The sequence below is a fragment of the Solanum verrucosum genome, unplaced genomic scaffold (genome assembly GCF_900185275.1).
Source record: "Solanum verrucosum unplaced genomic scaffold, falcon-dt-bn FXZP01000128.1, whole genome shotgun sequence".
NCBI lineage: Eukaryota > Viridiplantae > Streptophyta > Magnoliopsida > Solanales > Solanaceae > Solanum > Solanum verrucosum.
Window position 1 is genome coordinate 720409 of NW_026020327.1, and position 142636 is coordinate 863044.

A 142636-nucleotide genomic window follows, 5' to 3' on the forward strand; every position below is an offset into this window, starting at 1 on the left:
AACGAATGTGTCGGATGCCGATCCTAGTTACCTGTGTCTGCATCATAATAAGATGCAGACCAACTGACATCAGTACATTGAATGTATGGGTATGCGAGTTGGAATGCTAAAACAACATAGGCTGGAAAGAAAATATGAAAGAAACACTTACCTTGGCTCTTCTCAACTCATGTATACTTAACTAAACTCATTTCAATGTAAAACAATTTAAAACAAGTGCAATATAAAGAAAAGTTGTTTAAAAATATGATGTCAACTATGTGTATGTGCAACAATACAACCTAACTCTGAAATATATGTAAAAATACAATAAACTAATGTATATAAAAATACAATAACTTATGTGGGAGTTTCTCTAACCGACAACCATCACATAAGAGCTATAATGATGATACAACGATCTACCTTACGCTGCCAGGGCATCCTATACCCAGCCAAATGTATAGAACCTGAACTGCCTAATGAATCCACTAGACTGTTGTGCAAAGGATTCATCTAAAAAGTATGACCCTTTTCTACCCATGGTGGCTACATGGTTCTATGGTTACGTGAGTTATCTAAACTCATGCTCGTCCCCCAATTCGATGCTCAATACTATTCCCAAAATATACTGGCTCTTATGTTTTAAAAACATACTTCTTCTGTGATTTGAGATTAGTGCTCAGAAACTTAGCTCAAAGGCTATCTTGGAAATCTCAGTTTCCCTGCTTGCTTCATTTAGAAAGCTATTACTCTTTTCTGAAAACTAGCCCGAAGGCCCTTTGGAAATTTTAGTTTCCGCTCTTATTTAAATATGTAAAACATTTTAAATCTCTTTGGGAAATACTTAGTCCCCATATGTTTCTTTGAAAAAAAGAACTTCAGCATTACTCTTTACTGAACTCAAAACTTAAGTTTTAAAACAAAGTTATAACATTTGTAAAAGACTTATGAAAGCTTAAAATGAACTTCTCTTACTTGACTCTTGACTTCTCTTGACTTTGATCTAAACTGCTCTTGACTTGACTCTTAACTGATCCTTAAATTGAATTATGGATTTAAGGATTAAGATTTGTGATTCGAAAGATCTCATGTTGTTTAGGAATGATTCTAGATAGCTAAACATGAGAAAAAATCGAAACTCAAGATTTGTAGATGGGTTCGCGACGCGGAGGCATAATTAAATTTTGGTTTCGAAAACATCTTTTGAGGTAGAACATCTCGTGTCAGCTCCGCGATGCGAAGCTGAGTTCAAATCTAGGCACTAGGCGCGCGACGCACGGCCCCCCCTTAATTTCGTCTAACGAAATTTCTTCTTCGTTTTCCAACCCCAAATCACCCAAACTCGGTTATTTTTCTAGATTACTTTTAGATACAGATACCCAGCAAATGTACCTAAGAACCTAACTCGAAACGACCCTATAATGCGTCGTAACGAACTCAGAAACTTTCCAACTCAGTCAAATTCAAGAACAAAATATTAATTCAAGAATAGGTATCAAAATCATCAATATTCATATGCTTTTAGGACAAATCCAAACTGAAATAAATATGGTTGGAACGTGGGAGAATGATCCCAACGTTATGAGAGCCTTACATATCTGATAAAAGCAAATCCTTGGCGAAACACCAACTTCTTTGATTGATCTTGATGAATTTGCCCTTTTCTTCTTCTTGTTTTCTCTTCTCCTTTCTCCTTAGCCCTAGCGTGAAATCCCAAATTCTAAAACTGACTAAAATCTAATTTGACCCATATTAAACTCCTAAAAACGGATTAAAATAATAGGGCAAATGAAAGGACTAAAATACCCCTTAAATTTCAGATTGGACATTTCCTTAATCCAACAACCCAACTTCCAAAGGGGATAACTCACTCATACGAATTCGGAATCGCATAAACTTAGTGGCGTTGCAAAGATCGTCCCAAGAGATTTCCAACCATATATGCAGCTACACTTAACTCATCCTGAGCTAGGTGTTATGGCCGATTGAAGTTGACCAAAAACTCAATTTTAACTTACTTGCAATTTTCCATATTTCCTTATACTTTCCAAAAATAACTATTTCCAGATTTTAAACTTTCTTCTAGTTCTTTCTAGTTGAGAGATGTTACATAAACATAACATAGGCTTGAAAAGATTCTGAAAGAAACACTTACCTTGGGTCTTCTCAACTTATGAATAACTTAACTCAATATAAAGCAATAAAACACATGCAATATATGTAAAACTTGTAATCAGAGGAAAAAAAACTTAGTTCGTTAAAGAAATGTAATAACAAACTCAACTTTACTTATATAATAAAGTAATATAGTTTATGTGGGAGATTCTCGGACCGATAACCACCACTATGAGTGGATCCACTAGTCTATGCTAAAAGCATCTTAAGAAGTCATCCAAAAAGTATGATCATTTACTACCCATGATGGCTACATGGTTTATGGAGACTTGAGTTAATGTGAACTCACATCTCCATATCGGTGCTCAATACTACTCCCAAAAATATACTTAGCTCATATGTTTTAGAAACAACTTCTTTCTTTGGTTTGATATAATTACTCAAAACTGAGCTCAAAGGCTCTGTTGGAATCGATGTTCCCTTTTCTTGCTCAAATGTGAAAACGTTTATAAACTCTTTACTCTTTGCTTAACTTGAAACTTGAGTCTTAAAAACAAAATTAAAACATTGTTAAAGACTTTTGAAAACTTTAAGAACTTTACTTTGACTTGCTTCTTAACTTCTAGACTTGACTCTTAACTTCTCTTGACTTTGAACTTAACTTTCCTTGAATTGAATTAACGATTCAAGGTTCATGATCTCATGTTTATGGATGATTTCATGATGTTTAGATGTACCTTAGAGTGTTGGAATCAACTAGAAAACATAGGTACATTGCTAAGAAACACGTACGAAAAGGTGGGGAAGAAATAGGGAGAACTGGCGTCCCTGGCGCTCTAAGAGGTGCGGGCTCCAGCCCTCAAAGTTCAGAGGGCTTGTTGGGGCACTCTGGCTGGCGCGGCGTGCCAGATCCCAAAGTTCAGAGGAACTTTTGTGGCGCTCTGGCAGGCGCTGCCCCTCAATCCCCTCCCCAGGTGAACTCCGACTTTTCTTGCTCGTTTTTCATCTCTAAACTCTTTAAACTTCAATGGTTCTTTACCCAAACACTTAGAATCACTTATACTCTCAATATATGATAGATTCAACCCGAAACTACACTCGGAAACATGAATCAAACCACAAGAAACTCCAACAACACAACCCACAAGAATTCAAAAGAATATCATCAATAACTCAAAGGATTTACTTTCAAAACAAACATATTTCGCTGAATTGAATCATGATTGGCGCGTGGGTGAACTAACCCAACGCTATGTGAGTCTCACATACCTTGTAGGGATCCCCCCGATGAAATCCACAAGCTAACTCGACGATCTTGACGAATCTTAAACGTTCTTCTCCTTTCTCCTCTTTTCTCCTCTTCTTTCTCTTCTCTCAAAATCCTAATTCTTTTGGTAAAAGTGTAAACTGATCTAATTCAACTTAGAGCCCTAAGTAATTACCAAAAACGAATTATAATAAAAGGCTAAGGAAAAGACCAAACTACCCTTTCAAAATCCGGATTGGACTTTCCTTATTCCAACAACCCAACTTCCAAAGGGCATAACTCACTCATACGAACTCGGATTTGCGCAAACTCGGCGGCGTTGTAAAGATAATTCCAAGAGATTTCCTACCATATCTGTAAGTACCTCTAACTCATCCTGAGATAGAAGTTATGGCCATTTGAAGTTGACCAAAAACTCTACTTTTCCTAACTTAACAAATTTCCAGATTTTCATTATTTCCAAAAATGACTATTTCCAATTATTAGCTTCTTCCTAATTATTTCAAATTGCGAGATATTACATTTTTATTCCCAATCCACAGCCCCATCCACAATACCCCACACCCTTACATTAACATTTACTTTTTATATATATTTATTTATTTATTTTTAAAATAATAATATTTTTGAAGAAAAACATTTTTTTTTTATCTTTTGTATTGATTCATTTTATTTCTATTATATAGAAGAGCTATGAGAAGGACGACCAATGGCATTTTAGTAATTTTAACATCATTTAAGGGTAGAATAATAATTGTGTAATTAGTGGTCAAAATGAAAATCTAGAAGAATTCATATATTGTGTTGTGTCGTAATTTTCCTAACCTTTAGAAAAATCACTTTTTTGAAATATTCTAAGTATAGAACAATTGGAGAAGAATACTTAGAAAAGAGTCGCCACTTAATTTTATTTTTTTAAAGAAATTAAGAAAACTTATAATTTTCAAAGATTTAAACAGAAAAAATCATTTGAAAATACCAAAGAGGGTTCGGGGTTCAATTTACACTTCGAGAAGGGTTTAAGCATTCGAAGTGTCCGCTAACATGCGGTTGACCTTCGACTTGACTAAAATATATTTGACTATTTTTTAGAAAAAATAATGATAAAAATAATAACTTGCAATATAATCGATTAACTTTGAAAAAATAATTAAGTAAATGACGCATTTTATTTATTTATTTATTTATATTTATTAGAAAAAAGGATCCAAAATGAAACATATGACTCGAAATACAAGTGATTGGAATATTAATAAAACTAGATTAATTAGAATTTATTTAATTCATTTTGAAATAATAATTTAAACCAATTTAATAAATTAAGGTATGAAAATCCTTTTTTTTTTTATTGAAGAGTAAAAGTTTTGACTAACCTTTTTGAGAAAATGAGTAGGTAAGTATTTATAATAATAATTTACACTATTAGATTAACTTTGAGAAAATACTTTTTAAAAAATAAAATAAATTATATTGTTAATTTTTTAAGGAAAATTAACCATTGATTGAAATATTAATTTTGCAAGCGATTAGAATTTTGGCAAATCTGGGTTAATTTGAATTTTTTATTTGAGTCTTTTTTTTTTAAAAAAAGAAATAATAATTTAGACCCATTTAGTCAATTAAAGTATGTAAACTATTTTAAATTAATTGAAAATCAAGTAAACGTTTTCAATAATGGTACAGGAGTTGATAAAAAGGAAACTTTATTGAAATATATCTAACGCAAAGCATATGGTTCATCTTTTGGGGATTTAACTACGTTAATTAAATATTCAAAGGGTTAAAATTAAAGCATTCAAACAAAATAATAATTCAATGTTTTAAGGCCAAAAATGTCCAAAGAGGACTGTTTTAGGGCCCAAAGGTCAGGTTCTATTTGCCTGGACCGACTTTGGACCTTCAGCTGCTGATCGTCTTGGGTTTTGACCCATTTTTTCGTGTATATCGGACTGTATACTGAGGGTACACAATCTATTTTGACCCCTGCAACCCGCATTTCACTTTTTTGCCCTGTATATCACATGTACAATTGCTGTACAGCAGTGTATACTGCTGTATACAGCAGGTATACAGCTATATTTTGAGCTCTTGGAGGCTTGCAAATTAAATTTCCAGCCCACGTTCATCGACCTTAACCTGTACGTCAATCTCGCAACTAGCCAAAGGGGCTGACTCGAGTAAGAAGAGCAAATTTGGGCCTTTACGGCCCAAATCGGATGCAAACGGAAATAGAGAAGTCCGTGAGGACCCAAGGCAGATTCACGCATAGAAAACAACAAAAACAAGATAAGAATTAGTGATGGAGGACACTTTAAATCTATGCAATACAACCAAGATACATGAGAAAGAAATAAGACAAAATAGGCATGTGATTAGTTCGCTACCAATGTTATGCAAATATGACAAAGGAATGCATGCAATACTTAATGAATTTTCATTTAAATTAAACTAACTTCACATGATAAGATGAAACACCAAATGGTAGTGAATAACTTAACAGTGATTAAACGAAGTAGACTTATACATGAATAATGATGAGGAAGCAATTATCAGTAAAAAAAAAAAAAAAAGCGGACTATCGGAATTATCCTCTATCTAATACTGTTACAGGAAGGATTAAAAAATATCAAGAATAAAATTAGATCAGTCCTATAATTAGCAAGTAACGGGATAGACTCCCAATATGGAATGGAATCATTTCAACAAGATGTCCTCACAATATTATTTACCAAAATCTCGACAATAAACATTAATATAAACTAAGAAGCTAGATCAAACAAATCCCATACCCAAAGACTACCAAAACTTGACAGACATACATTCAAACTTTACAAGGCTTCATGAATAATACACACACTTGAAATTTAAAGTATCTTTCTGAAAACTTTACTAATGCAAGCCACAGATAAGCATGTAAATGGTATGCGCGATAAGAAATGAGCAGGCATGACTCGAGTTGGGAAACAAAATACAATTTTAAATGTCGACATTCTGGACAGCAACTTATTGATGGTCTTAATCCTCTATTTAGAGAAGAAAGGAGAAGGAAAACAAAGTGTAACCATTCAAGAAAAGCTACAAATAACCAACACCAAACTGATACCTACACATGATAGAAATCTTTAAAATAGTGAGCCATAAAGAAACTAAAGCAAATATTACCAGCTCATAAGAGGCGAGATGGAACAGATAAGGACACAATACAAAGGAAAAGAATCTCACACTCTTTAGATAAGTGGAAACTATAACATCAGATGATTACCTTACCCGAACACAACAAAATACCATAGGTAAAGAACATGTACCACAGACGACTAGAAAGATCCTTTTTGCATTCAACTAAAATCAAAAATGGGAAAATACAACACAAAAGAATTGAACCGTGGAAAATTCGTGGTCAAGCAGGAAGAGATCGAACATGCTCGGAAATAACGCTAAACCAACTCCAAATGGAATTTATAGACAGATAACACGCATATAGAAAGAAAAGATGTTACTAGCTAAAACTCATTAACCAAGGCCTAACATATAGAGACCAAAACAAAGTTAACGCATAAACAAAACACGAACACATCATGAACAAAACAACACAAAAGAGCCGGGAATCAACAAAACCAACAAAAGAATTTACCTCTTTCCGGGCAGCGATCTGAGAACTCGAGTTGAGCAAAGACCAACCTTCCTAACTTTTGATGGATTTTTATGTAACTATATTATGCATCCCTTCTCTATATCCTTTCACTATTCTCTCTTTGTTTCTTGTCAAAGATTTCCAATTTTTCTTCTAACCCCCCCTCTGTCACTTGTATGTAAAGGATTATTTATAGGGGAAGTTGGGGCGATTTAGGTCGATGAAAATTGGACGAGGGCAAGGGCAAGGGAAGAAACAGAATTCTCCCCTGATTTCAAAATTCAAAATCCTTTACCAGGGAGCAGTTGGGTTTGGTATGAGATTTCATCCAAAATCCCAAAAAATCCAGACGAGGAGCAGGGTGGGCGGTTATTGCAGAGAAAGCTGTTGTTTGTTGACATTTTGGACTGTCGTTGCCTTGATGTTTTTGGGTTTACGTCTGGGGAAGAGGAAGACGCGGGCAGGGGAGGGTTATGGCTATCGTTGTATGTATTGATGTTGATGGTGTATTGTATTGTTAGGAATTGTTGTGGGTTGGGTCGGTTATGCTGCTGATGTGAATAAGAATTGGGCTTGGGAAATCTGGTAATTGTTTTGGGCTACTGGTAAGTTTAATTGATAATATGGAATGGGAAGTTGGTTGACTGATTGTTGGGCCAAATAAGAAAAAGGGGTTAGATCTTTTAAGAGATAACCATATTGAGTTTAAATTTAAACGAATTAATATTATTTAATTAACGAGCTTCTCAATCTTAACGAAATATAATAATTACTTCTATTATAAAATAATTAATTACAAACTAATTAACTCGAAATTATGACTATAACTTAAAAGTAAACTAATAAAATATTTAACTAAAAATGTAAAATCTTTGTGATGATTTTCAAATGTTTATAAAACACCGTGATTGTGAAAATATACATATTTATTATTTAAAATTATTAAAAATGATAAAATTACTCTAACAACAACTTGAAAGTATTTTGAATTTCATAAGATTCATTAATTCAAAATTACAACCATCACTAATAAATTATTAAAATAAAAAAACTTTTTGAGATGATTTTTGAATAATCATAAAATATACTAATTATATACATAATTATGTAAAACATATATATTATCTAAAAATTATGAAAAGCGACAAAACTATTAAAAGTCTTGCAAACTATATTATTATTTTATGGAAATTTTATAAAACTAATTATTTTTAAATCGTTTGAAATTGGAAAAGCTCAAAATGATTAATTTATATTGTGGAGGGTCAAAATTGGGTGTCAACATATTGTATGTCTTTACTTTTGTTATGAGACCATAATGATATTTTTGTAATTTTATTAAAATGATGAATTTCTATTTGTTAACTTCTTACAAACAATAATAAATGCTAAGCTTGTTTTGACATGTTTTAGAAAGAAAATTTTGAACTAATTTAAATAAAATGTGTTTGAATAGTTAATATTTTGTTCCTAAAAATACTTTAAAGGATTATTGTGTAAACATATTTTTAATATTATGTTACATAATATGACCACTAAATTTGTATCTTGATCATTAAAATAATCTTTAAAATGACGTATCAATATTTTTTAATTAATTTGAAAAAAATATCAAATTTCGTGACTAAAAGAATGAACAATGGTTGACTATCAAGAAATTAATGATTTGATAATGTATTCATCAAAATATTAAAAAATATAATTTTTTCATTTCTATATAGATTATTTTTTTAGTATTATATAATAAACTATTTAACAGAGAAAATTTGACAAGGAGAAAGTTTAACATTCAAATCTAAGGAATATTAAAATACAAACTAAAGAAAAATGAGTAGTTAAAAAATAAATATGAACAACAAAAAACAATGTCAATAGAAAAGGACTTTGTTGAGAAATATAGAGGAACAAAAAAGCTAAATAAATAAATTAATTAAGGAAAAACAACCTGAAAAAGAAAAACAAGTATATTGGTTATTTGTGGGGTAAGATTCAAATATTTCTTTTACGGCATGGTTCTATTATATAGAAGAGTCATGAGATGGACAACCAATGACATTTTAGTAATTTTAACATCATTTAAGGGTAAAATAATAATTGTGTAATTAGTTGTCAAAATGAAAATCTAGAAGAATTCATATATTGTATGTCTTTACTTTTGTTATGGGACCATAAAGATATTTTTGTAATTTTGTTAAAATGAAGAAATTCTATTTGTTAACTTCTTACAAACAATAATAAATGCTAATCTTGTTTTGACATGTTTTAGAAAGAAAATTTTGAACTAATTTAAAATAAAATGTTTTTGAATAGTTAATATTTTGTTCCTAAAATTACTTTAAAGGATTATTGTGTAAACATATTTTTAATATTATGTTACATAATATGACCACTAAATTCGTATCTTGATCATTAAAATAGTCTTTAAAATGATGTATCAATATTTTTTAATTAATTTGAAAAAATATCAAATTTCGTGACTAAAAGAATGAACAATGTTTGACTATCAAGAAATTAATGATTTGATAATGTATTCATCAAAAGATTAAAAAATATAAATTTTTCATTTCTATATAGATTATTTTTTTAGTATTATATGATAAACTATTTAACAGAGAAAATTTGGCAAGGAGAAAGTTTAACATTCAAATTCTATGGAATATTAAAATACAAACTAAAGAAAAATTAGTAGTTAATAAAAAATAAAGAAGAACGACAAAAAACAATGTCAATAGAAAAGGACTTTGTTGAGAAATATAGAGGAACAAAAAAACTAAATAAGTTAGGGAAAAACAGCCTGAAAAAGAAAAACAAGTATGTTGGTTATTTGTGGAGGTAAGATTCAAAGTTTTCTTTTACGGCATGATATTAAGAGTGTAGTATCAAAAAAAAATTATTAATGTAATTTAGAATATAACATTATGATAATTGTTATTGTATATAGAGAAAAGTTGCTTTCATAATTGTTTTTATTGTTGTGGAGTTAGAAATAATTGTTTTAATAAATAATTTCAATATTTAGAATATAATATTACGATAATTGTTATTGTATATAGAAATAAAATTGCTTTCCTAATTGTTTTTATTGTTGTGGAGTTAGAAATCAATTTTTATTAGTACTTTCAATATTAAAATCAAAATACATAGAAGCATTTCTATTTATCGAAGACAATAATAAAATGTATCACAAAATTCATCGACAAAGCAAACTACAAACACAGTATACTGAAGTTGAATCAATAGAGATTTGAAATGTAACACCCCAGAAAAATTTTCGAACTAAGACTCGAACCGTTCTTCGTAGTGAATGAGATTTTACCAAGAAATTAAAAATTTCTTAAGTGTTAAGGTCACTAGATGTAGCACCTTGAGTTCCAAAAAGAATTAAATTGGAAATAGCAAAATCTGAAATTATGCAAGTTATACTTAAGTTATGAGTTTTGGGTCAACTTGAAATGATCATAACTCCTAGCACAGGATGAGTTAGATGTTCTACAAGATACCGTAGGAAAGACCTTTGAATTATCTTTCCAACGCCGCCAAGTTTGCTAAGTTTCGAGGTCGGATGAGTGAGAAATGATGTTTTGAAGTTAGGTTGTCCAGTTAAGGAAAGTTAGCCGAAAATAGTAAGGGGTATTTTGGTCTTTTCCTTACCAAATCAGATTTAATTCGTTTTTAGTAATATTTTAGGGGTATAATATGATTAGGTTCAGTTTTATAATCCTAGTTTATGCCTAGGGTTTTAGTTAAGAGTTCAAGAAGAGAAAAGAAGAAGAGAGAAGAGGAGAAAAGAGAAAGGATCGAAGCGTTCGTCGAGATTCTTGCGTCTTGTTGCGGATTTTCGCCATGGGTTTAATACCTAAGAGGTATGTAAGCTTCCATAGTGTTGGGTTTGTTCACCCACACGCCAAACATGTTATTTTTAGCGCAAATTTCATTCTTGAAGTTGAAAGATTTGAGTTCTTGATGAGTTCTTGATAGCTGTTCTTGAAGTTCATTATAAATCTTGTTGTGTTGGGTTCTTGATGATTTATTGAGATCAAAGTGGGTGTTTTAAGGGTTGTATTGATTAGATTAGAGTGTACTTATGTTAAGTAATCGAATCCAAGTGATTGGGGAAGAAACCGTTCGATTCTAGGAAAGTTAGGGTGAGAAAACGAGCAAGGAAAATTCGTCAAATTTTCTGGGTTGGGGCCTGGCACAATGCGCCAGCCAGAGCGCCCTAAACCCTCCTCTGAAGTTTAGGGGCTGACTCCCCATGCCACCCATAGCGCCAGGGTCACCTGCCCCATCCATTTTGTTGTCGGTTACCCCGTTTGAGTTCGTTTAAAGTGCACCTTCACTCCTTTTCGATTCTAACTAGTTTAAGCTACTTCTAAACACCTAAAATCATTCCTAACATGATCATAACCTTGAATTCATAATTCAAATTCAAGATAGAGTTGAGAGTTAAGTTTTGAGAATTCTTTCGAACATTCTAAGAAAGTCCCTTTGAGTCATTTTGTGGAGTCTTCTATAACTTCTAGTAACTTGTTTCAAGACTTAAGTAAGTGAGAATGAGAGTGAGGAGAATGTATTCATGAGTCTAAACTATCACCTAGATTCTTCATATAATGAACCATAACTCTTGAATTCATAATTCATAATTCACATTCAAGAGAAAGTTAAGAGTAGAGTTCAAGAAAGTCTTTGAGTTCAATTGTGAATCCTTTGAGATCAACTATCGATTTGAACTAAGTTTTGAGGAAGTAAGTAAGAGAATAAGAAGAGTCGTATACATGAGTTCCATATAGTTATGTAGACCATCGAGTCGAGTTGTTTCATGCCCATAATTTCGCATGAACTTTGTAAGTCGAACATCTTTCAGAAAAGTGGTATCTTCAAGTTCTAAGCCTTTAAGTGTTGAGTTCCTAATCCCTTTTGAGAAGTATCTTTGAGCCCTTGAGTTGAGTAGTTCATGCTCATAATTCCGCATGAACCCTCTGAGTTGAGCATTCTGGAAGTGAATAGTATCATTGAAGTTCTTGAGTTCCAAGTATTTTAGTTCTATCTATGGTTATTGAAAACCTTGTATTGAGTCGTTCATGTCCATAATTCGGCATGAACCATATTTTAAGAAGTCTTTTACAAACGTTTTAACTTTGTTTTAATACTTAAGTTTTGAGTTCAGTAAAGAGTAAAGTTGAAGTTCTTTTCTTCAAAAAGTATATGGGGACTAAGTATTCCCAAAGAGATTTAAAATGTTTTCACATTTAAATAAGAACGGAAACTGAGATTTTCAAAGAGCCTTCGGGCTAGTTTTCAGAAAAGAATAATCGCTTTCTAAATGAAGCAAGAGAGGAAACTGAGATTTCCAAGATAGCTTTTGAGCTAAGTTTTTTGAGCACTAATCTCAAATTACAGAAAGAAGTATGTAGTATATTTTGGAGTAGTATTGAGCACCGATATAGGGGAGAGTTCAAATAACTCACACCCCCCATAAACCATATAGCCATCATGGGTAGTAAAGGTCATACTTTTTATATGAATCATTTTCGCACAGACTAGTGGATCCACTTAGTAGTTTAGGTCCTATACATCTAGCAAGGTATAGAATGCGCTGGCAGCGTGAGGAAGATCGTTGTATCATCACAATAGCTCTTATGTGATGGTTGTTGGTTAGAGAAACTCCCACATCAGTATTTTGTATTTTTATATACATCAGATTATTTGTATTTTAACATACATCCCAGGGTTATATGTATCTTTGCATACACACAGAGTTGGCATCATGTTTTTAAAACAACTTTTCTTTATATTGCACTTGTTTTAAAACTGCTTTATATTGAAATGAGTTCAGTTATGTTGAGTTGAGTTGAGCCAGGTAAGCTCTTCAGTTTCCTTTCAGATTCTTTTCAAGCTTATGTTTATGTTTTAGAATTCCCCTTACATGCTCGTACATTCCACGTACAGAGTCATTTGGTCTGCATCTTCTCATGATGCAGACACATGTATTCAGGATCATCAACAAGAGCTTCGTTGATACATCCGGGAGTTCGAGTTAGCTATGGTGAGCCTTTTTGTTTCCGTAGGATTTCATTTACTTTTCAGTTTAGTCAGGATGTCGTGGGTCTTGTGTCGCAACTTCCATCTTTATTAGTTAAAGGCTTCATAGATAGTCAGTATAGTTGAGAAGTTTGTATTATTCATTTATTTTATTAAATATTTTAAAGACTTAAGTTGCCTATTTTATGGCGAGTTGAATATATTATTTTATTGAGAGTTTTTCATTTGAGTTAAAGCTTTGTATTTCAGTTTCATGAATTTTATTCAGTTTTTAAGCTTTATATGCTTGAATCAGTTTTCCACTTGTAGTCAGCCAGGATGAGGGTTCGCTTGGGGACCAGCAATGAGTCTCGAGTGCAGGCCACGTCCAGGGTGTAGGCTCGGGTCGTGACATGAAAGACTTTGAATCGATCTTTACGGATTGGTTGATCAATGATTAGTATTTTATCATATGCAAAGCTTATGGTGCAAATATTACAAAAAGAAGATAATAACATAGTGAAAAATAGATACCACTTGCGAAATATATGTAGATCGATGAACTTTTTCAAAGATATCAACATTTTATATATTCCTCGAAAACGATATGTTTTAACTCATAATCTAACACAATTCTCTATTTCCTTGTTGCATAGAATTTTTCAGAATTCAACTTTCTCAATTTGGGTTGTAAATGACACATTTATGTCGTATGAACATTTGAAATAGATTATTAAGTTATATATTGAAGTTGTTTACTGAAGAAATTTTTTTGTATAAAGTACATAAATCTCATATCTTTGGAGGCTAATTACATCATATTTCAAAAGTTTCCTCAATTACAAAAATCTTGAATTTTTCATTGTTTTTGAATACATTCCTTGATTTTTCAATACATTGCAAATGATATATTAATCTATGGGAGGGATATATCCGAGAGGAGATAGGTATGTATCCGAGAGGGGAAGATGTATCCGATAGGGAATAAGGATGTATCTGAGAGGGAATTATGATATCTTAAGTTGTAAATTTTATAATTTTCCAATAAAATATGTGAAATTATATTGGACCCGTATCATAGACCTTAAATTATCTAGTATTTATATAAATCATTTTCTATCACTATACAGTGAAGTGACACTGCCCCCATTATTTTGGCTCCACACCATGTGAGATATTTCAGGAGTTCATTGTATGATTCATTCTTTAAGTTTTAAGTGGCTTTCCATTTAAAAAGAAGTGGGGGAGAACTAGCAAAAATATCGAGATTCAATCTAAAATTTGCTTAAATTTTATCCAAAATCGTCCTAAATTTGAAATTCAAACTCTCTTCGATGTTCTAATTCTTTTGAAATATTATTCATTTTAAACAAGCTGTTTGTTTTCATAAATTAATTTTGGGCAAACAATACAAATTTCATAAATTTAAAGCCTAATTCAGTCCCAGATTCCGACAGGATACATGTATCTGAAATATATGGAGTCAAAATTAGATGTAATTTATTCCAGATATACGGTATCCAAGTGAATTCACACATGTATTTAGGATACACTAACTCTCTCGCTTGTCTCTCTCCTTATGTATCTCTATTTCAGAATATATCGAGAATGTATATATATTTTTGAGTGTATTTGATAGCAACAATACATATATTTAGGTGTATCTGATACAAATTATTAATTAGTGAAATAATATATGATTATTTCATACAATATGGAGAATTAATAATTATTGTAGGAATTTTTATGTAATTGGGTATTTTTTCTATTAACATTTCTATATGGAAAAAGGATTTGATATACCTCTCAACTTTGTCATTTAGAGGTGATATGCCCATCGTTATAAAATGGTTCACACGTACCCCTACTGTCACACAAATGGATCACATATACCTCTACCATTACAAAAGTAGCTTACATATACTCTTTAATCTAACCGAAGTGAAAAAGTTAAATTTTTTTTTTTGATTTTAAAAAACTCATGTAGGTATATATATGATCTTTTTCACACATAATTTTTTTTGACTTCTTTAATTATCATGATTTGAGTTTGTTATTCTTATTTTATTCTTTGGTGTAAAAATATGAGGAAAAAAAGTGTGAATGGAAAAAGAGAAAAAAGTAAGAAAATAATTTAAAATTAATTATTGTTTAGATATATTGTAAAAAAAATATATATATTTGTAAAGAAACAATGGGGGCATATATGAAATTTACATTAAAGTTAGTGAAAAAATAAATTTGATCATGAAAATGATAAATTCAATTAATCGATGAATAAAACAAGCCAAAAAAAAGTATATGTGTGAGAAGTATCAAATATATCTCTACATGAATATTTTTTTGATAATTTTTTTAAAAAATATTTAAATTGATTTTTTTCACTTTCGTTAGAGGAAAATGATATATGTGAGTCATTTAACAGTAGGGATATATATGCATCACTTTTATAACTAAGGTGTATTAATTCTAAATAACAAAATTGAAGGGTATATCAGACTTTTTTCCCTCATCTAGAAAACTCTTAATGTGGCCCACTTGTCAAAATGCATATGTAGTCCAACCCACAACTAAATATGGTTGAAATGGTAATTAGAAGTTAATGAACGACGATAAGAAACAAACTAATTTAATTAACAAAGATATTAAACAAATTTTTAAAGTTAAACAAATAAAAGAATTATTAAGACAAATCTTCACACAATAGCAAATTACAATAGATAGATTGAGAGCAATTGTTGTCAATACTATACCTTTCGAGCCTTGTGTACACCACAATTCTATCCTTTATAAAGTAGTACTACTAATTAACTTAAAATTAAGTCTCTAATTAAGATAATCTTGCTTTAATTACAAACCACAAGAGCACTTAAGCTCCATAAGCGTTATCTACAGCAAATTGTTGTTAGTTTCTCATTAACAATATTAGTTGAATTAGCGTACGTAATAAATGTTGATAGCCACTAATCACCTTCCTATTTTCAATAGTTCTACTAGACTACTACAACTAATAATTAATAACAGCTTCGTGCACAAAGCATTCCGTATTCATATTGCATGTTCCAAAGAACGAACACACCCAAGAAGTATGATATAGACTGTCTGCCCTAATACAAGCATTACTGATTGCTTCTCCATGATTCCAACTTGTGACCTATAGGTTACGCGAGACAAACTTTACCATTTCAAAATATAGGATTTTGGAAGTGAGAACAGTAAAATACTTTATTCATCTATCCATGAATTATTTAATTAAGAAACAAATTAACAAATCTTGATCCTATAATTAATCAGATTGCATCGTTGGTGGAATCTGAAACAACATGGATTGAAGATTTGGTCCTGTACTAGGAATCAAGAAATGATTTTTTATTTTTTTTTTAACTAAAAGGCCAAAGGGCCAGATTTTATTAATCAAAATAAAAGCAATATACATCAAATGATCAGGCCCAAGTCAGCAGGCCCAATCAATAAGGAATGAAATAAAGAAAACAATAAACAAACAAATAAAGAGAAATTAGAAAGGAAAAGAATTAAAATCTGGACAGAACTAAAAGTGGAAAGAGGAAAGTGAATAGTTGTCCTCTTCAAAACTTCATCCACATCTCCACCTATTAATCGACCATTTCACCTCTAACCCATCCAAAAGCTTGTTCTTCAAGAGGTGGAACTGCTCTAATCATAGACGAAAAAATAGATGAAACCTTTCCACTTCGTCTTTTTTCCATTGATAAGCTTGTTTCTTTGTTGTTGTAGTTGACCTCTTGTTCGACTTCATCATACATTAGTGAAGAGGAAAATCCATGATCGAGCTTGGAAAAAGCATGTCAAAGTCATCAAAACACAGTAAGTGACCCCTATAGCCTCTCAATTTTCAACTATAACCTCAACAATGTGTAAGAACCAAAGCTCTCTCCTCCATTACTAAGAACCAGAACTTAGATTCTCAAGATCTAGATTTTGCCCTTTATCTAGCTTCTAATGGGTTGAATCTCTAAGGAGATTAATACCACCATCTAAAAACTAAATTATAGGCCAAAATCTCTAAATTGAGATCTAATATATTATGTACATTTGATACAGGTGAAGAAGGATCCTCTTCAAGACATTAGCAACTTACTAGGATTACTCAACCAAGTCTTGATTTAGCATCGAAAGGACACCCCAAAGTTCTCACCAGGTGCATGATGCTATAACCATGTGAAATTTCTTCAGACTTTGTTATTTGCCTTCTAGAGAAGTGACTACTGTTTACTTTCACCTTTCTTTCATATAATTAAGAGTTTGATGAATTTCTAGTTAATCTGTGGAGATTCTTCTTATATGAGGAGTGCCAACTTTGTCTAGGTTAATGATTCTTTTGACTTCACTTGGAAGTTCCTGGAATTGATTATATTGAAAGCCACCTGCAAAAATAAAAACCAAGTTAGTTAAAAAATCAGCAAGAGTATTTCCTTCCCGGAGGGAATGTTGTACTCTTGCTGAGACAATCCTCATTAGCTCATTGATAGTGTTTACCTCCAAACTCAAACTCCAAGGAATCTCCCACCTCCCTTCTATGATATTAACCATTGCTAGAGAGTCTGTCTCTACCAGTACGTTAGTCAATCTATTCTCTTTACAAAACATCAATCCCTCTTTAATAGCTTTTGCTTCTGCCACTAAATTAGTAGAATCAAGCATTTTAACTCCTTTAGCAGCCAGAAAATTCCCATTCTGATCTCTAATGCAAAACGCTACAGAGCTAGGTCCAGGATTCCCTTTAGAAGCCCCATCCGTGTTGCACTTTAGCCAACCAGTAGGAGGAGGGAACCATCTAACACTCTTACTAATGTGGTTCGCTTTGTATCCCTCTAGAGATGCTATTAACAATGGCCAATTATTGGAACCGAAGTCCCAATTAAATCTCTCTTTGAGTAATTTCAAAATAGTGTCAGTGATCTCCCATTTAACTTTTCCAACTGAATAAGAACCTCCATGAAGGATAGTATTTCTCCTTTTCCATAGAAACCATAGAATCACAATAGGAACAGCTTGAAATACCACATTTAATCATGCATTTCCACTTGCACCCCACAATTTCTTCACTGACTGGTTCAATTGAACAAATGAGCCAGTCAAGCCTACTGCTCTACCAAAATAATTCCATACAATAGATGCAATTTCACCTTTTAGAAATAAATGATCAATTGTTTCTCTCTCCGGTATAGAACAACATTTGCACAATTGAGAAATATTATGATTCCAAAAATGCATGACAACAGCTACAGGAACCTTACCTTGCCAAATTCTCCAAGAAAGAAAGGAGAATTTAAAAGGTAATCCTTTCATCCATAAAAGTTTAAAATCATCATTGATATCCTCTCTTTGCCTTAACAATTCCCAAGCGCTTTTAACACTGAACTTTCCAGTGCTAGTTTTAGTCCACCACGGTTCATCACTTTGTCCGCTTAGCTTAACATTACACAAATTCAATGTGACATGATTCACCACATACTCTGGAACATAATTCTTCATATTTTCAAAGTCCCAGCCATCAGTTGTTAGAAATTCTTCAATATCTCTCATATGATGACATGTTTGACTCTATAAAGGAAGTAGATGAAGAGGTCCCAATGTAGACCAATTGTCATACCATATAGTAGAAGTACCCCCCTTTGGTCCCCACCATAAGTGCTGCTCGATAATCTCCCTGTTCTCTAGCATATGTTTCCAGATTTGAGAGCCCCCTTTCCATTCAACAAGAGTCAGAATTTACTTTTTGCAATATTTATTCCAAAGGAAATTGGACCACAAATTATTTTGTGTCCTAAACCTCCACCACAACTTAGCATACATGGCCTGAGAGACATCAAACATAGATCTGAAACCAAGTCCACCTTCCTGCTTTGGAAAACAAACTTTATTCTACGCCGACCAATGCTTGCTCCTTCCTGTTTCCTTGTTACTCCAAAAAAATCTAGCAAAATTCCTATGAAGTTCCTTAATCACACACATAGGAGGGGTTATAGCAGATAAGGTATAAATGGGAGTGCTTTGAAGAACACTAGATAGAAGAACCTTTTTACCGCCATAAGAGAGCATCTTTCCTTTCCATGCTTGAATTCTACCTTTCACTCTGTTCAACAATTCTGAATAATGTTCTTTCCTTTTCCTACCATGAGTGATGGGACATCCTAAATATTTCATTAGGAATACTCCCTTCCTCATGCCTGTGCTATGCTCCACTTGTTGAGCGATCCATGCAGCCACATTTTGATGTAAATAAAAGAAACTCTTTTCTTTATTCACCTTCTGTCCTGATTGCTTCTCATATTCCTGCAAAGTAACCAAAAATTTTTCCAAAGAATATGAATGAGAAGAAGCAAAGATAATGGTGTCATCAGCATAAGAGAGATGATTCAGATTAACACTCCACTTTGGCATCCCATATCCAACATATCGGGGATCATCAAATAGAGAGTTGAGAGCCCTAGTAAGAACCTCTGCTGATATAATAAAAAGAGCAGGAGAGAGAGGATCTCCCTGCTTCACTCCTCTTGCAGAATGAAAAAAACCATAAGATTGCCCATTGAGCAAAATTGAGTAATGGTTGTTAGAGATGAACCTCCAAATTATATCAACTAGATTATTAGAAAAACCCATCTTCTTTAACACCTTCATCAAGAAAAACCAAGAAACTCTATCATAAGTTTTAGCCATATCTAGCTTAATGACCACATTTGCAGGTTTTCCTCTTTTGGTAATATCTGTAATCACCTCTTGTGTAAGAAGAACATTCTCAATAATGCTCCTTCCTTTGACAAAACCTGATTGATTAGAAGATATCAACTTTGGTAACATGCCTTCTAGTCTATCATGTACAATTCTTGAAAGAATCTTGTTTATGAAGTTACTCAGGCTAACAGGTCTCATATCTGAGAAGGTTTGTATGTTATCCTTTTTAGGTATGAGAATCAAATTAGTATGAGTAATAGACTTTGGAAGAGTGTTCCCAGCAAAAAAATCTTTCACCATTCTTACAATATCTGACCTAATAATATCCCAGCAAACTTGGTAGAATGTACCAGTGAGTCCATTCGGGCCGCACTATCCCCATTAAGCTTGAAAACTGCACGTTTAACCTCTCCACTATCAGGACTCCCACTCAACAAAACATTATCCTCTGCACTAATCAACTCAGGAATATGAGATAATAAAGAAAATCTTGTAGCATCTCTTTCTTGCGTGAATTGCTTTTGAAAATGATCTACTGCTTCTGAAACAATCTCTCATTCCTCCTCTAGCCAATCACCCTGTGAATTTTGAATTCTATTCACTTTAAGCTTCTGCCTCCTACCTTTCACCAAACTATGAAAGAATTTGGTATTTCTATCACCATTAACAAACCAGTCATATCCAGCTTTTTGTTGCCAAAAAACTTCTTCAAAATGTAGATACTTATTATACTCCGTTTTTGCTCTTTGCATGACAGATCTATGCTCACTAGAAGGATCTTCTTCAAATAACTTCTCTTTAATTCACGCTATTTCCTCTCTAATGATAAGTTGTTGAAAAATGTCACCAAACATCTCCCTACTCCAGGAAGTTAGGGCAGTCTTAACCTTTTTGATCTTTAGCTTAAAGTTCAAAAATGAATTAGAAGAGCAATCAGTATCCCATTGATGCCTAATCACATCCTTGAAAGATGCATGTTCTATCCAAAATTTAAGAAACCTAAATGGCTTCCTAAATCTGATCCTTCTATCTTCACAAGAGAGTACCAAAGGGGCATGATCCGACCCTGTTCTAGGTAAATGATCTACCTCAAAATGAGGAAAGATATTTTGCATTTCAAAATTCAACAAGATTCTATCAAGCCTTTCAAATATACAATCTCTACCTGACCTATTATTCCACCAAGTAAAGGGACTACCCTTGAAATGCACTTGTTCAACCTCACATGACTCAATACAAGTTCTGAAATCTTCATGATCAGACTCTACCACCGGAAGACCTCCTATTTTCTCTTCTCCACTTAGCACTACATCAAAATCACCACCAATTAGCCACAGACTACTCATTCCATTGGCTAATGAGTAAATGTCATCCCACAACTCCATCTTCCTAGCAGCATCACACTTAGCATACACTATAGTAGCATATATGTTACTGATAAGAGATTGACTTTGTATCAAAATTGTGAGTTGTTGTTGAGAATCACTCACTACTGTCACATCAAACCCATGGTTAGTAAAGATCCATATCTTTCCATTGCAATTATGCATCGCCTTAGGCATTTTGAGCCTTCTTCTATATTTATTGATGAATCTAACATGCTGAAACGGTTCCAATAGAGCCACAAAAGCAAACTTATGATAATTATGCAACATTTGCACTCTTTGAAATGCTTTCTGTGTCTTTACAAACCTAATATTCCATATAAGAGCTTTAATCATCATCTTGAGTATTGAAAAAACACCTTCCGCTTTGGTTGCACTCTAATTAATTGGGTCGAGTCTCCATTACCCTGATTTTTACCCTTCCTTGCTGATTTCATTGTTATAGCAACCCTAGGTGATACATCTGCATCTTTGTATATTTATGCCTCATTTACTTCTGATTCTGTTGCACTGTCAATCAACTTAGCACCTTCTGTAGCTTCTAAGTCTGGGTCTGGTTCAACAATCTTATAAGTAAGAATGTCATGCAAAGTTAAATTAGGCGGCTCTGTGTACATCAACATAAAACTATCATCTGTTTGCACTACTGTAGGGACTTCAACTATTGCCATACTGTCATTACTTCTATCCTCTTGCTTCCGGTCACTTATAACAATATCATTTTCTTGCTGAATTTCAACTGCCCCTAACCCGATGCTAAGTTCTTCTTCATTTACCACATCAATCGTCTTGTTAATTGGAGTAGTAGCTAACCTTTTCTCTTGCTGATTCTTGGAATCTTCATTTTTTTTATTGTGGTTCGCAAATGCTGAATTTATCCACTCCTTAGTAGAAGTTACTTGTTGTGCACGATTTCCATTGTCTGAAGCGATGTTGCTGCTTCTACAAGTATCACCTAGAAGTTGTTGCTTTGTCATACTACCCTTATTGTTGTCCTTTAACCCACTTGTTGCCCGAATAGCTTCATTCACTGTAGAATTATGCATTACTGTTCCAATTTGCACCTTTGTTGTCTTGTCTGCTTCTTGTTCCTCTTTTCTATCACTCTTAGCCGCCTTTTTCTCTACTTGCTCACTGTCATTGCTGGGAATTTTTGTACTGTTGGCTTCAACTTCATCCTTGTTAAGAATATCAAACATGTTGCTGACAGGAACCTCTACTTGGGTACTAACTGCTTGAGGAAGCCTTCGATCATTTATAATTTTCTAGTTTCCAGGGTCACCCACCACTTTTCCACTGGATAGCACCCTTGCTTTTCCTTTCTGAAATTGTTGAGGTTCAGGTCTGCTAGGAAATCCATCCTTATTATCATTGTCCTCACTATCTCTATGTATTTTCTCCTTCAGCTTCCTGTCCTTGTCAATCATCTGTGGTTCAGGATTTAAAATTCTACACTCTAGTTTGTTATGTCCTTGCAATTTACATTCCTCACAATATTTAGGAATGTAGTCATACCTGATGTGAACTGCTTGAGATCATGTTTCTCCTGTTCTCTCATTCTCAATATCCATGTAAAAAAATTTTGGCAGGTCTGCACGAAGATCCACCAGTACTTTGACTCTGGCACAACTTGGCCGAGTCTTGTTGATAGTGGCCTGATCTAGTTGCAAAAAATACCTACTGCTGAAGCCAGGGAAAAGAAGGACTCCTTCTCGAAGAATGTTGGTAGTAGATTCGAAAATAAAATCCATGCCATGGATCTCGATGTTTCCTCCTCCACCCTAAACTTAGAATCATAGATTAGAGTCCTCATTAGATATGAATATCCTTCACTATAAGTTATGTAATATACCCCTTTTGATATTATGTTGATATAGTCCTCCATGTATGAGAGACGAATAAGAACATGTCGATTCCGTAACAGGCCAATCATGCACTCCCCTTTAATTCCACACTGAGATGGAATTGCCTTTCTTAAAAACTCTAAATCTGGCCATCCATGTGAAAATTTGCCAATGATAGCAAATTCCAGATTCTGTTTTATATTCATTCTTTCCACTTCTGATTCGGTCCATTTGATCCTTGGTATACCTTCAACTATAGTCACAGGTTTCATCAAAACTGATTCTGTTTTTTTTGTTATTGTATTCGTAGGTCTAATTGTATCAGCATATAGGGTTTTGTGAGGTGAATTTATTTTGCAAGCGTCATCATATAGTTCAAAAAAGTGAAAAAAGTTCAAGTACACGTAGCAAAAAGTAAAGAGTATTTGGTTTACAAATAACCATTTTACAAGACTTTTGAGACCTTTTTAACTACAATTTGGTACCACTTTTCCTATTACACTAATAATATAATCAGTGATATCACATGAAATTCAATTATGCAAGGCTCTCTTTCCTTTGCTTGTCATGTTTCTAGTAGATTGAAATAGATTTGCTCAATAGTTTTTTATGAGGAGAAAATTATTTTAATTTTAGGTGTTTTTGGCTGTTAAGCAGTTTTTTAGTTATGAAAGTGTTTGAAAAGGTTAAAAATGCTTTTAAACATTCACTTTTAGGCAAAAAAAAAGTTTCAAAATAATCTAAAAGTCAAAAATAAAGTATCATGTACTTATAACTTTTAGCTTTTGACTTATAATTAAGTTACTTTTTATAAGCTCATTCAAACAGACCCTAAATTTGATTTCCTATTGCCTCTCCACCATAGTAGTTGATTTCTTCTCAATTTGAGTATATATGACAAGCAACACCAATATACTCAGTGAAATTTCATAAGTGGGGTTTGGGTAGGGTAGAGTATACATAGATCTTATCACTACTTTGTGGAGATGTATAGAAATGTTGTTTTCAAAAGACTTCTGATTCAAATGCATGCTGCAGCAATCCCAAATACAATGAAGAAAATATAGTAAATCACAAGAAAATAGTGCAAATTAAGTCTACCGAAAGGGAGCAACAATCAGCAAGAAAATAACGTAATAATATCGAAACACAATGAACAACATACTATGATATATTTTTTAAAACAATAAAAAATAATGATGGATATCAAATAAGAACTACAGTAATACAACTAGTGCAATGGGAAACACGAACCACCCTAAGCAAGACAACACTACACTAAAGACAATAGAGGCGGGCACTTATTCATATGTGGGGTGCACGTGTACGGTGCACCCGTTCACTTCGAAAAAAATCATGTGTATATATGTATATCCATTTTGAGAAACTGCCAAAAATTAGGATATAGTAATTAACAGTGCACCCATATGAGGAGTATAGGGGTGTCCTTGTGTCGTTGGTACAAGCCAGAGGAACCACCCATGAGACTAGGGTTCGAATCTACCTAGAGCCCTATTTTTTCGCCTCTGAAGGACAGTACACTCTACCCTTCTCAGATCCCACTACATTAGGTCTAATATGTATCCTCCACAACTTTCGGCCTAAAGTCATGTGCTCGATAAGCTGAAGTTGTGTCACATCTTGAAGTATATGATGCACAATTTTTTACAATCTTTTAAGCTTACATTTTTTCATAGTTTTGTCTAGGAAAAACAAAACAAAGACCTTATACATGAACATCAAACTGGTTCTTACTCAACAGATGCACATATTATTTTGAATTTTTCTTTGAACTAGTGTATCAACTCCTATATATATATAGTACATGAACATCCAACTATGCATTAATAGTAAAATCACACTAAGCTGCTCTCTAAATTGTAGCGCTTAAAAGTAAAGCTAGTCGATTAAAAATACATTAATTGTCATGGAGGGGTCACGACTTTCATAAAAAAAAAAAATAACTTCTACACTGGCTTTCACAATTACTTCCCGATTCATGCAAGAGTTGTGATAGTTTTCCCAGTAATTTTTTGTGGCTTGATTTGTACATTTTTCTTGAACTCAATCATAAAGTGTGCATTTAGAACCTCTAGCCTATTGTTGGAAAAATCATCCTTAAATCATGGAAACTCTTCTACAACAAAGCTAGCAAATAAGGGGAATAGGAAGAAAACCCTCGGGACGTTGCCCGTTATAACCTACACTACTAGGTTATTGAAACATCCAGGATTTGACTCTGATTCTTTCATTTGCTTATCAGAATTTTGGAATCGGGGAAAAAGTTAAAGTGTTACCTTAGTGTAACCATTGCTTCCACGTTAAGTGTATCAGTATGGCTTAATTCCCACTCTTCTTGCCCTAATTGTAGGTTTTGCCTTATTGAGACTTGTCCAAAAATTGTCAAAGACAATTCTATTAGTACAACTTCAATTGTAAACTCTCAGGATGTGGCTAGTGACACTATATCATCACCACCAGTTCAAGAAGTCATAGTAAGGATTGAACCTCTCCAACATGAAGGTGTGGATCCTAGCAATTAAAATTAGGTATCATGGTATCAGACTGAGGCACATCGGGTCCGATATATATAGAGCCCTAATTGGACCTTGTGGAAGTTGTGAATATATTTTTCCGGTCCATGATTGTGCAGGCTCATGTCCAGACAGTGTCTGGGCATGAGGAGGTGGTGAAGATTGATCTCACATTAGATTGGGACGAGATTTCAGGACTTGTTATAAGCTTAGACAATCATCCTACATTTGAACTAGCGTTTGAGGCTAAGTTAGGTCCAAAACAGTAATTTGATAATAGACTACTATCCAACTAAAGTTGGTATGTGTAGTATATATGTATGACACTCATTTAAAAATTAACTTAAGTTAGCTAGACTAATAGACATTATAACTTTGTAATTATTCATTTAGTTAGAGCAATGAATTCTTGTAAGAGAAATGCAAGAGTGAAATGGTAATTAACACCCATAAAGTTATAATTTGCTTCCACTTATTCAATACTTGGGTTATGTTAGAATGAACTTATAACTTATGATTTATAAGCAAAATACAAATTAAATTTTCTAATTTATGGCTTTAAACTTATTTCACTATTTTAGCTTTAATTAAAACAAGTTTAAAAGTATCTTTCTATACTTTCTTCATGTTAATGTGTCTGTTCTATTTTTGTTTTTAGTCCGTTTCGAAAGCTTTTTCCTTTTTTGGTATTTTTTTTCAACTTTTCACATATCATATCATGTTAAGACCACAAGATAAAATAATATTTTAGAACATTCTACATAATTTTATTGTAAGACCACAAAACTCAAGTTTTCTCTTTACTTTTTGAAACTATGTATTAAGTCAAAATCAAATAAATAAATTAAAATCGAAAGAGACATGATTTTCTTTTCGCTTATTTGACTTGTAAGAGAACTCGTATTCGCCTGACCCCAATTAATAACAAGTTAATAAAAATAAAATAAAGGAAATTTTTATATTATTTTTAAAATAAAAGTCGGTAATATATTTAATGCCTTTTTTGATCTTTTTGTTGGGTTCGTTATCTCTTCATAAATCCACTAACTTTGGTTTCCCAGAAATGGCCTTGTTGCTTGAGAACCATAAACCATAATATAAAATTAAAGTATTCATTTTTAAGAGAGGATAATTTAATTTTCTTCATATTTAGAACTTTAATTGGTGGATTCAAAAACAAATTGTTTCTATAGAATTAGCCAACATTGTACATGTTGCAAGTAACGGCAACTGGCAATATATTTGGGACCCCTAAGTCAAACAAATAACAAATAACAAGTTGATTAGAGATCTTCTTCATTTGGTCAACCTAGTCCAATAATATATATATATATATATATATATATATATTATTGGACTAGGTTGACCAATCGTAATCAGATTGTTCCTTTTTAAACCTAAATCACCATTTTACCGCCGAAAGGGGCAGCAACAAAGGGAATCTACTTCAGCAATTGTTGTTTATATATTAAATTGAAATAATAAAATGTTGTGGAATTATAGTTCCCCTTATCTATATATTATTAGACTAGGTTGATCAATCGTAATCAGATTGTTCCTTTTAAAACCTAAATCACCATTTTACCGCCGAAAGGGGCAACAACAAAGGGAATCTACTTCAGCAATTGTTGTTTATATATTAAATTGAAATAATAAAATGTTGTGGAATTATAGTTCCCCTTATCCCTCAAATCAAAACTCAAACTTTTTCGGAGGAGGTAGTTACAAATATTAGTATTCTTGGGGACAAACGGGTCCCAACTTGAGTATTTGTTTTAGTCCCCTTACAAAAGTACTAATAACACATCATTTTCCTCAGTAAGACTTGTGTATGCTTCATTTTGCTTATTGGGTGCATGAACATTCTTGTATATTAATGGTTTAAATAGTGGTGTCACAATAAAGGTTGAATCTTTATAAGAATACAAGATTGTGTATGCTTCATTTTGCTTAATGGGTGCATGAATGTTCTTGTATATTAATGATTTAAATAAAGGTTGAATCTTTATAAGAATACAAGATTGTATGCTTATTTTAGTTATAATTTTCAAATTTAGAATCTGAGATTATGATATTCTTGATTTGTATTGGTAGGGGTCTAAAATCTTTCTGACCTTGTTAAAAATTTTCTTATTAATTATTTTGGTATTATTGGGTAGTATAGTATACATTGTGTATATTACGGTTCGTATTTGTGCTGAAAAGATTGAATCTCCACCATCCTTTTATGCTATATACTTCAACAATTTATGTACTTGCTAGAAACCTCTCACCAAGTAGGGAATCTACTTCAGCAATTGCTATTGTTTATTAAATTGAAATAATAAAATGTTGTGAAATTATAGTTCCTCTGTAGTTGGATAATATAACTTGAATTTGAATTATCATTTTTTTTAAAAAAATCTATCTTAAAATAATTTTCAAACTTGAATTATATGTTAACCGATTGATTACAATCTCTAAGAGTGTGCATTATTTGTGCATGAGTAATTTGTTGAATCAAATGCATTAGCTATTGAACAGGGTGTGCTAGTCTCAAAACTATTGTCTCATTCCACTTCTCTTTTCAAAAGGAGATATTTCTACCATTTCCCACCTCCACTCTGGTTTTTGCTTGAACACACTAGGTGGCATAGGAAAAACAGACATCATAGTGTCAAGTACATTGTTTACTAGTGTCAGTCTGCCTCCTAGGACAAGTATTGACATTCATATATTTGGTTTAGTCTATTGTTCCTGTCGTTAGGCTTTCGACCCTAGTAGATCATCTGGATAAGATGGCTAGCTATCCAGAATTAGATTGATGTCTGAAAGGATTATGTGTGGGGTTGATACCCCGGATCCGTCAGATCCATTTAAGGACCATTGTAATGATAAGAAAAAGATTGTTGGTGGCTTATTGATAGATTTATTAGATCTGCACCATAACAGTGCCATCTACAATTACAAAAACCCTATCATATTGGACTACAGCTTCACAAGAAACCAATTGTCCCTGTCGTTAGGCTTTCGACCCTAGTAGATCATCTGAATAGTATGGCTAGAATTCATGCTAGATTGTTCTCTGAAAGAGTTAAGGGTGGGGTTGATACCCCAAATCATTTGTCTGAGGACCACCTTAATGATAAGAAAAAGATTGTTGGGGGCTTTATTGATAAATGTATTAGATCTGCACCAAAATAGTGCTATCTACAATTTCAAAAACCCAACTATGCGGGACTACAACTTCACATGGAACCCTTTTTGAGAGAAGGGTAACTTTGTATTCACACTAAAAAGTTCATCATCCAAAAGTCGATGAATTGAAAACTTACATCCCACCTTTGGGTTTACTTTACAAGTTTCCAATAAAATCAACTAAGCCTACTATATCCCCTACCAGATTTTGTTTACACCAAAAAACAAAAAACTTATACAATTTATTTTAATCTTCTATAAGTTAGTCTTTTGTTCCTCAAAACTTCTTAAATTTCTTTCTTTACAAAGAGTCCACCATATGCAAGCAAGTATAGTTCTCCATCAGTGTTCATTCCTTCTTTTATTTCCAATACCTTTCCAGCTATTTAGTAGTTCATTTGTTGTGCTAGGCATCACCCATTTAACTCCCAACAGAGTCAATAAACATGTTCCATAGCTCATAGTTGTCTTATAATGAAGGAACATATGGTCATTGACTTCTGCTACCTGCTTACACATGACACATCTTGAACAAAATTGTCATATCCTTTTCTGTAAGGCCTCATGTGTTAAACAAGTTTTTCTTCTTTGCGTACTCAAAGTGTAAAGATGTGGAAAGGAGTTTCAAAGACTGTCTTCTCCAAGTCACACCTCATTCCAGAAATCAGTTTTCAAACCATTTCTAATGGTGATTGACATGTTGTTATTGAAATGAGGCAATAATCTTCTTATGACTTTTTAAGCACTACACCCAAAGGTTTCCACAACCTCCTAAGTTGTCCAGTGATTGAGTAAATCATACTTTTTTGCTATGAATCTTCTCCAAATGGGTCTCTTTTCTGAGGAGAACCTACAAAGCCATTTCTGCAATAGAGAGGTGCTTGGTTTGATGAGGTTCTTTAAGTATCAACTATCATATACAAGGTAGGACAATTTTCCACCACTTTTTTTGTCTCACTGCACAACCATCATAGTTCGGCAAATTCTCACCTCTCTATCTATCTATGAGATGTTTGAATTTTTCAACATTCCATAGACATCTCCATATGAATAGAATTTAATTTGTGAAAGGAAAAGGGATTGATAGTGTAGTAACTTCACAGAAGTCGCCCTTTGGTGTAGTTTCTTGACTTCTCTTGAATGGAAAACTTCATGCTTGAATATTGTCATGTTGTCATGTTTCTTGGTCGATTGTTCAACTATAGATTGTCTTCACATCCTTCGAAAATCTTGCTTGGCTTCAAACTTTGTTCACTTGTTTCATTATGTCACAATCATAAAGTTGACAGATTTAATTTGAAAATTAATATATAAAAGAAAAATGAAAGTAATAAGTAAGAGGTAATTAAGAAAAATAGGAAATGCATTCATAGATTTTGCAATTAAGCTTTCAAAAAATGAGGCAAAACAACATAAAGTTTTAAGGCACGATTTAAGCCTCGATTTTTTTAAAAAAATAGTGCTACTCCAAGAAGTTTTACTACTTGCTCAATCTACCAAGACTCCCGGCGAACCAGAGACGAAGTACTAGTCCAATTCTTCAAAGTCTCCTCTGGTTCAGCACCCCAAATGGTCGGTGTCTCGTTGTTGTAGAGAGGTATGTAAGATGTTGCAGCAGTAACCTCTATCAACGCTTGTTCATGTGTTGTCATGATATGAGCATCAAAGGACGATAAAGTATTATTTTCACCTTTCCAATGTGCACAATACCTCCTTTCACATCCAAATCCTCCTCAATAGTTATCATGTTCACATTGGCATTCCCATGTTTAGGCAGAGGGTTATTGTTCACGTTGGGTTGAGGTCCAATAAGTTGGATTGCTCCTTCTTTAATTAAAGCTTCAATCTTGTTTTTGAGACCATAACAATCTTCAGTGTTGTGTAAAACAACTCCAGAATGATAGGCATAACGCTTCGAACTATCAAACCATTTTGGAATAAGATCATGAATTTTCCCTTCAATTGGTTGTATCATACCTGCTATTTTTAACCTCTCAAACAACTGAGCCAATGGTTCTACTATTTTGGTATAGTTGCGAGTGGTTTTGATTTCATGATTTGGACCAGCTCTAGGTGCAGCATATGGTCGATTTTGAAAAGTTGAAGCTTGGAGTGGTTGGTATGAATGTGGTTTATTATAAGTAGGAGCTCGAGGTTGATAATAGTTTGTTTGGGTGTTGTAGACATGGTAAGGAGTTGATGGAGGATAGTAGAGATCCTGTGAGGCTTCACCATATTGGTAAGGGTAAATGGGTTGATGTGGTTGATGTGGTTGATTTAGGTAGGGAGGAACTTGACCTGGCATGCATCTTTGGTCAATCATGACAGCAGATACATCTTCTTTCTTCTTTTTGTTCCCATTGATAGAACCATATTGAATCGCTTTGCTTGCAGCATGCGAGGTTGTAAAGTCTTGGATCCTTCCTAATTTGATCCTTTCTTCCAAGATTTCTCCCATTCTAATGATTTCCGTGAACTTTTGTCCCATCATGGTTATCATTTTCTCATAGTAAAAACTGTTATCTTGGGATTCAATAAAGGTAGCAGTCATTTCACTTTCACTCATCGGTGGTTGGACTCTAGCTGCTTCTGACCTCCAACGTAGAGCATACTCACGAAATGTCTCAGTAGACTTCTTCTTTAACTTAGTTAGGTAGAAACTATCTGGTATGATATCGGTATTGAACTTGAATCGATCTATAAAGTCTTGTGCCATATCACTCCAACCACGCCATTTATGGAGATCTTGTTGTGTGTACCAAGCAAGAGCTTCACCAGATAAACTTCTTATGAACAACTTCATTTTGACCCTCTCATCTCTCCACACTCCTACCAGTTTGTCACAATACGCCCTTAGATGTGTATGAGGATCACCAATTCCATTGAAAGTATCAAACTTTGGTAGTTTGTACCCTACAGGCAAATCAATGTCAGGTTGCACACAGAGATCCTCATATTCTAGGCTTTTGTTTCCCCTAGTAGTTTGGAGGTTTCTCATTGCTTCCTTAACATCACGAATCTCTCGAGCTAACACATTATCAGCCTTTACCTTGACATTTTTTTCCATTTCCTCATATTGATCTACCTCGGGTTTAAACTTGGCCGATATTGGGTTGGTAAAGGCTTGAGTTTCCACCGCATATACTGGAGGAACATGTTGCACATAAGGAGTGGCAATATGCGCGCCCTTGTATATGTTGAGTTGTATAAGTTTGGACAATGGACGTATTTTGGATTGGAAGTGGTGTATTTGATGGGTTTACATGATTAGTTGTAGGTAGTGGATAAGTGTTGGTGGGTATGAGTTGGAGGTTGGTTTTGTGGGTTGACAAGTGGTGGATTAGGAGGAGTAGCATAGGTAGTATAGGTAGGTGGTAGACTTTGTGGAGGAGTGTAGGCGGGTGGAAAATTTGATGGATTTGAGGGGGTAGTTGAAGGAAGGTTATTGTTGGTAGGCGGAGGTTGTTGTGGAGGAAAGTGTTCAAGAACTGGTGAATCAAGTGATGGAAAACGAGGTGGATTTGGTGCAATACTTCTAGGTTCATGAAGTGGACTTTGGAGTGTGATAGATAAATTGGCCAAGTCCCTAACTCGAGTTAGTTCACTACGTAAATCCTCAATCTCTTGAGTCAAACAAGTGATTTGTTCATCATGTTGAATAGTAGTTCTATCTTCGGAAGTCTCGGGATAGTTAATAGGAACCATGATATGTCCTGGACCAATTGGATCAGATGCGGTTGGATTAGTCATAGTATTTTTTCTTCCTTGAATAGCCCAACTACGCTGAGGTAGTGTCGATGACTTGGACCTTGTGAAGTAAGGATGGTCGGCCAGCTCGATTGTCAACACGAATCAACTTTGGTAGGAAAAAATAAAATAAAAATAATAATAAGACAGAAATAATATTAGTTTTAAATGAAAAAGTAAAGTCATGTTCACATAAATAATTCACGTGGCATGCAAGTCATCAAGTAGAGTCAAATAAGTTGTAAGAATAACATGTAAATAAGTCATCAAGTAAATTCAAATATATCGCAAAGATAACATGTAAATGTGTCCTAATATGCTTGTGACCTCTTTGTGCCAGAGGTTGGCCTAACGTAAATTTAAGAAGTATATTTGCCATAATATGTCATCCCACTGCTCTTGATTAATTAAACAATTTTATTTCTCCAAAAATAAAGTACTAGATAATGAAATTATTTATTACATGTCTAATAAATACAACGTAAAGTACTTCCTAAAGTAAAAGAAATTCTAGTATGTTTGTCCTTCTTGGTTCCTTTTGGTGATATCATCACTTATTGTATTTCATCGTCAAATCTTCGTATCTGTCACAGAAAGGTTAGTCATACCATCTCTAAAGTTTAATTAATTAGAGCAAATGGTCCATATTTAGGCATAAATATTTCTCAAATATGCACATAAATAATGATAGGTCGTCACTTGGGGTCGGAAACCCACTTGGACATTTAAGGTAAAGTCGGCAAATGGATTTAATACACCAAGGGTATAAAGTCTCTTAGGTCATGAAATGATGTATGCTCCTTGTAAAGTGTGTTGGTTTATCTCTACTCTAGGTAAACTAGGAGTGAGTTTTACTAGACACAAGGTTCTCGAGTGGACTACTCGAGTGAGAAGGCTACTGTCACGACCCAAAAATGGACGTGATGGCACTCGTCTTATCCCACCAAGACAAGTCAGCCTAAAACTCAACCATTACAATAAAATGCGGAAATTTCATAAGCAACTCAAAAATACCCCCAAAATCTGGTTGTCACGTGTACAAGCCTCTAAAGTATTACAACTGATTCAAAAGAAAAACACAAGTCTCATATGACATTGTTTCTAGAGTAGAACAAGATCATAAACAGGAGTAAGAAGGCCTGTTGAGTTGACAAACAGCTACCTCACAAATCTCCAAGAAGCCTCGGAAAGGAAGAGAATATATCACAAAGGTCCGGGCTAGTGACCTACAAAAAAAATGTAGTAGCAAGGGATGAGTATCAAACCACACGGTACTCAGCAAGTAAACCTCTAAACACAAGCTAAGGGGATAGAATACAAGTACTCCTTACACCCCAACCGAACCTTCACAACTACAATCTGTATAAAACCAGCCCAACCTAACAGTTCGAAATTTACAAAGCACATAGCTCAACACAACACTCTAACAATTTCATATCCTCAACAACAACAATAGTTTCATATCCTCAACAACAACACTCTAACAATTGCATATCTTCAACAATAAGCCTAATATTCATCAGTCACAAGTTTCATAGAAAGGCACTCACAAGATCAGCAACACACAAGATCAAGTTCACCAATAATAAAGAAGTGCAATGCAATGAAATGCAATGTCAAGTATAGTGATGCATGTCTGACCTAATGATACACACCCGCTGTCTCTCAGTCCGGGACCCATGGGGGACATATCTGTCCATGCATCCATCGCGGCGCGGGATACGACCCTCGATAATAGTAACCATCGCGGCGCGCGATACGTCCCTCGAAATATAGTATCCGTCGCGGCGCGCGACACGTCCCTCGAAATATAATATCCATCGCGGCGCGCGATACGTTCCTCGAAATGGTACATCCTCTTTATTTTCTTATTCTTTCTCAATGCACATAACACTTGTCACAACCATGTCTCAGAACAATGCAAATGACATGTTCACACAAATAATGAAGAGATGACCATTTTCATAACATTGCATAATTCACAACAACACAATCAAGATACAACATCAAGAATGATTCAACAAACCTTTCAAACAATTCTCAACATATCACACAAACAATTGATCACATTGCCTTTTATTATCCCTTTCTCATCATTAGAATTAATCAATGTGGACAAGTCAATCCATCACCAAGCCTCATTAACCTAAACACATATTAGAAGGAAATACATGAATTTCATACACTTAACAAGGGTTTAGAAATCCACTTGCCTCAAATAATCGAACAATCACTCCAGGACTTGAGCCTTCCTTTTTCGTTGAACTTCCAACTCAAAGCAATCTAGTCAAATAATTAACCACAATAAGATTTCAAAACTAACAACACTCATGCTACTATAGGTCTAACCTAGACCCAAAAACTCATCCCAAATCTATAATCAAGTTCTTAAATCTCGATGTCAATTAACATGTCAAACTCTTTCAATTTTCTCCAAATTTGAAGCCTAGGGTTAAGTCCCAACTTCTCCAATATTATAAATCTAAGGATATTCACAAAATACAATACCCCTAATATTTAATTACCTATTTCAATATGTCAAAAATATAGTTTATAATGTGACAATTATGGATAAACAAAAATCTGGAAAATATCCAAAACTGGTTCGCTAACTCCTGAATCAACTGTAACCATTGAATCATTATTCCTAGTATTCACCATTTTTCTATCATTAGCCAATCACCATCGTTTCTCAATTCCAAAATTACTTTATACAAATATATACCAATTTTCTTATTCCAAATCCCCTTTTTCCTCTTCAAAGCCAATATAAAGTAATACTAACAGTTATTATGATTACATAAATGGAATTTGGCCGTAATGATCACATGATTGCACAAAATCCAATTCTAATCCACTGTAACTTATAAATATACATATAATTAATCAAGTTTGCAATTTGATTCCCTTCTTACTCTTTCTCACACATTATTATAATGATAATAATACTTATAACTACATTTGACCTCAATACACATTTTCAATTGCATAATTAATGAATTTATGAATGTTACCTGATCGTGAAGTGCAGTGGATGGTTTCCACGCCAGTCGCCGCTATACGTAGGTAAGTCTCCATTTCTTTTCTTAAGTTATGAACCAAAAACTCTCAACCCTAATAATTTATTTTTCTACAAGGGTCAAGTGGTATATGGTATTAAAAAGAATTATAAATTTAATCCATAATTATTAACTAAAATTAGTTATTTAATAATTAACCGTCAATTAATTTACTCTAGTTAAATGAATATTCAAAATTTCCAAAAATGACCTTCCGGGTCATTACAGCTACGCGGTCACATGGAAAAAGATCCGGACACCCCGCGCATATGCCAACTCTCCTAAATTTTGGAATTTTGAAAGAAATTTGCGGGTGGGAAAAACACACATCGCGTGTACGTGTGATAGTGTGAATTTTCAAGAAGTGGAGAGTTATGAAATGACAGTTAAGAAAAGCAGTAACACATAAACATTTATAACAAACAAACAATTTATAGCATGTAAACATAATTTATAGCTAATGAATAATTTATATCATGTGAAAATAATTCAAAGCAAACAAACAATCAATTGCATGTAAAAACAGTTTACAACAAATAATGTAATTAAAGTAAGCACATAAAAGCCTAATTAAACTAAATCCGTTGTGGTTAGAACCTATTAAGTCCCAGTGAAGTCGCCAAGCTGTTATACCCCAATTTAACCAGGTCAAAATAGTATACAATATTTAGAGATTTCTAAAGTTAACTAACTTAAGAAGTCGCCACCTAATTATTTAGGGTGAATTAGGGCACCTAAAATTGATTAAAGTCATGCCTAAAGTTAAAATACGTGTTCAATTAACCTAAAGGGAAGGGGTGAGGAATCCTTTAAGATCCATTAAAAATGGTTAACCGGCCGAACTTGATTGATTAATTAGGCTAAGTGTAAGAAAGTCAAATTTATGTAAAAATGCTAAATGTTAGAAAACTTTAAAGTCAATTCTTGTGAAAATTTGTCTTGTTGAAAAATGTGCAAAAGGAAAATAGTTTTTTAAAACATTTAAACTTGTTTGTTGGAAAATAAGTGATACCTTCATTTGGATTGGTAAGTAAAAGATTTTTTTATCAAAAAATGAAGTATTAGAAGTAGTAAAACAGAGTCTAACGCAGTAAATTAATTTTAGAGAGCTTATTTATCATAAAAAAGGGACTGATTAAAGAATGAGATGGATTTTAAGTTTTAAGAAAAGTATTACTACTATTCTTTTATGTCAAGAAATTTAACTCTAATCTACTCGATAAAATAAGTTACTACTAGCATACTACACAAAATGTCATACGCAACAAAGTAATAAAAATGTAAATAAAAAGCAGCAGTTAAGAGATAAGAAAAACACACAAGAGATACATAAAACAAAATAGCAAAGATAGAGAAGGAAAAAATCCGCCACTTTCTCCTAGTCCCTCATTTGTTTCTGTTTGGAGGTATTTTGAGAACGAGAAGTGTTTGGATGTATTTTAAGAGTGAGAAGCGCGAACAAAGATGTAGATACACATTTAAGGTCTGGTGGTGACGTCGAGTTCTAAAGTAAGACTCTTCGACTTCGGTGTTCATGTAAAAAAAAAAGACAAAATTAAAGATTAGTCAAGCAGAAAAAATAAACTCACAGCTATCAATTCATATTGAAACAAAAAAATAGCAATAATATATTTAGCTCATGTTAGTTTTACAAACAGACCCCATGAGTAATTCTAAATAGAAGCAGAGAACTAATGTATCCTTTTAATCATTATTTTTATCATGTTAGTACTAAAGATAAATAGATTTGAAAGCCTAAATCAACACATATTTATCCAAAATTTCATTCTCGTAAACAAAAAAGGAGGAACAAAATTTGAGTTTCTAACATGATTACACAAGTTAAAAGCAAATTAAAATATGATTAAGAGCAGGAAACTATTGTATGCTTTCTAACATGATCTATTGGCACACAATATACATGATACTCAAACTACAAATGTTCTATATGAACTCAAAACAAAATTTTCACCCTACCATAAATAGTTCTTATAACTAAACTATGATGAATACATGTTGCACAACCACAAATACTTTAAACAAAGAAGAAGAATTTTATACTCAAAACATAGTAGAAAACAAACAGAGATACAGAAGCAGTAGCTATTTCATATTATTTAAACACAAGCTTAAAAGGAAAGTTAAACAAAATATGAATGTCACTTCGAATAGATAAAATTCAAAAGATAATGGTAATCACCTGTTTTGGGGTAGTGAACTGAGTTGTTTTCGATCAAGGATCTATGCTCATTCCACCAACTAAATCAAGCAAAACGGGAAATAAAGTAGAAGATGTTAAAATGTAAAAGAGTGGTGTTTTCAAGTGTTCAAGTCTTTTTGTGAATTATTTTGCCAGCCAAAAAAAAACTCCCCTATTGATGGCCAAAGGGCAAGTATTTATAGGAAATGAAGGTTGGGAGTTTGGGCGGGATTTCGAAATGAAGATGATGTGTTTGAAATTTGAACGTTGTGTTCTTGGATGGACATGGCCTTCATGTGATATTTTCAGATTTATGCTCGAAATAGTGAGCCGTTTTCTGAAGTCGTATCTGCTATCTATTGGACTTATACACATCTTGCGATATGTAGAAAACTTGCACGAAAATGGTGAAGAAATTTTGCCATGGCTATGAAAAAAATTGTATTTACGCTAAAAATAGGAAAGAGGAACGTTGTTATCGTTGTTACTTAGAGCTGCCACCAAAGTAGGGTTTGTAAGTTGGAAGTAAAAATAATCTGAAGGGCTTTTGGGTTTGGGCCTACATTGGACAGATTTTCTAGTGGGTTTTGCTTGATTTTGGGCTCGTAAATGGGTTGAAAATGGATAAGCTTTCATGGCCTTTTTCCTTCTTTAAATTAAATCATTTGAGCTTCTAATTTAATAATTAGTATAACATATATTACATAAAAAGTTTAGAAAGTAAGAGACTTGAAGTAAAGTAACAACGTACTATTTTAAACAAAACGACATTAATGTAATAAAAGTAATATTGATAAAATAAAATATATTATTTTAAAATAGTGAATACGATAATAAAAAGATGATAATCATAAAAAAAAAAAGTTAAAGTAATATAGATAATTACGATAGCAATAGCAATAAATGGAAAATAATAGTGAATTATAAAGTATTCGACTTATTAGTAATTTAGAAGTTCAACTAAATAAATTAGAAGAAAAGAGGAACAAAATTTGGTGTCAACAATAATATATAATTATTTCATACAATATGGAGAATTAATAATTATTGTAGGAATATTTATGTAATTGGGTATTTTTTCTATTAACATTTCTATATGAAAAAAGGATTTGATATACCGCTCAACTTTGTCATTTAGAGGTGATATACCATCGTTATAAAAGTGGTTCACACAAACCCCTACTGTCACACAAATGGATCACATATACCTCTACCATTACAAAAGTAGCTTACATATACTCTTTAATCCAACGGAAGTGAAAAAGTTAATTTATTTATTTTTTATTTTAAAAAACTCATGTAGGTATATATATGATCTTTTTCACACATAATTTTTTTTGACTTCTTTAATTATCATGATTTGAGTTTGTTATTCTTATTGTATTCTTTGGTGTAAAAATATGAGGAAAAAAGTGTGAATGAAAAAAGAGAAAAAAGTAAGAAAATAATTTAAAATTAATTATTGTTTAGATATATTGTAAAAAAATATATATATTTGTAAAAAAACAATGGGGGCATATATGAAATTTACATTAAAGTTAGTGAAAAAATAAATTTGATCATGAAAATGATAAATTCAATTAATCGAAGAATAAAAAAAGCCAAAAAAAAGTATATGTGTGAGAAGTATCAAATATATCTCTACATGAATATTTTTTTGATAATTTTTTAAAAAATATTAAAATTGATTTTTTTCACTTTCGTTAGAGGAAAATGATATATGTGAGTCATTTAACAGTAAGGATATATATGCATCACTTTTATAACTAAGGTGTATCAATTCTAAATAACAAAATTGAAGGGTATATCAGACGTTTTTTCCTCATCTAGGAAACTCTTAATGTGGCCCACTTGTCAACATGCATATGTAGTCCAACCCACAACTAAATATGGTTGAAATGGTAATTAGAAGTTAATGAACGACGATAAGAAACAAACTAATTTAATTAACAAAGATATTAAACAAATTTTTAAAGTTAAACAAAAAAAGAATTATTAAGACAAATCTTCACACAATAGCAAATTACAATAGATAGATTGAGAGCAATTGTTGTCAATACTATACCTTTCGTGCCTTGTGTACACCACAATTCTATCCTTTATAAAGTAGTACTACTAATTAACTTAAAATTAAGTCTCTAATTAAGATAATCTTGCTTTAATTACAAACCACAAGAGCACTTAAGCTCCATAAGCGTTATCTACAACAAATTGTTGTTACTTTCTCATTAACAATATTAGTTGAATTAGCGTACGTAATAAATGTTGATAGCCACTAATCACCTTCCTATTTTCAATAGTTCTACTAGACTACTACAACTGATAATTAATAACAGCTTCGTGCACAAAGCATTCCGTATTCATATTGCATGTTCCAAAGAACGAACGCACCCAAGAAGTATGATATAGATTGTCTGCCCTAATACAAGCATTACTGGTTGCTTCTCCATGATTCCAACTTGTGACCTATAGGTTACACGAGACAACTTTACCATTTCAAAATATAGGATTTTGAAAGTGAGATCAGTAAAATACTTTATCCATCTATCCATGAATTATTTCATTAAGAAACAATTAACAAATCTTTTATCCTATAATTAATCAGATTGCATCTTTGGTGGAATCTGAAACAACATGGATTGAAGATTTGGTCCTGTACTAGGAATCAAGAAATTATTTTAAAAAGAGCATATAGTTCAAAAAAGTGAAAAAAGTTCAAGTACACGTAGCAAAAAGTAAAGAGTATATGGTTTACAAATAACCATTTTACAAGACTTTTGAGACCTTTTTAACTACAATTTGGTACCACTTTTCCTATTACACTAATAATATAATCAGTGATATCACATGAAATTAAATTATGCAAGGCTCTCTTTCCTTTGCTTGTCATGTTTCTAGTAGATTGAAATAGATTTGCTCAATAGTTTTTGATGAGGATAAAATTATATTAATTTTAGGTGTTTTTGGCTGTTAAGCAGTTTTTTAGTTATGAAAGTGTTTGAAAAGGTTAAAAATGCTTTTAAACATTCAATTTTAGGCTAAAAAAAAGTTTCAAAATAAGCTAAAAGTCAAAAATAAAGTATCACGTACTTGTGACTTTTAGCTTTTGACTTATAATTAAGTTACTTTTTATTAAGCTCATTCAAACAGACCCTAAATTTGATTTTCTATTTCCTCTCCACCATAGTAGTTGATTTCTTCTCTATTTGAGTATATATGACAAGCAACACCAATATACTCAGTGAAATTTCATAAGTGGGGTTTGGGTAGGGTAGAGTATACATAGGTCTTATCACTACTTTGTGGAGATGTATAGAAATGTTGTTTTCAAAAGACTTCCGATTCAAATGCATGTTGCAGTAATCCCAAATACAATGAAGAGAATATTGTAAATCACAAAAAAATAGTGCAAATTAAGTCTACCAAAAGGGAGCAACAATCAGCAAGAAAATAACGTAATAATATCGAAACACAATGAACAACATACTATGATATATTTTTTAAAACAATAAAAAATAATGATGGATATCAAATAAGAACTATAGTAATACAACTAGTGCAATGGGAAACACGAACCACCCTAAGCAACACAACACTACACTACGGACAATAGAGGCGGGCACACATTCATATGTGGGGTGCACGTGTACGGTGCACCCGTTCACTTCGAAAAAAATCATGTGTATAAATGTATATCCATTTTGAGAAACTGCCAAAAATTAGGATGTAGTAATTAACAGTGCACCCATATGAGGAGTATAGGGGTGTCCTTGTGTCGTTGGTACAAGCCAGAGGAACCACCCATGAGACTAGGGTTCGAATCTACCCAGAGCCCTATTTTTTCGCCTCTGAAGGACAGTACACTCTACCCTTCTCAGACCCCACTACATTAGGCCTAATATGTATCCTCCACAACTTTCGGCCTAAAATCATATGCTCAATAAGCTGAAGTTGTGTCACATCTTGAAGTATATGATGCACAATTTTTTACAATCTTTTAAGCTTACAATTTTTCATAGTTTTGGAATCGGGGAAAATGCTAAAGTGTTACCTTAGTGTAACCATTGCTTCCACGTTAAGTGTATCGGTATGGCTTAATTCCCACTCTTCTTGCCCTAATTGTAGGTTTTGCCTTATTGAGACTTGTCCAAAAATTGTCAAAGACAATTCTATTAGTACAACTTCAATTGTAAACTCTCAGGATGTGGCTAGTGACACTATATCATCACCACCAGTTCAAGAAGTCATGGTAAGGATTGAACCTCTCCAACATGAAGGTGTGGTGCCTAGCAATTAAAATTAGGTATCATGGTATCAGAGTGAGGCACATCGGGTCCGATATATATAGAGCCCTAATTGGACCTTGTGGAAGTTGTGAATATATTTTTCCGGTCCATGATTGTGCACGCTCATGTCCAGACAGTGTCTGGGCATGAGGAGGTGGTGAAGATTGATCCCACATTAGATCGGGACGAGATTTCAGGACTTGTTATAAGCTTAGACAATCCTCCTGCATTTGAACTAGCGTTTGAGGCTGAGTTAGGTCCAAAACAGTAATTTGATAATTCATAATAGACTACTACCAACTTAAGTTGGTATGTGTAGTATATATGTATGACACTCATTTAAAAATTAACTTAAGTTAGCTAGACTAATAATAGACAATGCCATTATAACTTTGTAATTATTCATTTAGTTAGAGCAATGAATTCTTGTAAGAGAAATGCAAGAGTGAAATGGCAATCAACACCCATAAAGTTATAATTTGCTTCCACTTATTCAATACTTGGGTTATGTTAGGATGAACTTATAACTTATGATTTATAAGCAAAATTCAAATTAAATTTTCTAATTTATGGCTTTAAACTTATTTCACTATTTTAGCTTTAATTAAAACAAGTTTAAAAGTATCTTTCTATACTTTCTTCATTTTAATGTGTCTGTTCTATTTTTGTTTTTAGTCCGTTTCGAAAGCTTTTTTCTTTTTTGGTACTTTTTTTCAACTTTTCACATATCATATAGCATGTTAAGACCACAAGATAAAATAATATTTTAGAACATTCTACATAATTTTATTGTAAGACCACAAAACTCAAGTTTTCTCTTTACTTTTTGAAACTATATATTAAGTCAAAATCAAATAAATAAATTAAAATCGAAAGAGACATGATTTTCTTTTTGCTTATTTGACTTGTAAGAGAACTCGTATTCGCCTGACCCCAATTAATAACAATTTAATAAAAATAAAATAAAGGAAAATTTTATATTATTTTTTAAACTAAAAGTCGGTAATATATTTAATGACTTTTTTGATGTTTTTGTTGGGTTCGTTATCTCTTCATAAATCCACTAACTTTGGTTTCCCAGAAATGGCCTTGTTGCTTGAGAACCATAAACCATAATATAAAATTAAAGTATTCATTTTTAAGAGAGGATAATTTAATTTTCTTCATATTTAGAACTTTAATTGGTGGATTCAAAAACAAATTATTTCTATATAATTAGCCAACAGTGTACATGTTGCAAGTAGTGGCAACAGGGAATATATTTGGGACCCCTAAGTCAAACAAATAACAAATAACAAGTTGATTAGAGATCTTCTTCATTTGGTCAACCTAGTCCAATAATATATATATATATATATATATATTATTGGACTAGGTTGACCAATCGTAATCAAATTGTTCCTTTTTAAACCTAAATCACCATTTTACCGCCGAAAGGGGCAGCAACAAACGGAATCTACTTCAGCAATTGTTGTTTATTTATTAAATTGAAATAATAAAATGTTGTGGAATTATAGTTCCCCTTATCCCTCAAATCAAAACTCAAACTTTTTCGGAGGAGGTAGTTACAAATATTAGTATTCTTGGGGACAAACGGGTCCCAACTTGAGTATTTGTTTTAGTCTACTTACAAAAGTACTAATAACACATCATTTTCCTCAGTAAAACTTGTGTATGCTTCATTTTGCTTATTGGGTGCATGAACATTCTTGTATATTAATGGTTTAAATAGTAGTGTCACAATAAAGGTTGAATCTTTATAAGAATACAAGATTGTGTATGCTTCATTTTGCTTAATGGGTGCATGAATGTTCTTTTATATTAATGATTTAAATAAAGGTTGAATCTTTATAAGAATACAAAATTGTATGCTTATTTTAGTTATAATTTTAGAATCTGAGATTATGATCTTCTTGATCTGTATCGGTAGGGGTCTAAAATCTTTCTGTCCTTGTTAAAAATTTTCTTATTAATTATTTTGGTATTATTGGGTAGTATAGTATACATTGTGTATATTGCGGTTCGTATTTGTGCTGAAAAGATTGAATCTCCACCATCCTTTTATGCAATCTACTTCAACAATTTATGTACTTGCTAGAAACCTCTCACCAAGTAGGGAATCTACTTCAGCAATTGCTATTGTTTATTAAATTGAAATAATAAAATGTTGTGGAATTATAGTTCCTCTATAGTTGGATAATATAAATTGAATTTGAATTATCATTTTTTTTTTTAAAATCTATCTTAATATAATTTTCAAACTTGAATTATATGTTAACCGATTGATTACAATCTCTAAGAGTGTGCATTATCTGCATGAGTAATTTGCTGCATCAAATGCATTATCTATTGAACAGGGTGTGCTAGTCTCAAAACTATTGTCTCATTCCACTTCTCTTTCCAAAAGGAGATATTCTACCATTTTCCACCTCCACTCTGGTTTTTGCTTGAACACACTAGGTGGCATAGGAAAAACAGACATCATAGTGTCAAGTACATTATTTACTAGTGTCAGTATGCCTCCTAGGACAAGTATTGACATTCATATATTTGGTTTAGTCTATTGTTCGTGTCGTTAGGCTTTCGACCCTAGTAGATCATCTGGATAGTATGGCTAGCTATCCAGAATTCAAGCTAGATTGATGTCTGAAAGGATTAAGGCTGGGGTTCATACCCCGGATCCATCAGATCCGTTTGAGGACCACCGTAATAATAAGAAAAAGATTGTTTGTGGCTTATTGATAGATTTATTATATCTGCACCATAACAGTGCCATCTACAATTACAAAAACCCTATCATGTTGGACTACAGCTTTAGAAGAAACCTATTGTCCCTGTCGTTAGGCTTTCGACCCTAGTAGATCATCTGAATAGTATGGCTAGAATTCAAGCCAGATTGTTGTCTGAAAGAGTTAAGGGTGGGGTTGATACCCCAAATCCGTTGTCTGAGGACCACCCTAATGATAAGAAAAAAATTGTTGGGGGCTTTATTGATAAATGTATTAGATCTACACCAAGATAATGTTATCTACAATTACAAAAACCCAACTACAAATTCACATGGAACCCTTTTGAGAGAAGGGTAACTTTGTATTCACACTAAAAAGTTCATCATCCAAAAAATGATGAATTGAAAACTTACATCCTACTATGGATTTACTTTACAAGTTTCCAATAAAATTAACTAAACCTACTATATCCCCTACCAGATTCTGTTTACACCAAAAAATAAAAAACTTATACAATTTATTTTAAGCTTCTGTAAGTTAGTCTTTTGTTCTTCAAAACTTCTTAAATTTCTTTCTTTACAGAGAGTCCACCATATGCAAGCAAGTATAGTTCTCCATCAGTGTTCATTTCTTCCTTTGTTTCCAATACTTTTCCAGCTATTTAGTAGTTCCTTTGTTGTGCTAGGCATCACCCATTTAACTCCCAACAGAGTCAAAAAACATGTTCCATAGGCTCATAGTTGTCTTACAATGAAGTAACATATGGTCATTGACTTTTGCTACCTGCTTACAAATGACACATCTTGAACAAAATTGTCATATCCTTTTCTATAAGGCCTCATGTGTTAAACAAGTCTTTCTTCTTTACGTACTCAAAGTGTAAAGATGTGGAAAGAAGTTTCAAAGACTGTCTTCTCCATGTCACACCTCATTCCAGAAATCAATTTTCAAACCATTTCTAACTGTGATTGACATGTTGTTATTGAAATGAGGCAATAATCTTCTTATGGCTTTATAAGCACTACACCCAAAGGTTTCCACAACCTCCTAAGTTGTCCAGTGATTGAGTAAATCATACTTTTTTGCTATGAATCTTCTCCAAATGGCTCTCTTTTCTGAGGAGAACCTTCAAAGCCATTTCTGCAATAGAGAGGTGTTTGGTTTGTTGAGGTTCTTTAAGTATCAACTATCATATACAAGGTGGGACAATTTTCCACCACTTTTTTTGTCTCACTGCATCACCATCATAGTTCGAAAAATTTCCACCTCTCTATCTATCTATGTGATGTTTGAATTTTTCAAAATTCCATGGACATATCCATATGAATAGAATTTAATTTGTGAAAGGAAAAGGGATTGATATTGTAGTAACTTCACAGAAGTCACTAAGATGCTGAAAGGGAAAAGGATTTATCTAAATAACAATCGATTTTTGTCATGTGATCTTTGTTAATTTTAGTTTCACTTCACATAGATATCTCCGTTAATACAATTTGTTATGAATAGATGAAGCAGTTGTTAATTAAATTTGTACATATTTTTCATTTTCCTTTTTTATCTCATATATTAACAAAAAAGAATATTTCTTTTTTTTGTCCGACAGTGTTCATGGATTCGTGTATCCTTTTGCTTATTTCTTTCCTTAGGGACTTTTATGGATTTGTCATGTGTAGCATTTTATTGTATGAAGTTCTATACCATGCTCTCAAACGTCAACGGGGTCAATCGAGAAAGGAGATGGAAGACCCTCCAGTTTGAAACTAGAATTAATTAAATTTAATTTGTTTGTATTTTATTTGTAAATGTCATATTTTGTAATTGATAGGGTTGTTGATTCCCTAACTTTAAATTGAGCATAGTCATGAATGATCTTGGTCATTTTTTATTGTAAAGGTCATATTTTTGTTACTAATGTTGACACTCAACTTAGACCCTCCCCGATAAGTATTAATTTTTGAGCTTTTTAGATTCCAAATGATTTTGAATAATTACTCTATAAATTTTAAGTATTTTTCAAGATTTTAAAGTAATTTAGTCATCTTTATAATATTTTAGATAATAAATAGTTTTTCTATGATTTGCTTATATAAATAATATTTTGTAAATATTGAAAACCATTTTAAAAAGATTTTACACTTTTAGTCAAATATTTTGTTAATTTAATTTAGTTCAAGTTATGGTTTATATTTTAAATTAATTAGTTTACAATTTAGTCAATTATTTTACTTTGTTGAGATTAAGAAGCTCGTTAGTTAATTAGAATTAATTCGTTTTATTCAATATTTAGCCAGATTTACTAATTGACTCAATTTGGCTAAGTTTTTTACTTAAGTAGACTAAGTTTGCAATCTTTTAGCCCTTTTTATTAATTACAATTCTTGTTGCATAGAATTTTTCAGAATTCAACTTTCTCAATTTGGGTTGTAAACGACGCATTTATGTCGTATGAACATTTGAAATAGATTATTAAGTTATATATTGAAGTTGTTTAGTGAAGAAAAATTTTTGTATAAAGTACATAAATCTCATATTTTTGGAGGCTAATTACATCATATTTCAAAAGTTTCCTCAATTACAAAAATCTCAATTTTTTCATTGTTTTTGAATACATTCCTTGATTTTTCGATACATTACAAATGATATATTAATCTATGAGAGGGATGTATCCGAGAGGAGATAGGTATGTATCCGAGAGGGGAAGATGTATCCGATAGGGATTAAGGATGTATCCCAGAGGGAATTATGATATCTTAAGTTGTAAATTTTATAATTTTCCAATAAAATATGTGAAATTATATTGAGCCCGTATCATAGACCTTAAATTATCTAGTATTTATATAAATCATTTTCTATCACTATACAGTAAGTGACACTGGCCCCATTATTTTGGCTCCACACCATGTGAGATATTTCAGAAGTTCATTGTATGATTCATTCTTTAAGTTTTAAGTGGCTTTCCATTTAAAAAGAAGTGGGGGAGAACTAGCAAAAATATCGAGACTCAGTCTAAAATTTGCTTAAATTTTATCCAAAATAATCCTAAATTTGAAATTCAAACTCTCTTCGATGTTCTAATTCTTTTGAAATATTATTCATTTTAAACAAGCTGTTTGTTTTAATAAATTAATTTTGGGCAAACAATACAAATTTCATAAATTTAAAGCCTAATTCTGTGAGTTTTCCAAATTATTATTCAGTCCTAGATTCCGACAGGATACATGTATCTGAAATATATGGAGTCAAATTTAGATGTAATTTATTCCAGATATACGGTATCCAAGTGAATTCACACATGTATTTAGGATACACTAACTCTCTCACTTATCTCTCTCCTTATGTATCTCTATTCCAGAATATATCGAGAATGTATATATATTTTTGAGTGTATTTGATAGCAACAATACATATATTTAGGTGTATCTGATACAAATTATTAATTAGTGAAATAATATATAAATATTTCATACAATATGGAGAATTAATAATTATTGTAGGAATATTTATGTAATTGGGTATTTTTTCTATTAACATTTCTATATGGAAAAAGGATTTGATATACCTCTCAACTTTGTCATTTAGAGGTAATATACCCATCGTTATAAAAGTGATTCACACGTACCCCTACTGTCACACAAATGGATCACATATACCTCTACCATTACAAAAGTAGCTTACATATACTCTTTAATCTAACGGAAGTCAAAAAGTTAAATTATTATTTTTTATTTTAAAAAACTCATGTAGGTATATATATGATCTTTTTCACACATAATTTTTTTTGACTTCTTTAATTATCATGATTTGGGTTTGTTATTCTTATTTTATTCTTTGGTGTAAAAATATGAGGAAAAAAAGTGTGAATGGAAAAAGAGAAAAAAGTAAGAAAATAATTTAAAATTAATTATTGTTTAGATATATTGTAAAAAAATATATATATTTGTAAAAAAACAATGGGGGCACATATGAAATTTACATTAAAGTTAGTGAAAAAATAAATTTGATCATGAAAATGATAAATTCAATTAATCGATGAATAAAAAAAGCCAAAAAAAAGTATATGTGTGAGAAGTATCAAATATATCTCTACATGAATATTTTTATAATAATTTTTTAAAAAATATTAAAATTGATTTTTTTTACTTTCGTTAGAGGAAAATAATATACGTGAGTCATTTAACAGTAGGGATATATATGCATCACTTTTATAACTAAGGTGTATCAATTCTAAATAACAAAATTGAAGGGTATATCAGACTTTTTTCCCTCATCTAGAAAACTCTTAATGTGGCCCACTTGTCAACATGCATATGTAGTCCAACCCACAACTAAATATGGTTGAAATGGTAATTAGAAGTTAATGAACGACGATAAGAAACAAACTAATTTAATTAACAAAGATATTAAACAAATTTTAAAAGTTAAACAAAAAAAAGAATTATTAAGACAAATCTTCACACAATAGCAAATTACAATAGATAGATTGAGAGCAATTGTTGTCAATACTATACCTTTCGTGCCTTGTGTACACCACAATTCTATCCTTTATAAAGTAGTACTACTAATTAACTTAAAATTAAGTCTCTAATTAAGATAATCTTGCTTTAATTACAAACCACAAGAGCACTTAAGCTCCATAAGCGTTATCTACAACAAATTGTTGTTACTTTCTCATTAACAATATTAGTTGAATTAGCGTACGTAATAAATGTTGATAGCCACTAATCACCTTCCTATTTTCAATAGTTCTACTAGACTACTACAACTGATAATTAATAACAGCTTCGTGCACAAAGCATTCCGTATTCATATTGCATGTTCCAAAGAACGAACGCACCCAAGAAGTATGATATAGATTGTCTGCCCTAATACAAGCATTACTGGTTGCTTCTCCATGATTCCAACTTGTGACCTATAGGTTACACGAGACAACTTTACCATTTCAAAATATAGGATTTTGAAAGTGAGATCAATAAAATACTTTATCCATCTATCCATGAATTATTTCATTAAGAAACAATTAACAAATCTTTTATCCTATAATTAATCAGATTGCATCTTTGGTGGAATCTGAAACAACATGGATTGAAGATTTGGTCCTGTACTAGGAATCAAGAAATGATTTTAAAAAGAGCATATAGTTCAAAAAAGTGAAAAAAGTTCAAGTACACGTAGCAAAAAGTAAAGAGTATTTGGTTTACAAATAACCATTTTACAAGACTTTTGAGACCTTTTTAACTACAATTTGGTACCACTTTTCCTATTACACTAATAATATAATCAGTGATATCACATGAAATTCAATTATGCAAGGCTCTCTTTCCTTTGCTTGTCATGTTTCTAGTAGATTGAAATAGATTTGCTCAATAGTTTTTGATGAGGATAAAATTATTTTAATTTTAGGTATTTTTGGCTGTCAAGCAGTTTTTTAGTTATGAAGTGTTTGAAAAGGTTAAAAATATTTTTAAACATTCACTTTTAGGCTAAAAAAAAGTTTCAAAATAATCTAAAAGTCAAAAATAAAGTATCATGTACTTATGCCTTTTAGCTTTTGACTTATAATTAGGTTACTTTTTATAAGCTCATTCAAATAGACCCTAAATTTGATTTCCTATTTCCTCTCCACCATAGTAGTTGATTTCTTCTCTATTTGAGTATATATGACAAGCAACACCAATATATTCAGTGAAATTTCATAAGTGGTTTGGGTAGGGTAGAGTATACATAGATCTTATCACTATTTTGTGGAGATGTATAGAAATGTTGTTTTCAAAAGACTTCTGATTCAAATGCATGCTGCAGCAATCCCAAATACAATGAAGAAAATATAGTAAATCACAAGAAAATAGTGCAAATTAAGTCTACCGAAAGGGAGCAACAATCAGCAAGAAAATAACGTAATAATATCGAAACACAATGAACAACATACTATGATATATTTTTTAAAACAATAAAAAATAATGATGGATATCAAATAAGAACTACAGTAATACAACTAGTGCAATGGGAAACACGAACCACCCTAAGCAATACAACACTACACTAAAGACAATAGAGGCGGGCACTTATTCATATGTGGGGTGCACGTGTACGGTGCACCCGTTCACTTCGAAAAAAATCATGTGTATATATGTATATCCATTTTGAGAAACTGCCAAAAATTAGGATATAGTAATTAACAGTGCACCCATATGAGGAGTATAGGGGTGTCCTTGTGTCGTTGGTACAAGCCAGAGGAACCACCCATGAGACTAGGGTTCGAATCTACCTAGAGCCCTATTTTTTCGCCTCTGAAGGACAGTACACTCTACCCTTCTCAGATCCCACTACATTAGGTCTAATATGTATCCTCCACAACTTTCGGCCTAAAGTCATGTGCTCGATAAGCTGAAGTTGTGTCACATCTTGAAGTATATGATGCACAATTTTTTACAATCTTTTAAGCTTACATTTTTTCATAGTTTTGTCTAGGAAAAACAAAACAAAGACCTTATACATGAACATCAAACTGGTTCTTACTCAACAGATGCACATATTATTTTGAATTTTTCTTTGAACTAGTGTATCAACTCCTATATATATATAGTACATGAACATCCAACTATGCATTAATAGTAAAATCACACTAAGCTGCTCTCTAAATTGTAGCGCTTAAAAGTAAAGCTAGTCGATTAAAAATACATTAATTGTCATGGAGGGGTCACGACTTTCATAAAAAAAAAAAATAACTTCTACACTGGCTTTCACAATTACTTCCCGATTCATGCAAGAGTTGTGATAGTTTTCCCAGTAATTTTTTGTGGCTTGATTTGTACATTTTTCTTGAACTCAATCATAAAGTGTGCATTTAGAACCTCTAGCCTATTGTTGGAAAAATCATCCTTAAATCATGGAAACTCTTCTACAACAAAGCTAGCAAATAAGGGGAATAGGAAGAAAACCCTCGGGACGTTGCCCGTTATAACCTACACTACTAGGTTATTGAAACATCCAGGATTTGACTCTGATTCTTTCATTTGCTTATCAGAATTTTGGAATCGGGGAAAAAGTTAAAGTGTTACCTTAGTGTAACCATTGCTTCCACGTTAAGTGTATCAGTATGGCTTAATTCCCACTCTTCTTGCCCTAATTGTAGGTTTTGCCTTATTGAGACTTGTCCAAAAATTGTCAAAGACAATTCTATTAGTACAACTTCAATTGTAAACTCTCAGGATGTGGCTAGTGACACTATATCATCACCACCAGTTCAAGAAGTCATAGTAAGGATTGAACCTCTCCAACATGAAGGTGTGGATCCTAGCAATTAAAATTAGGTATCATGGTATCAGACTGAGGCACATCGGGTCCGATATATATAGAGCCCTAATTGGACCTTGTGGAAGTTGTGAATATATTTTTCCGGTCCATGATTGTGCAGGCTCATGTCCAGACAGTGTCTGGGCATGAGGAGGTGGTGAAGATTGATCTCACATTAGATTGGGACGAGATTTCAGGACTTGTTATAAGCTTAGACAATCATCCTACATTTGAACTAGCGTTTGAGGCTGAGTTAGGTCCAAAACAGTAATTTGATAATAGACTACTATCCAACTAAAGTTGGTATGTGTAGTATATATGTATGACACTCATTTAAAAATTAACTTAAGTTAGCTAGACTAATAGACATTATAACTTTGTAATTATTCATTTAGTTAGAGCAATGAATTCTTGTAAGAGAAATGCAAGAGTGAAATGGTAATTAACACCCATAAAGTTATAATTTGCTTCCACTTATTCAATACTTGGGTTATGTTAGAATGAACTTATAACTTATGATTTATAAGCAAAATACAAATTAAATTTTCTAATTTATGGCTTTAAACTTATTTCACTATTTTAGCTTTAATTAAAACAAGTTTAAAAGTATCTTTCTATACTTTCTTCATGTTAATGTGTCTGTTCTATTTTTGTTTTTAGTCCGTTTCGAAAGCTTTTTCCTTTTTGGTATTTTTTTTTCAACTTTTCACATATCATATCATGTTAAGACCACAAGATAAAATAATATTTTAGAACATTCTACATAATTTTATTGTAAGACCACAAAACTCAAGTTTTCTCTTTACTTTTTGAAACTATGTATTAAGTCAAAATCAAATAAATAAATTAAAATCGAAAGAGACATGATTTTCTTTTCGCTTATTTGACTTGTAAGAGAACTCGTATTCGCCTGACCCCAATTAATAACAATTTAATAAAAATAAAATAAAGGAAATTTTTATATTATTTTTAAAATAAAAGTCGGTAATATATTTAATGCCTTTTTTGATCTTTTTGTTGGGTTCGTTATCTCTTCATAAATCCACTAACTTTGGTTTCCCAGAAATGGCCTTGTTGCTTGAGAACCATAAACCATAATATAAAATTAAAGTATTCATTTTTAAGAGAGGATAATTTAATTTTCTTCATATTTAGAACTTTAATTGGTGGATTCAAAAACAAATTATTTCTATAGAATTAGCCAACATTGTACATGTTGCAAGTAACGGCAACTGGCAATATATTTGGGACCCCTAAGTCAAACAAATAACAAATAACAAGTTGATTAGAGATCTTCTTCATTTGGTCAACCTAGTCCAATAATATATATATATATATATATCAATCATTGGACTAGGTTGACCAATCGTAATCAGATTGTTCCTTTTTAAACCTAAATCACCATTTTACCGCCGAAAGGGGCAGCAACAAAGGGAATCTACTTCAGCAATTGTTGTTTATATATTAAATTGAAATAATAAAATGTTGTGGAATTATAGTTCCCCTTATCTATATATTATTAGACTAGGTTGATCAATCGTAATCAGATTGTTCCTTTTTAAACCTAAATCACCATTTTACCGCCGAAAGGGGCAACAACAAAGGGAATCTACTTCAGCAATTGTTGTTTATATATTAAATTGAAATAATAAAATGTTGTGGAATTATAGTTCCCCTTATCCCTCAAATCAAAACTCAAACTTTTTCGGAGGAGGTAGTTACAAATATTAGTATTCTTGGGGACAAACGGGTCCCAACTTGAGTATTTGTTTTAGTCCCCTTACAAAAGTACTAATAACACATCATTTTCCTCAGTAAGACTTGTGTATGCTTCATTTTGCTTATTGGGTGCATGAACATTCTTGTATATTAATGGTTTAAATAGTGGTGTCACAATAAAGGTTGAATCTTTATAAGAATACAAGATTGTGTATGCTTCATTTTGCTTAATGGGTGCATGAATGTTCTTGTATATTAATGATTTAAATAAAGGTTGAATCTTTATAAGAATACAAGATTGTATGCTTATTTTAGTTATAATTTTCAAATTTAGAATCTGAGATTATGATCTTCTAGATTTGTATTGGTAGGGGTCTAAAATCTTTCTGACCTTGTTAAAAATTTTCTTATTAATTATTTTGGTATTATTGGGTAGTATAGTATACATTGTGTATATTGCGGTTCGTATTTGTGCTGAAAAGATTGAATCTTCACCATCCTTTTATGCAATCTACTTCAACAATTTATGTACTTGCTAGAAACCTCTCACCAAGTAGGGAATCTACTTCAGCAATTGCTATTGTTTATTAAATTGAAATAATAAAATGTTGTGGAATTATAGTTCCTCTATAGTTGGATAATATAAATTGAATTTGAATTATCATTTTTTTTTAAAAAATCTATCTTAAAATAATTTTCAAACTTGAATTATATGTTAACCGATTGATTACAATCTCTAAGAGTGTGCATTATCTGCATGAGTAATTTGCTGCATCAAATGCATTATCTATTGAACAGGGCGTGCTAGTCTCAAAACTATTGTCTCATTCCACTTCTCTTTCCAAAAGGAGATATTCTACAATTTTCCACCTCCACTCTGGTTTTTGCTTGAACATACTAGGTGGCATAGGAAAAACAGACATCATAGTGTCGAGTACATTATTTACTAGTGTCAGTCTGCCTCCTAGGACAAGTATTGACATTCATATATTTGGTTTAGTCTATTGTCCCTGTCGTTAGACTTTCGACCCTAGTAGATCATCTGGATAGTATGGCTAGCTATCCAGAATTCAAGCTAGATTGATGTCTGAAAGGATTAAGGGTGGGGTTGATACCCCGGATCCGTCAGATCCATTTAAGGACCACCATAATGATAAGAAAAAGATTGTTGGCGGCATATTGATAGATTTATTAGATCTGCACCATAACAATGCCATCTACAATTACAAAAACCCTATCATGTTGCACTACAGCTTCACAAGAAACCTATTGTCCCTGTCGTTAGGCTTTCAACCCTAGTAGATCATCTGAATAGTATGGCTAGAATTCAAGCTAGATTGTTGTCTGAAAGAGTTAAGGGTGGGGTTGATACCCCAAATTCGTTGTCTGAGGACCACCCTAATTATAAGAAAAAGATTGTTAGGGGCTTTAATGATAAATGTATTAGATCTGCACCAAAATAATGTTATCTACAATTACAAAAACCCAACCATGCTGAACTACAACTTCACATGGAACCCTTTTTGAGAGAAGGGTAACTTTGTATTCACACTAAAAAGTTCATCATCTAAAAAATGATGAATTGAAAACTGGCATCCCACCTATGGGTTTTCTTTACAAGTTTCCAATAAAATCAACTTAACCTACTATATCCCCTACCAGATTCTGTTTACACCAAAAAACAAAAAACTTATACAATTTATTTTAATCTTCTGTAAGTTAGTCTTTTGTTCCTCAAAACTTCTTAAATTTCTTTCTTTACAGAGAGTCCATCATATGCAAGCAAGTATAGTTCTCCATCAGTGTTCATTTCTTCTTTTGTTTCCAATACCTTTCCAGTTATTTAGTGGTTCCTTTGTTGTGCTAGGCATCACCCATTTAACTCTCAACAGAGTCAAAAAACATATTCCATAGGCTCATAGTTGTCTTACAATGAAGGAACATATGGTCATTGACTTCGGCTACCTGCTTACACATGACACATCTTGAACAAAATTGTCATATCCTTTTCTGTAAGGCCTCATGTGTTAAACAAGTTTTTCTTCTTTGCATACTCAAAGTGTAAAGATGTGGAAAGGAGTTTCAAAGACTGTCTTCTCCAAGTCACATCTCATTCTAGAAATCAGTTCTCAAACCATTTCTAACGGTGATTGACATGTTGTTATTGAAATGAGGCAATAATCTTCTTATAACTTTTTAAGCACTACACCCAAAGGTTTCCACAACCTCCTAAGTTGTCCACTGAATGAGTAAATAATACTTTTTTTTCTATGAATCTTCTCCAAATGGCTCTCTTTTCTGAGGAGAACCTTCAAAGCCATTTCTGCAATAGAGAGGTGTTTGGTTTGATGAGGTTCTTTAAGTATCAACTATCATATACGAGGTGGGACAATTTTTCACCACTCTTTTTGTCTCACTGCACCACTATCATAGTTCGGAAAATTCCCACCTCTCTATCTATTTATGAGATGTTTGAATTTTTCAAAATTCCATGGACATCTCCTATGAATAGAATTTAATTTGTGAAAGGAAAAGGGATTGATATTGTAGTAACTTCACAGAAGTCACTAAGATGCTGAAAGGTAAAAAGATTTATCTAAATAACAATCGATTTTTGTCCTGTGATCTTTGTTAATTTCAGTTTCACTTCACATAGATATCTCCGTTATTATGAATAGATAAAGCAGTTGTTGTTAATTAAATTTGTACATATTTTTCATTTTTCTTTTTATCTCATATATTAACAAAAAATAATATTTCTTTTTTTTGTCCGACAGTGTTAATGGATTCGTGTATCCTTTTGCTTATTTCTTTCCTTAGGGACTTTTATGGATTTGTCATGTGTAGCATTTTATTGTATGAAGTTCTATACCATGCTCTCAAACGTCAATGGGGTCAACCGAGAAAGGAGATGAAAGACCCTCCAGTTTGAAGCTAGAATTAATTAAATTTAATTTGTTAATATTTTGTTTGTAAATGTCATATTTTGTAATTGATAAGGTTGTTGATTCCCTAACTTTAAATTGAGCATAGTCATGAATGACCTTTGTCATTTTTTATTGTAAAGGTCATATTTTTGTTACTAATGTTGACACCCAACTTAGACCCTTCCCGATAAGTATTAATTTTTGAGCTTTTTAGATTCCAAACGAATTTGAATAATTACTCTATAAATTTTAAGTATTTTTCAAGATTTTAAAGTAATTTAATCATCTTTATAATATTTTAGATAATAAAAAGCTTTTTTATGATTTGCTTATATAAATAATACTTTATAAATATTGAAAACCATTTTAAAAAGATTTTACACTTTTAGTCAAATATTTTGTTAATTTAATTTAGTTCAAGTTATGGTTGATATTTTAAATTAATTAGTTTACAATTTAGTCAATTATTTTACTATGTTGAGATTAAGAAGCTCGTTAGTTAATTAGAATTAATTCGTTTTATTCAATATTTAACCAAATTTACTAATTGACACAATTTGGCTAAGTTTTTACTTAAGTAGACTAAGTTTGTAATCTTTTAGTCCTTTTTATTAATTATAATTCTAGTTATCCATATTTTGTCTTCAACTCATTTAAAAGTCATTTTAGACTTTTTATGTTGCAATTTCAAGCAACCCAATCTACCCAAACTTTTCCTACTCACTTAGAAATTTTCACCACATTCTCAATTAACTCCAAATCTGATTTAGCCTACCTATTTTCCTCACCAAAGATCTAGAAGCTTTCCTAACATGAGCAAATGAGACACGATGTCAACCGACAACAAAGCAACATCAATATTCTCCAAAAGCGACAATTCACGGCAACTTCACGTTGGCAGCGTATACCCAGAAATCAATCTCAAACGACAATTACAATGTCTTCACGGAAAACAGCCAGCAACAGTTAATCTCCAGCGAAATCGTCATTTCTGATTTAGGAAAATGAAAATGACTATTGTTTTAGAAAAATCAATTTTCAAAGAGAGTCGCCATTTAATTTTTTTTTAAAATTATGAATACTTAAAATTTTCAAATCAAACAGATTAAAAATCATTTGAAATCAAAAGAGGGGTTCGGGGTTCAATTTATATTTTGAAAAGGTGCTAAACATTTGAAATGTTTGCCAATTTACGGTTGACCAACGACTTGATTAATTATTTAATTAATCTTAGAAAAATAATTAAGTAATAAAAATTCATTTTTTATTTGGAAAATGATAAGTTGAAGGTAATTTTTAAAGAAAAGTAACTCACGATAGAAAGATAAATAAAAAAAAATTTCTAAAAATGAATTTTTATTACTTAATTATTTTTCTAAGATTAATCAAATAATTAGTTAATCCGTTGGCCAACCGCATGTTAGAGTACATTTCGAATGCTTAACACATTCTCGAAATGTAAATTGAACCTCGAACCCCTCTACGAATTTTAAATGATTTTTAATCTGTTTAAATCTTTTGAAAATCGTAAGTTTCTTAATTTATTTAAAAAATTAAATGGCGACTCTCCTTGAATATCATTTTTTCTTTAAAACATAAGTTAAATTGATTTTTCGAAAACAAAAGTCATTTTTATTTTCCTAAAACAACTAATATGTTTGTATCCTAGCAATATTTATGTTCTTTAGTTTGATGTTATTGTTGTGTTCAAATTCTGGGAGGCTAATTGATATATTTGTACCTTAACAAATCACATCAATACTTATGTTCTTTGATTTGATGTTATTCTTGTCTTTAAATTGTGGGAGGCTAATTGATATATTGTGTGAATGATTGTGAGTGTTTATGAACAAATTGAACTAATGTGATTTTTTAACCTTCTAGGTATAGATGTCTCTAATAAGTCAACACGCACTCATGGAGGCAGAGATGGTAATACTAGCACACCATCCGCGCGCAGACATTGGTTTGATGTTATTATTGTGTTCAAATTTTGGGAGGGTAATTGATATATTACGTGAATGATTGTGAGTGTTTGTGAACATATTGAACTAATGTGATTCTTTGACCTTCTAGGTATGATTGTCTCTAACAAGTCAACACATACTCATGGAGGCAGAGATGGAAATGCTAACGTGTCATCTGTGCGGACACTGGTCTAGACCATCCAAGCCACCTTTGGCAAAGAAACAAAAGACCATTGTAGTTAAACGAAAGGGTCAAGTCAATAAGACAGCATAGCCAGAGTTTGATGTCAACTCATCCAATGATGATGACAGGCCTATTCCACTACCCAAGGGTGTTGGGGAGCAAGTGTCCAAGCCGAACGAGCTGAGTGGGAGGATAAAATTATGAGTGAGAATGCCTGAAAGCTATGGGATGCAATCCGGCAATTACAGATTAATTTACAATTACTTAAGAAGCCTCTTCATATTGATGCCACGAACAAATCCTGCCCATCGATCATGGTAGAAATTGAGAAAAAAAGTTAGATGTGTTTTGCAAAGGGACCTAAGGGTAAGGAAATCATTAGAGAACTATATTCTAATTGGGATTATAACCAGGGCGACATCGTTTGGTTTAGGGGTATAGAAGTGGATATCTCAGCTCAAGCGATCAACAAGCACTATCAAGTTCCTCCATAACCTATGTCTGATTATTGGCGCAAGGAGCAACATTTGAATTTGTCATGTATGCTAAAGGTGTTTTTTGATAACCCAAGCAACGCGCATTGGGTTAAGAATTAATCAAATGACTATGCAGTCTTTCCCAAGGCATTCATGAACCAAAAGACCAAGACTTTGCTCAACTGGACTATCAAATGTTGGATGTCGGCTACTCATAAGATCGATATTATATGGGATTGTGTGCTCCTTATTTATGTTATATTGAATGACATCTCTGTAGACATTAGCGAGATATTGCATCGTCAGATGTTGAAGACACGTATCAACATGAAATGGACTTTATACTTTGTCCACACCCTGACTGTCATGCTAGCTCATTACAAGTTGAACAAGAAAAGTGATGAGAAGGTGGCAGATACAGAGTCAGCATTCCATGACATGTGTGTTGTCCTGGATTCGAATGAGGGTCGTGCCCATAAAGAGTCTAATAGAGACCGCATTAAGGCTTTAGAGGGTGAAATTCAGAAACTGAGGGAAGATCTCAAGGTGTCAGAGAAGACTAGGGATAAGTGAATGCATATGATTGAACTTTTAAGGAGATCCAAGAATTCTAAGCCAACGTGAGATGTTAGCATTCAGATTGATCTTGCAGAATTGGAGAAGCAATTGAGTGTTGTATTTGCTGAAAATAATCTCACTAGATGAAATTTATGCTCCAACACTGAGAGAAAGATATTACAAGCTTGCAACATCTTTTGGTGGATAGACTTTTTTTTGTGGAGAAAATTTTAGATATGTTATTGCTATTGACAAAAAGTTAGACTAATGTGAAAGTAATTATTATGATTAATTAGTGCATTGGTAATTGTGCACCATCACTAAACATTTGTTAGTTAAAACAGATGTTTTGGTTGTCTAGAATTTGTATTGGTCGATAGTTGTTCTTCACTAGCAGATAAAATTAATAAGTTATGATATGTTGAAAGTTGTACCTTAGATTATAAATAAATACATATTTGTGAAAAAAAGACTCTAAGTATATTTATAACTATGAAATTTATGCTATAAATTTAAAAACCGTAGCTATTATCGATTTGGGACACTCATGAGCTCACAATGTGTCAACTTTGCTCAAATCAATATATATTTCACACACAATGGGCCTCGCACACTGCTTGATTTCACTGATTTGTAGAAATTTCTCCTTCGCCTGAGACGCTAATGTGCTCTCCTTGAGTTCACATTACCTTGCTAAAATTTATCTCACAAAGTACAGAAGTTGCAGAAGTAGGTTGTCTACTTGCTAAGGATTCAACAATCTGACATAAAAGTTCAAGACCATAGTATACATAGAAATTAAGTGAAGATATAATTACATAAAAGTTCAACATCATTCAACCATTCAAACAAAGACAAAAGAAAAATATTATTTGTCAACCAACATAAAAAAAAATTTGAAACCATATTACTTTCCAGCAACCTACCATATTGCTTCAGTTCTTCGTCAATCACAACCCACTGCCCATCTCCACCGCATCCGGCTAACAGTATTATCATTCATCAAGGTCATGGGAGTGCGGTAACCAGATACTCAATATAGGACAATGAGTATGAATCGCATACTGCCCTACTATCGTTTCTTGGACTATCCTTCTTCCGCTCATAAATTTATTTATTATTGAGCAGATTTACAGGCAAGTGGTTGAAACATCCAAACTACTTCAACAATCTAGGTAATAATTCCAACACAGAAATAATGAATAAAAAGAACTAATCTTCCCTGTAGATTGAAAGGTTGCAATCATAGTTATTTATCTTTCCCTCGTCGACTAGAAACTCGAGAGCGATCAAATATTTTTTCTTTAGATTCATTATAGTATAGATTCTCTTGGCACCTATCCATGAGACACCGTCGGGATATGATTTGGCTCCTCAATATTCCTTGTAAAAATCTTCAAACACGTATGTATCAAGACAATCTTTCAAGGGAATAACACCCTTTTCTGAACTAACCTTGCACAACTCATCATAGGTAGTCTTTAGAAAATTGTAGAAATTAAGATCGAGGATTACGTCTGTCGGGTCATAGTGTGTGGGGTAATCTATGTGTCTTTTGTGCATAGGGCCTAATATTTCATCTACATGCTGCAATCATGAAAAAATAGTTAATAAATAGAATTGATGCAACATGTTCAACAACGAAGAAAAAGATTTAGTTAAAGTTGCAACTTAAATATAAAAAGAAATTATAGAAACATACACGGTTTTTTCACCACATATTCATCGTTGTCATCATTTTAAAGTCCTCATAATCCAACTCATGCATGGTATATATTCCCTTGACTGCCTTTTTTTCCTTGATTAGCTTCTGAAGATTCTTCTTTTTTTTGTCATCTGCATGTAGATAAATATTTACCGGTTGGAGTTTTATTTGTTGATCAGCCATCGTCTTCAGATTGTTAATAGCGTTTTTCTTAGCACTTGTTACTATTTTATCAATCAGTTTTCTCTTTCTTTTTACACCAATTGGAGTGTAAATTCCCAAAGATGGAATGATACCCCTTTTGGATATCAATGTCTTGATGGTTTTCTTTAAAGAGTTCACCTCGGAAATCAATGTCTTAATGGCTTCCTCTTGAGAGTTTACCTTGGAAATCAATATCTTGATGGCTTCCTCTTAAGAATTCACCTTAGAGGTACCAACACCAACAATTGAATATTTTTCTAAGGTGTAGGGAGTTCTAATATCATGACCAACACCAATACCACCAACAACACCATTACCACCACCACCATCAGTTGAATATTTTTCTAAGGTGTGGGAAGTTTTAATATCACGACCACCAACACCACCACCAGCACCACCATTAATACCACCAGCATTACCACCACCACCAACACCAGTATCACCAACATTACCAGCACCACCACCAGTACTATCAATATCACCACCAACCCCACCAACACCAGTACCAACCACAGATAAATCCCTTTTAATGGTTGTTGCTCTGGTCCCTAACTTCGATCTTGGCAAGCTGTTTATTAAAGGCTTATGTGCACCTAAGTGCGAAAAGACAGTGCAACTTTGTTATGCCGAAACTTAAATGTTAAGTCAACAACACTTTCAAATGCCACTTCTTCCGTCGCATCCGTCTTTAGGATGATATAGGCATAATGATGCACGTCTTAGTGGGGAAAATTTTTTGCCCCCGATGTAGCTTGAAAGCAGAAAGAGTAGAATTCAGAGCTTGGTGGTCTTAAGAATGGTTCGGGTGGGGGATTCTCTTAAGAATAAAGAATTCGAATAGAATCTAATTCATGTCCATGTTAACAGAAGAGCGAATTCAATATCAAGACGCTTGAGAGAAAGGACTAGCCTTGTATATACGTTATTTTTGTTTATGTCAGAGGTGCCCAAAGCTAGAAGCAAGATTTCTAGTAGGATATTCAAAGCTTTTGAGGTGGATGGATGGATTTGGAAGCAAGTGAAAGAACTAGTTGCATAGATAAAGATATACTTAATGGACCTTTGGGCTTGAAATATGTGGTTGGGGTGTTTTGTAGAGGCTCAACCTAGTCCAATGTAGTTAGATTTGACTTAAGTCACGCAATCTTGACTTAAATAATTAATCCGGCTTTATTAACCCAAAATATTGACTTGGGTCAATATGTCTTGAATTTAGAACTTAGTCCATACAAAATTTAATCCCATAAAATTTTGCATGTCTACACTTACCAAACTAGGTAAGGTAGTCATATAGCTTGCTTGACACAAAATTTAGCTTGCTTACTCCTTTATATGGTTTTGGGCGAAATTATAATAGGCGAAAGATAATCACTTTTTTTCATTTCAATTTATATGATATTGTGTCCTTATATGTCTGTTCAAAAAGAGTGTAAGATTTTATATATGAAAACGATAAAAATCTACATTTCGAAATTTTTTATGATTTTTTTTATAATCACATAAATATTAGGACATATATATCCCACAATTAGATAGGGTCGGGGTAGGTTTTATATGTACTCCACGTATAAAAAAACTAAGCAATACGATATTCCAAGCTTAATTAGTTTCTTGCATAATTAATTAATGAGCACGAGCAAAAAATTAATATGGTTAAACAAAAAGGCCATACCACTTTTGTGATATATATGTACAACTTGTGTTCCAAGTTGTTTATATTACTAAAAATAAATAAAGATATTCATTTCAAAATATTTATTAGTTAATAAAATTAAGATAAAAATTATTATTTTTATTTTTATTTTACTTTTAAAATTATTTATTCTTTAAAATAAACAATATTTTGATTATGTTAAAAATATTAAAAACAAATTCATAAAAAAATAATTTTTTTTTATTTATGATTTCTTAAAAGGTGGGTAAATGAGAAAAGTGAAATCAAATATGATATGGCTGCATGGATAAAATATATTTTATAGGTTTAAAAGGATAGATCTTGTTAAAAAAAAAGTCCTTGTCATCTTTACACGTTTAAAGCCTTTTGCTAATTATCTTCTATCTTTTTAATTAGTGATTTTCTGATTAATAAAGATTTGAATAAGTATCTAAGAAGATTATCTTGCTTTAGCTACAAACAACAAGAACAATAATTAAAGCGTAAATTGGATTCCCAAAAATATTTTACGTGTTGTAATCAGTCTAATTACCACGTTAATTTATATTATAAATAATTTAATTAATAGATGGACGAAAAGATTTAGCGGCTGATTTGTCTTAATCCCGTCTAATGTAACTCAAGGGTACTATAGTCTTTTCGATCTGTTTGGGTATTTTTTTTGACATAAGCGTTTGGACAAAGATCATTTTTCAATAATTAAAAAAACAGATTTGGTGAACAAAGTTATTTGATAAAAATGTACATCAGTGAAAATATTTTCTTTGTTTTAATTTATTTTCTGATTTCAATTTGACACAAAATTTACGAAAAAGTAAAGAAACTTTATGGTCTTGAACCCAAGATATGTTGAATGTATTAAAATGTCTTTTAATTTTATAGTCTTAAACTTTGTCACGTAGAAGGTTTAAAATTAACAAATTGCTAGAAAGGATAAATATTCTTTTTTAAATAGACTAAAAAGGAAAGTGAAATAAACAAATGCAAGTTGAAATTTACAATTGTGGGATTGTTTCACCCTTAACAAGAGTTCTTTGGGTTCGAGCCCTAGATATGCATGGAGAAAATCTTATTGGGAGCGTCATCCCCAAATTAAATGAGTTTAGCAATGTACAATCTGAATTTAATTAGGGCTCCCAGGCAAACTACGAACACCGATGTAGAAAAAAGGAAATTTGCAAGGAATTCATAAACTGGATTGAATGCCACAATAATTTTTTTTAAATAATGAAGAAGTAATTGTTCAGAAAAATTGTTGTTTTTTTCATTATTCAAATACAAATTAAATTGATTAGTTCTGTTAGTGGTTAATATTGCGTCTAAAGATATTTTACAGAAAAACTTTAAAAGATTCAATCAAAGTCACACTAACACTAGCTACAAACATATAAAATGTTTGATCAAATCTTAGTAATTTATCTCGAATCACACTCACACTAGCTAGAAATATATAAAATTAAATGTTAATGCAAAAAGAATCAATCAAGGATTTGGTGTTTTTTTTTTCTTACTATATTCACTTTGTCAAAATTTATGTAATACGATAAGAATTTTGAGATCTAAATTTTTTAAACTTTGACGTAAACTGAGTCAGGTTCTCTAAAAAAAAAAAAAAAAAAATTTTTTATGTGATATAATTAGAATTGTGAGATTTAAATTTTTCAACTTAGACTTGAATTGAGACATAGAAATTTTAAATTTTTTGAAATAATATTTATATATTTGAAATTATGTAAAAAACATTATAAATCATAATGATAAATAACTTAAAATATTTAAAAGTAATAAAAGAAAATTCTAATTAAAAAAAAAACTTGGTTAACTTTTGAAATTATGATCGTACCATCAGGAGCATAGCTACATGTAATGAAGAGTGGCCAATTGAACATCATTCGTCAAAATTCAAAACATAGAAAATTATATAAAATATATAAATCAAACAATAATTTTTATTAGAATATTAATAAATTTTGAACATTCTTCGTACAATTTCTGATTTTGTCGCCACATAATTTGAGAATCAGTACAAAAATTGGCTCTTTCATTTTGTCCTTTGTTTCATTTGCTTTTTGCTAAAATAGGAGGTATTATTATAAATTAAACATTAGTGCTTAATTACCACCAAATATAGTATAGTAAATGTTTCTAGACCACAAGAATTTTCAAGTGGAGCCAAAAAGTACTTTTTTAAAAATTAGCTTCCTCCTAATGTTCGGAGTCTGTATTGAAATTTTGATTAAATTTGATCATAGATTGTACACTATAGAACCCATTCAATTATCATTTTGTTCAATGCTCTGTTGCCGCTGATTAATATCAAAGAATATAAAATTCAATTTTTTCTTTATATTGTGAAATGTTATGTATAATTAAATTAAGATATATATAATGAAACAGGGGAGTATTATAAAAGAATCAGAAAGAGGTACATCATACATTTTAAGTTATTAGTGTTGTTTTTCTTTTTAGTTTGTTACCTCAGGTGTCGTAGCTAATTGAGTAGCTCTAGAAGCATGTGTAAAACCTCGTAATGAAGAACGTGATTTTTCTCAGAAAGGTAATGAGATTATTCGTGAGGCTCGTAATAATGAACTTGCAAAATGGATCTATTTATTATAAAGAGATTCATCGTTCTTGATCCTGCTTCACCTTAATTGTTATTTGAAATAAGTAAAAGTTCAAAAATCATCATATAATAATCTAGTAATTGCAATAGAAAAGAAATAAGGGAGGTTTTGTGATAATTTTTCAATTTTTTTACCAAGTAATCTAGTATCCTTATGCATTCGATCGTTGTGATCGCACTCTATTATGGATTTCTGACCACGTTCTTCTTATCTTTGTAGCAACTGAAATCTTAAACAACAAAAAAAAAAAAAATCTTAAAGAGAAGTCTCTCTTTTTTTTTGGCAATTCCTTAATTCTAATGAACTTTCACATGACATATACAAGATCACAAAATTAAAAAATATATATATTTTGATGCATTATACATATCTTTGATTTAAAACCACAAAACTCAAAATTTCTTTATTTTGTTAAACTTCTTAGTTAGAGGTAGTAATTGATTTTATACCCATTAAAATTGATAACATTATAATCCTAAAATAGTTAGTGATGTGGGATTAATCTATGAATTTAATTACTGATTAAACAAACAAATATTTGATTACATGGGACAAATCCTTGATTGATTAGTGAATTGACTAGGGAGCCTAACTAAAAGATATGATCATGTACTAGGAATCTATAATTGATATGCAAATCACATAAAAGTTGTAAAAAAGGAAAAAAAGAGTTAAAAGGACGAGTAGCAAAAGTAGCCATGATATTGTTTACTGCCCTACATAAAAAATATCTTTAGCCGCAATTAATTAACAACAACAGTTTAATTGACGCTAAATATATATTTTTAGTTACAGTTAACACTTTTTGTATATGTCCCTAAAGCCTTTAGCAATATTGGATCTAATGGCACTTAACTAACGCCGGTAAAGTCTTTAGCCCTCTTTATTAATGTGTCTATTTATTGCCGCTAAAAATTATTTTTGTTATAGTGTTACTCCCTTCAATCCTAAATAAACGTTGATTTTAGTTTGGACACACTTTTTAAAAAATTTACATTTAAAAAAAAAAAGAGTAGTATTTGTTCCAATCTAACCTTTATTAATTGCTTTGAATAAAGTCTTTCACTGAAAAAAAAACTACCAAGAAAAATACATTTAAATCAGATATTTCGTAGCTATCCAAGATTTCCATGTTTGAATCGAAATTTCAAACGCTAAAGCTCATCTTGTTTTGTTTATATTAGAACTTTTTTCTCGAATAAATCATAAAATCATAACCATCGTCTAAGTGAAGTAGCTCATGAGTATGAAATACAAATGATAAGAGTTCATGCTTGGAAAGAAATGATTGTGAATTAATAGTAGAAAATTTTATGTATTTATATAAGGATAATTTTAGAAGAATATTAATATATATATATATATATATATATATATATATATATATATATATATATATATATATATTATGAGTAGTTTGTTTTGTTTATCATTTGATGTCGATATCTGCTTTAATTTGAAATTTCATTCACAATGAAAATTTCACTTTAAAAAATAACTTTTTATTAAAAACAATTTAATTCTCAAAACGTCAATTTAAAATCTCATACATTTACCACTCCACTATAATCCGAACCATCATAGCTTAAAGTTTTTAGGCTATGGGCATTGCAAACATAAAGAATAGAAGTAAGGCTTCATATATTCCTAAAGTGAAACTTTATATCCTCCTTTATTAATAATAGGTTGGTTGTTATCTAATTAAGCCTTTCTATAAAGTCGGCTTTTTAAAATTAATAAAAAGGCGCAGTATTGAAACTAAAATCCATTAGAGAGCACACTTCAACACACATTATATACTTACCCCACCCCCTCTATTGATATATAGTTTATCAAAAAGGTATTTATAAGAATAAAATACTAAGATTAGAAAGAGGAAAAAAATGCATCGTATAAACGCCTATCAAAATGATAGCAATATATTCTTTTTTGTATATTATTAAATGATACACCTAAAATATATAACTTTTATATATATTTAGCTAGCGAATGTCACTATTTAACAGATCAGCCAAATATGTAATTTGCGTACCTAAAATAAACGAAAAAACTACTTAATTGGACAAACATCTCTACCATGTCTACTTGTTTTGTCTAATACTTTAAAATCATTATATAATATCTCTTTGTCCGTCCCTCTTCCTCCCCACCCCCCACCCCCCGGCCCTCCCTCTTTCGCCTATTTTTGCTCCCATACTCTGCTTTTGTTTTGACTATTCTAGGCTAAAGGACTTGACGGACAAATTTAGAGGTCCTCTCTCTCCCCTCTTTCTGCTTGGTCATGATATATATCTCTATATATTTTAATATCAGATACAGGTATAGATGCAAATATCTATGCACAAATACACAAATGAATGTATTGGTGGTGCATATTCCAATACTAGATACATGTATTTATGCACATACATACTAAAACTAGATATTTGATATTAGATACACTGCTAAAATTAATGTTGAATACACGAAATGAAATTCTTATCAGATAAACTGCATGAAATTAATTTTGGATACACAGATACATGAAATTGATATTCGATATACAGATATATAAAATTTATGAAACTCATAATATATTCTAAAATACAAATACATAGGAAGAGAGGTATAAGCAGTACCAATAAACAGTATGCTTTATGTTGTTTCCTCTAAAATAAAATATTACTAATATACAAAAGTATGCATTTTCCATGTCATGAGGAGAATAGGAAGCTTCGTGCTCCCTTCTTGGGCCCAAAAGAGCATTTGTTTTAGAGATATGGGCCCCTCATGATAATGCAAATATCCACGTGGCTGACTACTCCACACTAAATGTGGGCTGGGCCCATCTTGAGTAGATAGCCCATTAACATACACAAAAATATATTAGTGGAGTATCCAAATTGGCAAGGCAAAAATTATTGATATTAAAAATTAGTTATACCATTCCATTTTCTCATGTTATGTACTACTGTTGTGCATTGCCATCTCTAGCATCCTCACTATCCAACTTAATTTGAATTCACGTCCGAAAAGTCAAATATAAGAATGAATTGCTCTCTAATAAAAATGACGAATGAAAGAAGCTCATCGTGGATGATAGGACAAAGCGATAGCGAATCCATTCTTGCTCTTCCCATTCCATACCATAAACAGACACCTTTGCTTCATCGACATTGGCACTATTCTTATTGAATAGTTCAAATAACTAGTTGAACATACCTATTCTTTTCAAGAATAGCCTCCCCTTATCGAAAAGAAGGGCACAATGGCAACAATCTATCTCTCTGGGGATGCGAAGAATATTTGAAACGACTTTCGAACCATCACACGGATTCCGAAATGAGTCAAGTTACCTAACGTGACACACTATATACATCAGCAGAGAGAAACCAAACTCCTCCTCAGGAGGATAGATGGGGTGATTCCACTGCGTGAGCAACCCGACTGTGTCTTACATGTGCTCTACAGACCGCACGTAATCTTTCTTCCCAACGAACCCTACCCGATGACCTAAGAAAAAACCAGTCATACCTTTGAATTTATTCTCTGATAGCTATCTTTTGCCTTAACCACATCAAAGAGTCATGATTCAATTCAGATCCATCTTGATTGATTTCTCATTTTTCGGATCTGATTGTAACAATGGAGAAGTAGGAAGACTTTGGGTATATTCACAATAATTTAGTAGCTTTTGATAGGAATCTTAACACTCCTAAACATTACAAGGGCTCCACCACCAACACAACAATGACATATCAGTGTAATTCTACAAGTGGTGTCAGAGGCAGGTAGGATATACGTGATCTTATTTGTACATTTGTGAGGTAGAGAAGTTGTTTCCAGTAGACCCTTGACTCAAAAAGATGTAATCGATGTAGGATTAAAAGGAAAATAACGACAGCATAATAGCAGGATACATAAAGAAAATGAAACAATAGCTAAGCAATTAATAACGTTGAGGGCTCCACCATTTCTTTTTTTTTTAAAATACCATTCGTGGGTATTTGTAGTGGTTAGATAGAAGTAAAGCTAGTTAATTAATTAAAAATATGGGTTGAAAAGTCTTTTAAGTATTGTTTAATTAAGGAAAATAAACTTAGTAATTATAATAATTATTCTTTCATTATTGGCCCATAAAGTACATCTTCTTGCCCTATAAATTTGTCCTAAGCAACTACCAATTACAATATTCATTCAACCCCAACAAACAAAAGCACAACACTTCAAAGAAAACACACACTCAACCAAAAAAATAAATCCATGGCAACTATAACTTCCACTTTATTAATTCAAGATTTCATGAAAAATTTACAATATTCAAGAAGACTACTTCTACCTGCCACCCCACAATACCACCATGACACCACCTTGGCACCAACAGATATATCACAAGGGGACACCACCAATACATTTGATGCACATGTTGTGATGGTACTATCAGTACTATTATGTGCTTTAATTTGTTCACTTGGCTTGAACTCAATCATAAGATGTGCATTAAGATGCACTAGTTTGGTATCAGAGTCAGACTCGTCCTCGATCTCTACAAACCTTTCAGCAACGACGAAGCTGACAAATAACGGGATCAAGAAAAAAGCCCTTAAGATGTTTCCAATTATAGCATACACTACTGAGTTGAAACATCCAGGTCTCGACTCTGAATGTGTCATTTGCTTATCGGAATTTATTGCGGGAGAGAAAGTTAGGGTTTTGCCTAAGTGCAACCATGGGTTCCACGTTCGATGTATCGATAAATGGCTCAATTCACACTCTTCTTGCCCTACTTGTAGACATTGCCTCATTGAAACTTGTCAAAAAATTGTCAATGGTGGTAGTTCTAATTCAACTACAACTACAAGTACAATTTCAAACCCTCAAGTAGCAGCACAAGAAATTATTATAAGGATTGAACCTCTACAACATGAAGGTGTGGTATCTAACCATCAACATTAGGTATAAAATAGTTAGTTTAGTGGCTAGAGTTCAATTGATTGATATGTTATAACATACAGTCAATTAGTAGCTTTCTAGTAATCAATTCAGTTGATTACAAGATGGAGAATCGAACCCTCACCAATAAGGTGAAAGTTCAGATAGTCAACCAACTGAGTTGTTAAAATTCTTCAGTTTTTTTTTTTTAAATCTATTTTGAGGAAAAATTTAGCTAGGTTGCAAAAGCCAAAGGCCAATGCTCATGTAAGTTTTTAAGGGGTTCGTTAGTTTGGCAAATTGTATCATCAAATTGTATATAAATTAAAATTCCTTTACTAAAGCCTTTTCCTGTTAGAAAAATCAAGGAGAATAAAATTTAACAAGTAGGGGTTTAATTATGTTTTAAAATATTCCATGATGAAGAATAAAGAAATGTTTGGAACAAATTATTGGAACCTCACGGGGCTTGCTATTTCTAAATCCAATTATTTTTCCATTTTGGTATTTTCATTTTCTCCTACCACTTTAGCGGTATATTAATAAAGATTACGCTAAAATCTTTGCCGACATTAGTCAATTGTCATTAAATTCAATATATCATTTACAAAACGTGCTAATTGCCTCTCCCTCTCTCTCTCTCTATATATATATTATTTTATTTTTATTTTTATTTTTAAAGTAATAATTTTAACTTACGTATCAAACACAAGAAAATAAATAAAATCAAATCCACTTATTTTTCTTCCTACTGAACACACCTTTTGTAGGTGTGGTCTGCGGGTTGGGGGCGTTGCATTATAGTAATGATAAGATTGAATAAGTTTTTATGATACGATAAAATAAATTAAATTAACTAAAGGAAAGGAAAGTTCTTAACGATGGTTAAAATAAATTAAATACTATATTAAAATGAGATTGCAAAAATTAAAGAATATCTTGGAAGATTCCCAAGAACGAATTTAAAATTGTAGTATCACTGCACCAAAAATGATTTTTAGCTGCACTTAATTAACGAAAATAGCTTAATTGTACTAAATATGTATTTTTACGGTAATTAGCACTCTTAGAAAATATTCCTAAAGCATATAGCAACATTGAATCCAATGACAATTAACTAGTGCCGGTAAACGCGTTAGCACTTAACATTCTTTATTAATGTGTATATATATTTATTGCCGCTAAAAAGCGTTTTTATTATAGTGCATGTTGGTTCAAACGTTGAAATGACAAGACTCAAAAGCAAAACTAGAATTTCAATTTTATGAATTTTAAGTGATAATAACCGAATCTAAATTTAATATTTATACATTTTTTATGAACTTATTAACATAAATATATTATTTAAACAAAAGTAAATCGAATTTACATACAAGATACTAGCTCCATCCCTGATAAGACTAATGGGAAAATTAAGGTATTAACTGGACAAGAATTTACTCTTATATTAATGTTATGTGAGTAGACAAATCACCAAAAAAGAAGAAATATAATTGCACTATATCAATTATTAAAGCAAAATAGCCAAGTCCACTGATAGATTTAGCCAGTGTTAAGGAGCAAAAATGGCTATCTCTTAATGAGAAATAATTTTATTTTTTTAAAGGAAATTCACTTTCTAATAATTAACTATATTTTAAGTATTTAAAGGTCTGTCTCACTTCTCACTATAATATCTAAAATAAACTATTTTTTTCATAAATATGATATCTTTTATTTACTAGGTATTTGGAAGAATTTAACAAAGTAATTAAATATATATTGAAGAAAGTAAATACTCTTTTTCTAGAGTTAAGAATAGTGTTCATAATGTGTTGCTCAAACTCAACGTTTTAAGGCAAGTTTCGCAGTGGGGCGTAGTGAATATGTATTGATTACCATAAATGGATAAATAATTTAAATTTAATGAGTTAAACTTTTTTTTAATTATAAAACTACTTATACGATTGAAATAGGTCCGACAATTCATATCCTATATGAAAATTGTTCAATTCTGTATTCAAGAAATTGCAATTATAATCCAAATGGTTGTTTTTTATGATTGCTTTTTAAAGTTTAATTTCGAATTTCGAAATAATCTATTTTGTTGTTTTGAATTTTGAAATTATAGATTAGAATTTAATATCGTAGGAAGACATCAAATATATATGTTTTGCTTTGAAAATGTTACTAGTTTTAATTGAATAACAGATGGTCAATCTAATTTTTATTTGAAAAAGTTATGGATATATATTGTTCAGCCAACTAGTTTATATTCGTCGAAATATACATAACATATACATTATCTTGCGTATAGATAACTTGAAACTTTGACTCATTTTCTTTATTCTTTAATTGAATCTGACTGTTTGACTGTTTTTCCATCAAATATTCAGTTCCCAACCAAGTTCTATTTGAAAGGATTGAATATCGTAATTCATCTCTAGTATAGTCAAAAAATGTATATTATATGTAGTACATATATATCCTTATTAGTATAAAATATACAATATATATACATTGTATATGTTTTATAAACTTATTAGTCTTAACTATTTAGGGCCATAACTATCCTATTTTATTTTTGGCTTGTTCTTTTAAGCCATCAAAATACGTGCTTGGTAGCAAATTAAAATATAAATTTTGTAATTTTTATAGACAAAATTATGTAGAATAACAAATATTTAGCCTATATTAGGTATTATAGCTACAGTTTAAGAAAATTGTAATTCACAGCTATAATTTCCCTAATTCTTGTTATTAGACTGATTTTTTTATAATTCTCCTAATTTGTATAAATCCATAATATGTATAATTAGGTTTCTGATTGTATAAATTCAGAATTTTGTATATGCTTACCCTAGCTATTTGTATATGATTTATAAAAAATTCATAACAAATTTCCATGTTTGTATATTGCCAAGCGAGATATACAAACAGAGTTTTGAAAATTCATAAATGTATAAATACAGAATTTATATATATATACTTACCATATTTGTATATTCGCAAGCGAAGTATACAAACAGGTTGAAATATACAAACCGCAGTCTCCATAGCAAACGAAATCATAGATATGGAGCGCAACTATCGAAACTATAGTTATAGAGCTTTATTATATCTATTATGTTCATTATTTCTAAATTTTTCTCTCTTTTATACCTGCGACTAGGGTTGTACAAAATCGAACCGAAAATCGAATCAAACCGCAAATCGAGTCAAACCGGAAAAAAAAGCCCGACTATATTTGGGTTGGTTTGGTTTTAACTAAAAAAAACCAACCCGAGACCAAACCAACCCGACATTATATATGTAATTTTAAATTTTATTTTATACATAAAAATATTTACTTTTATATAATTTTAAAATATTTCTTATACTATTTCATAGTTTTTATCTTTTAATATATTATTTCAAGTTTAAAACTTAGAATTCGGAATGGTCCAATAAAGATTATAGTTCATAGATGTTGATAATTATAATAAAACTTAAATCAAAATCAAATTAATACTAATGCAAAAAGAAAATCAATTCAACACTAAGAATGACAATAATATTGAATATTTGTTCTTTAGTTTTTACATTGGTTTAGACAATTAAAATACACAATTTAATTTTAATTTTCCTTAAATATTTAGCAATGTAACTAATACTTATTAAACTTATTTTAGCATGATTTAGTACTTTTAAATTATGATCATTTTCATTATGAGTTTGCAATATTTATTTTATATGATGATTTCATTATTATTTTTTATTGAATATTTTTGTGTCATCAGTACTCATCTCATATTTTGTGTTATTTTTTTAAAGAAATACCTTAGATAATTGTATTTTGGTTGGACTAAAGAAATATTTAGAGCACAAGTTAATTATATGTTTGTATGCAAACTTTACCGAAAAAATCTGAGGTTTATTAGTTTGGTTTGATTATAAATTTAAAATTCAACACAATGGTTTGGTTTGGTATTTGAAAAACCCGAACCAACCCGAGGTTGAAAAACCCGAAAAAATCCGAATTTTATTAATTTAGTTTGGTTTATAAATTTAAAAATTTTACACAAATGATTTGGTTTGATATTTGAAAAATCCAAACCAACCCGATCATGTACACCTCTACCTGCGACTCTACGGTAAAGGAAAAAGACACAATCAAAACTGAATCCAAATAGAGTGGCTTTGATTAATTCAATCAAATTATATAATCACCATGCTTAAGTATATGAAATGGGAGCTGAATAGGCATGCACAAATGTCTTATCAATAACATATGGTGTAATATAGTAACTTGTGTCAAAAGGTAATTTTTGTTTTATGCAATTATAGTATATAAGTATGTTTTTGCATCTATATAGGTACTAGGGCAATTAGTACACTAGCAATATTGGATCGAAGGCTATAGGATAAATTAGTATAGCATGATATTGATAGTGTCTTGCACATACAACACAAAAGAAAATTAAAAAAATGTTTAGTTATGGAGTACTCATCCACCCCTTTTTACTTCTTAAATCGATAATCATTTTTCGATTAACCTAGCCTCCTCTTTTTCTCGAAACTAACAAAGAATAATACAAGAATATTCACATGTTATCCATTCACTATACGACTTTCGTCCTTTTAAGTGCTATACTTCACGACACATACACATGAACAACAGCGGCGGAGGTAGAAGTTTGGCTGCATGGATTCAATCGAGTCCAATGCTTTTTTTTCAGTTGTGTTGGAAATTTTATTAAATATAGAATTTAATTATTAACACTTGAATTCATTACTTTAAAATTCTAATCTCATCAAATTAAAATTTTAACTCCGCTTTTGCACCCATTTTAAAATGGAAGTGTCTATAAAGACGGTCTGAGAATAATTAGTACATTATACATAAATATAAGGAGTTAAAAAAACTGTCTGAATTTGTCCATCTTTGCAATATTATACTGAACCATGACATTAAATTTATGGTGCATTCCACATTGTTAAGACTAAGGTTTATGTAATAATAATTAAGTGTTGAATGTTTGACGACACTTGCTTTGCACCAATATTTTCTAATTTAAAAGATGGTTGTGTATAGTAAAATTTGGGTTAATTAAAAAAATTAAGTCTTCATTAGTTCCAATTAATTTGTGTGCCTTCCAGGCTTTTGGTCTAATGGTAAAAGCGCAACATGTGATGTGTAGATTTAATATATAATTTAAGTGAAGAAGGATAAAGAAGCGAACCTATTATCTGTTTTTGAATCTAAACGATTTGTCTTATTATTTTGCATAATTAATAAGATTAGAATCTGTACGATTGATTACAAAAGCATTTACACAACAAGATCAAGCTGGATTTGTTTTATCTTTAATGTAATTCCTAAATGTCTAAAATGGATTCTAAAAATGATAAGATTGTACGAATTGCTCCCCCAACTCTCTGCGGAGGGTTTCGTAAAGGTTTCACAAAGAAATCTACTGGAAGCCATATCACCAAAATATTCATGGGCTAACACATAAAAAAATTTGAAAAAATTGCTTAATTCCTATAAATTGGTCCCTAAATGTCCAAAATGGACTCTAAAAATGGTGAGACTATATGTATGGCTCCCCCAACTTCCTACGGAGGATTCCCTACACAAGGTTCTGTAATGGTTTCTCAAAAAAAAAAAATTGTCCAGAAGCCATATCACCAAAATATTCATGGGCTAACACATCCGAAAAATTGAGTAAACCGTCCATTGGCCCCTAAATGTCCAAAATAGACTCTAAAAATGGTGAGACTGTATGTATGGCTCCCCCAACTTCCTACGGAGGGTTCCCTACGCAAAGTTCTGTAATGGTTTCTCAAAAAAAAAAAATTGTCCAGAAGCCATATCACCAAAATATTCATGGGCTAACACATCCGAAAAATTGAGAAAACCGTCCAAGTCCAGTAAATTGGTCCCTAAATGTCCAAAATGGACTCTAAAAATGGTGAGACTGTATGTATGGCTCCCCCAACTTCCTACGGAGGGTTCCCTACGCAAGATTCTGTAATGGTTTCTCAAAAAAAAATTGTCCAGAAGCCATATCACCAAAATATTCATGGGCTAACATATCCGAAAATTGAGAAAACCGTCCAAGTCCAGTAAATTGGCCCCTTAATGTCCAAAATAGACTCTAAAATGGTGATACTATATGTACTGCTCCCCCAACTTCCTACGGAGGATTACGTAAGTTTTTTGTCGAGCAAATTCTCATGAATACCCTCGCCTCCTCCTAAATCCGCCTCTCTGTGGCAGTAATATACCTGCTAACAGTTACTTAAAAAATGAACTTATCATTAAGGAAAATAAAAGTATATATAAAACAAAGAAAGAGAAATGTTTCATGTGTTTGTATTTTGCTTCAATCAAAAGAAGAAAAAAACAATGATTCTCTACTCTTCAAAGTTACGAAACAAAGGTAATATATGAGGATAATTAAATTGCTTTCTTTACAAATACTCATATGGTAAAATTAGTTTCTAAGTCATATACTTTTATGTCCATTATACATATAGAAGTGTCTACTACGTTTTCCACCATAGTGCTCAAGGATAAATATAGTACATTTTTAGTTGTAATTAATTAACGATAACAACTTAATTTTCTCTAAATATGTACTTTTAGCGGTAATTGTATATGTCTCTAAAGCCTATAGTGACATTGAATTCAATGTCAATTAACTTATGTCGATAAAAAATTTAACACTCTTTGTTAATATGTATATTTATTGCCGCTAAAAGCTAATTTTATTAAAATGCTAGTTGAGTAACCATATGAGAAATCAATTTCGTATTTAACTTAATAAATTCAATTGAATTCGCAATTTTGGTGCCTTAATAACTAAATAATGCTTCATTTTGTGATCTCTAATAACTTGGTTACTAAAAGAAGAAACAATAAATAGATAAAATAATCATTATAAAAAAATATAATTTTTAGCAGTAATTAATTAATGGAAATATCTTAATTGCCGGTAAATATGTATCTTTAGGGAAAATTATCACTCTTTGTAAATGTCCCTAAAGCTTATAACGACATTGAATCTAATGACAACTAACTAATACCAGTAAAGACTTTAGCATTTTTTGCTAATATACATGTTTATTAGTGACATTATCAACGCTAAAAGTTATTTTTGTTATGGTGAATAAAGGCAACATTGTTGGGCTTGCTTAAAAGATGAAGTGTTCCAACATGCGATTGTTGGGTTCAATTATGTTCATTGATAAGACAATCAACAAAATTGATATAATATACATTAATTTAGTGTTAATATATAGAAAAGTAATGGTCCCAAACACTTATTTACTGTACTATATTTATATGGTAATGTTGAAAAGTTCAAATGTTCATCTTTAATCAACAAATAAAGCACATGGAAAAAGTCAGTAAATGGATTTATTTAGCTTTAATCTTCTATTAAAGAGAGTAATCAAAATGTGTGCTGACCATGTCTGAAAAGATTGGTTACCCACTAATTTTGCCAACTTGATACACTCAAGTTTACCCCTACTTTTTTATTGTAATTACTAAAGTGTGTGAGTTGGGGGGGGGGGGTTAATCGTTGCTAGAGTTTGTTGGCGTTTCAGTTAGCTGTGTTAGAAAATCAACGTTGCTTCGTTGGAGATCTCTATTGATTGTTATTTTAGGTGTTGGATTTCTCGTACATCAAATTTGAACCCGTGACATGCGTCTAATTTTATATGAGTTGGTTTATTATGACTGGACCAAGTCTTTAAAGAGCAAGGAGAAAGGGTCTATCATGTACAGCTGTATTATCTTTAATTAGTAGTATTAAATCAAACCTTTTGTTTACTTTGATTAAATAATGGCCTTTTTTTAATTAAAAATAAATAAAATTGCAAGCTTTCCACATGAACACCTACCAAGACATAAATATATTATTATATGATTCACGCATCTTCCAGAATATTTTGTGTCGAATTAATTGTGGAGGCATTTGAACAACATTCTTTTGTTAAAGTTGGAAAAAAAGAGAATTCAAAGTTAAAATTGAGAAAAAGGTTTGTGACCATCGAAGGAGATGAGCATCCAGAGATTTCGAATTCAAATCCTAAGTATGAAAAGATGTTTGATAGAGAGCATTGCCCCCCTCGTCTCTGAATGAGGTCCTATACGACATGAATTTGAATTAGTTAGACTTTAATGCAACTATCGAATACAGCATGAATTTTATCTTCTTTTTTTAAAAGTTTGTGAAAGTTAAGAAGTTGTATTTGGTTATTACCGACTTAAATTTAGAAGAGAGTTAAATATTTGTGAATAAAACCTGATATTTCACTTGAAATTTGCCTTCAAACCGGTATTTTAGTATCCTATTCAAATTTCAGATACTTAAATTTAATATCTATATGTACTTGCACATTTTAATTTATAGTTTAACCCTTGTAACTTGAAGCTACCTAAATTTAAATGGTAAGAGTAATACTCATGTCCAAACAAGTATATGCAAATATTCAAAAGAGTATTTATGTCAAAATGATATATTCTCTTCATTTCAAAATAAGTAATTTTTATTTATTATTATTTTGGTTATAATTCCTTCTCGAAGTATAATGACACTGGTCCCAAAATTCGAAAGTGGAGAAATTGTTATAAAAACATTGGCCAAACAAGAAATGAATTATCCATATGGCCAGTTTGTCCCATCACAAACAAAAGCCAAACTCAATTAATTCCCTCCCAAATTCAAATGAGACCACACATGTATTATGGGCAGAGCTTTAAAGCCTCTGACGTTTGGCCGAAAACGCCATAAAGGATGTAGTACAGTGAATGAGCTTTTCACTTATCACATAACCGGAGGTTTCGAATTCAAACACTGAATATGAAAAAGTCCTTTGGCTTTAAGAAAAAAACGCAATGAAGAATAGGACAAACATCAACTGCAATAAACGACGAACAGATATGAAAATAACACTTTACCACAGAAAATTTAATCCCCACATCATCCACATAAACTACAAAGCTGATTTCCAAAGTCTGAAAATACTACAAAAATTCTCATTCAATAAATATCGACATATTTGTTCCCAAGATTTTTTTAAAAAAAAGGTACCATAGGATAGCAAAACAAAGAAAATGAAACATAAAACCCCAACAAAATAATAAACAACAACACAATCACTCTCCGCAACTACAAACAACCTAAGAGTTCGAGTTCAAGTTCAAATTCAAGAAGGGATATCTCCAGACAAAAAGAGGCTTGCACTGGAAACATGAAATAGTATCAGCAGTAGTACAATGTTTTTAATTGCCCTTCTTTCATAGCCCCATCTCAAAGACTTGCCTTTCAGCAGACCCGAGTTCACTGTGGATGATAACATAATAGCTTTAGCAGGAAGAACATAAAAAGTAACTCGTGAACATAAGTAAAAATAGCAGCAGCACCTTAGAAACACTTCCTGTGGACAATGGATGGACCAGACTCATCGTACTCGCCCTTTGAAATCCACATCTGATTAAGAACGGAACAAGTTTAAGTTAGCAACAAACATATTACAAAATGCAGTTTAAAATGGGAAAAGTATATGCAAGAGAAGATTAAAAAAACAAAGGCTTGCCTGCTGGAAGGTGCTTAGTGATGCAAGGATGGATCCTCCAATCCAGACACTGTACTTTCTCTCCGGTGGAGCAACAACCTTAATCTTCATGCTGCTGGGAGCCAAGGCAGTGATTTCCTTGCTCATACGATCAGCAATACCAGGGAACATGGTTGAGCCACCACTGAGCACAATGTTACCGTAGAGGTCCTTCCTGATATCAACATCACACTTCATAATAGAGTTGTAGGTAGTCTCATGGATACCTGCAGCTTCCATACCAATCATGGATGGCTGGAAGAGGACCTCAGGGCAACGGAACCTCTCAGCACCAATGGTAATAACTTGTCCATCAGGCAATTCATAGTTCTTTTCAATGGAGGAGCTGCTCCTGGCAGTTTCAATCTCCTGCTCATAGTCAAGAGCCACATAGGCAAGCTTTTCCTTCATGTCACGCACAATTTCCCGTTCAGCAGTGGTGGTGAACATGTAACCTCTCTCGGTGAGGATCTTCATCAGGTTATCAGTTAAATCACGGCCAGCAAGATCCAAACGAAGAATGGCATGTGGCAAAGCATAACCCTCATAGATAGGGACAGTGTGACTCACACCATCACCAGAGTCCAACACAATACCTGTCAAAAGACACTCATAATGTCAGATCAAAAACAACTTTCCAACAAGGGAAGATTTGGATCATGAGAGGACTAATACTAACCAGTTGTACGACCACTAGCATACAAGGAAAGCACGGCCTGAATAGCAACATACATAGCCGGAACGTTGAAGGTCTCAAACATAATCTGGGTCATTTTCTCTCTGTTAGCCTTAGGGTTGAGAGGTGCTTCAGTGAGCAGAACAGGGTGCTCCTCAGGGGCAACACGAAGCTCATTGTAGAAAGTATGATGCCAGATCTTCTCCATATCATCCCAGTTGCTGACAATACCATGTTCAATTGGGTATTTCAAGGTCAAGATACCCCTCTTGGATTGAGCTTCATCACCAACATATGCATCCTTCTGTCCCATTCCAACCATAACACCTGTGTGACGAGGACGACCAACAATGCTAGGGAACACTGCTCTAGGAGCATCATCACCAGCAAATCCAGCCTACATTTATACAATCAAATTATTCACCAAAAAAATCAGAAACATGTCAAGAATATAACAAAATACATTTCAAATGAAGTGTTTAACTATCATGACTCCGTCATTGAAAACCATAAAAGTAAAAAAAAATAAGAACTGACCTTCACCATTCCAGTTCCATTGTCACAAACAAGGGGCTGAATATCCTCACCGTCAGCCATTTTCTATTCAACTGCCAATACAAACAACGGATTAATAAGCAATCCTAAATCCAGATACCATAGTTAGCAAGATAAGTAGATGAAGGAATTACAGAATAAGATAATATCCCAATAGAGATGTATCTTAAACCTCGGATGTTTATCCTATCAATCAATCATATCAAAATGACAATACATTGCATACTTCTCAATTAACATCCAATATAGATAAGAGGGAAATCCAAAGTGAAAATATCTTAAAACTCTATGCTTCACCTATCAATCCAGCAAATCCAAATGACACTACATCGCATAATTCTCGCTCTATAACTTAGCTTCTCCTCAAATCCATTCGGAGACAAAAAATCATAAAAGCAAAACCCCTCAATCACTCCACACTCATTTTCAACTAAGCTACATCTCATTGATATATAAAGTAATCAGAAAGCCAAAAGGACATAATCAATTTCAGTTCCAACAAAAAGAAAGCTTTTTTCTTCTTTTACTTAACAAGATTTATTCATCAGTCACCACAAGAGAACTACAGAACACCGTTCAAAACCATTTCAACTATAATCAAACAGTAGATCAAGGTAAATCCATAGCAGATCAACCTCAAAATAGATCCACTTCATCAGATCCAGAATTATATTAGCTCAACCTTCAAATACCCAAGATTCACTACATCTAACTAGTCAATCCAAAAAATAAAAAATACCCATTTCACATAAACAAATTCTATCTCTTTTACCACTTTCATAGATCTCAAAACATAAACCCCACATGCATCTCACAATTTTCTTGACATTTCACATAACTCAATCCATCAAAAATTCTTTAAAAAAAAAAAAAAAAAAAGAGGATAAGAAAGACCAGATCTTGACTTACCGGGAACTGAGAGGAGATCGGAAAGTGGTCGCCGGAGATTTTGCAAAGCAACCGGAGATTATGGCCGGCGGCTTCGAAGACTCTGTTTGGGGAAATGAAGAAATACAAAATGAGGAATCTCAAGACTCTAGGGAAGCTTATTATATACAAAAAGAAAAAGAGGGTTTTGAATTTAAATTTGTTTTTTTTTTTTAAATAATTTTTTTCTTTTTTAATGAAAATAATTAATTACTGCAGTAAATATTTGGTTGTAGGAATTTTTGAATTTGAAATTTAAAAGTGCAACAACACCAAAATGACAAATTTGCCTTCAACTTTAAGATGCTAAAGTTTTCAAAAAGGACAAGCTTTTTCAATCATATATTATATTATATGGTACATAAATTATAGTAGTAATTGTTGGGCTAGTTAATTTAAGGAATTATAAGAATAGGAGAATTTTCTTTTTCTTTTTCTTTTTTTTCTTTTTTTCTTGATAGAGAATACAAAATAATGTCATATTTTGAAAAAAATCATCATTAAATACCAAGGTCTTATAAGTTTGAATTTTGAAAAATTCATCATTCAGTTTTCATTTATTAAATGTGTTTGTTTTTTCATGTTTAAATCTTAATAATTCAGGTCTAATTTCATTAAGGGGTCATTTTATAGGATGTATTAAACAAAATATCATATATGTATTTTATGATATTATATTTAGCCTACATATATTAGTTATACATAATATTTAATATAATATGATATGTAATATATAACAAATTATTGTATTGAAAATACATGGCCTATTAACATATGGATATGCATGGTTAAAGATGGAATTGACTTTAATACATCAAATCAAATAGTGGATAGGAAATTATCCTAAAACAATTGATTTCAGCATTATTAATACACTTCATGAAATACTATTTTCTTATACATTTTACCAAACGACTCTCAAATTGCATTTGTTTCAATCCCTTTTAAAAACTTCTACCAAGTTTAAAATAATTTGAATGAATCAAATCTGTAACAGTCTTAACACAACTCAGACTCTTGAAATACAAATGATTTTTTCTTCCCAAAATTTTACATGCTTCTTCTTCTTCTTTTGTACGAAAAGATGTTCGTATAAGCTTTTTAATGCCGAATTTATATTGTATACAATCATAAAAAATGTGTATTTGTGAAGGTTATGAATGCTTATGCATCTTAAATTATTTTTTTGTAAAAAAGGTTAAATTTTAAGCATATGCAAGAAAATTTTCAAGGAATATTATTTTTCAGCATTTAAAGGTTCATGCTGAGATTTTACTATAATTTTTAACATTAATTTCAAATCGCTCAAAAATATTTGTCAAATATAAAATATATTCATTTTAATTGCTGAAATGACATTTATTATGATATTTTATTAATATAATATTTAGTCCTAATTTTATTTGAATTTTGTATTTTGTATTGAGTATGTTTAAAAAAAATGTGCAAAACCAAAACATTGTACTTGAATGATTATTTAGAGGAGAAAAAAATCAAAAATAATTTTGATGAAATCTTTTCAATATTTAGATGATTATATAAGAAATTAACTCGAAATATTTAACTATCAAAAAGAAACCCTAAAATCAAATATAGTTTGATTTTTTTTCATCCAATGTCTAGTATCTGTATTTGAGTCTAATTAATTTAAGTTCGTGCGCGTAGAGCTCCATTCATATGAAAACACTCTTCATCAACATTTTTTTCATATTCAATACTCGAACTCGAAATCTCTAACTAAAAAAACTCACTACATCACATTCTTTAATAATAAAATAACATATCAATAAAAGGAAACTTGATAATTCTAATTCAATAAAAGTGAGAAAGCAAGGAAACTCATTATTGAATGACAACTATAAAATATTTTGTGAATTTTGTAAGGTCTAAAAATAGAAACATTTTTTAATTTTTATTTGCTTTGTCCAATTATTTAAATGGTTTGATAGGTGTAGGAATAATTTCAACCATTATTATTAGGAGTTGTATATGATCTGTCATTTGACAACCTTTCAAGCACCTTCTTTTGACGTGTTAGATTTAATCTCAGCCGTTGATTGTTCAACTCCCTTTCCACATTGACTTTTTTTTTCTTTTTTTTTGAGTTTAACTTTTTTACTCTATTAAGATTTGAAAAATATTCCTTTCATTCTATTTTATGTGTAATTATATTTTATTGATTTATTAATAAAGTATACACAATACTTCACGATCCTAGTCATGTGATTTGACAAATAAGAAATATAAGTTTGATGATATATTGTTTTACGATTAGGTTCATATAGTCATAATAGATAAACGTGCTCATAAGGTTTGAATTAAAGATGTTCTTTGGATGAAAGTTATGTGAAGTAACTATCCAGTTGAAAAGGCTACTTGGTATCTGAAAATTTGAGCAGGACGTAAAAATCAAATATCTTACTTGTTTGAGGATAGATGAAGCAGCTGAGACACATGTAATACAATTATAATTTTTTCAATGTTGGCATTTTGTGCTTGAGTATGTTAGTGGTTGTGTGTTGAACCCTTTTTAAGTATGGTTGAGTTGTTGAGACATGTATAAATATGTGGATATATAGTCAATTTACAAATAGAACTTTGCTAAGTGAGTCAAAGTTTGAAACTAAGAGTTCTCTTCATTCGAGTCTTGATCCAAATCGAATTTACGGATAATATCATATAAGAAGAAGAAAAATGTGTCCTCCTGTGACTTTTAAACAATTATAGGTTGAATAGAGGCTAGATAGCTATGAAAAGGAAAGTGATCGAAAAGTACGAAAATATAGCAAAGCAATAAATTATAGGATGAGGTTTCTTACGATAGAAGTCCAATGAAATTTAGATTGAAAAAATATGATCTTTTTGCACTTTTTTGAGAGCATTTTGAAGGAGGAAACAACCTAGGTTCAATCTTAACCCAAAGGTAATATTTTTCACCATGAATTCGAGTTGCAATTGATGAAGGATTAGATAATTTAACACTTATTATTCCTTAAATCCTAGATTTCCACCAAAGAATCAAAAGGAACTATTTAAGACCCAAAGCCTAGATTTTGTGAGGCGTTTGCTCAAAGTAAGTTTTGGTACTATCATGTGTTATATTACGTAACTTTATGATAGATAACGACTATTCATTGTGAAACTTGTTGGACAAAAGGGTGAAAATTGATGAAAGGCTTATTTGCGGAGTTGATTATTCCTCTCGAAAATAAAGATTTGAAGTGGTCTATAATTTACTGAGTATTTGGTATAACTCACGCATTCGTGTACAAACTAGTGTAGACGAAGTAACACGAATATCTCCGATAGTCAGTCTATTTCCATCAACCGGCCGATATATAGGAGCGAGAAGTTCAGGACATATTTGGTGTTTCTTCCGTCAATCATCTGGAACGTAAAAAAAGACCATATAAGACTTAGGTAGGAAAAAACAGCTCCTTCTATGACGTTACAAAATTATCAAATATGATATGTGATTGATGAAAAATTGATGGGCTATGAAGAACAAAACTTGATATATGTATTGAAATTTACACATAAATAAATTGGGAATTAATTAATTAACCCTCTCCAAGACAAAGATGTTGCCCTTGTCATCTCTGCCTATCCTCAAATTCTCATCAACATATCTGCATTTTCAAGATTAAGGATATTTTAACAGTATGGTGTAAAAAATATTCTGCGTTAACAGTATCTGATAAGAAAGAATTGCACCCCAAATGGTATATGATATAGACTGTCTACTTTAATACAAATATTAGTGATTGTTTTCGTTTATTCGATTCATAAAAGGATACGTAATCTCAAGCCAACCTTCTGGATTGAAGATGCCAAGAAGAAGATTGTAGTTTTTCTGAAACACATTCACTAACTGTACCAAACAAAAACACACAAACTAAATCAATATATATAACACTACTAAATTGATGGACTTAATAGAAAATTAACTTGTTTTTTAATTAAAAAATCTGAGGGATTCAATCGTTTTTTTAAGTACGAAATTATAGTTAAAGAGTATAAATGAAAAACAACAGAAGAATTTCTTCAAAATACATGGGAAAAAGGATAAATATACCCCGAACTATCGTAAATGTTATGCAGATACCTCCGTCATACTTTTGGGACATTGGTGTCCCTGCCGTCCAAAAACTAGAGCATATATGCACTTCACTCTAACGGAAGTCTAAATAGGGACACGTGACTCAATTTTAACCGTCAATCCAATACTTAATAAATGTCGGGTCGGTGGATAAGATTATGACATGTGTATGTCCGTTAGTATAAAGGATATATATGTTCTAGTTTTTGGAGTGCAGGGACATCAATGTCCCAAAAGTATGACGGAGGATATGTACATACTATTTACGATAATTTGGGGTATATTTATCTTTTTTCCCAAAAAACATGTGTGGTCTAGCAGTAGAATTTATGAAACTAATTAATTCTAAAAAACTAAAGATTACATGAAAAAGTACTGAAAAAAATCCTAATATATTCTTTAGATCTACTTTTACCCTGACATAATCACATGTGCATGTTCTTTGTTAAACGATTTGCTTTATCAATTTCATTTAAGAGAAGAAATAAATTTTGGACATAGATAGTTTTATTTTTACACTTAAGGCACGTTTGGTATAAAGGATAACTAATCTCCCGTTTAATTTTAGAATGAGTTCATTTCATGTATGATTGAGATTATAATATTATTTTTATCCTATACTGCGAATAAAATAATAATTCTGAAATAACTTATTTCTTGATCGAATGAGCTCGAATAATAACTTTTTGCAATGCAGGAAACATAATTAACCCATACCTGGTCTGGTGTAATTCCAGAATTATTGTAGAAAATGTCAACTCTCTACAATTGAAAAATAAAAATCAAATTTAAAAAAAAATCAGGAATATGAAATAAACAAAATTATATATTCTTAAAAAATAATATAAAAGGAGAGAAATCTTAACTGATTTTGATGCAATTTTGAAGGAAGCTTCAATCCTTAACTCTCCACTTAATAAACTTAATCCTCTGGCATTAAACTTAATCACATTCACAGCTTTTCCCTCCATTTATCATCAATAAAATATTTGAGATTAGTCGAAATATGAAAAAATAAAAAATACGTAATACTCCTTTTGTTTCATTTTATATGCTTTAATTTAACTATATGCAAAGTTTTAAAAAATAAAATAATTAAATCTTGTGATCTTAAATTAAAATAGAATACCTGAGAAATATCAATATTCTGATATAAATCCCCAAGTGTGATAAAATCTCTCAATCCTAATTTTGTTCTTTTTGATCCTAAAATACTTATTGTACTGTATATAAGCTTCCAATTTCCAGCCACCTACTCATATACCAAAATCATTTATTCTAAATCAGAAATATACAACATTTAATTCAACTGTAAAATAAATAAAATTAAATTAAAATAATACTTCTTTCGTCTCAATTTACGTGGCACATTTCAACTTTTGAGATTTAAACAAGTCTATTTTTTATCGTAATTTTTTTATGTATTTTTAAATATTTTGAACTGTCAATTATTGTGATTAGTAATATTTTGTATATAATTTACAAATATATAAATTTTATTTCAATTTTTTTTTTAAAGATTTCATGCGCAAATTTCTAGCTCTCGAAAAATTTAAAAAGATGCCACATAAATTATAACAGAGGAAGTATAATGGTATGGCACAATACCACATCACCTTATCAAGAGACAAGGTTGGTTCAAAAGTTGGATTTTCAGATTCCAATTGCTTCACTAGCTCTTCTATTTCAAATTTCTTGTCTGATGATACTCCAAAAATTCCTCTGTTAATTCCTAAACAATATTTTCAACAAACAAAATAAGAATATATATGTATTAACAGTATGTTTATATTTTGAAAAACTTTTGTGTCTGTTCTCAAGTGTTATTTAGTAAATAAATTAACTATATAAAATATGTCTCATTTTTTAATTATACATATCAATTGGAATAAGTATGAATTTTTTACAACTTATTGAGGCTAATGTGTATAATAAAAGAAATTAATATATTTTAAGTGTTTAACTTAGTTACTTAATGAATGCTTGAAAATATGCACAAAATCTTTTTCAAAATTGACTCAAAAATGTTGAATAAAAATATTTTATCATGTATTCAAATGCTCAATTGAAATAGATCATAATTTGAATATCTAAATAAAAATTAGTAATAAAGTCAACAGATATCCATGTACATATTATGCCTAAAGTTAATAATGTAAGGAGTTGTTCAGAACGCAAGATAAAATAAGTAAGAATATTTCATTAAATTATTTTATTCTACTTTCTATATAGCAGTGCAATCTCATCATTTTACTTTATTTTTTTAAATTAAAATAGGGCTCCTAGCCCATTAGTAAATAAAGAAAACTTTGTACATATAATCCCACCATTTAATACAAATAATGAAATAAAATATTTCCAACATTTACCAATATTTCATGTCAAAATTATTATTTTTATCTCGCGTACTAAACAATCCTTAAAATACTACACAAGACAACTAGCTCAAGCCCTAAACATAGAGATAGAGAAGCAGAGGTGCAGAGGGAGGGGCTTAAAAGGAAGCCACAACAGAATCAAAATTTTAACTAAAAAAAAATCAAAACATAAAAAAATAAATATACGAAAAAATTAACAAGAGTCAACATCTACCATATATAAACATTATAATATTTTACCGAAAAATTTGGATAAATCCCTGAACTCTTACTAACTCCGCCCCCGACTAAAGATAGAAAGATAAGTGAATGAAAAATGAAAGCAATATTATATTACCTTGTAGGGCATCATAAAGTTGAATCTTGACTTGGGAAGAAGTTGAATGTGAAACCTCAACATTACTTTGTTGTTGTTGTTCAGGAGCAGCAAAAATGGTTCTTTGTTGCACAAATCTTGAAATCTTGTTAAAATTTCTTGGAGAATTAATAATATTATTTCTTATCATCATTTCAATGGTATTTGGCAATGGAGGAGATAGATGTGAAACTCTGATTTGAGGCTGAATTAAAGCCTTTGTTGCCATCTCTCTATGTTGAGTTTGCTTTTCTTATTAATTTTAGGCCTTTTTATGAAGAAACATGAGAGATGTCTATCTTGTCCTTGTGGCTATGTTTGACATACCAATTTTGATTTTATTCTATTTTATTTTTTTGAAAAAAATAATAAAAAAATATAATAGTGGTGTCTAGTGTGCATATTTTAATTATTTTATTTTATAATAATTTTTCACAAATACATGTATCTAAGGGTTGATCTTACTTTTCTGTTTCAATTTATATGATATTATTTATTTTGACATAATACTTTAAAAATAAATTTTTAAAATTAAATTATTTCAAAATATAAAAAGGTAGTAACTTTTTTATTTAAAAAAAACTGAAATAAATAACATTTAATATAGAGAGAATTATTGTAAACACTTCTAAACTAGACGTAAATTATTAGTTTCGTCTTCGAACTATTGATATCCTTTAAAACACCTCTGTACTTGATAAACTAAACTTAAATACACCCCGATCTGCTACGTGGCATAGCAAGTGGTTTAAAATTCTTGTACAAACAAGGGACTCTTAATAAAACGGCAAGAGAAGTGTTGAAAACATATCTAAACTTGGTAAAAATTTAGAGGGTATTTCACTCATGTTGCAAGATCGGAGTGTATTTAACTTTAGTTAGTCAAATAATATGTGTTTTTAAGATTGGCAATAATTTAGAAATAAAACTAATAATTCACGTTAAATTTAAACAATTGGATCTGTTTTTTTCTCTTATCTGAGTTTTGGATTTCCCAAGTATTAAACACTGTGCCAGCTACATCCTTGTTTAACTGTGACCAATACATATTTTTAATTTTTAAACTTGACAAGTCTCTTTAAATCTTCTGTGATAATTTGTTATTATTCCCCACCCACCCAAGGGATTTTCAAAATAAAAAAGTTCCAAATTAGTAACTTCTAGGATAGTAATATAATTTGGAGGACCAATTTGTTTGTATCAGATTCTTCCATACACTTGGTGATGAACTAATAGAGATAAACAAAAAGGTTAAAATCAAGTCATTTTCACACAAATGCTTATCTCTATGAAAGTTTATCACTTATATGTGGTCTAATTTCCAATTTCCCTTTAAGGTAATAAAACTAAATAAAATTATCTTCCATATGAATGCATTTATGACCAATAGTTGTACTGCCTCCTAAATTACAATCATTATACATGGCTATATTTTTAAAATACTTTTTGGGACTCGCCTCAAGATATGATTTTGACAAAACACTTTGTGGGGCTTAGTTCTGTGAGGCATACGTTCCAAGCATTTGATAATGCATATTAAACACATTTAGCGCTCAATATTTGGGCTCGCTCAACAATTTCTACTAAAATCAAGTAAATTAAATTCCTAATTTACAAAATTAAACTTTGGAAGGCTTATCAATGATGATCATTATGTATACTATTTTTTTGGAATGCCCACTAATGGGGTACACATATTGCCTTACATTACATGTTACAATTATCATTTAAGGTGGCTATATATGTAATATATATTGATAGTTCCATATTTTATATCAAATGACAAAGTTGGAACTTTTTTTTCTTCATTTCCATGGTGTTGGGCCTGTTGGTAGTCCTAACTTTGTGCAAGAAATAGCCCACAAACACATTCCAACTCCTATTGGGTCAAGCCTTGCTTTATTGTTGAAGAAGTGACTGCATATGATAAAAGTCTCATTAACAAGAAGTTGAAACAACAACAACAATAGCATATTCAGTGTAATCGCACAAATGGAGTCTGGAAATGGTTAAGTGTACACAGAGTCACAGATCATACTACTATCTTGGAGGTGAAGAGGTTGTTTCCGATAGATTAACAAGAAGTTGAAAAAGAGTAAAGAATGAACTATGATTTTTATATCAGATAACTAAGGGATTGTTCATAAATTACTTGGTTGTTAGCTATGTTTTACAATTATTGTCATGAAAGAATTTATGTATTCAACCAAAACTTGTAAAGATTAGACAATTAAATTAATAAAAAATAAGTTAATTAATGTTACCTTGATCTTGATTAGGAGCTTCTAAATCATTTTTCTGCAAGGCTCCTTTGGATAATATAATAGCCTTTGAAGCCTTCATGTCTTTTCCCTTTCCCCATAGCACCACATACAGCCCCATTATTATAAGCAATCCACCTAATATACTGTCCATAACCAACAAGTTAAGCAAGTAAGAAGATTTTTCAAAGGCTTTTTACACTATACAACAATTCAAACAACGTCCGCGATAAAAAAAAAAAAAACTAGTATATAGTGTATAATCAATGTATATTTTGTATACAAATATTGTGTATACATTTGTTATACACTGAGTATACATGACAACTACAAAGTATTACGACTAGATGCCGTTTATACCACCTATAAGTATGTTGTACTATACATTCAAGCAACTTTCATAATATATCATGATAACTACAACTTGAAATATCAAACTTTTAAATAAATAGGAGTTTTTTTTTTTTAAAGAATTGAATAATTACCTTCCTAGATATAGGGTCTCATTAAGAAACAATGAGCTAGCTAGTGCCACAAAAAGAAGGATTAGAGGGTTGAAGACAGAGACAAATAGAGGGCCTCTTTTCTGAGAGCACCATGTCATTAAAATCACCACAATTCCAGATCCTAAAGTTCCCTGCATAAAAAAAGGAACTATATATAATCAACAACCATAGTTCTAACAAACTGTCTAATAACAACATTTTATTATATATATTGATGTTCATAAGTCGTGTCGAGGGTCTATCGTATACGACCTCTCTCACTACTAGAAATAGAGGTTCTTTCCATTGCGAATCAACGAAAATTTGTGTTATAAAAATGATTTCCCCACTCATTTTCCACCAAACCAATTCACTGAGAAAACACATGGTGAGAAACAAATTCTCACTGAAATACTGAGAAGCGTCCTAATATTTTCCATGTGAAAAAAAACACAACTATTTGTTCTTTTCTCACTCATCGAATCAAAATATCTGTGGTAAAAGCCACTATACATTTTCAGTGGGAAAATAGTGATATTTTAGTAGTGTCTACCCCACAAAGATAGGGATAAGGTCACATAAATTCGGTCTACAGACCCCACTCGTGAAATTACACTGAATGTGGTTATCTTGCTACTTATTGCCGTTATTTGCTTTCTAGCTTGTTTTTGGTTATGCCAACCGAGGGTCTACCGGAAATAACCTCTCTACCACATAAATGGTACGATAAAATTTGTGTACATTCTATTTCTCAGGCCTCTCTGGTAGAACTACACCGAATATGATGTTGTTGATAAGTTAATTAACATTGATGACTTACAAGATAGAGAACAACAAACAATCTTCTGTCCCAACCAAGCCTCCATTGAGATACTTGTCTGTCAAAGCATAGTGCAAATAGGACTGACTGAATGGATCCCATTAGGCTCATCAATGCTGTGCTTGAGTAGTGACATGGATAGTTTTTACTTACCTTAGCCTATTAAAATTGATCAAACAAAACAACAATAATTAGTCAAACATACATATAATTGCAAACAAATCATGCTAAAGAAATTCATTCCACTCATTTTATTGGTGTTTGGTAAAATGAAGTATATAATATACTTACCAATAATACTATCCATAGTGAATAACAAATGCAAGAGGTGACAGCCAGTACAATTCCTAAAGCAAAAGTGCCACCAACTAACTTCTTATGTGTTGTTGATTCATTATCATGATGTAGCAAATCAATTTTGATAGGCCACATATGAACCTCTATTCCTTTGTATATTGTCAATAACATTGCTCCACCAACACATATCATTGTTCCCATTACCTTTGCTTTCCCACTTACTTTATCAAATGATAAATTCTCAAACCTAATGAACATTTTATGGAAGGAAAAAAGAAGCAATTTACGTTGTCAGTGACAGAATCAGAAATTTATATAAATAGATTTACAACAGCATTTAGCATCGAAATCAATTTAATTTAAACTTGAAGGAAGGAAAAAAAATAAAAAATTTCACGTCATTAGTGATAGAATCAGAAATTTATATAAATAGATTCACAGCAACATTCAACATTGAAATTGAGTTAGTTTAAACCTAAAGGAAGGGAAAAAATAATAATCATGTCATTAATAACAAAATCAGTAAATTATATAAATAGATTCACAGCAACCTTTAACATTGAAATCAAATTAATTTAAACTTACCGACCTAAAGTAACTTTCAAACCTCCTCTATCACTAACTAGAATTTCCTCTTATGCTTAAGAGATTTAAAAATTTATTTACAATCTAGATTTTTCTTTTTACTCTGTTAGCATAATATATTTTTTGGGTAAACGGATGCAATTGAACCCTTTCCCTCCTAGCTCTGCCTTTGCTTTAACTTATGCTTGAGTTATTTGATCAACTTGTTAGTGGTCGCTATCGTCAGAATGTAGAAAAAAAGTTTTATACCCTCATGATCACAATTGATGAATGTGTAATTAAGGTGCTATCCGAGAATAATTAGCCGATCGAAATTTACGAATTATTAAGGTACTGTTGTCCTCCTCCTTTGAATATTGAGAATTTACACACAAAAAAAGAATAACATAAGAATAAAGTAAATAAATATATGTATACCTTAGGAGGACTGCTATAACAAAAGTCATTGCAGGGATAAGATTGTAAATTGCAGTTGCAAATGTTGCAGATGTCATTATCACACTTGTATAAAATAAAATCGAAAATAATGAACCCCTGAAATAACAACAATTTCATCACATCAATTTATTATCTCTAATTTCTTCTTCTAATTAACCAAAAATAAAAAACTTTGTGTAGTAAATAAAACTAATTGTTAATATATTATGTTTATATAACTTTTGTCATATTGACTCGATTACTGTAATCATATGTCACATTCTCTAATTAAACACTAGAAAATGATTTTTTTAAAAAATACTTTTTAACGTACAAAAAGTATAACCATATTGGGCAATAATTATGCCTATCCAAAAGGATACTAATTTAGAGAATCTTGAAAAAAGTTGCAACGAATTATATCAATTGGATATAACATGATACTTAAACGATAGTAACAATTGTATTAAAATATAATAATTGTATCTTTTTAAATATTCGTGTTATATAATGAGTTTTTTTTAAAATAAAATAAAATATCATAAGCAGATATATTCTTGGGAAAAGTGTAAGTAAACTGAATGGACATCATAAAACGTTTTTTCCACGATATCTTTAATTTTATCTTATCCTATCTAAATAGATTGAACACCTTTTTAAGTTGATCATTTATTCTTTTTATGAACTAATTTAAGCCCCATTTTATAGTTTTAAATTGATGCAATTTGTAGATAAGTACTCTATATATATTGCTTGAGCCTTAATTAAGGAGTTACTCCCTCATTCTCAATTTGGACCGCCATAGTTTGAATGAATTATATTAATCTCCTTTGTAGTTTATCTTTTATTACTCCCTCATTCTCAATTTATGTGTTACAGTTTGACTGAACATAAATTTTTAAAAATATGAAAACACTTCGAATTGATAAAAAAAAAAGTGTCATATAATTCAGAACAACGAAAATAATTTGAAAGTCAATAGTTGAATATCACTTACCCTAGTAGTCCTGAGAGAAATGCTTGCACAATAACCGTCCAAGTTAGTTTTGGCCGCTTATTCCTAACAAAAAAAAAAATAGTAACCAAAATTATTTTGTCAAATAAGATATTTTGAAATGTAACTCACAAATATACATACTAATCAAAAATATTTTTTAAAATCTTACTGCTTAATAAACTAAAAGCTAAATCATACTATAAGATTGAGTAAATGGAGTATGAGTATCTCGTTGACACCAACATGGGTTGTGAGGATGGTTCGATTTCTTTTTATCCTTAATTCGAGGTTTGAGTTTTTTATGAAAGCATCGTCCTTAGAAAACGGTCGCGCAATGCGTGAATTCTGAACTAATCGAGTCTAAGAAAGTATGTAATTGAATAGCTCGGAATCCCATCACCGTTAACTATGGATCCTTGGTGCAATCCCTTATGGATTAAAAAAAATCTTGTTGAAGTATCGTATTCGGAGATTGACTCAACAATACTTGAATCGAATATAATCAGACATAAATAAAAGAAGAAAGTATCTCATTGACTTCCAAGAACTCTCATCTCATCAAAGATACATTTATCTTCACTAATAAAGAAAGGAACAAAGATAAGTATTTTGAAATTGAAAAAAATAAAAAAAGAGAATAAAAAGGACACATAATATGGTGGAGCAATAATTAAAAGTGCAAATAATAGACTTGGCGGGGTCAAAAGAGACAACTCAAAAAGACAGGGGAAAATATTCTTTTCTCAACAAGTCATGTATATGAACATATACACCCATAAGTTTTTATTTTATACTGTTAAGTACCACTACTTTTAAAATTTTCTCTACTTGGAAAAGATTGTTTTAGAATCTTTTTTTTTCTTTTGGTTTATCTTTAACAATTATTCCCTCAGTTTCATTTTATGTGGTAAGGTCCAGTACGATCAATGGTCAAATTATTCAATTTTCTTCTTCTTATTGTAGCGATACCTTAACTATTTTACTAGGTATCTTCTATTTGTTAGTACAAATGTTGAATAGTTTTGTTAGAATCTTCAAATTTTTAAAATTAAATTTATATATTTAGAAATATCATAAAATAAATACTATTAAGTCAAAATGCTATAGTATAAAATACAAAATTTCTTAAAAATTTGTGGTCACTCAAAAGTCTCATTAACTTTTCAAATATTAAGTGTCACATGGAGTGGAACAACGGGAATATCATACTTTACTTGACATTTTTCTTGCATGATTAGTATCGTACTTAAAGCTATCTTTATGCCCATTTTATTAATTATGACTTAAATTGTTGTAAAATAAAACATTTCATAGGATATATATATATATATATCCACAAATGGGCAAGTTTATTTAAAAATAAATAAAAATTATTTGTATATAATCTTAACAAATAGTATTGAAAGAGATCGGGGGGGTCTGGGGTGGTGCAGATGGGGGGCTACAGGACGGTGAAGGTGAAGTCGTGAAGAAGATGTGTGTTGAAGGATAAGAAAGAAGCAATCAGTGTAAAATGCCATTTGTTGAACTTCTTTTCGCTATTTTCACGGAAAATCATTTTTCTCATTTTTAAAAACTTCTATTTCTAAAAGTTTAACCAACCGAAATGGAGAAAATAAGTAAACATTTCAAACACCCTATTGCCATCTCTTTTACTCCTCGTAAGAGCTCCCACCATTTTCCTCATTTGATGATCACTCGAATCCACACACCCTTAGAGCTGAAGGTCCTACTCCTGGACCACTATATAAATCAACCTGATAAGGACCCTGAATGTGTGGAATTCGTATGACAAGGCCTACAAACTCAGACTGCTTACCCTCTGAACGACTCTCTCTGTGACACGTGAGAAGTCTCTAATTTCTTATATTGAATGAAAACAAGAAGATAAATGATTCTTACTATCTGAACGACTTTCTCGACATGAAAGCAAGAAGATGAAAGAAAGAAAGAAAATAATAATTACTTACCATTCAACAACTATAGCAATTGGAGCAAGAAATGCAGTAGCAAAAATCCATCTATAAGCAACCATAACTCTCATAGTCATTCCATCATCTGCTGCCACTTTTGACAATACAATATTTCCTCCTAATAATACTGCTGCCAAAGTCATTGCTCCTACATGTTTCACTCTTTCAAAACCTGTATAATTCTCAATTAAAGCCATTATATATTACTAATTAATTCACACAAAACTAGAACAAGAAGAAAAAAGGAGAGTGTGGAATGTATTTTTTGTTTTTGTTTTTGAGAGTACTAATTAATGGTACAAAAATGAGCTATAGTTTGACCCTTTTTATTAGAGAAATTGCGTGTTCATGCAGCACAATATTTATTTATTTTATTTTTTAAAATTTTCTTGCATGCATGCACCACCTTGTAGACAAGTCATGTCTTATTCTACTTTAATTTAATTAATTTTTTTTGTTATTTTATATTATTTAATAAGTAAAAGCTTTATGGTGGAATAACTAGTCTTTTCGAAAGGGATCTTTACACTAAGCTTAATTATTTGAATACACAAAACATGTATGTTTGGTGGGTCACTCCATTCCCTTGTATTGTCCATCTCTAATAACCCTTTATTACTGGTGAGTTTTAATTTGTTTGTCCTAGTTTGATTTGACACAAAATTTTAAATAGTAAAAAAACAGAAAATTTAAAAAATTTAAAATTTTAAATTAAAAGTATACAGAATCTTAAATATGTTAGGTGAAAAAAATCATTTTTTTGGGTTAATTTCCCATACTTCAATACACATGTTTTCTATAGTTGATTGACTCATATGGCGGCCGTTGCTGGCGGCAAATGTTACCCTTTCCCGAGGTTAATTAGGAGTAAGTATAGAAATTAATTAGTTAGTTACGTAGTCCCTTCGTTTCAAAATAAATAATTTTTTTAAATTTTATTTTAAAATAAATGATATTTTATGTAATTAATAATTATTTTTTTCCTTTTATAATTATCTTTGTTTTAATATATGGAGTTTTTAAGCCATTAAAGAATCACTTCTTTCTTTCACGCATTTTATTCGAAGTATGAGACTCAGTAAATCACTTCTGACATTATATCAAAAGAGATATTTAGGGGTCGTTTGGTTACTGTATAAGAGACATCTTATTCATGTATAAAAAGTTGCATTAGCTTTACTGTGTTTGGTAGAAGTTTTGTATTAGGTATAAAAGTCAGCATAACTTATACCACGTTTGGTTGGTAAGAATTTAAACGTTGTATAAAAGTTATTCATGTATTAATTTATACGGTGTTTATTTGCATTTTTGTAGTCCTACATAATTAATACCAACATAACTTATGAGGGAATCTATGTATAAAGTTATGCAGGGTAGAAGGTGGAATAAGTTATGTGGGTATTAGTTATACATGTATTAAAATGATAGATTACATATTTACCCTATTAATTTATTTTTTATTTTTTAATTGGAAACTTTACTGTTTCCTATATACGTTTGTTGTTTTTATTTCTTTTTATATATAGATCATTTTCATTTCTTTTAATTTATTTTATTTTATTTAATTGGAAACTTTACTGTTTTCCTATCTACGTTTGTTATTTTTATTTCTTTTTATATATAGACTATTTTCATTTTTTTTTATATTTACCGTTTTTATTTATTTATGCAAATATAAATATTTTTTTAATATTAGAGATTTGATTGTATATTTTTTGACGGTACATATGCTAATCAAATATTAGCATTATGCTGGAGTTGTTCTATCAGTTTAGGATTTTTTTGTTTCCAAATTAAATTATTTCTAGTTGTTTTTGTTTTGTCTATTTTGTTGACCGACTTGGTCCTCTTGGACCTTGTTTGGACACATTTTTATTTGATGAATAAATAGACATGGTCCAATGTTGATTAAAAAAAAATAAAAATATTAGTATTGTATATTATTCAATATATTCCACATTTTATTAACATGTATTATTATTTTGTAAATAATATATATTAATAATTTACTACAAGTTTAATATAATAGTTAATAATTCATGTATTGTAATCTCTACATAACTAAATAATACCTACATAACTAATATCCACATAGCTAATACCCGCATAATTAAACCCTGCATAACTAAACCCTGCATAACTAAACCCTGCATAATTAATACCTACATAACTAAACCCTGCATAACTAATACCTACATAACTAAACCATGTATAACTAATACCTGCATAACTCTAACCAGTAACCAAACGGCCCCTTAATACATTATATTTTTCTTTTGGTGATAATCAAGTTAATGTTATTACATCTAGAGTTTCTACAACTTTTAGAGATGCAAAAAATAATAATCCATTGTTGTAGTGTGAGTAATTTTATTAAAGGATATATCCAAGCTAAAAATACCACTTATTCTAAAACGGAGGGAGTATGATGCAACAACAGAACCAGAATTTTCACGAAGAAAATTTAAAATATTAAAAAATAACCATATATATATGGCTTAACCTGACTATATATACAAAATAATTTTTTTCAACCAAAGAGGATTCAAATAATCCCTTACTTTCACCGGGCTTCGCTCTTGATCTGAGGGGCATGATTTGAATTTTATGAATTTAATTTCAAAATTCAATAAAAATTTATTTGATTTGTTGTGTACAGAATCTATATTTAGAATTCAGTATATTTATTAATATACATATATAGGATCTATAACAAAAGTTCATCTTGATAAACGAACCCATAACTAATACACTAGGTATGGCGCTTTGTTACTCTAGTAGGTATATCATCAATCTACATTTAATATAAAAAAGTACATACCAAAGATTTTAAATAATCTACTAGAGTAGTATAAAAAGACTAATGCTAAATGGCCAGAAAATTTGGTCAGAAAATTAAAAAGTCTATAATATTTTTTTAATTTTAAAATAAACTAATCTTTTTTTTTTCATTTTTTAGTTAAAAGGTATTAAAGTTAAAAGGGTAAAAATGTTCAAAAAGGTAAAATAACATAGATAAAATATCATTCTTGCCAATTTTTCTAGCCAAAAGGATTTTTCCGTAGAAAAAATATTTATTTTATCAAGTGTATAATTTAATTGATTAAAGCCCAAAAAGAAAGGAAAAAACAAAACATGGACATCTTTTTAGACATTGGGTATGTTGGTAGCCCTTAAAAGCACAATTTTCAGTATGATCTGTATCTTCTATATGGGATCCCTTCAAAAGCATGGCAGTTGGCAAGGATATCTCTTGATTTGGTATCTTTTTAGTAAAATTAAAAGGTAAGATATAATAAATAAACGTGTTCTTTAACATAATTTCAGTTGATATCTAATCTTTTAATTTTGAATGTACATAAGTAGACATTCCATTTATAAAAAATTGAATAAGTAAATACATACATCCTATTGCCTACATGGCATAATACAAATCAGTTCAACTGTAACTTCCGTGTTTTTTTTTTTTTTTTTTTTATTAAAACGGAAGGATTTTATTTAATATTAAGATTCATCCATACAAAAAATTAAGAATTGGTCTATAAGATGCACCCATAGCATCTCTCGAGTGTATTAGATACAAATGAAGGAGGTACTTTAGAAACATAGAGTTGATTTATATTCATATTAGTTCGAATTTTTTTATTTCCTTCTATATTCTACTAGGAGGTCAACTACTCTATTAGCCTCCCTCGGGATGTGCTTCAGTGGCGGATTTCCTATCAGATGTAGAAAGGACTCGAGAGTCTGTTTCCACCTATAATGGCTTAATATTATTTCTTTATCATGTAGGATAATCCTGTCTATTTATTTAATTTATATAACTTTAAATGTCTATTTATTATATTCAAAAATTGAAGGATATAAATATCAGTTGAAATATGCATTATTATGCTTAAAAGATAATAGTACGATAACTTTTTACACATTTATAAATTTAATTTTGAGTGGTGGGTGAATAGGGAACAACTTTAAGAAAAAACAATTATTTAGTTGATACTTAGAACATAAGGCAAATTCTTGGCAATTAACAAGCACGTAGTAGATAGAAGCAAGAACATCGCAAGAAAAACTGGGATTACAATGAGCTAGACAGCAATGAATGTGGTTTGTATAATTGTAGTTGCATTATATTGTGATCAATAATTAAGTGGTCAAGTTATCACCAACATTAATGGAAAGATTCTATATATCTTTTGCCAAAAAGGATTATCTTCTCCCCCACTTTAGAAGTATGTATTTTATTAAAAATAAAATTAAAGACAGTCAGAATCTGAATATATCTCTGAATATTTGAATCTGAACATAAAGACATTGTAGTAAAGTTTGAATATTAAATATTCAAGATTTTGTTTTTTTCTATATGCATCTGAATGTATAAAACTTATTTTTATTTATTTAATATAAAAAATTAAGTTAATTTAATACTATGGATAAGGTATTTTTTTAAAATTATATATGACGGTTGATAATGATGATGTCTAGCGATGTGATTGTATATAGTGCCGGTTGGAGATGGTATTAGCTAATGATGTTATGGTGACTGAAACTAGTGAATGATAGTAGCGGCTAACAATTACTTGGTAGATGATAGTGATAGACAAAGGAGGTAGTGAATGATGGCGATGGTTAGCGATATATAGTGATGATTAATAATAGTGAAGATAATTGTAAATAGTAGGATGACAATGAATTGTAGTGATCAATAACAATTATGATTCTAGGTGGTGATTGATGGGACACAACGGCGATAATTGATAAATGATAATCATGGCCGATGGCAATGGGAGTGATATAGATGAAATTGATGAAGTGTCATCTTTGTAGAAATCCTTGACTAATCATTTAATGATACTAAAATTTAGTTTTAGATCTTAATTATTCATATTAACTCAAACCTATTAATAATTATAGCATAGAAAAAAAAAATATACTTGATAGTTAAGATTTAAATAATAAAAATTCATACATAAAATATAAATAAATTGAATGACTGAAATTTGAACAATCAAGATTCAAAACTTCATTAAATATAAATAAAAGTGGCGTAAGAGCTAAGACTAAGTCCCGTTCATATGTTATGTATTGTAGCAAATAATTTTTCTTATTTTTAAGATCATAACTTATGTGTAAACTTTTTTACACTTACGTATATATATATTCAAACTCAATTTTTAATTTATTTTTATTTTTGGTCAATGGTAAACCTTGACCAATCAATTTCATTAATCTGGGGACCTTTTTGGTCAACAATTGAATTCTTTACCAAGTTAATTAAAATTTTAATTTTAGAAACTTAAAGTCATGTTCGATATCTTCTTAATATTTTTTAAAAAATGGGATTTATTTTTGCATATAGAGCTGATCTTGATTCATGAATAAACCAATGTTCGATAAAGGAAATTTATTTTTTAGCATCATAAGGTGTGCACTCTATCTAATTGGAGGTTCTTTAGATCCCAAAAAACTTTTTTTTTTTTCCAACCAGATGTTCAAAGCCTGTATTGGAGCCCCGACTAAATTTAAATCGCGCACTGCAAAACTCATTCGAGATAACGCTCCCAATAAAATTTTCTTCATACCCAAACTCGAATACGAGATCTCTAGTTAACCTCCCAAAAAACTTTACTTATTCATCTTTTCAAGCTTTTGTAATTTATCAATTGTAATTACTACGAAAAATAAATAAAAATGAGAAATACAATTGCTAGAAAAAAGAGTTCACCTTCTATAAATTATTAACTTCATAATTTGTTTTTACAAATACTTTCTGCTTATTCACGAGAAAAACAATATACTATATTCTTATATAATTTATTTTTTCCGTCTCGATTTGTGTGACATTCTTTATCTTGACACAAAGTTTATGAAAATAAAAAAAAATTGTGATCTAAAACAAATCTTAGACATATGTATGAGATAAATTTCGCGGTTAAATTATCTTTACTTTTAAAAAATGACTTTTTCTTTGAACAAACTAAAAAGAAAAATGTGTCACATATAAATGAGACAGAAAAAATAATTAATATGAGGAATTTGTAAGATAATTAAGAAAAAGATAAGATTTATTTCTAGTTGAAGCTAACATACATATGTGGGTCACTCTAAATGGGCTCTGCAATGCACGATTCGAACTTAATTGAAGTTTCCATGTAGGCTCCGGATATTGAGTGGAAAAAAAAAGAGACCTAAATACATTGAACAGAGTTGTGATACAGAATTCTCTTCATGGTACCAATAATTTGGAGAATCATGTTTTGATAGAGAATGCACACACACACACAAAAAAGATAGTGGTAGGGAGTGGGGTTGTGGCGGTGGTGGGTGGTGGTGGATAGTGGGGAGTTAGTGGGAAAATGGATATATTTTGTCTCAACACTACGACAAATAAAAAAAATTAGCGATAATTATTTAGAGGCAATAATATAATTGTATCATATTTAACGATAATAATAAATATAAATATTTGTAATTAATACTTGGTCTCATTTTATATTTATGCGCTCCCAACTGTGTATAAGTAGACATTTAAATTTGTATAAAGTTGAATAAGTAGACACATGAATCATACTTGATTCTTAATGCAATGGACGAAAAATATTTCCACATAATTATTTTTTTATTACTACTACTAACAATGTTGGATTCAAGATTTTTATTAAGGCGGTTCCGAAAATAAAAATATAGTGCTTAAATTTTGATCTTATATTTAAGAGTTCAAAGTCCGTCTATCTATCTATATTTTTAAAGAACTATATTATTTATTGTGTAATATTTTGTTGAGGAAACCTGAATAAACTCCCTTACTATCCTTTAAATTCGCGTCTGATTATTAAATATCTCTTTTATTGTAGCGCTAATATGTCAAACATAGTTGGCAAAAAATGAAAGAAGTTGTGAACATAAGACATGAACTAATGTTGGAAAGATTCCAAGTATTCCACGTTCTCTGTATGTTTATTGGAAAAGAATCTTACGACTTTTGTTTTCCAACCTTCTTGGTTTCTTAAGTAGTGGATATAATAATTTTAAAATATGAAACAAAACAAAAAATTGGAGTAAGATGTGATCTTGTGGTATTATTTATTTATAATATAATGTGATTAGTTTAAAGAGTCATGTTAACTCAATGTGTTACTTAAAAAAATAGTCTAATTACATGAAAAATGAGGATCAATTGCCAATCACGTAACACTTATAAATAAAATTATATAAACATTTAAGTTATATATATTGATAATGCAGGAAAAAAAGATATGCAAGTAATATATATTATATCATCAAATTTTTAGGATGTTATTTATATATCTTATTTTCAATTACTCCATTAGTTTATTTTTACTATGCCTACTATACTGAAAATCTATTTTAACTATTACTTATCACTATTAATCAATTGAAAAACATTTATTTCGCCATATTTTACTCACAAAATTCGAAATAGATAACTAAAACTAAATAGAGTTGAATTCTACCTCCATATATGATTTTCTTTAAAAGCTTATAATATGTCAAAAAATGGACAAACTATGAACTCCTCATTGTCGAGCAACTTCCACGACTTCCATCTCCACCTTCTGTTACGGAATAGTTCCGAATTCGCTATTTTATTTGAATTCTATCATAATTATGTTTTACTCAAAAAAAAAAAAAAAAAGATTTCTTGATAGATTTTTTTTTTTAGATAAAAAGACTGTAATATCTATTCTTTTTTTTTTGGACAAGAAATTCTAAACTTATAAATAAAAGATCTTTTTTTCTTCTCATACATAACAGTAACACAATAGCTTGGAGAGATTATTCTCTTAATAAATTTTAAGTTTGTTTTTTAATTTTTTTTTAAGTTTTTTAAATATTAGTCTTTCAATATATAGGTCACTTGAGTCTTGATCTAATCATATCAAATATATCTTATGTTTCTTTAGTACAATTTTTTTTTATCGTTTAATTTATCATTATCAAAATTTGCAATTTTTAGCTTCCACATTCTCTTTCTTAGCACCCACAATTTTTTTTTAAACTATGGGAAAAGATATTTCCTGCGAAATTTGGTCTAATACAATATAATTCTAAAGATCCTTTTAGAAAATATCAATCAAGTGGGAATTAATGCAAGTTTAAACAGTGATTTAGTTGAAAGTAAAGCAATAAAAACAGTGCTAAAAAGACCATTTGAGGCGATACAAGAGGTGGGTGAACGTTCGTTTGCTGATATTATTATCAATATTCGATATTTGGTCATTCATAACATTATTATTTTACTATACATCCCCTATTCATAGCGGATTTGTCAGCATCGATTTAGGTTAAGATATTTTGAAAATCTGCATCCAAATGAGTATTTTACAGAGAGCAACAAGGAATTTCATTAATAGCGGCTTGTTTTGATATATTCTTTAGAACACTCAATGATAGAGAGATTTGATTTATCGTACCACATTTATCGGTGTGACCTAGATATTTTCATTATCTTTATTTTGTCTCACCAAGGAATGTGTGTTTAGACAATTTGGGGTCATATACACAGAGTTTTCACCTATACCAAACAGTATATAATTACTATAGCAAGGGACATAAAATTATTAAATTGTTTGAACTTGAAAAAAAAACATAACATGTTAGGGTATACCTTTTTTTTTTGTTAGGCATACATGTTAAAATATGGTGTCTTTTCAAAATGCTTTTAAATGATACTTGTAAATAGTAGGACATTTTTTTTTACAATTTGTACAATGAAAATATTATTTGGATTAGTATCGAAATTGTAAAAATGTTCTTCCATGGGAAGTGATATAATTGAATATATACATTAATTGAGCATGGTTAAGTAACACTATTTTATATTCAAAACATGACATACATTCATTAAATTAGTTTGATGTGAACAGTCGATCAATATAGACAATTTTTAATATCTAAAAAAGTTACAACCTTTTAGCTTTATATTTTTTATTCTTTTTCTTATTCCTTTTTTAATTTATTTTTTTTACTGCCATTAAAGATGTGACTCATTTATGCCTAGACTTCAACTTAAGAATCTCACTTTGCATCCACATTTTTTGTATAGCATCATACACTTTCTGTCTTCCAAATTGAGTGTTCACCTTTCAATTACTTTTCAGTGAGTTCTTTAAAATGTCTACTTTCAGAAAGGTAACTAGTGAAACATATAATCCCACAAAAATTTACATGGGATCCAATTCTACTCTTTTTCTATAACTTTCTCCCTAATTTATTCTTAGGTAAATATATTAAATATTAATCAACATGTCACTTTTCCCATTTAATACTTTTTAATTTAAATTTCCAACTTTTTTTGGCTTGTGAGTAAATAATAGCAACTAGCTAAGGTCACAAATGTCACAAGAATGGCTTAGATCTATAACTAATTACAACAGTGTAAAAGTAAAATGAGAGATTCATTTTATTTAAGGGTTTAATTTGTTAGTAATTGTCTCACAATGCAATAGCTTGCAAACTATACAAGAGATATAAATCACACTAGGCAAGTTCTATACAACGAGCTCATTGCTGAGTAGAAGACGGAGGCTGAATTAGATCTCAGGTCCTACCATGCACATAAGAAATTTGAAAAATGTAGATTATTTATAGTGTAACTTTATTCCCCATTGATATTTTCATATCTTTTTTTTTCTCTTTATGGTTTGAGTAAAATCTATCTTAGAAACAAAAAATTTACCTTTATCCTTTATTTGGAGTAACATGAAAAAACAAGAAAAAAGAAAGGAAGAAGAAACAATGTTGAGTGAACTTTGAATAGAGTGCCTTTAGTTTTGTGACAAGTGACAAGTGCTACAATCAAATCATAGGAGAAATGACATGATCAAATTAAACTGTGCTACTATTGCTTCCAATATAACTTAGCACTTTCCCAATTGGCCACATGATGAAGCATAGTCAAGAGATAATGTATAGGATGGACTTTGTGCCAATATGGCCAGCTACATTAGACAACTTATAGTTGCAACAATTATGGGTACCTACTTATACATAATTAATATAATTTTCTAGTGAAGGAGTTTAAGCTTTCGTTTGATTATAAATTTTGAGACTGAAATTTGAGAATTTGGGAAAGTTTTGATTTTTGGCAAGGTTATCTTTGAATATGTATTTTAGTTGAAAAAAGTGGGATAAGGTACAAGTATCCCTTTAGACTATGATCGAAATTTCAGAGACACATCTTACCTAAACTAAGGTTCTATTACCCGCCTGAACCCATTTTTTTTTGTAATTTTATACACCTTTTTGGCTTATGTGGCATCCAAATATCTCCCACGCACCTCAACTGCGTGGTCACGGGGTGTGCCACGTAAGCCAAAAGGTGTAAAAAATTACAAAAAAAATGAGTTTAGGAGGTAATAGGACCTTAATTTAGTTAAGATGTGTCTCTGAAATTTTGATCATACTCTATAGGGTACACGTGCCTTATAAAAAAAAATTAAAGTTTTGTGAGTGAAGGTCTCAAAAACTGGTTTGAGTTCTTGGAAACTTGGAAATATTTGAAGATCAAACTTTTAAAATTTGATCGAATTTCATTAGTAAACAAATATTTAAAGATAATTTTCAAAATCTATGACAAACATTTGTTAGAATTGACACTTTTTGGACAAAAATAATTTTAAATTTGAAGATAGATTTTTCAAAATTTAATTGCTAGCTGAATTGACACGTTGTAGACAGAGATAATTTCACCTCTGAGTAGACCTACCGGACGCGAATTGTTTATATAATATATGATGATACAAATTTTATTGCAAAATTGATTTGAAGCATGAATGATGAATTATACAAAATTATACTAAAGTACTATTAAACCAAAATCATATAATTGTAATAACCTTGTCGTTAGTAAATCAATACTCCTTTTGGCCGATCATGATATTATATTTTCACTTGACTATATATAATATTTTCCCAGTTGTCACGTTTTTCTTTCTCACATCGTTTTCAACAGTATAAATAAATAGTGTATTAAACTAGTTTATTCTTAGTTTACTCTTTAAAGAACTAATATTAAGGGGAAATAGAAAAAAAAAGTTGACAAATTTTATCTTAATGTTATTAATTGACTAATTGACAAGTATTTTGGGACGTCCGAACACATTCAATAATGTTAACAACTAATATGGAACATAAGGAGTACCGATTTGTATTTCGACAACAATTTTAACACCATTTTCACGTATCTTTGTTCACACTTCACATAAAGGTTGATGTAGGAATTTTTGTATTTATAGCTTTTAGTGTTCCAATCATACCATTTTTGGTTACAAGTGTCAAAGTAGAACTCAAACATGATACTATCACCACAATGGCCTTCTCTAAAACATGTAAGTGAGTCACTTTGGTGCTTTATAATTGGATACATATATACAAGTAGGGACTATCTATAGTTATGTATCCTTTTTCTTTTCCAAAAGCTCAGGTTTAATTAGTTGGTACAGCCTAAAAGAAATTAGGTTCATAGAATTTGGATGGAATGACTTGTCAAGTCAAACAGCCTTCATATAATTTTGCACATTCCCAATCCTTTTTTTTCCTTTCTAATTTTGCACATTCTTACACATGTGAGTACTTAACGAAACAGTTATAAAATCTCTACTAAATTACATACCAAAAACATCGACTTTTCATATTTCGATTAAAAGAATAACATCATCATCATATTTAATTGAAATCACTATTTAATATTTCTCCTTGATGTGATTAAAAGAAAAGTGATGTGATCTAATCATAGTTCAAGATTATTTTAACTAGCCTATAAGTCATGTGTGATTAATAGGAGTTATAGGCAACAAGCAGAAAAAAAGATAAGATGGGACATACCTAGATTAGAGAACACTTAAAATTTGAGCAATAAAATAAGATTTCTTCAACTTTTTTAGATAAAGTGACAAGTGGTCCCTTTATTCACTTTAATTTAACATTTGTTAGGTATATGAATCAGACCTCATAAAAATTATACACACTCATATACATGATAATTACAAAGAGTTTAATTTAATTCGATATCACACGTTTTTGACTAGCTAATATCCAAATGAAAAATGTGATAGTACTATCCTTGAAGAAATTAAATTACATTTTTTAAAATCTTTTTCTTTTCGAACGATTTAAATTTGAACTAAAGACTTGTTGATTTGTACGTAGAGTTATGTATCTGTGATCGTCTTATTTAAAAAGTACACTTTTTAATACTTATTAACTTTGTCTCGACAACATACCTTTTCTTTTCTTGAAGTTATTTGGACGTTTATAGGAGCAAGTAAAATAATTGGAAGACATTTTTAGAGTAAAAATATAGTCAATATAACTTTACAATTATTGATTTTTGCCCCTCTTTTTTGACCTTAACATAGTCATAATATAATGTGGTTCCTTAATATCCATGAATGATTAGTAATTCAGTGCCCCTCTTTGTTGACTTAATATACACCGGTTCCTTAATCGTTAATATTACTTTCACTCCAACCATTTTTAATGTATTGATAGTACTTTTATTTTTATTTTTAATCACATGTTTTGAATTCATCGTCGTTCTTGATATAGAGTCGTCTTAATTGATAGTAAGTATTCTATCTCTAAACGTGTAACTTTCAAGTATTAATCCAAATTAATCGAGCTACAAAACAAATGGGGAAAAATGAAGTGAAACGAATTTGAGACCGTTATAGAGATATATCAGACATAAATAAAAAACAAAATAATATTACTTATCGATGGATCTCATTAATTTAAGAGCCTTCAGATCTCATTAATTTAAGAGCCTTCAATGGCAAATATCTAATGATTGAACGTTATTATTGCTGCTAGTGTGACCCCTTGATCCATAGCTTTGGTTGACAAAGCTCTCAAGAAGCAAGAAAAGGTCATTTCAATGTTTTATTGTTGGCAAATAATTATAATGGCCAATCCAATAAAAAAGCCAATTTATATAGTTCAAGAAAGGCAAGACAATGCACATTCATTTGGACTATATTTTTAGTTATGATTTTTGAAAAAGGATTATATGGTATCCCTCTAATGGGAACTAGTGAATTTTGTTTTATCGAAAATTCACATTTGAAATTGAGTTTTTGCAATTTCTACTATTATTGATATATGTCTTATGGCACGATTATTATATCTTTGATTTTTTTTTCTCTTTTCGGCTTGAGCTGAGTGGATGGTACTTGGTGTGGTATATCCGATTGTTTAGTCAACAAGATGTACGTAAGTCGACATAGCTTCATGTATATATATGTTCTTTGGAGCTAGAATAAATCAATAGAGTGAAATGAAATAATGGTAAGCCTAAGGCGACAAACATGGGTGAGGAGTGTCTATACAAATTCTCTTTTTTCTTCAATCAAACAACCAATGCACCTTTTCTTTTTAATGGTACTTGATTCATAAAGAATGATTCTTTTGAAGTTGAAGTTAAAACTAAGAACATACGAGGTCGAATTATTTCAAGTTGAAGTTATTGTTATCGAAGAAGGACGACCACAAAATGGCTAAAAAAAACACATATATACTTCCTCCGTCCTATTTTATATGGCACCGTTTGACTTGACATGATATTTAAAAATTCAATGAAGATTTTTTAAACTTGTAGTCCAAAATAATTCTGAAATACTTGTGTGATTGAAAATCATTTCATTAAGGGCAAAAGAGATATTTTAAAATTAAATTATTTTTAATTATAAAACATTCTTTTTAAAATGGATTAAAAAGAAAAAGGTACCAGATAAAATAGAACGGATGGAGGTCCATAGGGAGTAATATTTTTGCACAAATGCTTGATGTTGCAGCAGGAAAATGGGATCAGAAAAGTCGAATATAGGAATATTAAAGAATATTTAATGGGTGGTTATGTAATTTTTTTATGTTATATACTTTTATTATTAATAGTGAATGTAAGAAAATTATTTTAATAGACAATATAATATGCTTTGTTCTTACTATTTTTTCTTAGTTTTTAGATTATTTAATAGTTACTTTATTAAATTGGATAATATGGATTAAATTAGTCTATCTTAAAAATGAGTTTTTAATATGACATTTCAGACGAAATATAATTTTTTTTAATTTGTTAATTAAATAGTAACACATTGTGACTTTATTTTTATAAAAAAAATTGGTAAATAATTAGTATATGTTGGGAGATAATGCAAGTGAAAAACTCAAAAAGCATGGAAATTGAGATACTTAGGCTCAAACTCAGGACCAACTAATTTTAAAATAAAGGTATATATAATTAATACACTAAAATATCATATTATTTGGATCACTATAATTTTATAATATGTTCGATTATATATAATTTTACGATAAAAAATATTTAAGGCGTGAATGCCTGGGTTCAAACTTGGAACGAAAAGTTTGTAATCTAAGGATATGATCATTGTGCTGTTAAATCTTCATCTGTCATCTCATGAAATTCTATTTATTTTTTACTATAACAAAATTTAAAATCCAAAGAGTCAAAGCACTTATACCACTTTAAATTGTTTCCTCGTCTTTTTTCTTCTATATTTTAGAAAATCAAAATTAAAAGTATCTTAATTAATGATTTTTAATAAAATAAATAAAATAGAAATTTCAAAAAATTTACAAAATTATAGATAAATAAATAAAATTAAAACTTAATCAACCACTTAGACCTCATTAGATGACAATTATCAACCAACCCATTGGATACATCACATTATGTATTATCGTTTGGTCAAGTGTATTGAAAAAAATAATGCATGCTAATAATAGCCTTGTGTATTAATTACTAGTACATTGTTTGGTATCCTTTTCCAATCTATGTATAACTAAATGACATGAATTTCTAGGTATAACAATGCAATGGTATTAATGCATGCATTAACTCAATTAAAAACTCAATAGCCCCTTCAATACCTTTTTTATATCTTTTCCACCATAATGGTGAAGGGTATCTTTATAAATAATTTTTTTAATGCATCAAATCAAATAATGCATAAAAATAATCTATGTATAATTAATGCAAGCATAATTAATATATGCATTGCTAATGCAAACATTACCAATACACTCTATTTAACATTATTTTTATACACTCTGTCAAACGACAATAAATAATAAAAAGAGGTGAAACTTAAAAAATTAAGGATGATCAACAATCACTTATCTAACACAAAAAAGTGTCATGTACTGATGTATTCATATTAAATTTATATTTCTATTATAAATTTAATTATGATTATATTATATAATTAATTTAAATATTGATATAAACTTTTAAAAAATTGTTAGAATATATTATTAAATAGAAAAATAAGTTAAAGATAAAAAAAAAATAGTGGTATTAGATTTTCTTTAAAGTGATATTAGAGTTATTGTGAGCTAAGCATTAATAGCTCTGATACCACTTATGAATATATGTATGTCTTTAAAAATAAATTTATTGGACTTAAATGTGGTAATATCATTTATATACGGACAAGATTTACATACACAGATTGACCAACAATTTTGGGTCACAATCCCAAGCCCATGATTTAAGCCCATTGTATAACAATTTCCTATTTAAGTAATTATTAGGTCAAAAATAAAGAGGTGGTCGATAAGGTTTAGGGGTAATTTTCATATTTTTTATGCTTTAAGAAATTTTATAATGTTCATATTTTTCTAGCCACCACCCTCGTCGTAGCATTTTTCGGCGAACCCAAAATCCCCATATTTTCTATTCTCGTTTCTTTATCAAAACTCCACCATCACTGCCCAGCTTTTCAGACCATCATTCACATCAAGCTGTTACAATAGCAGTTCCGACCAAAATCCCATCTTTTCCTGACAAAAACCACCGGAGAATAACCATTCAAAACCTTTTTCCCCTTCTTCTCTTTTCTGTCTCACACTACCAAACAACACAAACCTCACCATCGAAATTTGATCAACCAATTATTCTTCCTTCCTCAAACAACAAGAAACACCTCCATGAACCAGACCCATTTCACCATTAGCCACTAGGAGTCGACCATTGAACCAACCTCCATTTTTTAGCAAACGAAACCAAAACCCCAACCCAAATCAATGTCAGTCCCCTTCCCTTTTTCCCCTCATGATTTTTTCTTTTGTTTTGCATGTATTCCGACGAAAACTCACCGAAGAACCAGACAAACTCAACCCCCTTTTGTTTTCTCGTTACTGTCCTGCCAACAACACCCATTCTGGTAAAATCTCGGGCAACCATAAAGTCGTGAGCTTCCGTCTCCGATGAGTAATAGCTCAAAATCAAAGCTCTGGCAACAACAAAAACTCCAACGAAGACAACACTCCGATAACCCATATTTTATTAATGTTTTGTTCTAGCTTTGGTACTAAATGTTATTTATTTTTATATTATTGAGCTGTTTTTTGTTGATTTTACTTTATTTCACTAATATATGTTTGTTCATATATATCTAGCTTTCTCTTATAAATTGTGTTTTATTTAGTCATAGTTGTAGATTTAGGGTGGTTGTGTTGTTTTAATTTATTTTTATTTTTCTATGTTTCTAGTAATATTAGTTCTTGGCTAATTTCTACCTTATTTGAGCGGTTTATTATTATTATTATTATTATTATTATAAGTGTTTTGATTTATTTTCATTATCGTTAATTTTCTTGTTTTGTTATCTTTTAAATTTGAATTTGTCATTTTCTGTTTATTTACTGATCTTGTTTTTACATAGAAATACTTGTTTTGTTATTGAATTTTTATTAGTTTATGTTACTGCTATGTTCCTTTCTTCTTATTATTATATTGTTATTCATATTTTTTAATTCTTCAGTAGCTTGTTTAATTGATTATTGTTGTTTGGTGTCTGATTTTATACAATTTTATTGTCGGTGCTTATTATGTTTTTACACTTATTTTATTTTAATAATTTTGACATCTCTTTGTTTTTTTAGCTAAATTTTACATTGCATTTTTAATTTATATTTGTTATTGGCTGTGTTTTTGGATTGGTTGTCACTACTTCCTTGTTCACTTCTTTTGAATTGTTACTTTACGTTTACACTATTTTAAATTTTATTAAATAAACGACTTAGATAAATACTGTATTAATTGGCCGATGAAGAATTTATCGTCGATTTTCAAGGCCTCCCATGTTAATAAGATGGATTTTTATTTTAAGTTATTATTTAATTCATTACTTTTATTCATATTTATTTAGTACTAACATTTTTACTAAGTGTCTTTACAGGTACCCCAGAGTTGCTTCCCATTGAAGCTAATCGAATGGAGTCTGAATTATATATTTTTATTTCTTATTATTGTGTATATTATCGATGTTAGACAAACCTTAGACCGTTTTTGATATTATTGTTTTGGTTTCTTATTTGTATATATCGCATGTTTGTCTTACTAGTATATTGTTTTTATCTCCTCCTCTATTTGAAAAAAAATGAATTCAGTCAGGAATTACAATTGTGGATTTCGAAAGATGCTTAACACAATTCTTTCGGAATCACTTGAACCCTTACCTAGAATCTCTTGGTTTCATAGTTCATTTAATTGGTTTCCTAGTTTTTTTCAAAATTAGGTGGCGACTCCTTTAAAATTCGTTTATTCTCAAAATTCTTTTAAATTGATTTAATTGATTATTTTTTGAGTCACCACGACGTTTTCCCCTATTTGAATAAAGTAGGGATATAAACATTACTAATGTCACGATTAGGGTTATACCCTAGATGTAACATGGTGTACAAGACAAGAGAGGCTTTACACAAGCCACTTAGCATATCATAACATAAAGTAATTAAATAGAAATGATACGGAAATTTAAAACATTTTCCATACAATCGAAGTCTTTTATAAAAGCAAAGCGGAAGTCTATAACACTTGTCTCAAACCATCTAAAACATGAACATCTTTGGGACGCAGCCCATACAATAGTCTAAACATAAAATGAAAGAACATAAAGGAAATGGTGGCTATATCCTCGAATGTTATGAGGACTCAACAATCTTCAACTCCTTTCTCTACTAGGAACCTAGCCACGGGGATGAAACTCAACATCGCCGGACCCTACATTTGATAAGAATGTAGGCAGGAGTATGCGTTAGTACAATCAAGTACTAAATATGATAACTAGCATAATCATCAACAAGAGCATAACATAAGCATTAGTCAACATAAGACATAAGCTATAAACATAAGAAATACATCACGTTCATAAACATAGTAAATCCTTAGATCTTCATAACATACGAGAACTATTTCTTAAGTAACCTCAAAGCATACTTGTGCAATGCATGGATAAGACCCTATAATCTTACTCATACTAAGTCCCACTTTAGGCCATCATACATAAATGATCACAATTTATTATTTCTAGGCTACCAATGAATAGCATCATACTAGGCTAGACCAAGCTACCATGGAAAGCATAATATCATGCAAGTCCAAGCTATTCAAGGAAGGTACTATTGCTCCATCCTAGCTATCAATGAAATGGTTTGTCCTAACCAAGTCATGCAAGCATTCTATGATACTAGTTCAAGATAACCTTAGGAAGGGTATGATTTCTCAATCCAAGGCTACCATGAGATCTCCTACTCAAGCTATTATGAAATGATCTTGTCTTACCAAGTCAAGCTATTCATGAAGGAATTTGATAACACAACTTCAAGCTAACATAACTAAACATGCTTTGATTCATTTTAGGTAAGCAAGTCTTTCAACCTAGAATCATTCTATGTGAGAGAACATTTCTAGGGGGCTCCATGGATGGAAGAATTCATGGATGAATAAGCTATCATACATTGGATACAAAGCCCTCACAAAGCTTGAAAGATTGGAGGAATTTGACCTAGCTTGACTCTTTTTCTTCTTCTTCTTCTTCTTAGAGAGAGGATATTTGGGAGAAAATTGGGTTTTTATTGTGAGTTGAAATAATGACTAGGATCAATGAATTTAGGGTCTAAAGTCTTTATATAGGTGGTCTAGATTAGGGTAAAATGACACCACTAAATCCCATTTAAAACTGAAAAACCCCTAAGTACCCCTTAACCCCAAGACAACCTTCACTGCCCAAGCCCACGAGACCACGCTGACGGTTCGTGGGTGAACCCACAGCCCGTGCTGGTCAAGCGTGGGTGGGGTTCTAGGAGTTGGCAATTGGGGCTTGGGACCTATGACCCCATCCATGAGGCATGGACCCATCCATGCGGTGTCGGTCCTGCCCGTGGACACTACCTTAGGCAAATTTCAAGGAGGGCTAACCCACGCTGCCCACCTAAGGAGCGTGGGTCCATCCACGGGGAGTGGGTGGCCTCGTGTGTGGCATTTAGACTCCAAAATCATGCTAAACTTCCCCCTCGAGGCTACGGAGTGTTACAGTTAATTTAAAAAATTTAAATAGTATATTCTTCTAATTTTCACTAAAAAAATATGATAAATAGTGTGTAGACATGTGATTTTTGAATCTCTTCGAATTTCAACCAAATTTTTAAGTTGGAATGTCTATTTTAAATCTAACCTTAATTTTAATTTTTGTGTTGAAAATTTCTAAGTTAAGACATGAATTATTCTTCATATGCGTATAATGACTTATCTAGTGCTTCTGAATTGAAATGAATTCTTGCACAAAGTTGAGTTGAAAGTTTAATTAGCGATTAAGTTTCAATATAAGATTATACTTGGGTAAACTTCAAACGATTTAGGTGGTCCATAACTATTGTATTAAAGATATATGATTTTCTTTTCAATGCCGCCAAGTTTGTGTCAATCAGAGTTCAGAGTAAAGAGTTATAATCATTTTACTAACGTGATGCGGTGGAGTAACGTCTTAACCGACGGAAAATAAAACTAAAATAAATTGTTTTTATCTTTATACCCCTAGGAAAACCCTAAACGAATTACTTAACTCTTAGCTTAATTCCCGTTTCTCCTCTCTCTCAAACCCAAGGCAAAACTCTAAGGAAAATCAAAACATATAACTTACAAGCAATGTTCTTTCACAACATTTTCAAAATTCTTCTTCAAGATAAGTCTTTCTCCAAGGATATCTATCTTTCCAAGTCAAATTCCTTCATATAATCATGAATTATTAATAAAAATTAATTCAAGAATCACAAGAAATGATTTCTTATTGTTCTTCTTCAAGTTTTTTTTTAGTGACGGTGCACAATTACCAATTACTAATTACTTTCACATTAGTTTTACTCTTAGTCAATAGCAATAAAATATCTAAATTTTCTCCACCAAAAGTTGTTGCTAGCTTGCAATATCTTTCTCTCGGTGTTGGAGCATAAGTTTCATCTAGTGAGATTATTTTCATCAAATATAGCACTCGACTCATGCATCTCCAATTCTGTAAGATCAATTTGAATGCCAATGTCTCGCGTCGGCCTAGAATTCCTGAATCCCCTTAAAAGTTCAATCATAATATAGAATTGTGTATGCATCCATTTATCCCTAGTCTCCTCTGACAACTTGAGATCTTCCCTCAATTTCTGAATTTCACACTCTAAAGCCTTAATGCAGTCTCTAATGGACTCTTTTTGGGCACGACCCTCACTCAGATCCAGGACAAAACATATGTTATGGAATGCCAATTATGTATCTGTCACCTTCTCATCACTTCTCTTTTTCAACTTGTAATGACCTAGCATGACAGTCAGGGTGTGGACAAAGTATAAAGTCCATTTCATGTTGGTACGTGTTTTCAGCATCTGAAGATGTAGTATCTCACCAATGTCCATAGGGATGTCGTCCAATATAGTATAAATAAGAAAAACACTATCCCATATAATATCAGTCTTATGAGTAGCCGGCATCCAATAGTTGATAATCCAGTTGAGCAAAGCCTTGGCCTTTTGGTTCATGAATGCCTTGGGCAATGCTGCATGGTCACTTGATTGATTCTTAACCCAATGTGTGTCGCTTGGGTTATCACAAAGCACCTCTAGCATACGTGGCAGATTCAGATGTTGCACCTGCGCCAATAATCAAACATAAGTTGTGGAGGAGCTTGGTAGTGCATGTTGATCGGTTGAGCTGAGATATCCATTTCAATACCTCTAAGCTAGACAATGTTACCCTGGGTATAATCCCAAGTAGAGTGCAGTGCTCTAATGAGGGTAAGGTTTCCCTTGCCCTTAGGTCCCTTAGCAAAGCGCATCCAACCTTTTTTCTCAATTTCTACCATGATCTATGGTCATGATTTGTTCGGGGTATCAATATGAAAAGGCTTCTCAAGCAATTATAAATTAATTTGTTTTTGCCGGATAAAATCCCATAGCTTCCAGGCATCCTCACTCACAAATTTATCCTCACACTCATCTCGTTTGGCTTGGACACTTGGCTCCCTAACATCCTTGGGTGGTGGAATAGGCCTGTCATCATCATCGGATGACTTAGCATCAGACTCCGGCTCTGTTGTCTTATTAGCTTAGTCCTTTTCTTTAACTTCAGTGGTCTTTCGTTTCTTAGCCGGAGAAGGCTTGGATGGTCTAGATGATTGTTTATATTGTAGTATGACCAGTGTCTGCACGGATGGCGTGTTAGCATTACCATCTCTGCCTCTATGAGTGCGTGTTGGCTTGTTAGAGACAACTATACCATCTCTGCCTCCATGAGTGCGTGTTGACTTGTTAGAGACAGCCATACCGTGAGAGAAAGAGAGAAAGCTCTGAAACTTCCTGATCAAGTTTACTTTCTTCTTCAAGATAAATTTCTAATTGTTTTAAAGTTAATGGGGTATTTTAAAGTTCAATTGTTTTTAATTATAATAAAATGACATTTTTTTAGAACGGACTAAAAAGAAAGGATGCCAAATAGAATGAAAAGAATTCATCAAAACGAGTCCAACAATACCCATATAAATAGGATTTGAAACTGGGGATAAAATAGTCCAAAAATCACTTTAAAAATTGAAAGGGTAAAATCAGATTTTTAGTTGAAAATCAAGTTCTACAAATTTAGAGGTAGACAAATTAAGAAACTATTTCACCCTTTTTTTCATTTCGCTGCTAGGGTTTCGAAGTAGACAAATTTTTTGAAATAATGTCGGAATCCTCTATCAATTCACTTGAATAATTGTATGTAAGAAGATGACAATGTGGTCAATGCTATAAATTTGACGGCTTGGATTGATTTGAATGCAGGGAGAAGGTTCTACAAATGTCTAAGACCCAAAGTAAATTGTAAATTAATTTGATGTTTGGATGTTTATATACAAACTCTTATTGGTTAAATTAACATTAAATATTTCTCTAAATTATTATGTAAACTTGATGGTTGAATTTGTACACTACATGTAGGTCACTTCACGTGGATAATGGGAATGACAAGACAAACAACAACTCCAACCAAGAGCAGTGACTATTATAAACTTAAAGGGTAAATTGGATATTATGAAGGTTGAAAGAAACAGATTGAAACGGATTGTCGATGGAATGGAAAAGGCTGAAAGGGACAATTTGGAAATTTTGTTTGAAGAAATGAAATTTATTTCAGCCCAAGAAGCTGAAAAAGTTATGCTTTTGGAGAAGAAAATCAAAAATTTGAAAACTATCATTTTCATTTCATGATCGTTGTGTTTGTTGTAAGGATCATGAAGTGAATGTATGTAAGGATCAAACACTTTAGAACTCAACGTATGAATTGAATGTTTGTTGTTTTAGTACTTATAGAGTTTGAATCACAAGTTTATGTATTATGGAATTTGTATTTTGTAATGAAGTTGTAGTACTTGTTGTATTTCATGGTGATATCGAGGGTAGCTTTACAGATCTATTTTATATGATTATTATAGCAAGTGTGAATTTCTTGTTTTATGTTATTGTGTATGTTTCTACATAGGGATATATGTACCCTTAAATTGAATGGTTTCCATGTATGTTACTGGTGGAATGGAAAATGCTTGAATGTTTGTTATTGTGTATGTTTCTACAAGTTTAAATATTATAGTTTGTCACAATTACAAGTCTAATGCCTTTTGAGTTATGGTTGGTAACAATTTTGTTTAATGTGCTTCAGTTTCACTTTGAGTAATCATCTTTCAGGAACTATTAAACATTGAAAATGCAATAATATAGAACTGAATATATGTTCACCAGCATTAACTAAAACTGGAACCATAATGCATTACAATATTAACTAAAACTGGAAATAAACTTCACACAAAAGCTGGGCATAACCTAAGTAAATAACCTTACTGTCCTTATCAAAATTTGGACAGTAAGCAGTAATAAAAATCTCCACCAAACTCAACCCAAAATAATAAGAAATGCATTACCAAACTTCACAAAATCTGGACAAAAATGAAAAACATTAATGTTTCACCAAACTTCATAACTTTATACCAACTTTAAGGCAAAAACAAAAATAAGCATTCATTGTTTTGTATCTACCAAATTCAACCCAAAATAAACATAAGCATTCGTTGTTTTGCATCTACCAACTTCAACCCAAAATAAACTAATACATTCATTGGTTTGCATCTACCAACTTTAACCCAAAATAACAAAACACATGCATTGTTTTGCATTTACCAACTTCAAGCAAAAATAAACAAAAGTAAATAAGTTTTTGCACTATCCAAAAAACTTCAAATATGGGATTTCCCATTAATTTTTCTTGTCTTCAACTTGCCCACCTTCTTATGTCTCTCTCTTTCCAGCTGATTGCCAATGATAACTTATTTTCCTTTCCAAGTGAGCTTAGTAGGTGAGTAAGGCAAATCTGTAGGCTCACTAATTCCAGCATGATCACCTCTAAAAGATATAACTATATTTCCAGTTGCTCTTTGTTGATTCATCGTCATCTTCAATTTTGTGCGATTTTCAGATATGACTTAAGGCCTTATATCTGGATCATTTTCAAGCTCTCTAGCAGGTCCAAATGGTTCATACTGTTGTTGTAACACTCCAGGTGTGGACATGAAATGGTATTCTTCATCTTGTGTTGGTCTAGGGGCTGAGTTATTAACATCATAATATTCTCTATGGGCCTCTTCAACTTCTTCTTCAGGTTCTTCTTCAGACTCTTCTTCAGTTCTACCCCTTTTTCTCTTCAATGTTTCCCCTTGTTCTCCTTCAACAAACTGAAAATACAATATTTATGTGCGGTTAACTACATAGTACTAATAACAGTGAGATATGTAAATGAGTAATGTTCTTACATTGCATGTTCTTGCATTGTGAGTAGTTTCACCACACTTACTACATGTCATTTTAGTTCCTTTTCTTGAGTGAGCCCACTTTCCAGCTCTTTTAATTGTTGCATCCTTTTCCCTAGTTCTTTTGGTCTTTGGTTTTCCCACTGTTTTCACAAGATCAGGTGGATCCATTGCATGTTCTAGCAATACATTCCAGAATTGTTCACCTCTTACAGACATCAACTTTGCCCTATATGTCATCAAATAAGCTTTCTTACTGTACCACTAATTAATTTCATTCTTTGGTTCTATCTTCTGGTACAACATAGCTTTAATGGCATGAGGGCATGGAATGCCAGTCAACTGCCATGACCTACATGTTTATTTTTTCACCACTAAGTTCATTGTGTGCCTATCTTCACCCTCAGACACTTCATATCCAAGATCACCATTGAAATCAACACTACAAAATTGAGTTATTCTCATGTATGCAGTGAACAATTGTATGCACTTAGGATTGTAATCAGTAGTCCATTTGCTTGCAACTACTTCTTTCTCTCTTAACCTGTTCATTATCTTGATCTATATATCTTCAAGCATTTTCAGGATTGGCTTACCTCTTTCTTCCAGGACCCAAGAGTTAAAGGACTCTATGAAATTATTATGCACCATTTGATTTTTGACAATGCACCAAGTGCATTCAACTGATCCTTGAAATCTTCCTCATAAGTACTCCAAGCAGCCCACCAAAACAGTTTTTTCATCTCTCCTGAGACCATCTCCAACCCCACTCTATTTTACTCTCCATTCTCTATATTTGGAGAGTAAAATAGAGAAAGGGCTCTTCAACCACCCTCTAAATTACACTCTATTCTCCATTTATAGAGAGGTGAATAGTAGTTATCCAAATTTGGAGAATTACTATTCACACTCTCTATTTCACTTTTTCATTATTTTATTATTATTTCTATTACTTTCTAATTTACATATTATTTTATATATAATTCCATTAATTAAATATATAATATTCATAATTCTTTTTTAAATGTAATATAATATTTTTTAAAAATATTATTTAAATATACTATTTTAATTTCAAATTAATAGTATTTTTTTCTAATTTTCGTGACTAATAAACTTTTATTTTATTATTAATTTTCATTATAAAGAATATGCAAAATTAAAATAGCAAGATGAAAAAATTTAATTTAAAAATACAATACATGATATGATAATTTAAATACAAGATAACAATACAATACATAACATAATAATTTAAATACAAGATAACAATACAATATAATACATAACATAATAATTTAAATACAAGATAACAATACAATATAATACATAACATAATAAATTAAATACAAGATAAAATACAATACATAACATAATAATTAATTGATCACAACAATAATTTAGAAATTCGGTAGGTCGTTTCCAGATTTAACACTATTCAAAAAAAATAAATAGGATATGATTCCGAGAATTGTTGCGATTGTGGTTGTGATTGTCGATTTCTTTTTTCAAGTATTCGTTGTTGTTCTCGTTGCAGGTAATCACGAATATTTGGATCACTAATAGTTTCTAAATTTTTCATTAAAATTTTAGTTTCGTCTCTAAATTTTTTGGCTTTGATATATCTATCTAGCCTTCCGCCATCCTGTTGTTTGGATGTAGCAGACTCTGATAACATCTTTCCAAGTCGATTATTTTCGGTTTCAAAAAGTTTCATAGCTGACGAAAGACCTTCATCTTTTGATCTCTTTAATTTTGATTTCTTCACCCCAATAGGTCGTTCAGATGAAGTGTAATGACTTGAAAAATTCTCATTTAAATTAAGTGAAAAAAATGATAAGTTAGGAGATGATACTATAGGTGATGTAGGACTAGGAGCCTCGGATTCCGATGATTGCAAAGTAGAGCCTTGGCCTCGAACTTTTTTCTTTCCGATGTCGATATCCTTAAACTTTTCAAAATCTTTCATGAGATTCCATACATGATCAAACTTAAAACCTTTTTTATAAGTTGGTTCTTGCATAAGTAGCATTTTTGCTTGATTAATCTGCAAAAATATGAATCAAAATTGTATAAAAGTAAATATATATAAATATATTATAAGTAGTTAGAAAATAGTCACTTACAATATTTATATCTGAAGCACCACTGGGATGCAAATTTTCTATTTGTCTAATACATCCACTTAATTTTCTTATTGCCTTCTCAACTAAGGCTATTCGACACTGCAATGATTTCTTATTGCGATATATCCATGATTCTTCCTTTAAATTATAATAGCTTTGTTCAATTCGAACCCAAAACTGATCATAGGATTGGCATATGCCGGTGATCGGGTCTTGAGATATGTCTACATAGATTTGACATAATAATTTATCCTCATTGAGAGAGTATCCAGAAGATCGAGACATTTTTTAGTTGTTTTCTGGAAATGTGAGTGTACTATCTTGCCTTTATGACAAGAATAGACTTCTACATATATTATATATATATAACGTAAGTTTTGTTTTTTACCATGGGATGGATCACTATATTTTTAATCATTGGATGAGATTTTCATCCTTATCTCAACTTTTTTTTAGATAAGTAAAAATTATCTATAAATATTAATACGATAGTGTAATAATCTTCATTTTCACCATGTGATGAATTTCACTATATTTTTAACCATAGGATGAGATTTTCATCCTTATCTCAAAAATTTACTTCTAGATAAAATAAAATTACTATGTAGATAAATAGGATAGAATGTAATTTTGATTTTTACTAATGGATGAATTTCATCATATTTTTAACCGTAGGATGAGATTCTCATAGTTATCTCAAAGTTATTTTAGATAAATAAAATTATATGTAGATATTAATCGAGTAAAACCTATCCGCACATAATGTATACAACAATCTAATACATGCATCTCATGTGTTTGAATTTATAATTCATTTTACGCAATTTTAAAACCTATCCGCACATAATGTATATTTTCTTGCAATTTATGTTATTTAAAAATTTAGAATAAAAAACAATTTTATATCATATTAAAAATTATATAAAGTAATTATTTGGGAAAAAAGAAATAAAGGATTTATATTATGAAATAAGAAAATAAGAATGAAATAGAAATAATAATATAATATTGAGAAGAGAGAAAAAGATTCTTTTTTAGAGAGTAAAATAGAGAATTGGGTTGAAGTTGGTTGTCTAAAAAAATAGAGAACTCTATGTTTGGAGAGTAAAATAGAGGATTGGGTTGGAGATGCACTGACCTAAATCTCTTAATCCAGTTGGCCTCAATATGCCTAATACAGTACCTATAATCACTAAAAATGAATAGTTAGTTAATATATTCAAGAGAACAAAATAATTAAAGCAACTTAAAGTACATGTGGTGAGACAAATGAAGGACATTTTTGACTTCTTCTATCAGTCCTGGTACATGTCAAATAAGTAAATATACAGTTACAAACTGTTATATAAAGAAGACAAAATTATTCAAATAAACAGAAAAAATTATTTACCTTCTGCATATCAGACATAAAGGTGACAGTTTCACCATCTTTCAAATTCAATGAATTGTTCAGAAATTGTAGAAATCATATCCATGTCCTAGTTGTCTCTTTATCAACTACAATCCATGCCAATGGATAGAAGCAATTCTGAGAATCTTGTGCCATAGCCAACAAAAGTTGTCCCTTGCATTGACCCTTCAAGAAGGTCCCATCTAGTCCAATAAATGGTCTCAAACCTTCTTTCCATCCCAACTTCAGAGCATTAAAGAGATGTACATCCTAAAGAACTTTCTTTTACCTTGTTCCAATGCATCCTTTGATAAATTGATCACAATATCACTACCATGATTACTTAGCCTAAGCTCATTTGCATAAGCCTTAATTCTGTTGAAATCATCTAAGAAACTTCCCTGCAATTTTTGAAGGTCCATCATCTTGGCTCTTTTCAACTTAGAGGTACTAGCATTCAAGTTGAACTGATCCTTCAAGTCTTTTCTCATATCCTTTAGCTTGTACTGAGGATTATTCTGCAGTTTACTCTTGAAATATTGTGCTAAAGTACTTATGCAAGCTCTAGAATTTTTAAATGCATCCTCACAATTGTGATTTATTTTTAGTGTTTTAACCTTAGAACCTGGACCTTTACCATCTTGTGAAATAAGCAGGACAAATGGACAACCAATCATGCATTTATACCTTAGTCTAGTTCTATCACTTTTTTCCACTACTATAGGCTTGGAATTTGCAAGAGAATACAAATTCACAATTTTTCTTGCCTCATTCAAGTCCTTTAAAGTCATGGAGGGATGAAGTTCTTTGTAGTGACTGAGATCATCATTTACTTCTTTAGATTTCAGCATCTTAATAAGCTCTAACTCATTATATTCATCATTTCTAGTCATCGTCACTTTCTGTTTCAGCATCAGTTCCATATTCACACTCTACCAAGTATGCTTCACTATGGTGAATAATATTTGGTGCAGAAACAGTTTCTTCAAAATCATCCACAGCAAAGAAATAAACTACCTTAAATTGTTCATTTAATAGGCATTGGAGTGTCTTAATTCCTTCAGATCCCTCAAGCAAGTAAAATTTCCCAGAAGTCCCTTTCACTAGTATTTGTTTCACAAGCACAGATCCTAAGTTTTTTGTGTACTCTTTCACTATCTTATCATAGTCTAAGAGATCTGCACTAGTGTCTCTCCTAGTAGAAACATACTTCTTGTCATATACTAGTAGTGATTTTGTAATCCATTTACCCCCATAATGCAACATAAGGTCAACCAAAAGATCTTTCATATTGTATTGAGAAAGAAAAGCAGACATAAATGAATAAGAAACACAAACACACAAGAGCTAAATAAATAAGTCATTACACTTTAGAAATCTATACTAAAAGAGAAAAAACAAACAGTGGCCACAGATTTATTACAACATAATGAATGGAGTGAAAATAACTTAACAAACATACATGAATAAGATACACAATTAAATAAGTCATTACACTTTATAAAACATACAGGAGCTACATGGTTATTACAACATAAATCATTAAGAAACACAAACACACATGGGCATTGGGACCCCACACATCAAGTCCTTACAAGGGCCACATGTTTTACAACATAAACAATAGTGGGAAAATATATGACTAAACATGCCTTAAACTATAGGAATCTATATTGAAAGAAAGAAAAAACATATAGGGGCCATATGTTTAATACAACATAAACAATAGATGTAAAAAATCTAAACAAAAAGGCCATAATAAATATTGAAAAAAGGCATTTGGGACAAAGTCCGGACTGTTATGCAGAAGTGAACTAAAAGAAAGAAAAAAACATACAGGGCCACATGTTTTACAACATAAACAATAGTGAAAAAAAATGTGAACAAAACATGTCTTAAACTTTAGGAATCTAAACTAAAAGAATGAAAAAACATACAATGGGCCACATGTTTAATACAACATAAACAGAAGAAAAAACATACAGTAGGCCAAATAATGAAAAAGGGCATTTAGAACCTTAGGTGTTGGAATTGCATTGATATAGTGGTAATTTAGTGAGGTCTAGTAGTAGTATGTATTATTGTTAACTTTTGCAAGTGTTTTGAAAGTGGTCAAGTCTATCTGCTACAAAGTCCATTGTACATAGTAGGACAACTAGAATAATTGCTTACTATGCTCAAATAATTGTATATTAGCATCAAAGAGTTCCTCAAAAAGGTTGCACAAGTTACCTATTGGTTAACTAAAAAAGCATCAAATTGCTTACTATGCTCAACTACAATGTTCATGTAAAGTTGTCAAGTCTATCTGCACAAGTTAACTACTGGTTACTATCCTCAAATGACTCAACTCCTTTTAAGTTACTATTTCTGTTGTGTTTCTTGTTCAATGAAGTGATGCCTCATATGAAAAACTATTCCTTTTTGTTTCAATTTGATTTTTCTTATCTTTAGATTTTGTAAGCTGCAAATATTAGTATATTCAACTATTTCATAATAAACAGTCCATAGTAAATAATCCATGATAAACAGAGGGCATTTAGGATAAACAATAGGACCACAACATATAAGATAACATTCTGAAAAGATTACAAAAAGGCCATAATAAACAATGAAAAAAGACATTTGGGACCACACACATCAAATTCAGACTAGGACTAAACAATATATATTCATACACAAGTCCATTAAATACTACTATTTTAACTCAAGTATTCCCTAAATCTAACCTTAACATAATAGGACCATAACATACGAGACAACATTCTCATAAGATTACAAAAACTGTAACTATTGGAAAATGATCCCTTACACTATATTCTGGAAAAGGATCAAAACTTTTAGAAATAGTTTAAACTATTCGAAATAAACAAACAAATAATTTTTCCCTAAATCTAACATACTAGAATATTATAAACAAAGTCGCAAATCCTAACTATCCACAACTTTGAAATCGTAAACATAATAAAATAAGAACAAAGATTAACTAACCTACAGCCGCGAAGATGACTTTGAAAACCAGGCGCGAAATCAACTTTGAAATCCAACCGCGAAATGAGGGAAATTTGTGAACCCTAGAGAGGAATAAACAAAAGATTCTTTGCTTAACTCAAATAAACAAATAATTTTTTCCTAAATCTAACATACCGGAATATTATAAACAAAGTCGCAAACCCTAACTATCCACAACTTTGAAATCGCAAAACATAATAAAATAAGAACAAAGATTTACTAACCTACAGCGGCGAAAATCAACTTTGAAATCTAATGGCGTTCATGAGAGAAAATCTGTGAAACCCTAGGGGAAATCGTATTAGAGAAAAGGGAAATCGTATGATGTATTAGAGAAATGATAATGGATCAAATTGTATCTCTTAAGAAAAGTGAGGGTAAAATTAGTAATTAGGTCTTATGAGTCTATGTGGACGTGAGAGTTGTGTGGTGTTTATGTGGCGTCCATGTGGCGTCCACGTGGCGTTCACATGGCACTTAACATACTTCTGTTAGTTAGAAGGGTAAGTATGACCCAATACTTTGACGGGAAGGTTACTTTTGAGTCAAAACATAGTTTAAGGATATATATGAGCTATTTTCGATAGTTCAAGGGTAATTTTGAGCCTTTTATCTAAATTTCACAATTATTATATTACATACTGTCACACCCGTTTTTGCGCACGGCGGCGGGAGGGTTTTTACATTTTAAGTGACGTTATTGATTAGGGGATTATTTTGTTTTTCAAAGTCGCCACTAGGAATTGAGTTATGGTGTTCCAAGTCACCTTTTTGTGTAATCCCTAATCATAAGGAAATGACTCTTTGTTTGGTTTGCGAATCAGAAATTCGGGTAAGGAATTCTGTTGACCGAGGGGAAGGTATTAGGCATCCCTCGAATCCCGTGGTTCTAGCACGGTCGCTTTTATTGACTTATACTTATCTTGATATATTTTTTGGATAATTTGTGTCTATATGCCATGGTTTGCTTATTGTTGAATTTTTATTAGTCTTAAACCGGATGCATAACTGCATTCTCGGTCTTGACATTTGGAGACATAATTGTCTTCCCCTCTTGAGTTCATCACACCACATAATCTCAATTTACACTTCTTGGTTTGAATTAACAAAATTAATTATCAAAATAATTTGTTCAAGGTGCGTAACCGCATCCTTGAATTTATTAAGTATCTCAAAAAGATGTGGAACCACATTCTTAATTGAGATGAAATTTAATTATTATTACTCATATAATGTATAATAGAGCCTAATAAATACATATGACTATATTAAAATAGTCTAAAATAGATAGAGACATCAAAATATTATAGTGCTAAAAAATTTTCCTATATTTCAATTACCCCCACTCGGCATACTAAATTTTATTATGTTGAATCTTATCATCTTGACGCAATTATGCTTCCAGATATTAACAAAACAGAGCATGGTTAATTTATATATATACTTTTTACTATTCTAAATATAAATAATAAATTTTGAATAAGACAAACATATGAATTAAAATCACGCTTCAACTAATGATTAATGACACATGTTGACCTATTTTATTAACAATAAAGTAAAAAAAAATCTTAAGATAAAACTTTTATTTTTTGTAAGTTATTAAACCAAATCTAATAATATAATTAATGAACCCATAAAAGGCCCTTTTTAGAGAAAAGATAAAAAAAAAAAAAAATCTTTAGTATTTATACTAAATTTAAACTAATATTATCTACATGTCATATAGAATAACAGGAACAATTTGTTTTATTAATTTTATATTATTTTTTTATTTGTTGTTCTTTGTAAATTTTTTTTTTGTTTTTTAACGTTCTGTATCATTATTTTTTTTCTTTTTCATTCTGTTTTTCTTCTTTGCTTTTTACTTTAATTTTTTGTTGTGCTATGTTTTTGTTTTCTTTTTTTTCCTTTTGTTTCATTATTTTTTTTTCGTTGTTCTTTTTTATATTTTTATAATTTTTTTGTTTGACATTCTGTACATTTATTTTCTTTTTCTTTTTAATCTATTTTAATTTAATTTGTCTTCGTAGCTTCTCCTTATCCTAACAAGTTTATTATTATTATTTTTTGTTAGAACCCTAAATATCAAGACAACGCACATATTATAGCATAAAACATGACTTAATACTTTTCTAAATACTATCAAACAAAGAATTCATTCAACTTAGTAAGACACAAACATAAAAACTTTGATAATTAATTAAGGAAAAAGAGCGAGGAATGGACTCTTAAGCATGTAAGAAATACTCACATGTCATATAGCATGTTCGAATATATTTCAGTACACAACATTAATAATATTAACATATTAAACACTTACGAAATCTGAACAACTTCAATATATTGAAATTAATTCTTGCACAATAATGACATAAAATTATGCAAAAAATAAAATACAAATAAATGTTACCTCTTGTGAAAATTAGTTAACGAGAAGAAAAGACAAATAATCAGGAGCCACGAACTTGAAACCGCGAAAATAGATTTCTAGATCTTCAATCACAATGTGAGAAAGTACAATATGTATTGCTTTTTTTTTTAATGCCTATATATCTGTGTGTGCCCTTTATGTGTGTCCCCTTTTTTTTTTTACATATGTAGGTGTATGTATATAGGTGTTAGGATAGGTGTAGGTGTGGTGTAGTGGGCTGTATTGTGTGGGGTGTGGAGGAAAACGTGAAGGAGTGGGCGTGTGAGGAAGTTGAGAGAAAGTGGGAGTATAACTTGATGATGGTTTTATTTTCTTTTCTTATTTGTTTTTTAATTTTTGGAAGATAAGTCAAAGGCCTTTTTTTTTTTTTTTATAGTAAAAAAATTTTGTTCTCCTTTTCCCTTTTTGGTTTTGTACGTGTAGTATGTTTTGGATAGGAGTAAGAGTGGGTAGGTTTGTTAGATTATTTAGGTTATTTTTTATTTTAGTTTTAGTTTTAGTTTTAGTTTTACTCTACTTTAAAAAAAATAATAACTAACTACAAATAATAAATTATAATAACATATAAACTAATTATTTAAAATTAATAAAAATCTAACAAAAAGTCAACTAGCTATATATATATAAAAAAAAAACAATTAAATAGTACTAGCTTATTTATAAAAACTTAATTTCAAATATATATTTTTTGTAATCTTCCATTTCTTTTTAAACAATTGACAATAAAACTTACCTTAAAAAGTGATTCTATTTTGTTATTTTCAAATCTTTTAAAATAAACTTAATAAAAATAAGAGAAAAATCAAAATGTTTAATTTATATTTATAAAAATATTTCAGCTCTAAAAATGGTGTAAAATGTTAAGTTCGGTAAAAAAATTACGTGTCTACACATACCTAATTTTAATATTGATAAAAAGAAATATATTTTTTTGTTAAAATATATAATTAAATAAAAAAATATATTAAACATGAAAAATAATAGTATCAGAGCCTCTTTAAAGTGATATTAAAGATATTGTGCTCTGATATCACTTATAAATATTTGTATTACTTAGAAAAAAATATTTATTAGAATTTGTCCAATTTTTTATTTGGAAGTTTCGTCAATAACTAAAGAAAAAATAATAAATAGTGTAGACATGTGATTTTTAACTCTTCTTAAGTTTCAATCAATTTTAGATGAAATATTTATAAACATAATCTTTATTTTAAGTTTTATTTCAATTCATTTTTATCTCATTGTAAATATGATCTCAATAAGTTTCAAAAACATATTTAATTGGAAAGGAGAATATTCCGCTCTTTCTCCCCAAATAATTTAATCTTATTCAAATTTTATAAATGTATTTAAATTAAAAAGATTATGTTCAAAAAATAGAGCACACTTAATGAATAAACCTAGTCTATAAAATCAAAAGAAAAAACTTTATCAAGAGAGGAGCCGTTGTAAAAAAAGGAAAAAAATTATAATAAAATTTACTAAAATTGTTGAATTCAAGTTTGAAAAATTATCAAAATACCTCTAAATTATGTGAAAATTTTTTAATTTATCAAAATTTGTCTAAATTATACCTCTAATATATATAAGGAAGAAAGTTTTAATTTAATTGACTTAATTTTTGCAACTGTTGGTCTTTTAAATCACCCAACAATGGTTTTATCTTCATTTTTGACAAACTCTAACATTCATCTCTCACAATTTCAAATTTTGTTAAACCGTTTCAAGTAAATTTCATCTTCCCATGGCGTGTTGCAGTAGATTTTCTACCTTTATATTCCAAAAAAGTATCAAATCCTTATTATTCAATTGAGGCTCTCTATTTTGGTCAGATTTTGCAGAAATAAAAGTTCTTTATCATGGTTATGTTGTCCAAAATTCAAAACCTCGATACATTTTTTTTTATATATATCAGCCTTTAACATTAACTTTGGAGCATGTTTTTAATCGGTTTCAGCAACAAACCTCATTCTAAAGCTAATATTTCGAATCATTATTTAGCAGCCACATCCTAACTCTTAACCGACAAAAAAAATTATTCTCGTCTTTTTACCGAAATATGGATTTAAAGGTTATCGAATCCATAGTCGTTGACGTTCGAGGGTATATTCAAGATCTCCAAACTCTGTTTATTCCCTGCAACATGTGATTTTTACCCTTTTTTCTCTGTTTTTGTCTTTGTAAAAAAACATTTTGTGTACTCTAAGAAAATGATATAAAGGATGGTTGGATTGACTTAAAAGTTGGTCAAACCTACTTGTCAGTTTTTGACATATGAAACTATTTGGAAAGTATAAAAAAGAACTTAAAATAAATTAGGAAGTGTTTGACAAGGTCAAAAATAACTTAAAATAAGTCAAAAATCATAAGTAGGTCTCCCCTACATTTTATTTTTTGACTTAAAAGTCATTTAAGTTTGATTTTTTCTCTTTGACTTAAAAGCTACCTTTTTAAGTCAATCCAAACGGGATCTTAGTTTAGCTATAATAAAAGTAATTTTAAAAAATGCATTTATATTTTTGTTTGAGATTTGAAGTCATTTTCCGTTGTATTTTAGATATTATGTACTAAAGAACGGATTTGTTTAAGTCCAAATGCGACAGTTTTTGCTCCAAGTTGATGATCATTTTGGTACGTATGTATATTCAGATGTAGAAAACATGTTTAAAGGATATAATGCTTGTTTTTCAAAAAATATTTTTCTTCGTACGAAACACACCCCTAATGTTAATCATGATCCTTAAATAATTCAAGTGACTAATATCACAACATGATGACCACTTAATTTTAATATCTTGTCAAGATAGTATCTCTATTAGCTTAAACTAGACATAGTATTTTAAAGAAAAATAACCAAATTGATCTTTTTTTTTAATGAAAACAAACTAATCAATCAATTAATTTAGGAAAAACTATCTAATTTTATATATATATATAGTTAGTTGGTTAGTTAGTTAGTTAGTTAGTTAGGCAGTTATATATATTATATTTACTAATTTGACTTATATTTTTAAATAATTATTTATTGTCATGCTATTTAATAATTTTATACCAAATTTAGAGTGAGATACATCACTCCTTAAACCGAGCCTAAAATAAAGCCTTTAATTATTAACCTACGTAATTCTCTCCATAATTTTTGTCTTCACGCCAAATCAGCTCACACGCTCTAATAAATTTTCCCTCCCACGTTTCTTCGCCATTCTCTCTCTAATTTCTCCCTCGTACGATCTTCTTATGTTAAATCTGTCACGCCCCGAGCCTACACCCTGGGCGGGACTGGTACTTGGGAACCATTGCTGGCCCCAAGCGAACCCTTGGCCTGGCTTACTTACTCAGCGGAAGACTCATACGACATACATAAGAAAGAGAATCCAAATACAAGATAACTCAACATGTCTCAAATTGAACTCATAATGTTTTAAAAATAAATATTTAACTTAGCCAAAATGGCAACTTAACTTTGAACATAAGCCAATAACAAAATGATGACGAATGAACTAACATCTGACTGACTATCTATGAAGCTTCTAAAACAACTAAGATGGATGTCGGTACAGGCCCACGACATCCTAATGATCTACATTGATAAAGTAATGAAAAAAGGGGGATCCTCCGAAATGCAATGATGCTCACCAACAACTCTGAAGCTAAACTAGATCAACAATGCACTGGATGCTGATCATCGTTACATGTGTCTGCATCATAAAAAGATGCATGCTAACTGGCATCAGTACATTGAATGTACGAGTTTGCGAGTTGGAATGCTAAACTAAAGGACATGACCAAAAACTCATAATGACGATAACGGGTCCTAAAAGCTGTCTTGGGAATATCACATTCCCTTACTTTTAATTGATGGTAGCCAGATCTGAGGTCTATCTTAAAAAAAAAATAGGTGGCACCCTGAAGTACGTTGAATAAATCATCAATCCTTGGAAGAGGATACTTGTTCTTGATAGCCCTTATTCAACTGGAGGTAATCTATACACATCCTAAGGGAACCATCCTTCTTTCTTACAAATAAGACTAGAGCGCCCCAAGGTGAGACACTTGGTCGAACAAAACCTTTCTCTAAAAGATATTTTAACTGCTTTTTAAGCCCTTTCAACTCTGTTGGTGCCATTCTATATGGCGGGAGAGATATAGGACAAGTATCTGGAAGAAGGTCTATACCGAAGTCTATCTCTCTCTCAGGAGGGACTCCGGGAAGATCATTTAGAAAGACATTTGGAAACTCTTTTACTATACGGACTGACTGAATGAGAAGTATCTCAACACTAGAGTCATAAACTCGGACTAAGTGGTAGACACACTGTAACGACTCGGAAAAATGATAGGTTAAGCAAGAGCCTATGACTTTGTGTTGACTTTATAATGAGGTTCTATGAGGGGTTTTTTTTTGTAATGTCGTTTTAATTGTGTAACATCCGACGATTTAAAATAAATATAAAGAAGCTTGAAATTGGAAGTAGTCACTTTTGGAAAAAAAGTTCAGAATCTGGAAATTTGGTTAAGTTCAAAACCTGGAAATTTGGTTAAGTATGGGAAATTAGTGAGTTTTTGGCCAACTTTGAGCAGTCATAACTCCTAGCTCAGGATGATCCAGGAGTATTTCCAGTTATGTTTGGAAAGCCCTTGGAACGATCTTTCCAACGCCACCGAGTTTGCTCGATTCCGAGTTTGTATGAGCGAGTTATGCCCTTTGAAAGTTGGGCAGTTGGCAAAGAGTCCGTCCGGAAATTTAAGGGCATTTTGGTCTTTTCACAAATCTTTTCTTTTGAGGTTATATTATTGTGTTAGGCTGATTGTGGATCATTTTTGTTCCATTTTAAAAGAGTAAGAGTTAGGGTTCTTGAGTGAAGAAGAGAAGAAGAGAGGAAGAAAAAGAAGAAAAAGAAGAAGTTGGAGCTAGGGTTGAAGATTTTGAGTTCTTTCTTCTTCAATTTTTCGTGGGCTTTCAACTTAGAGGTATGGTGACCCTTGATCCTTGATGAATCTTTCTTTCAAGGAGTCCAATCAAAAGGGTTTCAAAAGTGTTTCAAAGAACAAAAATCTCAAATTCTAATCTAAGCATGGGTTCATTGGCAAAACGTTTTCTAAGCCATTATATTGATGAATTAATATTTTTAAGATGATTTCGTATGGAATTCCTTGAAGAACCCATGTTTTCCCTAAATTCCTAAATTTGCTTATGAAATGGGTCTTTTGCTTATGATTCAAAGTTTATGAAATTGTGTTTGGATTGGATTGTATTAGTGACCCTTATGATTTTCTACATCTATCTATGATGAATTGATAATGTATGGATGATTCAGGAGTAGTTCCAGTTATGTTTGGAAAGCCCTTGGAACGATCTTTCCAACGCCACCGAGTTTGCTCGATTCCGAGTTTGTATGAGCGAGTTATGCCCTTTGAAAGTTGGGCAGTTGGCAAAGAGTCCGTTCAGAAATTTAAGGGCATTTTGGTCTTTTCACAAATCTTTTCTTTTGAGGTTATATTATTGTGTTAGGCTAATTGTGGATCATTTTTGTTCCATTTTAAAAGAGTAAGAGTCAGGGTTCTTGAGTGAAGAAGAGAAGAAGAGAGGAAGAAGAAGAAGAAGAAGAAATTGGAGCTAGGGTTGAAGATTTTGAGTTCTTTCTTCTTCAATTTTTCGTGGGCTTTCAACTTAGAGGTATGGTGACCCTTGATCCTTGATGAATCCTTCTTTCAAGGAGTCCAATCAAAAGGGTTTCAAAAGTGTTTCAAAGAACAAAAATTTCAAATTTTAATCTAAGCATGGGTTCATTGGCAAAACGTTTTCTAAGTCATTATATTGATGAATTAATATTTTTAAGATGATTTCGTATGGAATTCCTTGAAGAACCCATGTTTTCCCTAAATTCCTAAATTTGCTTATGAAATGGGTCTTTTGCTTATGATTCAAAGTTTATGAAATTGTGTTTGGATTGGATTGTATTAGTGACTCTTATGATTTTCTACATCTATCTATGATGAATTGATGATGTATGGATGAATTGAAAGTTGTGGCCTTATGGGCAAGTTATGGATGAATTCTCTTGTGGTAAGTAAAATGGTTGGGACTTGAGTGTTGTTGATTATGGCTTTGAAGGATGGTAAGTTGGCTTAATCTTTTATTATGGATAAAATTTATATTTATAAAAATATTTCAGCTCTAAAAATGGTGTAAAATTTTAAGTTCGGTAAAAAAATTACGTGTCTACACATACCTAATTTTAATATTGATAAAATGAAATATATTTTTTTGTTAAAATATATAATTAAATAAAAAAATATATTAAACATGAAAAATAATAGTATCAGAGCCTCTTTAAAGTAATATTAAAGATATTGTGCTCTGATATCACTTATAAATATTTGTATTACTTAGAAAAAAATATTTATTAGAATTTTTCCTAGCTCAGGATGATCCAGGAGTAGTTCCAGTTATGTTTGGAAAGCCCTTGGAACGATCTTTCCAACGCCACCGAGTTTGCTCGATTTCGAGTTTGTATGAGCGAGTTATGCCCTTTGAAAGTTGGGTAGTTGGCAAGGAGTCCGTCCGGAAATTTAAGGGCATTTTGGTCTTTTCACAAATCTTTTCTTTTGAGGTTATATTATTGTGTTAGGCTAATTGTGGATCATTTTTGTTCCATTTTAAAAGAGTAAGAGTCAGGGTTCTTGAGTGAAGAAGAGAAGAAGAGAGGAAGAAGAAGAAGAAGAAGAAATTGGAGCTAGGGTTGAAGATTTTGAGTTCTTTCTTCTTCAATTTTTCGTGGGCTTTCAACTTAGAGGTATGGTGACCCTTGATCCTTGATGAATCCTTCTTTCAAGGAGTCCAATCAAAAGGGTTTCAAAAGTGTTTCAAAGAACAAAAATTTCAAATTTTAATCTAAGCATGGGTTCATTGGCAAAACGTTTTCTAAGTCATTATATTGATGAATTAATATTTTTAAGATGATTTCGTATGGAATTCCTTGAAGAACCCATGTTTTCCCTAAATTCCTAAATTTGCTTATGAAATGGGTCTTTTGCTTATGATTCAAAGTTTATGAAATTGTGTTTGGATTGGATTGTATTAGTGACTCTTATGATTTTCTACATCTATCTATGATGAATTGATGATGTATGGATGAATTGAAAGTTGTGGCCTTATGGGCAAGTTATGGATGAATTCTCTTGTGGTAAGTAAAATGGTTGGGACTTGAGTGTTGTTGATTATGGCTTTGAAGGATGGTAAGTTGGCTTAATCTTTTATTATGGATAAAATTTATATTTATAAAAATATTTCAGCTCTAAAAATGGTGTAAAATTTTAAGTTCGGTAAAAAAATTACGTGTCTACACATACCTAATTTTAATATTGATAAAATGAAATATATTTTTTTGTTAAAATATATAATTAAATAAAAAAATATATTAAACATGAAAAATAATAGTATCAGAGCCTCTTTAAAGTAATATTAAAGATATTGTGCTCTGATATCACTTATAAATATTTGTATTACTTAGAAAAAAATATTTATTAGAATTTTTCCTAGCTCAGGATGATCCAGGAGTAGTTCCAGTTATGTTTGGAAAGCCCTTGGAACGATCTTTCCAACGCCACCGAGTTTGCTCGATTTCGAGTTTGTATGAGCGAGTTATGCCCTTTGAAAGTTGGGTAGTTGGCAAGGAGTCCGTCCGGAAATTTAAGGGCATTTTGGTCTTTTCACAAATCTTTTCTTTTGAGGTTATATTATTGTGTTAGGCTAATTGTGGATCATTTTTGTTCCATTTTAAAAGAGTAAGAGTCAGGGTTCTTGAGTGAAGAAGAGAAGAAGAGAGAAAGAAGAAGAAGAAGAAGAAGAAGAAGTTGGAGCTAGGGTTGAAGATTTTGAGTTCTTTCTTCTTCAATTTTTCGTGGGCTTTCAACTTAGAGGTATGGTGACCCTTGATCCTTGATGAATCTTTCTTTCAAGGAGTCCAATCAAAAGGGTTTCAAAAGTGTTTCAAAGAACAAAAATCTCAAATTCTAATCTAAGCATGGGTTCATTGGCAAAACATTTTCTAAGCCATTATATTGATGAATTAATATTTTTAAGATGATTTCGTATGGAATTCCTTGAAGAACCCATGTTTTCCCTAAATTCCTAAATTTTCTTATGAAGTGGGTCTTTTGCTTATTATTCAAAGTTTATGAAATTGTGTTTGGATTGGATTGTATTAGTGACTCTTATGATTTTCTACATCTATCTATGATGAATTGATGATGTATGGATGAATTGAAAGTTGTGGCCTTATGGGCAAGTTATGGATGAATTCTCTTGTGGTAAGTAAAATGGTTGGGACTTGAGTGTTGTTGATTATGGCTTTGGAGGATGGTAAGTTGGCTTAATCTCTTATTATGGATAAAATTGTTCTTGCTTAGTTTGATCCACTTATGGTGGAGGTGTTTAATTATGGAATGTATTATGAACATGGACTTGAAGGCATTATCTATTGAATTAAAGTGTTATCAAGTTATTAAATGTTATTGTACTATGTGAAGGTATTCTTATGGTTATAAGGTGATCTTGTACAAAGTGTTATTGTATTGTATATTATATATATAAATGAGGCTATATGTAAAGTCCTATATGAAGCTATATGTAAAGTTTTATGTGAAGCTTTATGTGTGAAGGTATGATGTGAATGAGTTTATGTGATCTTGTGATGATCCTATGTAAAGTGGATAGCATTGTGATTTAAAGTATGATTTTTCTCATGATGTATATATGAAATGATGTTGGATTATGAAGTATCCTTAGATGATAATGTTGTGACTTGGTTGGTAGACTAAAGTGTCTCTCCTTGTTACTTAAAGTCTTGAATGCATGAATGTGTGACGTGGGCTAGAACTAAGAAATGGTGCCCTTTCTATAAATGCTAAAAGAGGAATTCTAGGCCAAGACTTGAATCGCCAAAACTAAGAAATGGTGTCATTTCATAAGTCTAGCTTTCCTAAGTAAATGTATAACCTTGAAGGATGGGCCTTGGGCGAAGTTCCCTTCTTGAGTGAGATGATAGACTTAGAGATGGATGGAGCCGGAACGGCATGATAATCCTTATCTAAGAAAGTCAAATGAGCTATCCTTATGAACCTTGATTGGCCATGACTAAGAAATGGGGCCTTTCTTGGGAAGAGGTACTATGAGTTAGTTGAACTAGAAAAGGAACCCTCTCTAAGTACATATGTGATTGAATACTCTATGGGAAACAAGGCTAGCACCGAGTGGATGTGGTTAGGAAGGTGGCCTAGTTGAGTATGAGATTAGGCACAATGAACTTCCTTGGACATCTCCTAAACCATGTGCCTACATGGGTTGCTTATTAGTTCTACCTTTGGCAAGTAGAACACCTTCCACGGAGTAGGGTAGACTCCGAATTCCATACCTAGCTAGTATGGTCTATGTCGGTTATGCTTATTCTCATCATGTGGGATGTGCACTCTAGTTATTGGATAGGTTCTACAACGTGTAGGTAGTAGTATGGGATGCTATCTACACATGGCACGAGTAGGCTTTGAAGATACTAAAGTGAGTTTCCTAAGTCTAACGACTATTATATGAAAGTCCCCTTATGTGCTTGAATGTCCCCTAAATGGTTTCTTAAAGAATGTTGGCCTATTGAGGTTATGTTGTAAAGGAAATGTCCTTATCTAAGGTAATCTTGAGGAACTCTTAGGTGTGCTTGAAGAGATTGTATGGGCGGTCACTTCTTGTCTTACTCAAGTGTGTCTTAAGGTTATATTAGGTAGAGGTCCTATGGTAATGAAATGACATGTGTTCCTTTAAAGTTAAGCATGGGTTGTATATGAATATATGTTGAGTATGTATACGGTTGGCTATGGTTTTATATGTGAACATTGACTTGTATTATGTCTCTTATACTTGTGAAGTGAATGTTTTATCAAAATTATATGAAAGCATGCATTTCTTGTAAGTGTCCGTTGTGCATATTTTCTTGCATGGTCATCATATTTAGTACTTAATTGTGCTAATTCCATATTTCTCTATTTTCTACAAGTGTAGGTTCCGAAAAGTGAGCGGGTTCTATAGTAAGCTTGAAACTTGAAGTTCTTCCAAGATCTTGTGGTATGTCCTCATATGTCGAGGACAAGACTTTTCTATTCTAGTTTTATGATAAGGTTCTTGTAATAGACTTAATAGACTTATTTTGATTGTAAAGGGCCGTGTCCCTAGTATGTTTTCACGTTTATGTCTAAGATGGCTAAGAGACTTAGTATTTCGCTTGTGTACTTTTGAATGATGTTTTTAAAAGTGACATTTGAGTCTTATGGGATTTTATTTAAAGAGTTTTTAATTTCGCACTATTTTACATATCTAATGTGATGAATGCTAAGGGCTTGTATGAGACCTCCGAGAGGTCGAATACGCATGTTACGACTTGGGGATGCTCTCAGGTCGTGACACACACCCTTTAGAAACGAACTCCATTGCCTTAAGGTTCGAAATGAAACGACCCTTAGGCACTGCTGAACTGTTTTTCAACTCTAAAACTGGCTCATTTGGAAACTGAAACTTGACAACTCGAGTTCTACAATCTATTGATGCATAACAGGCATGAAGCTAGTCCATACCTACAATGACATCGAAAGCTACCATGTCTAACTCAATTAAATCAGCCATGGTACTCTTGTGATTGACGGAAACGGGACAATCACGATAGACTCTCTTTACTAGAATAGGCTCACCAACATGTGTAAAAACACTGAATGGTTCACTAAGTTGCTTAGGAATAACATCAAAATTCAAAGCAACATAAGGAGTTACAAAGGATAAACTCGCCCATGGGTCTAGCAAAGCATAAACAATAAAGTCAAAGACTTAGATCATACCAGTGACCACATCTGGCGACTTCTCTTGCTTTTGGCGACTATTAATAGCATATAAGCGGTTTGTTTCCCCGCCAGTACCTGAAGTAGTCCCTCTAGGTGCAGCTCTATCTGGTGGAGCAACTGAAGAAAGTTGGGCCCTATTTCCCCTATTACCATTACCTTGCATGTTCTCAGGACACTCCCTCATAAAATGACCGTTCTGACCACACTTGAAACAACCAGTAAAGCCCTTACGACAAATACCTGAGTGGTTTCTGCCACACTTAGCACATTCAGGAGGCTTACTACCCCTTTGTGTCGTACTGCCTTGAGAATAGACAGGTTTAGCTCTGAAACTCTGGAAATTCTAACTATTGTACTCATTTTTGTTCTTAAGTACAGGTGCACTAGCAGATGATAGGGCATGTCCCTTTTGCTTCTGTTGGAAGGAAGACCAGTTCGCAATACTCTTTTGCTGTCTGAACTCGTTCCCAGATGTCTTAGCCCTCTTATTTTTAAACTCTTCTCTATCCTTCAGCTTATCCTTCTCAACTTGTTGTACATGGATCATTAGCCTTGCTATGTCCCCTATCAACATTGTTGTCTTGCCTTCCTTGCTTGACTGACGAGACAACCCAGCAACAAATAAACTAATCTTGCTCCTCATGTCAGCAACCATCTTCGAGGCATAGCGGGAAAGTTGTACGAACTTCAAACTATACTCATGAACACTCATAGACTTCAGATTAAGGGTGAGAAACTCTCTTATCTTTGTCTCTCGTAACTCACGGCGAAAGAAACGTCTCATGAGAGCACTCTCAAACACAACCCAACTCACTATTGGCGCATCCTCAACCCTATTCTTTTTCCAATGGTCGAACCAAACTCTAGCGACACCCTTCATTTGGTATCAACTAGTTTCACCCTCTCAACATCTACAACATGCATAATCTCAAAAAATTTCTGAAGTTTTTCAACAAAGTTCTCTGGATCCTCTGTGTGACCCTTGAACCTGTGAGGCTTGGTGGGTTCATTTTTAAAAACTCACGGATCCTTAAAGTATCAACCACTTCCTGTCGATTATCTCTCTGGCCATCTTGATGGGTCACAACTTGACTTAACATCCAGAAAGCTTCACAGAATTCAACATTGGTGACCTCTCCTCGGGATTGCATTTCTAGTGCAATAGGTACCCCTTGTTCCTCGACATTTCTCCTAGCAGGACGACCTCTTACTGCTCTTCGAGGAGGCATGATTATCTGAAAACACGCGCAAGCACGAATTAGAAGGAAACTTTTTAGAGATCAACTCTAACGCA

General features: G+C 31.2%; 6 protein-coding genes and 2 pseudogenes across 7 annotated transcripts; 3 read left to right on the forward strand and 5 right to left on the reverse strand.

The window, feature by feature from the left end:
- The first annotated feature begins 24271 nt into the window (after nt 1-24271).
- Nucleotides 24272-25505, forward strand: LOC125835693 (RING-H2 finger protein ATL78-like; annotated as a pseudogene).
- Nucleotides 25506-30166: 4661 nt separating this feature from the next.
- On the reverse strand, nt 30167-31740 carry LOC125835694 (uncharacterized). The gene is made up of 2 exons (XM_049514801.1): nt 30384-31740; nt 30167-30297 (listed from the first exon to the last, which is right to left on the reverse strand). Exons 1-2 carry the CDS (start codon nt 31738-31740, stop codon nt 30167-30169), a joined length of 1488 nt encoding a protein of 495 aa, XP_049370758.1.
- Nucleotides 31741-42074: 10334 nt separating this feature from the next.
- Nucleotides 42075-51998, forward strand: LOC125835695 (RING-H2 finger protein ATL78-like; annotated as a pseudogene).
- A 9939-nt stretch (nt 51999-61937) lies between these two features.
- LOC125835696 (glycine-rich cell wall structural protein 1-like) lies at nt 61938-65294 on the reverse strand. The gene is made up of 2 exons (XM_049514803.1): nt 65246-65294; nt 61938-62320 (listed from the first exon to the last, which is right to left on the reverse strand). Exons 1-2 carry the CDS (start codon nt 65292-65294, stop codon nt 61938-61940), a joined length of 432 nt encoding a protein of 143 aa, XP_049370760.1.
- Nucleotides 65295-70271: 4977 nt separating this feature from the next.
- LOC125835653 (RING-H2 finger protein ATL78-like) lies at nt 70272-71118 on the forward strand. The gene has a single exon (XM_049514766.1). It carries the CDS (start codon nt 70272-70274, stop codon nt 70962-70964), a length of 693 nt encoding a protein of 230 aa, XP_049370723.1. The 3' UTR covers nt 70965-71118.
- An 8818-nt stretch (nt 71119-79936) lies between these two features.
- On the reverse strand, nt 79937-82872 carry LOC125835667 (actin-7-like). Its single transcript, XM_049514780.1, has 6 exons — nt 82669-82872; nt 81742-81812; nt 81208-81601; nt 80511-81124; nt 80338-80404; nt 79937-80257 (listed from the first exon to the last, which is right to left on the reverse strand). Exons 2-5 carry the CDS (start codon nt 81799-81801, stop codon nt 80339-80341), a joined length of 1134 nt encoding a protein of 377 aa, XP_049370737.1. The 5' UTR covers nt 81802-81812; nt 82669-82872; the 3' UTR covers nt 79937-80257; nt 80338.
- Nucleotides 82873-86153: 3281 nt separating this feature from the next.
- LOC125835652 (fibrillin-5, chloroplastic) lies at nt 86154-89813 on the reverse strand. 2 transcript variants are annotated; one of them, XM_049514764.1, is made up of 7 exons: nt 89501-89813; nt 88402-88517; nt 87915-88037; nt 87652-87750; nt 87503-87547; nt 86484-86557; nt 86154-86315 (listed from the first exon to the last, which is right to left on the reverse strand). In XM_049514764.1, exons 1-7 carry the CDS (start codon nt 89745-89747, stop codon nt 86243-86245), a joined length of 777 nt encoding a protein of 258 aa, XP_049370721.1. In that variant the 5' UTR covers nt 89748-89813; the 3' UTR covers nt 86154-86242. The 2 variants fall into 2 exon arrangements, with proteins under 2 accessions (XP_049370721.1, XP_049370722.1); XM_049514765.1 differs by lacking the exon at nt 86484-86557 and having other exon boundaries at nt 86223-86315; nt 89501-89810.
- Nucleotides 89814-91160: 1347 nt separating this feature from the next.
- On the reverse strand, nt 91161-97590 carry LOC125835644 (WAT1-related protein At1g68170-like). The gene is made up of 8 exons (XM_049514755.1): nt 97351-97590; nt 95381-95443; nt 94384-94500; nt 93376-93628; nt 93085-93243; nt 92265-92416; nt 91783-91925; nt 91161-91435 (listed from the first exon to the last, which is right to left on the reverse strand). The coding sequence occupies exons 1-8, from the start codon at nt 97548-97550 to the stop codon at nt 91398-91400; spliced, it is 1125 nt and encodes a 374-aa protein (XP_049370712.1). The 5' UTR covers nt 97551-97590; the 3' UTR covers nt 91161-91397.
- Nucleotides 97591-142636: the final 45046 nt, after the last annotated feature.

Bases quoted from the DNA above. Each gene is read 5' to 3' on its own strand.
- LOC125835694 (XM_049514801.1), bottom strand. From the start codon at position 31,740: ATGGAAAAAAATGTCAAGGTAAAGGCTGATAATGTGTTAGCTCGAGAG. The intron at 30,298-30,383 runs GTATTGTGCACA...AAGCGTTGATAG, and splicing joins GGATTTGGATGTGAAAGGAG to AGGTTACTGCTGCAACATCT.
- LOC125835696 (XM_049514803.1), bottom strand. From the start codon at position 65,294: ATGATGTTCAATTGGCCACTCTTCATTACATGTAGCTATGCTCCTGAT. The intron at 62,321-65,245 runs GTACGATCATAA...TTTCGCACTTAG, and splicing joins ATGTAGCTATGCTCCTGATG to GTGCACATAAGCCTTTAATA.
- LOC125835653 (XM_049514766.1), top strand. From the start codon at position 70,272: ATGGCAACTATAACTTCCACTTTATTAATTCAAGATTTCATGAAAAAT.
- LOC125835667 (XM_049514780.1), bottom strand. From the start codon at position 81,801: ATGGCTGACGGTGAGGATATTCAGCCCCTTGTTTGTGACAATGGAACT. The intron at 81,602-81,741 runs GTCAGTTCTTAT...GTATAAATGTAG, and splicing joins ATGGAACTGGAATGGTGAAG to GCTGGATTTGCTGGTGATGA. The intron at 81,125-81,207 runs GTTAGTATTAGT...GTCTTTTGACAG, and splicing joins TGCTAGTGGTCGTACAACTG to GTATTGTGTTGGACTCTGGT.
- LOC125835652 (XM_049514764.1), bottom strand. From the start codon at position 89,747: ATGGCAACAAAGGCTTTAATTCAGCCTCAAATCAGAGTTTCACATCTA. The intron at 87,751-87,914 runs GTATTCTATTTT...TGATAAATGGAG, and splicing joins AGAATATTGATATTTCTCAG to GGAAAAGCTGTGAATGTGAT. The intron at 86,316-86,483 runs GTATCCTTTTAT...TTGAAAATGCAG, and splicing joins GAAGGTTGGCTTGAGATTAC to ATATGTTGATGAGAATTTGA.
- LOC125835644 (XM_049514755.1), bottom strand. From the start codon at position 97,550: ATGGCTTTAATTGAGAATTATACAGGTTTTGAAAGAGTGAAACATGTA. The intron at 94,501-95,380 runs GTAAGTGATATT...TTGTTATTTCAG, and splicing joins TTTCTCTCAGGACTACTAGG to GGGTTCATTATTTTCGATTT. The intron at 91,436-91,782 runs GTAACATTAATT...TATCATATGCAG, and splicing joins AGCTCCTAATCAAGATCAAG to TCACTTCTTCAACAATAAAG.